Consider the following 142,438-nt stretch of genomic DNA (forward strand, 5'->3'; position numbering starts at 1 on the left):
TGGTCCCTTTAAGACTTGTGGACTTCAACTCCCAGAGTTCCTCAGCCAGCAGCCCCTCCCTCCTGGGAGTCTAGAACAGGGATCTCCAATCTTGGTCCCTTTAAGACTTATGGACTTCAACTCCCAGAGTTCCTCAGCCAGCAGCCCCTCCCTCCTCGGAGTCTAGAACAGGGGTCTCCAACCTCGTTCCCTTTTAAGACTTGTGGACTTCAACTCCCAGAGTTCTTCAGCCAGCAGCCCCTCCCTCCTCGGAGTCTAGAACAGGGGTCTCCAACCTTGGTCCCTTTAAGACTTGTGGACTTCAACTCCCAGAGTCCCTCAGCCAGCGGCCCCTCCCTCCTGGGAATCTAGAACAGGGGTCTCCAACCTCGGTCCCTTTAAGACTTGTGGACTTTCATCCAGGGGTGAAATTTAATATTTGTTACTACCCGTAACACATCGCTTGGTGGGGAGGGTAATGTGACTGGGAGGGCGTGGCCAACTTTTCTTTTTTCTTTTTTCACTTTTAAAAAGCATTTTTTCTACAACCTCTTGGGGCGAAGAGGTTGCAGAAAAAATGCTTTTAAAAGGCTCTGACGATCCCAGCTGAGTTGCCTGATTGTCAGAGGCTTTTAAAAGCATTTTTTTCTACAACCTCTTTGGCCAAAGAGGTTGTAGAAAAAAATGCTTTTAAAAATAAAAAAAGAACCTCTGATGATAGCGCGGCTCAGCTGGGCATGGGCAGGGGTGGGCAGGGATTTTTGCTACCGGTTCTCCGAACCGCCTGCTGCCATCGCTACCGGATCAGGCGATCCGGTCCGAACCGGGAGCATTTCACCCCTGCCTTCATCCCACAATATCTTGTTCATCATCTGATTGATCTTTGTGGTTTCTTTCCACCAGGGTGAACCTGGGCTACCAGGGCCTGCCGGAGCACAAGGCGTACAAGGAATTCGGGGTAATCCTGGTATACCAGGTTCCCAGGGAGAAAGGGGGTCTCCTGGCCCACCTGGAGTCCCTGGGCAAAAGGTAAGCAAGTCATGGTCCCATACTCAAATCTCACCATTCACCATGTCGGGAATGGCCACACATAGACAAGGACGTAAAATTCTCACAGCATCTCAATAATTAGATATATTTAAGGGTCTCCTCTGTTCACATGAGCTGTGGTGGCGCAGGGGGTGAGACTGCAGTATTGCAGGCTAATTCTGCCCACTGCCAGGAGTTCGATCCTGACCGGCTCATGGTTGACTCAGCCTTCCATCCTTCCGAGGTCGGTCAAATGAGGATCCAGTTTGTTGGAGGCAAGAGGTTGAGTCTGTAAGCCGCTTAGAGAGGGCTGTCAAGCACTGTAAAGCGGTATATAAGTCTAAGGGCTATTGCTAAGTGGGAAGGAAGGAAGGAAGGAAGGAAGGAAGGAGGAGGGAGGGAGGGGGGAGGAAGGGAGAGAAGAAAGGAAGGAAGGAAGGAAGGAGAGGGGAGGGAGGGAGGGAGGGAAGAAGGAGGGAGGGAAGGAAGGAAGGAAGGAAGGAGGAGGGAGGGAGGAAAGGGGGAGGGAGGGAGAGAGGGACAGAAGGAAGGAAGGAAGGAAGGAGGAGGGAGGGAGGAAAGGAGGAGGAAGGGAGGGAGAGAGGGAGAGAAGGAAGGAAGGAAGAAGGAGGGAGGGAAGGAAGGAGGAGGGAGGGAGGAAAGGAGGAGGGAGGGAGGGGGAAGGAAGGGAGGAGAGGGGAGGGAGGGACAGAGGGAAGAAGGAGGGAGGGAAAGAAGGAAGGAAGGAAGGAAGGAAGGAAGGAAGGAAGGACGTGGTGGCGCAGTGGTACAGTGGTGAGACTGCAGTATTGCAGGCTAACTCTGCCGACTGCCAGAGTTCGATCCTGACCAGCTCAAGGTTGACTTTGAATAGAATAGAATAGAATAGAATTTTTTATTGGCCAAGTGTGATTGGACACACAAGGAATTTGTCTTGGTGCATATGCTCTCAGTGTACATAAAAGAAAAGATACGTTCATCAAGGTACAACATTTACAACACAATTGATGATCAATATATCAATATAAATCATAAGGATTGCCAGCAACAAGTTATAGTCATACAGTCATAAGTGATGGGAAGTATGAAATGATTAATAGTAGTGCAGATTCAGTAAATAGTTTGACAGTGTTGATGGAATTATTTGTTTAGCAGAGTGATGGCCTTCGGGGAAAAACTGTTCTTGTGTCTAGTTGTTCTGGTGTACAGTGCTCTATAGCGTCGTTTTGAGGGTAGGAGTTGAAACAGTTTATGTCCAGGATGCGAGGGATCTGCAAATATTTTCACGGCCCTCTTCTTGATTCATGCAGTATACAGGTCCTCAATGGAAGGCAGGTTGGTAGCAATTATTTTTTCTGCAGTTCTAATTATCCTCTGAAGTCTGTGTTTTTCTTGTTGGGTTGCAGAACCGAACCAGACAGTTATAGAGGTGCAAATGACAGACTCAATAATTCCTCTGTAGAATTGGATCAGCAGCTCCTTGGGCAGTTTGAGCTTCCTGAGTTGGCGCAGAAAGAACATTCTTTGTTGTCCTTTTTAATGATGTTTTGATGTTAGCTGTCCATTTGAGATCTTGGGATATGATAGAAACCAGAAATTTGAAGATTTCTACTGTTGATACTGTGTTGTCAAGTATTGTGAGAGGTGGAAGTATGGAAGGGTTTTCCTAAAGTCTACCACCATTTCTACGGTTTTGAGTGTGTTCAGTTCCAGATTGTTTTGGTTGCACCACAAGGCTAGTCGTTCGACCTCTGTCTATATCTTGGATTCGTCATTGTCTCGAATGAGACCAATCACTGTTGTGTCATCTGCGAACTTCAGTAGCTTAATTGATGGATCATTGGAGATGCAGTCATTGGTATACAGAGAAGAGAAGTGGGAGAGCACACAGCCTTGGGGGCCCTGTGCTAATTGTACAGGTATTTGATGTGATCTTGCTTAGCTTCACCTGCTGCTTCCTGTTTGTTAGGAAGCTTGTGATCCACTTACAAGTCTGTTCCGGTACCTGTAGCTGGTTTAGCTTAGTTAGAAGAATGTCTGGAATGATGGTATTGAATGCTGAACTAAAGTCTACAAAAGGACCCTTGCATAGGTCTTTGGAGACTCAAGATGTTGTAGGATGTAGTGCAGAGCCATATTAACAGCATCATCTGTTGATCTATTTGCTCGGTATGCAAATTGCAAGGGGTCTAAGAGCGGATTCGTGATGGTTTTCAGGTAGGAAAGCACTAGCCTTTCAAAGGTTTTCATGACTACAGATGTTAAAGCAACTGGTCTGTAGTCATTCAGTTCCTTGATGGTGGGCTTCTTCGGCAGTGGGATGATGGTAGAGCGTTTGAAGCAAGAAGGAACATAACACATCTCTAGTGATTTATTGAAAATATGGGTGAAGATGGGGGCCAATTGGTCAGCACAGACTTTTAAGCAAGAAGGAGTTATCTTGTCTGGGCCTGGAGCTTTTCCTGGCTTTTGTCTGTGAAATAGGTCCTGCACTTCTTTTTCTGTGATCACTAGGGTTGTGAACCCAATGAAATGGGGTCAGTTGTAGGAGGCTTGGCTGTTGTTGGTGTGTCTGAGATGGGGGTTGTGGAGATAGGTGGCTGTAGTTTCCTTTCAAACCTGCAGTAAAACTCATTCAGGTCATCTGCCAGTTGTTGATTACCTTCAGCCTGGGAAGGAGGTTTGCCATAGCCAGTGATATTTTTAAGAGTTTTCCACATGTTTGCTGGTTCATTTGCTGAAAACTGATTCTTTAGCTTTTCAGAGTAGCTTCTTTTTGCTGCTCTTATCTCCCTTGTTAGTGCATTTCTGGCCTGATTGTACAGCATTTTATCACCTTTTCTGTAGGCTTCCTCTTTGGAATGTCGTAGCTGCTTAAGTTTAGGTGTAAACCAAGGTTTGTTGTTACTGTGTATTCGCAAGTTCCTTGTAGGTACACATAGGTCTTCACAGAAGCTGACATATGATGTTACAGTATCTGTGAGTTCATCCAGGTCTGCAGAGGTATCTTTAAAAATATTCCAATCAGTGCAGTCAAAACATTTATTTATTTATTTTATTTATTTATTTATTCGAATTTATATACCGCCCTATCTCCCGAAGGACTCAGGGCGGTTCACAGGCAGATAAAAAACATATATATACAGATTAAAAAACCATTAAGAAACTTATTCAAAAAGCCAGATTATTAAAATAGTATAAATATTAAGACCAATTAAAACCCCTATAAAATTTAAAAATTTAAAAAACTAGTCCAGTCCCGCGCAGATAAATAAGTATGTTTTAAGCTCGCGACGGAAGGTTCGGAGGTCTGGAAGTTGACGGAGTCCTGGGGGGAGTTCGTTCCAGAGGGTGGGAGCCCCCACAGAGAAGGCCCTTCCCCTGGGCGTCGCCAGACGACACTGCCTAGCTGACGGCACCCTGAGGAGTCCCTCTCTGTGAGAGCGCATGGGTCGGTGAGAGGTATTTGGTAGCAGTAGACGGTCCCGTAAGTAGCCCGGCCCTATGCCATGGAGCGCTTTAAAGATGGTTACCAAAACCTTGAAGCGCACCCGGAAGGCCACAGGTAGCCAGTGCAGTCTGCGCAGGATAGATGTCATACGGGAGCCACGAGGGGCTCCCTCTATAACCCGCGCAGCTGCATTCTGAACTAACTGCAGTCTCCGGATGCCCTTCAAGGGGAGCCCCATGTAGAGAGCATTGCAATAATCCAGGCGAGACGTCACGAGGGCGTGAGTGACCGTGCATGCCTGTAGCTTTAATTCTGATTCCTCTGTCCAGGTTTTCACTGATTTAATTATTGGTTTTATGGCTTTAAGTCTTTGCCTGTAAGCAGGTACAAGGTGAATCATGCAATGATCAGAGTGTCCTACAGCTGCACGTGGTAAAGACCGATAGGCATCTTTTAGTGTTGTGTAGCAGTGGTCTAGAGTATTCTTGCCTCTGGTGGGACAATTGACATGCTGAAAGTATTTTGGTAGTTCTTTCCTTAAGTTTGCCTTGTTTAGATCTCCCAAAACAATGGCCAGTGAGTCAGGGTGTTTGGCTTCAGCCTCCATGATTTGGTCAGCTAGAGTTCGTAATGCCTTGTTTACACAGGCTTGTGGTGGGACATAAACAGCAATTAGAAGAAATGAGGAAAATTCACGAGGCGAATAGTAAGGTTTGCAGTTGATAATTAGAGTCTCTAAATTGTTGTCACAGAATTTGTAAATTATGTTAAAATCTTGACACCAGGTTGAATTAATATATAGGCATAAGCCTCCTCCTTTCTTTTTACCAGATGTTTCTGGAATCCTGTCTGATCGTTCAATTTGAAATCCTGGAATGTTCAGGCTGCTATTTTCAATTGATTCATTTAACCAGGTTTCAGAGAAGCATAGGACTGCTGAATTGCGAAAATCAGAATAGTATTTGTTTAAGAGGAGTATTTCATCCATCTTATTTGCAAGTGAGCGTATATTTGTTAGGAAAATTGAAGGCAGAGGAGTTTTAATGCGACTTCTTAATCTGTTTAAGATCCCAGATCGTTTACCTCTTTTCCTTCGTTTCCGTCGTTTGGTTTTTTTAGTAATCCATGGCTCCGTGGGAATTGCCTCCTCCTGTGTTAGAATCTCCTCCGTGTTTGTAAAGACAGGCGGGGGTGAGATTAAAGAAAGCTGCTCCTTAAAGAAATGTTCCTTAATTTTTAGCAGATGGTCTCGTGAGTAGGAAATCCGTAGTGAGTCACAGAGAACAATTAGAAATAAAGAAACAATTAGACAGCATTTCACCGAGGCAGCCTTCTTCGGCGCCATCCTAAGTTTGTTTCTTTGCCTTCCAAGGTGGGTAAAATGAGGACCCAGATTGTCGGGGGCAAAAGGCTGACTTTGTAAACAGCTTAGAGTGGGCTGTAAAAGCACTGTGAAGCGGTATATAAGTCTAAGTGTTATTACTATTGCTATCCCCACCCCTGTCTCCCAAAGCAATCTCCCAACCCAAACTTATTACAATAAAACCATTAAGTCTGACTTGGCCCTATCCAATAACAGGTTGTCCTCAACTTACAACCATTATATTTAATAACTATTTGAAGTGACAAAGGCACTGGACAAAAAGTAATTTAGGACCGTTTTTCACCCTTAACGACCGTCGCAACATCCCTAAAGTCACGTGATCAAATTGGCAACTGACTCATATTTACGACGTTCGCAGTATCCTGGGGTCATGTGATCCCCCTTTCGCGACCTTCCGACCAGCAAAGTCAACGGGAAAAACTGGATTCACTTAACGACCGTGTGATTAACTTAATGACTGCTGCGATTCACTTAACAACCGTGGCAAGTAAGATCGTAAAACGGGGCACAAAACGCCCTTAACGGCTGTCTCGCTTAGTGACGGGACTGCCTTCGCTCCGTTGTGGTCGTAAGTCGAGGATTCCCGGTACGCTGCTGAGAAGCTCATCTTTGAAAAGGGGAATAAAGAAAACCGCCTACAGCTTGGAACATAAAATGTAGCTGAAATGTTTGAAAGAATTTGTATTTTCCGAGCCAAAAGCGCTTTTTCAGTGGCGGAAGCCCCTGAAAAACAAAACGAACAAAGTGACTCGGCGGGTAAAATTGGACAATGGACAGAGAAATTATCTTCCTCTATCATTTTGAGACGGGCTATTAGCGGGTCATTTAGGCAGGTTTGTGCATCTTCTAAGCCACCGGGATGTTTAATCCAGGTTAGAGTGACCCAAACCCCATAAAAAATAAGTCAGTTCGTTCCAAAACATTGCTCGTTTGAGGAAGAAGACTGGGGACTTCGGACAACCCAGCAATCGTGGCTAGTCTCACAAATATGGGTAGCATTCGGAAGACCGCCAAGGTGCGAAAATGAAGCTGGGAATTTGAAACAGCATCGCAGAAAGAAATCAGGTAGCCCTCGACTTACGCCACAATTTCTGTCGCTAAGCGAACTGGTTGTTAAGTGAGATTTTACCTCATCTTACGACCTTCCTTGCCACGGTTGTGAAGTGAATCCCTGCCATTGTTCAGTGTTGTGGCTGGCCCCTCCAGCAGCCAAGGGCCGCGGTGTGGCTCAGGCTGTAAGAAGCCTGTTATTAAAACACAGCTGCCTGCAATTACTGCAGGCTCGAGTCCCACCAGGCCCAAGGTTGACTCAGCCTTCCATCCTTTATAAGGTAGGTAAAATGAGGACCCAGATTGTTGGGGGGGCAATGAGTTGACTTTGTAAATATACAAATAGAATGAGACTATTGCCTTACACACTGTAAGCCGCCCTGAGTCTTCGGAGAAGGGCGGGATATAAATGTAAATAAAAAAAAAATCAGAGGAAGAGGAGGAGGCCTGGGAGTCGGGGTCAGCATCGAGGCAACCTGAGGGGTTAGAGGAAATGGAGCCGTCAAAGAGAGAGAGAGAGAGAGAGAGACAGAGGCGGAACCTGGGCTGTCCATCAACCCTCAGATGGAGAGTCAACAACTCCCAGGTGTGTCGAGGTAGCTGATGAGGAAGAGGAGGAACAGCTGGGGCCAGTGCCTGACGCGTGGATGAGCAGAAGGCAGAGGAGAGGAGAGCAGTGGAAATCTATGGGCCGGTCCTTGGGACAGAAAAGCCACCGCCGCTAGCGAAGCCCCACCCTAGCTCTGGGGATAAAAGGCAGGGGGCAGAGATGAATAAATGTGGCAGACAACTATTCATCTTTTAGCCACATGGACTTGTTAGCCTGCGGTGAGAGAGAAACTTTTTGCTGGGGCTGCCGGAAACTCCTAATTAAAGGAATCTTTGAGTTCACTTCAGAGGGTTTGTCGTGTTTGAGGAACTGGGTCAGGACATTCAGTTGTCACACAGTTGTTATACCATAGATCAGGGGTCTCCAACCTTGGCAACTTGGAAGCCTGGCGGACTTCAACTCCCAGAATTCCCCAGCCAGCAAAGCTAACTTTCTATAGTACCAAGGACTCCACAAGCATCTTCCTTCCCCCACTTTCCCCCACCCCAGTAATATTCCCTGAAAATATTCTCTTTTCGCAGGGGGAACAAGGGAAAAGAGGCCGTACAGGATCGATGGGACCGAGAGGACCTACTGGGTCTCCCGGAACAGAGGTGGGTTTGTCTTGGAAATGAGAGAGAGAGAGAAAGAGAGAGAGAGTGAGAGAGAGGGAGGGAAGGAGAGAGAATAGAAATATCAATTTTCAGAAGCTCAGTTTAGGTAAACTTCGACTTACAACCGTCCATTTAGTGACCATTCAAAGTTACTGAAAAGAAGGAGACTTATGACTGTCCCTCGCAGCATCCCAGGGTCACGTGATCAAAATTTGGGCTCTTGGAAACTGGCATGCATCTACAACTGCTGCGGCATCTTGGGGTCATGTGATCACATCTGCGGCTTTCCCAGCTGGCTTCTGACAGGCAGATCCGATGGGGGAAACTGGATCTGTTTAATAACCGTGTGATTCACTTAATAACTACAGTGATTCTCTCTGATGCTCTCTGACCTTGGTTGGGTTTTGGGCTTTTTTTTGCAGATGTTTCATGACCCAATTAGGTAACATCATCAGTGCTAGAAGGGAGTGGGGTTTATGGAGAGGAGGAGGGGGAGGAGGAAGAAGGAGGCTGTGGAGTGCTTGGTGCTCTCTGAGCTTGGTTGTTTTTTTGCAGATATTTCATGACCCAACTAGGTAACGTCATCAGTGCTAGAAGGGAGAAGGGTTTATAGAGAGCAGGACAAGAGGAGGAGGAGGAGGAGGAGGAGGAGGAGAAAGAGGGATGACTGTGGAGTCCTTGGTGCTCTCGAAGCTTGGTTGTTGTTTTTTGCAGACGTTTCATGACCCTGCTAGGTAACATCATCAGTGCTAGAAGGGAGTGGGGTTTATGGAGAGGAGGAGGGGGAGGAGGAAGAAGGAGGCTGTGGAGTGCTTGGTGCTCTCGAAGCTTGGTTGTTGTTTTTTGCAGACGTTTCATGACCCTGCTAGGTAACATTATCAGTGCTAGGAGGGAGTAGGGTTTATAGAGAGCAGGACGAGGGGGACGAGGAGGAGGAATGACTCTGGAGTCCTTGATGCTCTCTGAGCTTGGTGGGTTTTTCTGCAGACATTTCATGACCCAACTAAGGAACATCATCAATACTAGAGGGGGAATGTTCTATTATATTCAAGTGTCTCAATTGATAGCTCTTGGACATCAGCAGAAACATCCTTTTTTTCCATTTGTGTTTTTTTTTCTAATCCACTGTTTTTAGAACCTTATGGGGTGCAAAAGCTGGTATGGCTCTTTGGGGAAGTTATGCGCTGCTGCGTTAGGATTGAACCGACATGTATGTGTATGTGTGTGTGTGTGTGTGTGTGTGTGTGTGTGTGTAAGCGGGGACTGAAAAAACGGCTCCATGTTGTATCCTGGGTAACATTGCATTGATTCCTTCTTTCATCCAGTTCTGATCAAGGGCAGATCCGTGGGAATCTCTGACACAACGTTGTGTTGTCTTTGTCTTTTTCTCCTCCAGGGAAAGCCAGGTGCCCCAGGGATCAAAGGCAACAAGGTAAGTCCTAACCTGGTTAAGACAAACCCTGAAAGCCAGGGCTTCAACGCGCCAGGTAGACATGGCCACCAACCTTCAGGGTTATGTAAGAATGGGCCAGTTCTCTTTTTTTTAAAAAATAAAAATTTTATTGAAGTTTTTAAGAAGCTGTTGGATAACCATTTGTCTGGTGTAGGGTTTCCTACCTAAGCAGGGGGTTGGACTAGAAGACCTCCAAGGTCCCTTCCAACTCTGTTATTCTATTCTGTTCTGCTCTGTTCTATTCTATTCTATTCTATTCTATTCTATTCTATTCTATTCTATTGTATTCTATTCCATTCCATTCCATTCTATTCCATTCCTTATTCTATTCTATTCTATTCTATTCTATTCTATTCTATTCTATTCTATTCTATTCTATTCTATTCTATTCTATTCTATTCCATTCCATTCTATTCTATTCCATTCTATTCTATTCCATTCCTTATTCTATTCCATTCTATTCTATTCCATTCTATTCTATTCTATTCTATTCTATTCTATTCTAGTCTAGTCTAGTCTAGTCTATTCCATTCCATTCTATTCTATTCCATTCCTTATTCTATTCTATTCTATTCTATTCTATTCCATTCCTTATTCTATTCTATTCTATTCTATTCTATTCTATTCTATTCTATTCTATTCTATTCTATTCCATTCCTTATTCTATTCTATTCTATTCTATTCCATTCTATTCTATTCCATTCTATTCTATTCTATTCTATCCCATCCCATTCCATCCCTTATTTATTTATTTATTTATTTATTTATTTATTTATTTAATCGTATTTATATACCGCCCTATCTCCCGAAGGACTCAGGGCGGTTTACAGGCACTTAAAAAACACATAAACACATAAATACAATATAAAACAATTAAAAACTTATTCTAAAAGCCCCAAAATTAAAAATATAGAAATAAAACCCAATTTAAAACCCATAAATTTAAAATCTAGCTCAGTCCTATAATTAAATAAGTGTGTTTTAAGCCGCGGAAGGTCCAAGGTCCACAAGCTGACGAAGTCCGAGGGGTAGTTCGTTCCAGAGGGTGGGAGCCCCCACAGAGAAGGCCTTCCTGGGCGCCAGACGACATTGCCTCGCTGACGGCACCCTGAGGAGTCCCTCTCTATGAGAGCGCACAGGTCGGTGAGAGGTATTCGGTAGCAGTAGGCGGTCCCGTAAATAACCCGGCCCTATGCCATGGAGCGCTTTAAAGGTGGTCACCAAAACCTTGAAGCGCACCCGGAAGGCCACAGGTAGCCAGTGCAGTCTGCGCAGGATATCCCTTATTCTATTCTATTCTATTCTATTCTATTCTATTCTATTCTATTCTATTCTATTCTATTCTATTCTATTCTATTCTATTCCATTCCATTCCATTCCTTATTCTATTCTATTCCATTCCTTATTCTATTCTATTCTATTCTATTCTATTCTATTCTATTCTATTCTATTCTATTCTATTCTATTCTATTCTATCCCATCCCATTCCATCCCTTATTCTATTCTATTCTATTCTATTCTATTCTATTATATTCTATTCTATTCTATTCCATTCCATTCCATCCCTTATTCTATTCTATTCTATTCTATTCTATTCCATTCTATTCTATTCCATTCCTTATTCTATTCTATTCTATTCTATTCTATTCTATTCTATTCTATTCTATTCCATTCCATTCCATTCCATTCCTTATTCTATTCTATTCTATTCTATTCTATTCTATTCTATTCTATTCTATTCTATTCTATTCTATTCTATTCTATTCTATTCTATTCTATTCTATTCTATTCTATTCTATCTTCATTCCACCTATTCTATTCCATTCTATTCTATTCTATTCTATTCTTATTCTTATGCTTATTCTGGGTATTTCTCTACATAAATCCACATTTTCTGGTTGCTTTGCAGGGGGAGAGCGGTCTTGGCAAACTGGGTCCCAGAGGCTACCAAGGTGTTCCTGGCCCGCAGGTAGGATGAGCAGCTAACTGGGTTCTCTCCACCTTCTGTTCCTCCAAGTTCTGCTTTGAACTTCCCAAAAATTTAAATCAGGCACGGTTCTTCATCTTGGCTGCAGGCCGGAAAGGCTGTGGCCATACTTCCAGAGTGGGTGGGGTCAAGAAGCAAAGTGGGCAGGGCCAGGAACCAAAACAGGTGGGGTTGAGAATTAAAGTGGGTGGAGTCACCACCAAAGTGGGTGGCATCAAAAATAAGGTGGGTGGGACCAGAAAACAAAGGGTGGGATTAAAATTAGTGGGTGGGTCCGAGAACCACAGTGGGTGGTGCCCAGAACCAAAGAAGAACGGGGTCAAGAAAGTGGGTGGAGTCAAAACCAAAGTGGGTGGCAACAAAAATAAGGCAGGTGGGACCAGGAAATAGAGTGGGTGGGAATTAAGAAATAGTGGGTGGGGCCAAGAACCAAAGTGGGTGGGGCCAAGAACCCCAGGGAGCGAAGCCAAGAACCAAAGTAGGTGGGGTCAAGTAATAAAGTGGGCGGAATCACAACCAAAGTGGGTGGCATCAAAAACAAGGGTGGGTGGAGCCAAGAACCAAAGTGGGTGGGGTCAATAAATAAAATGGATGTGGCCAGGAGCCCAGGTGGTTGTGTGTGTGTGTGTCAAGAAATGAAATGGGTGGGGCCAAAAATCAAAGTGGGTGGGGCCAGGAACCACAGTGGGTGGGGAATTCTGGGAACCGAAGTCCACCCATCTTCAAGTTGCCGAGTTTGAGAAACATTGGACTAAATCAGGGGTCTGCAAACTTGGCTCTTTGAAGACTTGTGGACTTCAACTCCCAGAGTTCCTCAGCCAGCTTTGCTCTTTGAAGACTGGTGGACTTCAACTCCCAGAGTTCCTCAGCCAGCTTTGCTCTTTTAAGACTTGTGGACTTCAACTCCCAGAGTTCCTCAGCCAGTTTTGCTCTTTTAAGACTTGTGGACTTCAACTCTTCGTTGGTTCCAACTATTCAACTATTCGTTGGTTCCGTCCCAGGCGCCTGATGGACCCCGAGAGGTTCCTGACGGAGCTTGGGCCATTTCCTGAGGATCTGGCCCACGGCACGACTGAGGAACTAGTTGTGGCCTGGGAACAGGCCGCGGCTGGGGCCTTGGACCGTGTCGTGCCTTTGCGGCCTCTGACCCGGCGCAGATCTCGTCCGGCCCCTTGGTTCTCCGAGGGGCTGAGGGAGATGAAACGCCGGAGAAGACGCCTAGAGAGCACCTGGAGGTCCAGCTGCCCGGTTGATCGGACACTAGTTAGGACCTATTCTAGGACCTACCTAGTGGCAATGAGGGAGGCGAGGCGTTTACGCCCACCCTCATTGCGCCGGCAGATAACCGCCCGGCCGCCCTGTTTGGTGACCCGCCTCCTTCATCAGGAGGTGCGGGATGACCCTTTGCAGGGACGTGCCGAGGAGTTTAGTGGTTATCTATACGATAAAATCGCTCAGCTCCGGGATGGTCTGGACCGAAATTGGGATGATCCAAGCGAGGGAGAGGAGGCACGTCTTGTTGAGTCTGTCTGGGATGAGTTTGACCCTGTGGCTCCCGAGGACGTGGACAGGTTGTTGAGGAGGCTTCACGCCACTACATGTTTACTGGACCCGTGTCCTTCCTGGTACTGGTACTGGTACTGGTACTGGCCACTCAGGAGGTGACACGAGGCTGGCTCCAGAGGAGGATTATTAACGCTTCTTTGTTGGAAGAAGGGCCTCCTCAAGAAGCCCTTTTTGGATCCAGCTATTTTGGGTAATTACCGTCCAGTCTCCAACCTTCGCTTTGTTGCGAAGGTTGTAGAGAGTGCTGTGGCGCGACAGCTACCCCAATACCTGGATGAAGCCGTCTATCTAGACCCGTTCCAGTCCGGCTTCCAACCCAGATACAGCACGGAGACAGCTTTGGTCGCATTGGTGGATGATCTCTGGAGGGCCAGGGACAGGGGTTATTCCTCTGCCCTGGTCCTATTAGACCTCTCAGCGGCTTTTGATACCATCGACCATGGTATCTTGCTGCGCCGGTTGGGGGATTGGGAGTGGAGGCACCGTATCGGTGGTTCTCCTCCTATCTCTCTGACCGGTCGCAGACGGTGTTGACAGGGGGCAGAGGTCGACCGCGAGGTGCCTCACTTGTGGGGTGCCGAGGGTCGATTCTCTCGCCTTCTGTTCAACATCTATATGAAGCCGCTGGGTGAGATCATCAGTGGCTTCGGGTGAGATACCAGCAGTACGCTGACGACACCCAGCTGTACTTTTCCACCCCGGCCACCCCAATGAAGTTGTTGAAGTGCTGTCCCGGTGTTTGAGGCCAGACGGGCCGGGAGGGGGAGAAACAGGCCCAAGCTTAACCCCCCCAAGAGGGAGTGGCTGTGGATGCCGGCATCCCGATTCAGTCAGCTGCAGCCGCAGCTGACTGTTGGCGGCGAGTTATTGGCCCCAAAGGATAGGGTGCGCAACTTAGGTGTCCTCCTGGATGAACGGCTGTCGTTTGAAGATCATTTGACGGCCGCTCCAGGAGGGCCTTCCACCAGGTTCGCCTGGTTCGCAGTTGCGCCTTCCTTGATCGGGATGCCTTGTGCACAGTCACTCACGCCGCTACCTCTCGCTGGATTATTGTAATGCTCTCACATGGGGCTCCTTGAGGTGCACTCGAGGCTTCAGTTAGTCCAGAATGCAGCTGCGCTGGTGATAGAGGGAGCTACTGAGCTCCCACGTAACACCGCCTCCTGCGCAGACTGCACTGGCTGCCTGTGGCCTTCGAGTGCACTTTAAGGTGTTGGTTACGACCTTTAAAGCGCCCATGGCTTAGGGCCTGGGTACTTACGGGACCGCCTGCTGTTACCTCATGCCTCCCACCGACCTGCACGCCTCACAGAGAGGGACTTCTCAGGGTGCCGTCCGCCAAGCAATGCCGGCTGGCGGCCCCAGGGAAGGTCCTTCTGTGGGGCTCCACACTCTGGAACGAGCTTCCCCGGTTTACGCCAAATACCTGACCTTCGACCTTCCGCGAACTGAAGACACATCTTTTCATTCGCTGCTGGCTTGAATTTTATTGAATTTTATTGGTTTTTAAATTTTAAAATTTTTAATATTAATCTTAAATGGGATTTTAGTTTTTTATATATTTTAAAGTTTCGGGCTAATTATAATAAGTTTTTTAATTCACATTTTAAATTGTACATTGTATTGTCTTTTTTACTTCTGCCTGTACACCGCCCTGAGTCCTTCGGGAGAAGGGCGGTATAAAAATCAAATAAAATAAATAAATAAATAAATAAACTCCCAGAGTTCCTCAGCCAGCTTTGCTCTTTGAAGACTTGTGGACTTCAACTCCCAGAGTTCCTCAGCCAGCTTTGCTCTTTGAAGACTTGTGGACTTCAACTCCCAGAGTTCCTCAGCCAGCTTTGCTCTTTGAAGACTTGTGGACTTCAACTCCCAGAGTTCCTCAGCCAGCTTTGCTCTTTGAAGACTTGTGGACTTCAACTCCCAGAGTTCCTCAGCCAGCTTTGCTCTTTTAAGACTTGTGGACTTCAACTCCCAGAGTCCTTCAGCCAGCTTTGCTCTTTGAAGACTTGTGGACTTCAACTCCCAGAGTTCCTCAGCCAGCAAACCAGTCTTAAAAGAGCCAAGTTTGCAGACCCCTGGACTAGATAGATCTTTCCAGACGCATCCTTTTCTCTCCATCCTACATCTTCCTCTCGGCCAATGTTTTGCAGAACGTTGCGTCGCTTTGCGCAACCCACAACTGCGTTCTTGTGACGGTTTTGTGTCCAGCGGTGCTCCCCCTATCCAGATCTCACGATGACTATTCAGATTAAAATTCTCCTCTTCTTCCTAACCATCCTCTTGCAACCTCTGTGGAAATGAATATTAAATAATGAATACCTCCGGATACGTGTCCAAAAATGGCTTTATTTTCGGGCACGGCTCCTCGGTAGTTCACACCCAGCGCCGAGCAAAGGCGTTTTAAAAAATTAGCAAGCCAAATATCCTTATTTCTCTCGACACTTTGAATACGGTGGCATATAAATAGGGCATTAAAGACTAATGGGCGAAAAGGCAGCCAGGGTAAGCAACTTCAGGCCGCCTGCAGAATTTAAATTCGACAGGACGGTATTAAAATATGAGATTAATTCATTAGAAGTTCAAACAGAGTGAGTCAAGGCGGCATGAGCGTGTCTGAAGGGAAATAAATTGCTGCGGCCTTTTGCCGAAGTGTTTTAATTCACAACTTGGAGCTCTGTTCATTTATTTATGCACTTAGTTCTGGGCTTTATTATTTTTATAAATAACTCAAGGCGACGAACACCCGCCGTATCCCCCTATTTCCCCACCACAACAACAACCCTGTGAGGTGGGTTGGGGGGGAGAGAGAGAGAGAGAGGCTCAAAGTCGCTCAGTTTGGTCTCGTGCCTAAAGCGGGACTCGAACTCGCCGCCCAAGGCGACGAACGCACACCATATCCTCCTATTTTCCTCACCACAACTACAAAAACCCTGTGAGGTGGGTTGGGCTGAGAGAGTCAGGGGACTGGCTCAAAGTCGCTCAGCTGGATCTCAGGCCTAAGGTGGGACTCGAACTCGTCCCCCAATTGTGGCCGTAAGTCGAGGATTACCTGTATTTGTGACGGTGGCAGTGTCCCGGGGTCACGGGATCCCCTTTTTCAACCTCCTGACAAGCAAAATCAGTGGGGAAGCCAGATTCACTTAACAACGGTGTGACTGACTTAACAACTGCCATGATTCACTTAACGACAGTGGCCAAAAAGGTCGTAAAGTGGAGCACTTAACAAATGTCTCACTTAGCAACATGTTGTGTCTGCGCCCCCCGAGCCGGGCCTCCTGCCAGAAAGTGACTTGGAAAGTGAGGGGGAAGGGCCGTCAGGACTTACCTCGGGAGCACCGGCTTCCCTGGCTCAGCTCCAGGAGCCAGAAACAGGCCAGGTGGAGGAGATAACGAGGCCTCTGTACCCTGACTCTTCCCCCCCCCCAGGCCACACCTCTAGACCCAGCTGATGGCAATCAGGCCTGGCTGGACCCTAGGTTTCATAGGCAGGAGAGGCGGGAACAACAGAAGCAGGGGTGGGGCAGGCCTAGGAAGTGCTGAGTCATGGAGCCACAGGCTATAAAAGGCAGCCAGAGCTGCTGTGTCTCTTCGTAACAGCCAAATCCATTGATTGACTAAGAGCTGAAGTTTGTTTCACCAGCGTTGTGAAAGATAACGGAGGCTCTTGGCAGACGCTGGCTATTCTGCTGCCAGAGCTGATAGTGCCGGCTAATTAAGCCATCACTCGGACGGAGGTGAGGGAGGACAGAACACAACATAAATTTGGGGTTCAGTTATCATAAGTCGAGGACTAAGTATATAACGTTTGGGGGGATGTCACAGATTTAGAACCACTGACTGAGGCCAGTCTGACCTCTCTTGAACAGGGGGAAGAAGGAACCGCCGGACTTCAGGGGCCTCTGGGCATGATGGTAAGTTTGCCCGGCGATTCTGGAGCCCATCGACCCGTTGAAGAGCAGAGCCAAAGCATGCAAGGCCCTACCTTCATTATTTTACATTATAAACATGGATTGTTTAATTCAGGGGTGAAATCTACTTACCTTCCTTACTGGCTCGAAAGTCCACGCACCGCGTCACATGTGCGTGCAGACCTTCTGCATATGCGGAAAACCTTCTGCACATGCGCAGAAGGTAAAAAACTCATTACTGCCTGGTTAAAAGCATTACTTAAATTTTTAATTTTTAATAATTTAAATTTAATAATTTGAATTGATTTAAATTTAATTAATTAATCAATTAATCAATAGTTAATTAATTAATTAATTTTTCAAATTTGTATACCGCCCTTCTCCAAAGACTCAGGGCGGTGTACAGCAAATAAAACGCCAATAATCCAAAAAATTTAAAATACAATATCCAGTTTAAAAATCTAATTCGAATTTAATAATTGATAATTTAATTAATTAAATCAATTAATTTAATTTAAAATAATTTAAATTTAATAATTTAATAATGTAATTTTTAATTACTGGTTAAAACCAGGAACTACCAGCCATGACGGCTACTGGATTGCGCAATTCGGTCCAATCTGGTAGCATTTCACCCCTGGTTTAATTGAATGATTTATTATTTTAATTTCTTAAAGCTTTGCGCTGTTGGCTTTTAGCGTGTTATAAGCTGCCCAGGTTTCATGTGATAGATAGCATGAGAGGCAGCGTAAAAATTAAAATAATTAAAATAATTAAATATAATATATAAAACAATAAAAAATAAAATAATAAATGAAATAAATAAAATGAAACAAAATAAAAGAAATAGAAGAAAATAATAAAAAATAAAATAAATAAAATAAAAAATAAAATAGAATAAAATAAAATAATAAAAAAGAAAAGAAAAGAATAGAAGAAAATAAATGAAATGAAACAAAATAAAAGACTAGAATAAATAATAAAAAATAAAATGAAAAAAATAAAATGAAACAAAATTAAAAATAATAGAATAAAATAAAATAAATAAAATAAAAAATAAAATTATTAAACTAAATTAAATACCAAGCTTTGTCCCTTTTTTTACCAGGGAGAGAAAGGCCCCGCTGGTTTAAAAGGAGAGAAGGTAAGAAGAACGAAATTCAAACGTGTGTTAAAGAGCAAATATTTCTTTTATTTTCTGATTGTTTTTGAGTGCACGTGATATTCCTAGAAACATATGTTTGATTGGATTTTGGCCCATCCCTCTAATTTTCACTGAGACAGGTGTCAGTCCTGGAAGTCGTCTTTTATATTTGGGCCTTCAGCCCTGCCCTGTTTTCTTCTGTGGGAAAATGGGAGGGGGATTGCATAGAGATCCAGGTTAATGTCAGGGTTCCAAGTAAGACCCCCCAACAAAAGAAGTTACTCGGAACCCTGACAACAGGTTTGTGCTGTTACTATCCCTGGCTGAAAGTAATCTGATAGAGGTAATCCTCAATTCATGAAAAATTGAAATATTTTTTAAAATACTAAGAATAAAACTATTAAGAATAATATCTTTGATGATATATTGATCATCAATTGTGTTGTAAATGTTGTACCTTGATGAAGGTATCTTTTCTTTTATGTACACTGAGAGCATATGCACCAAGACAAATTCCTTGTGTGTCCAATCACACTTGGCCAATAAAAATTCTATTCTATTCTATTCTATTCTAATTTCTTAACTTGGTAACCTCTGGAGGAATTGGACTGCAATGCCCATCATCCCCAGAAAACCAGGATGATGGAACGTTAAGTGAAACAGCTGTTCAGTGAGTTTTGCCCCATGTTAACCACCTTTCTTGCCACAGTTGCTAAGTGAATCACTCCAGCTGTTAAGTTAGCAACACGGTTGTTAAGTGAATCTGGTCTCCCCGTTGACTTTGCTTGTGAGAAGGTCGCCAAAAGGGATGACATAACCCTGGGACGTGGCAACGGTCATAAATGTGAACCGGTTGCCAAGCATCTGAATTTTGATCACATGGCCACGGGATTGTTCCGACGGTTGTAAGTGTGAAAAACAGTCCTAAGTCACTTTTTTTCAGTGCAGTTGTAACTTTGAACGGTCACTAAATGAACTGTTGCAGTAAGTCAAGGAGGGCTTGTAAATTCCTGTGTAACGAAAAACCCACATAAATCCATCTGCCATTCCTTCTTTTTCACTTTTAGGGTGACATTGGTGTTCCTGGTCTCAAAGGAGAGAAAGTAAGTGAGATCCAAGTTGGGGATGGGGCAGATCACACAGGTGGGCTGGGGTTTTTTAAGGAGGGGCTGGTGTTGGAATTCATTGGGGGGAGTGTGTTTTTATGCAACAACTACGGCCAGTAGATGGCAGCGTTTACACATTTGGATCTATGGTATATACTCTATGCTCTTTTGTTCTAAAGTAGACTTTGCTGTTTCCTGTTAGAGTTAAAATAGTTGAGCAGTAAAGCACATGGTGATTGTACTCTTTGCTCTCTCTGTGTGGTGCTTTATATAAACAGAATTTCTAACAACTGGACAGCCCCCCTGTCTGAAATGGTGTAGGCTTTCCTGCTTGAGCAGGGGGGTTGGACTAGACTTCCAAAATCCCTTTCCAACTCTACTCTGATTGATTGATTGATTGATTGATTGATTGATCTCACCAAGAGCTTGTGATGAAGGTGTACATGAATGGTGAAATCCAAACTGGTTCTATGGGCGTGTCTTTGTGGGTGTGGCTTGGTGGCCGTGGCAGGATACTGCAAATTCTCCATTCCCACCCCACTCCAGGGGAAGGATACTGCAAAATCCCCATTCCCTTCCCACTCCTGGGGCCATCCAGAGGTGACATTTGCTGGTTCTGTGAACTACTCAAAATTTCCGCTACCGGTTCTCCAGAACCGGTCAGAACCTGCTGGATTTCACCGCTGATGCACATGTACATATACATATACGTTCTGTGTTGTGTAAGATACTTTATATGGGCAGGAAACCTTTTTAACCTGACCAACAGGTTAACAGAAACTATTGGCCCTCCAATCTCAAAAAAAAAATAGTTTAGAAAGAGGGAGAAGAATAAGAAAAGAGTTAGCGATGGCTACTCAGGACAACCCGTCCATCCGTCCATGTAATGATCTCTCCCAGGCCGTTTAAAGCATCATTTTGTTCCTAATGTTTTATTCACCTCTCCTTGGGAGGCAGTCTTAGCCTTTCCTTGAAGACGGCGGGGGCGAGAAAAAGGGTTATTTCTCGAGGCACACAAATTTAAGCGTTGTTCTGACCCAACTCCCCAAACATGTCATAACCCTCTGAAGTTAAAGATTTCTTTATTAGGAGCGCCGGCAGCCCAGGCAAAAAAAGTTTCTCTTTTACCTCAGGCTAAGAAGTCTGTCCGGCAGGGAGATGAAGAGTTGTCTGCCACATCTATTCATCTCCGCCCCTTGCCTTTTATCCCCAGAGCTAGGGTGGGGCATCGCTAGCAGCGGTGGCTCTTCTGTCCCAAGGACCGGCCCATAGATTTCCACTGCTCTCCTCTCCTCTGCCTTCTGCACATCAGGAACTGGACCCAGCTGTTCCTCCTCCTCCTCATCAGCCACCTCCAGACCTGGGGGCTGTTGACGCTCCATCTGAGGGCTGATGGACGGCCCAGGCTCCGCCTCTGTCTCTTTCTTTCTGACAGCTCCATTCCCTCTTTCCCATCGGAGCTCCCAGGTTGCCTTGATGCAGACCCCGACTCCCGCGCCTCCTACTCCTCCTCTGAGTCGGTTGCTGGAGGGGCCGGCGGCCGACAGGCCACGACAAGCATTCATTCCTTGCCTGCTCAGCCTCTCCTTGGAAATCCCCCTCGCCTTCAGAGTGGCCACCCACTTTAAGGTGATTGAGGGAGCCACACGTTGCTCCCGGGTAACACCGCTCCTGCGCAGTCTGCACTGGCTACCTGTGGTCTTTCGGGTGCGCTTCAAGATATTGGTTACCACCTTTAAAGCGCTCCATGGCTTAGGGCCTGGGTACTTACGGGACTGCCTGCTGTTACCTTATGCCTCCCACCGACCCGTACGCTCACACAGAGAGGGTCTTCTCAGGGTGCCGTCCGCCAAGCAATGTCGGCTGGTGGCCCCCAGGGGAAGGGCCTTCTCTGTAGGAGCACCTACCCTCTGGAACGAACTTCCCCCTGGTCTGCGTCAACTACCTGACCTTCGGACCTTTCGCCCGTGAATTGAAAACGTACTTGTTTATTCAAGCAGGACTGGCTTAACTTTTTAAATTTTTTGAATTTTAATAATTTTAATTGGGATATTTTATTTTTGGGGTCAAATTTGACGGTTTTAGTTTTCGGCCAATTATATAATATGTTATTTTAACTGTTATTTTAATTTGCATATTGTACTGTTTTTTAATCTGGCTGTACACCCGCCCTGAGTCCTTTGGGAGAAGGGCGGTATAAAAATCTAAATAATAAATAAATAAATAAATAAATAAATAAATAAATAAATAAATAAATAAATAAATAAATAAATAAGCCATGATTCAACTAGCGCAGCTAGTTGATTCCATCAACTGATTTTGGGTGGGTGGCTCAGGCTGAGCTCTCTATATTGTTTGTTTGTTGGTTTGTTGGTTTCAAATAACTTTACAGATCGTCCTCAACTTAACGACCGTAATTGAGGCCCAACTTTTCTGTTGCTAAGCGAGACGTTCGTTAAGCCAATTTAGCGGGCCTCATGGCGCAACCTTTTCTTTGCCACAGCTGTTAAGTGAATCACTGCAGCTGTTAAAACTATTAACACGGTTGTTAAGCAAATCCGGCTTCCCCATTGACTTCGCTGGTTAAAAAGTTGCGCTAAAGGGGATCGCGTGACACACACACACCCCCCAGGGACATTGCAACGGTCGTAAGTATGAGTCGGTTTCCAAGCGTCTGAATTTTGATCAGGTGACAATGGGGATGCCTCAATGGCCGTAAGTGTGAAAAAGGGTCCTAAGTCATTTTTTTTTCCAGTGCCGTCGTATCTTTGAACAGTCAGTAAATGAAATGTTGTAAGTTGAGGACTACCCTTATTACATTGTACACATAAAACAGCCTAAACTATCACCAGTTTATCACCCATCACCCATCTCTTTCCATTTATGACTGTATGACTATAACTTGTTGCTGGCAATCCTTATGATTTATATTGATATATTGACCATCAATTGTGTTGTAAATGTTGTACCTTGATGAAGGTATCTTTTCTTTTATGTACACTGAGAGCATATGCACCAAGACAAATTCCTTGGGTGTCCAATCACACTTGGCCAATAAAAATTCTATTCTATTCTATTCTAACAATCACAAGGGATAATAAAGAGTGAAAGAGTGAAAGGATAGAAATGTGAAACATTATAAAGGAGGGATCTCCAACCTTGGCAGCTTTAAGAGTCGTCAACTTCAACTCCCAGAATTCCTTTGCTGGCTGAGGAACTCTGGGAGTTGAAGTCCACAAGCAACAGAAAAGTTGGGCCCCAATTACAGTCGTTAAGTTGAGGACGACCTGTAAAGTTATTTGAAAGAAACAAACGAACAAACAATATAGAGAGCTCAGCCTGACCCACCCACCCAAAATCAGTTGATGGAATCAACTAGCTGCGCTAGTTGAATCATGGCTTAAAGTGGGTGGCCATTCTGCCTTTGAAGGCGAGGGGGATTTCCAAGGAGAGGCTGAGCAGGCAAGGAAGGAATGCTTGTCGTGGCCTGTCGGCCGCCGGCCTCTCCAGCAACCGACTCAGAGGAGGAGGAGGAGGACCATCAGCCCTCAGATGGAGCGTCAACAGCCCCCAGGTCTGGAGGTCACTGAGGAGGAGGAGGAGGAACAGCTGGGTCCAGTTGCCAAGGTTGGAGAACCTGGTATAAAGGAAAAAATAAAATAAAAGAGGTGATGCGATGGAGGTTCGGAAAGAGTGCAAGGGCGAGCATGCCCAAAAATGCAAGAGAGGTGTGGGATGCATTAACAAGGGCATCTGAAGGTGCAAGGAAGACCACAAGTGGCTGGCACAACAAAAGTGCAGAAGCCCTATCTAATAAAATGAAATTCAGTGTAGAGAAAAGTAAAGTCCTACATTTAGGTAAGAAAAACCGAAAGCAGACATATAGACCGGATGAAACCAGGTTTAATAGCAGTGACTGTGAGAGGGATCTTGGAGTCTCAGTGGACAATCAGCTAAATATGAGCCAGCAGTGTGCAGCAGCAGCTAAAAAAGCCAATGCGATCCTAAATTGCATTAACAGAGGGATCCAATCAAGATCAAGTGAGATACTAATACCACTCTATAAAGCCTTACTAAGACCACACCTAGAATCCTGCATCCAGTTTTGGTCACCACATTATAAAAAGGATGTTGAGACTCTAGAAAGAGTGCAGAGAAGAACAACCAGGATGATGAAGGGACTGGAGGCTAAAACCTACGATGAACAGTTGCAGGAACTTGGCATGGCTGGTCTAGTGAAGAGAAGGACCGGGGGAGACAGGATGGCATCTTCCAATATTTGAGGGGCTGCCACAGAGAGGAGGATGGGGGTCAATCTATTTTGCAAAGCACCTGAAGGCCAGACAAGGAATAATGGATGGAACTGACCAAGGAGAGATTCAACCTGGAAATAAGGAGAAATTTTCTGACAGGGAGAACAATCAACCAATGGAACAGAAGTTGCCTTCGGAAGTTGTGGGAGCTTCATCATTGTCTGACATGGTGTCTGACATGGTGTAGGGTCTGTCTGACATGGTGTAGGGTCTCCTGCTTGGGCAGGAGTTGGACTAGATGACTTACAAGGTCCCTTTCAACTCTGTTAATCTGTTAATCCTCGGTTAAGCACTAGGGAAAGCTGCACAGGTGTGGGAGATTTACCCCCAACAACGTATGACTTCCTGCTGTCTTCCCCAATGACTTTCTGGGAAACCGGCAGGGGAAAAAAAATTGCAAATGGCGATCGTGGGACTGCAGGGGCGCTGCAACTGGTTGCAAATGCCAGTCAGTTGCTAAGTGCCCAGATTCCAACCACACGGATGGGATAGGATGGGATGGCCTGAACTCCAAGGGCCGTCCACAACCATCATTTTGTTCAGCGCATGACTGGCTGGGGAATTCTGGGAGTTGAGGTCCACGGAGTTTAAAGTTGCTAAGGTGGAGAAGGAACACCCAGTACAAACTACGTTTCTCTTGTATATTGGAACCACAGGGAGATTCGATCACAAGGTTCGGACCTCAAGGCTACAAAGGCAACAAAGGAGATCCGGTAAGTTGTGTTGACTCGATTGTTGTTGGGAAGGAAACTTTTGCTTCCTTCGAAGCTCGTTAAAATGGGGAGGGGGCTATTATTCTCTTCCTTTCCCGATTAGGAACATCTTATACGGACATCCGGCATACCTGGAAGGCGCCAGAGCACGTAGCCAGAACATAACCGGTCCATGTTAGAAGAAGCAAGATCTTTACAGATAGAAGAGACTGTTTGTAGCTCAGGGTTGAACTGTTGGGGGTCCTTCTTGGTGCTCTCTGAGCTTGGGGGTGGGGTTTCCTTGCAGATGTTTCGTGACCCAACCAGGGAACATTATCAGTGATGGGAGGGTGTGGGAAATGCTCTCTGTTCGTATGCAAGCAGCTTGTCCTGCCATGTTGGTGGGAGAGTTCTTGGTGGTTCCTTGATTAGGCTGTTGCTTACAGCAGGGGTCTCCAACCTTGGCAACTTTAAGCCTGGAGGACTTCAACTCCCAGAATCCCCCAGCCAGCAAAGCTGGCTGGGGGAATTCTGGGAGTTGAAGTCCTCCAGGCTTAAAGTTGCCAAGGTTGGAGACCCCTGGCTTACAGGACCATTTGATTGTTTTCCTATGTTGGTAGGTCCTTGATTGGGGTAAAATCAGAGAGCAAACCGCTTTCCCGGTTACCAAGTTGCGTCATGAAACGTCTTCAAGAAAACCACCAAGCTCAGAGAGCACCAAGGAAGCCAGGCTGTCCGTCCCCTCCCTCCTCCTCCTCTGCAAACCCCCACTCCCTTCTAGCCCTGATGATATTACCTAGTTGGGTCATGAAACGTCTGCAAGAAAACAACCAAGCTCAGAGAGCACCAAGGACCTCACGGTCGTCCTCTTCCTTCCTCTTCCTCCCTTTCGTTTCTTCTTACCCTTATCCTCCCCTTCCTCCTCCTCCTCTCCACAAACTTCCCCTCCCTTCCAGCAAAGATGATGTTACCTAGTTGGGTCATGAAACGTCTGCAAGGAAACCACCCAGCTCAGAGAGCACCAAGAACCCCACAGTCCTTCTTCTTCTACTTCTACTTCTCCTTCTCCTCCTCCTTCCCCTTCCCCTTCTCCTTCTCCTTCTTCTCCTCTTCTTTCTTCTCCTTCTCCTTCTCCTTCTTCTCCTCTTCCTTCTTCTCCTTCTCCTTCTCCTTCTCCTTCTCCTTCTTCTCCTCTTCCTTCTTCTCCTTCTCCTTCTCCTTCTCCTTCTCCTTCCTCCTCCTTCCCCTTCTCCTTCTCCTTCTCCTTCTTCTCCTCTTCTTCTTCTCCTTCTCCTTCTCCTTCTTCTCCTCTTCCTTCTTCTCCTCCTCCTTCCCTTCCCCTTCCTTCTCCTTCTTCTCCTCTTCTTCTTCTCCTTCTCCTTCTCCTTCTTCTCCTCTTCCTTCTTCTCCTTCTCCTTCTCCTTCTCCTTCTTCTCCTCTTCCTTCTTCTCCTTCTCCTTCTCCTTCTCCTTCTCCTTCTCCTCCTCCTTCCCCTTCTCCTTCTCCTTCTTCTCCTCTTCCTTCTTCTTCTTCTCCTTCTCCTTCTCCCTCTCCTCCTCCTTACCCTTCTCTTCTCCTTCTCCTTCTCCTCCTCCTCCTAATCCTCTCACAAACCCCACTCCCTTGTAGCACTGATGATGTTACCTAGTTGGGTCATGATGAGCCGTCTGCAAGAAAACCACCAAGCTCAGAGAGCACCAGCAAACTCCTATGATGTTTATTCTGTCGAGCCTGTCGGGTGGAAATCAAATCCATTCTTCTTCTCCCAGAAAAGTTTCTTTGTCAAAATAACACTGTCTTGTTTGAAAGCCCAAGATACGGAGAAGTGGGCCTTTAGCTCATCCAGGAGATGCTTCCAACAACCAGCAGGACAGAAGACTTCAAAGACGTTCTCTCTTTGTCTTTCTCTCTCTCTCCATCTCTCGCTTTCACTTTTAATTGTGGTTAATCCAAACCAAGAGAAGCACAGCTTACATTATTATTATTATTACTACTATTATTTTCCATCTTAAAGCAAACAAATTTGTATTTTTTTTTTTATTCAGGGGGAACGGGGTCTTCCTGGTTTTGATGGAGACAAGGGCGAGAAAGGGGAGGATGGGCCTTTTGGAGAAAAGGTATTTTTTAAAGATTTCTGTATATTTAATTATTATTTTTTTGCGGGCGGGGGTGAGGGGTGGGGATTATGTCTCTGTCCAAAAGACATAAAAGCTGCAGTAGTGGGATTTAATTTTTTTTTACTACCGATTCTGTGGGCGTGGTGTGGCTTGGTGGGTGTGGCAGGGGAAGGATACTGCAAAATCTCCATTTCCACCCCACCCCAGGGGGAAGATACTGCAAAATCCCCATTCCCTCCTCACACCAGGGGAAGGATACTGCAAAATCCTCATTCCCTCCCAACTCCAAGGGAAAGATACTGCAAAATCTCCATTTCTACCCCACTCCAGGGGAAGAATACTGCAAAATCCCCATTTCCTCCCCAGTCCAGGGGAAGGATACTACAAAATCCTCATTCCCTCCCCACTCCAAGGGAAAGATACTGCAACATCTCCATTTCTACCCCACTCCAGGGGAAAGATACTGCAAAATCCCCATTCCCTCCCCACTTCAGGGGAAAGATACTGCAAAATCTCCATTTCTACCCCACTCCAGGGGAAGAATACTGCAAAATCCCCATTCCCTCCCTACTCCAGGGGAAGGATACTGCAAAATCTCCATTCCCTCCCCACCCCTTGCGAAGGATACTGCAAAATCCCCATTCCCTCCCCACTCCAGGGGAAGGATACTGCAAAATCCCCATTCCCTCCCCACTCCAGGGGAAGGATGCTGCAAAATCCCCATTCCCTCCCCACTCCAGGAGAAGGATACTGCAAAATCCCCATTCCCTCCCCACTCCAGGGGAAGGATACTACAAAATTCTCATTCCCTCCCCACTCCAGGGGAAGGATACTGCAAAATCCCCATTCCCTCCCCACTCCAGGGGAAGGATGCTGCAAAATCCCCATTCCCTCCCCACTCCAGGAGAAGGATACTGCAAAATCCCCATTCCCTCCCCACTCCAGGGGAAGGATACTACAAAATCCCCATTCCCTCCCCACTTCAAGGGAAGGATACTGCAAAATCCCCATTCCCTCCCCATTCCTGGGGAAGGATACTGTAAAATCTCCATTCCCACCCTACTCCAGGGGAAGGATACTGCAAAATCCCCATTCCCTCCCCACTCCAGGGGAAGGATACTGCAAAATCCCCATTCCCTCCCCATTCCTAGGGAAGGATACTGTAAAATCTCCATTCCCTCCTCACCTGAACTAACCTGCTTTCCAGCTCAGTGTGCAGGGCAACAAAAGAAGACCCAGCCAATCAGCTGGGAGTTGATCAGCTGGGACTCCGGAGGCAGAGAATAGATGGGGGTGGGGCCAGTCAGAGGTTGTGTTTGCCAGCTCTCCGAACTGTTCAAAAATTCCGCTACCAGTTCACCAAAACCTGCTGAATACCACCTCTGAAAAGCTGTGATCAAAATTTATTAAGTGCTGCAGTAGTAGCATATAGAATAGAATAGAATAGAATAGAATAGAATAGAATAGAATAGAATAGAATAGAATAGAATAGAATAGAATAGAATTTTTTATTGGCCAAGTGTGATTGGACACACAAGGAATTTGTCTTGGTGCGTATGCTCTCAGTGTACATAAAAGAAAAGATACCTTCATCAAGGTACAACATTTACAACACAATTGATGGTCAATATATCAATATAAATCATAAGGATTGCCAGCAACAAAGTTACAGTCATACAGTCATAAGTGGGAGGAGATTGGTGATGGGAACAATGAGAAGATTAATGGTAGTGCAGATTCAGTAAATAGTTTGACAGTGTTGAGAGAATTATTTGTTTAGCAGAGTGATGGCCTTCGGGAAAAAACTGTCCTTGTGTCTAGTTGTTCTGGTGTGCAGTGCTCTAAAGCGTCGTTTCGAGGGTAGGAGTTGAAACAGGTTATATCCTGGATGTGAGGGATCTGTAAATATTTTCACGGCCCTCTTCTTGATTCGTGCAGTATACAGGTATTGTCGTGTCCCCCTCCCCCTCCGACGACCGGGTCTGGGAAGTCTGTATCGAGCATGGCCACGAAGGCTCTGCAGCTTTGCCAAATTCCTTTCAGATTTCTCAAGGCAGGCAGGAATCCAAGGTGTGACTTCAGCAAACCAGATGAGACTTTGCTTGACTCATGGAATGCCAAAAAGCAGATCCTTTATATAGGCCATGGGGTGTGGCTCCATGACTCAGCACTTATCCAGGCCTGCCCCTCCCTTCCTTCTGCTCTCTCAGATCTCCGGAAGCGGAGATCTGTCCACTGTGAATTCCCTTCCTCCGGATCTGCTGCCGGCAATTCTAGCACGTGGCTGGCTTCGTGCTCACACGCTGTAGGAGTGAGGTTTGTTTGTTCATTCCTGACATTCTGTCCGGGCATGGTGCCAGGGCTGGGGGATGGAGGCATGCCAGGCCGTTCCTCTTCATTATCAGACTCTGAATCTGATAGCAGGCCCAGCAGGAGGAGGGAGGGGCCCGGCTGAGGAGAGGAGGGAGGACAAGGCACAACAGGTATACTGTATACAGGTATGTATATGTATATGTATATACAGGTATACATATTTTCCTCTCCTAATCACAAATCACAAAAATACGTACGTGGTTGGAGAAGATGATACAACAACATATTGATCCGAAACCCGAAATATTTCTGTCGGGGATTTTACCAGAAATTTATAGTAAAGAGAATGTATATTTGATTAATCATGTAATAACTGCAGCTAGGATTCTATTTGCACAAAACTGGAGAAAGCGAAGCGATTCCTACAGATAAGAATGTGATTAGGAAAATACTAGAATGTGCAGAAATGAATAGGTCAACACTTGCAATTAAAGAGAAGGAACAAACTGAATATTATAATGTATGGGAACGATTTTACCGATGGCTATAGAAATAAAAATAAAAGTAGATTAGTGAAATATAGAAATAAGAACAGGATTGTTACAGTATTAGACATGCAATGTATATCGGTATTAAGTTAAGAATAGATAAATAATGAATATGGCTGTAAATTTTAATTGTTATTGTACAAGACATTTGTACCCAGACGACACACTGTTGAAGGGAAGATGGATCGTTTGTATTAAAATGAAATAAAATAAATAAATAAATAACAATATAGGCAGACCTTGATGTATGACCATGACTGGGAACAGAATGTGCATTGCTTGAGCAAGGCGGTTGTTAAGTTAAAAAAAAAAAAGGGAGATAAATTATCTTTATTTTTTTTCTTTTTCTACTAGGGGATGAAGGGAGATCCGGGGGCCAAAGGAATCATGGGTTTATTTGGCAGGAGAGGAGCGGTGGGGCAGAAGGTTAGTGAAACAACTCGGAGATTTCGATGAAATACAAACCGACTATGGTCCATTTAGAATGGCGAGTTCAGGATGCACTCGTGGGCATTTAAAATTGTCCCTGTAATTTTGTTTTCCTGGACAGGGTGAAATTGGAGAACCAGGTCTGATTGGATTTGCTGTAAGTTGGAAGTCATCTTATTCCTTCCTTCCTTCCTTCCTCCCTTCTGTTAATTTTGCTGTAAATTGGGTGTCATCTTATTTATTTATTCATTCATTCAATATTTTGGATTTAAGTTGGAAGTCATCTTATTCCTTCCTTCCCTTCCCTTCCTCCTCCCTCTCTCCCTCCCTCCCTCCTTCCTTTTCCTTCCTGCCTTCCTTCTTTCCTTCCTTCCTTCCTTCCCTCCCTCCTTCCTTTTCCTTCCTTCCTTCCTTCCCTCCCTCCCTCCTTCCTTTTCCTTCCTTCCTTCCTTCCTTCCTTCCTTCCTTACTTACTTACTTACTTACTTACTTACTTACTTTTCCTTTCTTTTCCTTCCTCCCTTCCTTCTGTTGATTTTGCTGTAATTTGGATGTCATCTTATTTATTCATTCATTCAATATTTTGGATTTAAGTTGGAAATCATCTTATTCCTTCCTTCCCTTCCCTTCCCTTCCTCCCTCCCTCTCTCCCTCCCTCCTTCCTTTTCTTTCCTGCCTTCCTTCCTGCCTGCCTGCCTTCCTTCCTGCCTTCCTTTTCCTTCCTTCCTTCCTTTCTTCCTTCCCTCCCTCCTTCCTTTTCCTTCCTCTCTCCCTTCCTTCTGTTGATTTTGCTGTAAGTTGGGTGTCATCTTATTTATTTATTCATTCATTCAATATTTTGGATTTAAGTGGGAAGTCATCTTATTCCTTCCTTCCCTTCCCTTCCTCCCTCTTTCCTCCCTTCCTTTTCCTTCCTTCCTTTCTTCCTTCCTTCCTTTTCCTTCCTCCCTTCCTTTTGTTGATTTTGCTGTAATTTGGATGTCATCTTATTTATTCATTCATTCAATATTTTAGATTTATTGTAATTTGGAAGTAATCTCCTTCCTTCCTTTTCTTGCAATCACAGCTGCAGTTATTCACTTAACCGCTGTGGCAAGCAAAATTCATTTAACAACTCTCTCGAATAACCACAGAAACGTTAGGCCCCATTGTGGTCGTAAGTCGAGGACTACCTGCATTTCCCCGTCCATAGTCCGCCAGGTCTTCTGCTTCATTTATGATGTCCTATTTGCTCTTTCCAGCATTTGATCAATAATTCCCTTTTTTTTCTAAATGGCCTTTATTGAGGCTTTCTGTATCGTGATTTTATTTATTTTGGGTGCACTTAAAAGGCCAATACCAGAGGATAAATATTACCAGCTGTTTGCCTGACCCAGGCCTGGGCCTTGTTTGTTAAGGGAGAGGCAGGCTGCAGATTTTCTCCCTGTGACGTATATCCTCTTTCCCGCCTTCATTTTTATCCCTTCGGTCAGCCTTGGAGGTCATGAAAAAGCCGCTTGGTACTTTTTTTTTCTGGGGTGTTCCCAATTCTGAATCTAGATGATCACCTGGTGGCCTCCCATCCAAGAATAGCTGAATGACAGAATGGGAAGGGACCTCGGAGGTCTTACTAGTCCAAAACCCTCTGCTCAAGCAGGAAGCCCTATACCGTCATAAATATGAGTCAGTTGCCAAATGTGACCATGAGGATTCTGCAACGGTCGTAAGTGTGAAACTCAGTCATAAATCATTGCTTTCAATGCCATTCTACCTTCGAAGGACACTAAACGAACGGTCGCAAGTCCTGTACAGGTAGTCCTCGACTTACAGCCATCATTGAGCCCAAATTTCTGTTGTTTAAGCGAGCTTTGCCCCATTTCGGACCTTCCGCCGGGAACTGAAAACTTATTTATTTATACAAGCGGGACTGGCCTGATTTTTAAATTTTAAATTTAAATTTTAAACTTTTAATGGTAATTTTATTGGGTATTTTTATGGTCAATCGACGGTTTTAATTTGGCCTTTTATTGAATAAGTTTTTTAATTGTTATTTTAATATGTATATTAATTGTTTTAAATGAAGGCTGTACACCGCCCTGAGTCCTTCGGGAGAAGGGCGGTATAGAAGTTTGATAAATAAATAAAAAAAATAAAAAAAATTCACAACCTTTCTTGGCACGGTCGTTAAGTGAATCACTGCCACCATCCATAGAAACAGGGTTGTTAAATTAATCTGGCTTCCCCCTTGACTTTGCCCGTCAAAAAGTTGCAAAAGCGGGGATCATGTGACCCCGGGACAGTGAGACCGTCATAAATACGAGTCAGTTGCCAAGCCTCTGAATTTTTTGATCACGTGACCATGGGGATGCTGCAACGGTCGTAAGTGTGAAAAACGGCCGTAAGTCACTTTTTTCAGTGCTGTTGTAACTTTGAACAGTCACTTAACGACTGCAGTGATTCCCTTAACAACGGTAGCAGGAAAGGTCTTAAGATGGGGGCAAAACTCACTTAATGAACGTCTCACTTAATAACATAAATCTCGGGGCCAATTGTGGTCCTAAGTCGAGGACTACCTGTACAGGACTTATGACCGTTCGTTTTGTGTCCTTCGTAGGTAGAATGGCATTGAAAGCAATGATTTATGACTGAATTTCACACTTACGACCGACTCATATTTATGACGGTTGCAGTGTCCCCTTTTGCGACCGCCCCAGCCAGCCTCCGACAAGCAAAGTCAATGGGCAAGGCTAAATTCACTTCATGACTATGTGATTCATTTAATGACTGTTCTATTTTGGTTAACATCCTTGGGGGGGGAAAAAAAAGAGTCGCAAAATGGGACAAAACTCACTTAACGACTCCGTTGCTTAGCAACGGACATGGTTGAGCTCAGTTGCGGTTGTCAGTCAACCACCATCTCATCAGAACACCGCCGCAATACAGGTGAAAAGGGCGGAGCCTGGGTCGCGCGGCTGCCATTTTGACTTTTTTGACCCCCTTCCTGTGGAGAATTACCAGACCTTGCAAATCTGCCCGTCTTTTACTGTTAGGACACGTCCCTGTTGTTTTTTTAACGTCTCCCTGCAATGCAAGCACCACTTAAGATAATAAAAAAGAGAACTTGCTACTTATCTTGTGCAAAAGAGAGAGAGAGAGAGAGTGTAAAATAGAAGGCAATAAATATATCTTTCTCGCCCAACAAATCGCTGAAAATGGATGTGCTATTAGAGGCTGTTGATTCACCCGCGTAATCGGCCTCAGCGAACATCCACGCCTGCCCTTCCCTTGCAGGCAGCAAAATCCTTTCCACTCAGTACCTTGCAAAGAGATGGCGGGTTGGGGGGGGGTCACTGAATTTTTAATTCCAAAGGAAAGGAATTAAGTGGGTGAAAGACCCTGGGTCTCTCTCACACGCTTATCTTTGATCAGTTATCAGGTTTATTCTGTCTCTCTTTTTCGCTCTTTTTTGCCTCTCTTCTTCCAAACAGCTCTCTCCCTCCCTCTCTCTCTATCCATCCATCCAACCAACCATCAATCATATCTCTCTATCCATCTATATCTCTCTATTTCTATCTATCTATCTATCTATCTATCTATCTATCTATCTATCTATCTATCTATCTATCTATCATCTATCTCTATCCATCCATCAATCTATCTCTATCTCTATCTATCCATCCATCCATCCATCATCTCTCTCTCTCCATCTCTCTCTCTCCATTCATCTCTATCTATCTCTCTGTCTATCTATCTATCTATCTATCTATCTATCTATCTATCTGGTGAGCTGCATTGCTGTTTTTTGGCTTCGTGTTTGTGGTCGTGCTACATCTTCATAGTGGGTGTCTGTCTGCTGTATGTATGGATTGGAGGGGTTTGATGTAGCACGACCACAAACACGAAGCCAAACAACAGCAATGCAGCTCACCAGCTCAAATCCCCCTGCAACTCAGACTAATCTGAGCACAACCAAGCCCCCACCAACACAGGACACACCCCCAGCCAATCAGAGCACACAAAAAACACCCATCCAATCAGAGCACAGCCAAGCTCCCACCCAATCAGTTCAAACCCCCACTAGCAGTTAAAAAGGAAGAAACAGCTGCAATCACACATTGCTCCCAGAAGCACGAAGCTGAAGCCTGAAGATGCCGAATGAGACTTCGTCGAAACGTCGCCAAGACACTTCCAATTTTACGCGGGAGAAAACCCGAATAACCGAAGACCTACATACAAACACCCGCGAAAACCTCAGAAAACAAACAAATATATATATATATATATATATATATATATATATATATATATATATATATATATATATATATATATATATATATATCCATCATCTCTGTCTCTCTATGTATCTATCTATCCATCCATCCAACCAACTAACCAACCAACCATCTATCATATCTCTCTATCCATCTATCTTTATCTTTTTATATCTATCTATCTGTCTGTCTGTCTAACTATCTATCTATCCATCATCTCTCTCTCTCTCTCTATATATATATATATATATATATATATATATATATATATATATATATATATATATATATATATATATATATATATATATCTCCTTCATCTCTCTCTCTCTATCCATCAATCTATCTATCTCTATATCTATCTATCCATCCATCCATCCATCTATCATCTCGCTCTGTCCATCTCTATCTCTCTATCCATCATCTATCTATCTACCTACCTACCTATCTTTATTGGGTTGTATTTATAGCCATTTATGCCACCCCACAGTTCTGTGATAGCATTTCACCAGAGTTTTGACAAAACCAGCCCATAGCAAACTATTGGTTTACCTAACGATCACAGTGTTCACTTAATGCCCGTTGCAAAAAAAAAAAAAAAAGTAAAATCAGATGTAGTCACCTGATGAGTTGCTTAATGACCGCAACACATTACAGCCATAATTTTGGGCTCATTTATGGTCTATTATAGATAAATTTATACTTTATCTATAGGCCCTATGAATGCTTCTTATTCATATTTTAGTTTCTCTACCCAGCTTTCAAAGCCCTTCACAGTTTCCCAGACCTGGACTGTGAATAAATCAAATTGACTCCTTACAGGGAACCGCGGGTCTGAATGGGAGGAATGGAGCGAAAGGGGAAAAAGGAGATCGAGGCATGCAGGGGCAAAAAGGAGAGCCGGTAAGGATTTTTAGAACTGTGGGGGTCCTTGGTGCTCTCTGAGCTTGGTGGTTTTCTTGCAGACATTTCATGACCCAACTAGGGAACACCATCAGTGCTTTTTAAGGACAGTTTTCTCCTCGCTTGTAATTGACCCCTGAATGTTTTTCGCTCATTCATCTTTAGCTAATGAATCTCAGGCAAATGACAATATCTCATTTACCTTCCCACGGGGGAAAGACAGCTTCTTGCAATCTGTAAGGCTTGATGTAAGGGGTCGACGATGCTAAATGGGAGCCCAGCTCCCACCCACCCACTCACCTGGTTTTGCAGGTGGATCCTAGCAAAACCAGAAGTGAAAAATCACGATTCTTCCGCTGAAAATTCACAGAAGTTTAAAATGTACCCAAACCAGACATTGGCCAGTTTTAGCAACTGAGCAAACTTTATTATGCACCTCAAAATTTTATTCAGAGGGTGGTGGCTCAGGGAGGGGAGTTCGTATGTGAGTTTTGCTTTTTTTTGCTTCCTCCCAAGTGATTTGCGTTGATTCCGTCTTTTTTAGGGTGAAAAAGGACTTCCTGGAATGGCTGGAGACACTGGAAAGGTTCAAAGGTAATGTATATTTTAAACCACTGGTAGTCAACCTGGTCCCTACTGCCCACTAGTGGTTTTCCAGCTTTCATGGTGGGCGGTAGAGGTTGGCAATGACAGGTGAGAGGGTGATCCCATGGGTGCGCCTTCTATTTGTTTGTATTTTTGTCCGTTATAGATGAAGTATGTGTTGGATAGGCAGTGGTTGGTCAGATCTAGTATGTGCTTGGGGGTTATATTTGTTTTGGATAGCTGTCAAGGCTTCTTTGATTGGCACTTGGGTGAAGAGGATATGACATCAAAGCTCACGAGTAGGTCGCTGGGCTGTAAGTTTTGTTTCTTTATGATCTCTATGAACTGGAATGAGTTTTTACATGTGAGGCGATGGATTCTGCATAGGGCTGTAGTTGTTTGGCGAGAAATTTGGCTAGGTTTTGTAGAGGTGAGCCTATGGAGCTGACTATGGGTCTGAGTGGGGTTCCTTCTTTGTGTATCTTGGGAGGCCGTAGAGCTTAGGGCATCTGGATGATTTCTCTCTGGGAATGATTCTTTGTTGGATTTCTTCGCTGATGGGGAGGCTTTTATTTTGGATCTAGTGGTTTTTCTAGGTAGGTGGTGGGGTCTGTTTTAGGGGCTTGTATGCAGGGTCTTGGAGTAGGTTGGTTAATTTGGTTTGGTAGTCAGATGTGTTCATAACCACCGTGCGTTGCCCTTGTCTGCTGGTAGGATTATTATGCTGGTATCTTTTTCAGGTTAAGTAGTGCTGTCTGTTCCTCTTGGGTAAGTTGCTTTTGGGTGGCTTGCTGCTGCAGAGGATGTTGGTGATTTCAGTCTGATTTTGTTAGCGTCATCGGGGTTGATTTTGGTCAGGCTGGTTTCAACTCCGCATATAATGGTCTCAGTGGGGATGTATTTGGGAGTGACTGCAAAGTTGAACTTTGGAAAGGACATCGGTTTCAGCTTTGGTGAGGATCCTATCTGAGATGTTATGCACTGTTTGTTTCATGTGTTGCTGTGAGGGTGGAGGGTTTGTTTCTGGCGTTCTTGTAGTCTTCGGAGTTTGTTGGTGTGCGTGTCTGTCTTGAGGGTGGTCTGTGTTTCGCCTCCAGACGGCAAGTTGTTTGATTTGTCCCAAAGTGCCGGGTGCATCTTGTTGCTGAGTTTGAGGTGAAGTGTGAGGAGATCTTTGTTGATTTGATCTAGGAGGAATCTTTTGTGTGAAGTTCATTTCTGATTAAGGCCAATTCTGTTCTTTTAGGATGCGTTTGGTGGCTGCAGAGTTGGAGTGGAATTTCAATTGGAAGCATTTGGGGATTAAATTTTGATCATCGGCAGTTTCAGAGGAATGCGAGGTCACATAAAATGGAAGCTCTTTGGACTTCTAGTTTTCATAGGTCCTGGTCAGATGGTGGATTTCCTCCCGTAGAGGTGCAATATTTGTTTTCTGAGGTTTTCACGGTGTTTGTATATAGGTCTTTGGTTGTTCGGGTTTTCTCCCGTGTAAAATTGGAAGTGTCTTGGCGACGCTTCGAAGTCTCATTCGTCATCTTCAGGCTTCAGCTTCAGTGCTTCTGGGAGCAATGTGTGATCGCAGCTGTTTCTTCCTTTTAACTGCTAGTGGGGTTTGAACTGATTGGGTGGGAGCTTGGCTGTGCTCTGATTGGATGGGGTTTTTCTGTGCTCTGATTGGCTGGGGGTGTGTCCTGTGTTGGTGGGGGCTTGGTTGTGCTCAGTCTAATCTGTGCTGCAGGGGGATTTGAGCTGGTGAGCTGCACTGCTGCTGTTTGGCTTCGTGTTCGTGGTCGTGCTACATCTTCGTAGTGGGTGTCAGTCTGCTGCATGTATGGATTGGAGGGGTTTGAAGTGGCTAATGTTGCAGCTGCGGTCTGGCTTCTGGTCCTTGGTCGTGCTTCCTGATCAGTGTGGGTTTGGGTGTGCTTTCTGGGTGGATGTGTGGTGGTGACATCCTGTGTGGACCTCGTGAGTGTGGGTCTGGTGTCATTCCTCGTGTTAGGGACACGCTTGTCAATAAGGGCAGGTTTCAAATGGCTGGTAGGCGGAGGTATCATCTCGCTTGTTCATGCTGTGTGGGCGTTTATCTCGATGGCTTCTCTGATTATTCTGTTGTTAAAGTGTTCAGTTTTGGCGATAGTTCTGGTCTTTTAAAGTCAATATCGTGTCCTGTGACTTTAAAGTGTTGGACCAGGAAGAAGTTGGTTCCTCTTTTGAATGAGTTCTTGTGTTCTTCAATGCGTGCACTTATTCTTCTGTTGGTTTGTCCAATGTATGTGGTGGGGCAGGCGGTGCATGGGATTTCATATACTCCTTGATTTTCTAACTCAATTTTGTCTTTGGGGTTTCTTAGGATGGTGGATATTTTTTGGTTTGTGCAGAATGCTGTCTTGATGTTATGTTTGTGGAGGATCTTGCTGATTCTGTCTGTGGTGCCTTTTATATATGGGAGGAGGGCTGTGCCATTTTCTTGCTCTCTGTCTTGGGTTTTAGTGGGGGGTTCTTTTTGGATTAGTTTGGTAATCTTATTTCTCTGGAATCCATTGGATGTTAGTACGTTTGTGAGAGTGTGTAGTTCGGTTTTTAGGTGTTGTTCGTCAGCTAAGCATTTTGTTCTAGAGATGAGTGTCTTGGCTACGGAGTTGATCTGTGCTGGGTGGTGGTGTGAGAGTGCATGCAGATAGCGGTTTGTGTGTGTTTTCTTCTGGTAGATGGTGTGTCCTAGGGAGCCATTGGGTTTCTTGTAGACTAAGACATCTAGGAAGGGAAGTTGGTTGTTAACTTCTGTTTCCATGGTGAACTGTATTTTGGGGTGTAGGCTATTGAGGTGTGTGAGGAAGTTTTCAAGTTTTTCTTTCTCGTGTGGCCAGATTATGAAGGTGTCGTCTACGTATCTGAGCCAGAGTTTGGGTTTGTGATCAGATTTTTCTAGTGCTTGGGTTTCAAAGTGTTCCATGTAGAGGTTGGCAATGACAGGTGAGAGGGGTGATCCCATGGGTGCGCCTTCGTCGAAACGTCGCCAAGACACTTCCAATTTTACACGGGAGAAAACCCGAACAACCAAAGACCTATATACAAACACCCGTGAAAACCTCAGAAAACAAATATATATATATATATATATATATATATATATATATCTCCTTCATCTCTCTCTCTCTATCCATCAATCTATCTATCTCTATATCTATCTATCCATCCATCCATCCATCTATCATCTCGCTCTGTCCATCTCTATCTCTCTCCATCCATCATCTATCTATCTACCTACCTACCTACCTATCTTTATTGGGTTGTATTTATAGCCATTTATGCCACCCCACAGTTCTGTGATAGCATTTCACCAGAGTTTTGACAAAACCAGCCCATAGCAAACTATTGGTTTACCTAACGATCACAGTGTTCACTTAATGCCCGTTGCAAAAAAAAAAAAAAAAAAAAGTAAAATCAGATGTAGTCACCTGATGAGTTGCTTAATGACCGCAACACATTACAGCCATAATTTTGGGCTCATTTATGGTCTATTATAGATAAATTTATACTTTATCTATAGGCCCTATGAATGCTTCTTATTCATATTTTAGTTTCTCTACCCAGCTTTCAAAGCCCTTCACAGTTTCCCAGACCTGGACTGTGAATAAATCAAATTGACTCCTTACAGGGAACCGCGGGTCTGAATGGGAGGAATGGAGCGAAAGGGGAAAAAGGAGATCGAGGCATGCAGGGGCAAAAAGGAGAGCCGGTAAGGATTTTTAGAACTGTGGGGGTCCTTGGTGCTCTCTGAGCTTGGTGGTTTTCTTGCAGACATTTCATGACCCAACTAGGGAACACCATCAGTGCTTTTTAAGGACAGTTTTCTCCTCGCTTGTAATTGACCCCTGAATGTTTTTCGCTCATTCATCTTTAGCTAATGAATCTCAGGCAAATGACAATATCTCATTTACCTTCCCACGGGGGAAAGACAGCTTCTTGCAATCTGTAAGGCTTGATGTAAGGGGTCGACGATGCTAAATGGGAGCCCAGCTCCCACCCACCCACTCACCTGGTTTTGCAGGTGGATCCTAGCAAAACCAGAAGTGAAAAATCACGATTCTTCCGCTGAAAATTCACAGAAGTTTAAAATGTACCCAAACCAGACATTGGCCAGTTTTAGCAACTGAGCAAACTTTATTATGCACCTCAAAATTTTATTCAGAGGGTGGTGGCTCAGGGAGGGGAGTTCGTATGTGAGTTTTGCTTTTTTTTGCTTCCTCCCAAGTGATTTGCGTTGATTCCGTCTTTTTTAGGGTGAAAAAGGACTTCCTGGAATGGCTGGAGACACTGGGCGGAAAGGTTCAAAGGTAATGTATATTTTAAACCACTGGTAGTCAACCTGGTCCCTACTGCCCACTAGTGGGTTTTCCAGCTTTCATGGTGGGCGGTAGGGGTTTTGTCCGATACTGAAGCACAGGGATGCCAGATTCATTTAGCAACCGGCTTACTAACTCATCAAGTCCAGTGATTCGCTTAACAACGGAGGCAGGAAAGTTCGTAATACGGGGCAAAACTCACATAGCAAATGTCTCGTTAAGCCACAGAAGTTTTCTGGCTCAGTTGCGGTCGTAAATTGAGGATTACCCCGTAAGGTTTTTCATTCTGACCGTCTGTATCCTCAGGGTTTACGTGGTTTGCAAGGAAGGACGGGACTTCCTGGGTCAGACGGAGTGAAGGTAAGCACAACCTCTTGCTCTTCCAAGAAGAGGAAGTCCAGCTATTCTCCAAAGCACCTGAGGGCAGGACAAGAAGCAATAGGTGGAAACTAATCAAGGAGAGAAGCAACTCCTTAGTTCTAAGGAGAAATTTCCTTAACAGTTAGAACAATTAACCAGTGGAACAACTTGCCTCCAGAAGTTGTGGGTATTCCAACACTGGAAGTTTTTAAGAAGAGATTTGTCTGAAATGGTGTGTTCTGTCCCCCCTCGCCTCTGTCCGAGCGATGGTTTAATTAGCCGGCACTATCAACTCTGGCAGCAAACTAGCGAACGTCTGCCAAGTGTCTCTGTTATCTCCCTCAACGCTGATGAGTCACCCAGGAACAAACAGTACTTCAGCTCTTAGTTCAGCAGTTGATTTGCCTGCTACGAAGAGGCATAGCAGCTCTTGCTGCCTTTATATCCTGTGGGGTGTGACTCCATGACTCAGCACTTCCTAGGCCTGCCTCACCCCTGCTTCTGTTGTTCCCGCCTCCTGCCTATGAAACCTAGGGTCCAGCCAGGCCTGATTGCCATCAGCTGGGTCTGGAGGCATGGCCGGGGGGTGGGGGGAAAGAGTCAGGGGACGGAGGCCTTGTTATTTCCTCCACCTGGCCTGCCTCTGGCTCCTGGAGTTGAGCCAGGGAAGCCGGTGCTCCCGAGGTAAGTCCTGACGGCCCTTCCCCCTCACTTTCCAAGTCACTTTCTGGCAGGAGGCCCAGCTCAGGGGGGCGCAGACACAACATGGTGTAGGATTTCCTGCCTAAGCAGGGGGTTGAACTAGAAGACCTCCAAGGTCCCTCCCAACTCCGTTATTATATTATATAAATTACAAAAAATGATAGTAATAGGACAGTGACTCTTCAAACTGACGCCTCTCCGGATTCTTCTATCCTGTTCTGGCTTCAAAACCAGGGAGCAAAATATTATCAGCAACCGTACACATCTGGAACATCTCAGTCCACTGTAGCTGAATTTATTAGGGCTTGTGTAATAAACTATGGCTTAGACTAGAGTAGAATAGTAGAGTTGGAAGGATCCTTGGAGGTCTTCTAATCCAACCCCCTGCTTAGGCAGGAAACCCTACACCGCTTCAGACAAATGGTTATCCAGTATCTTCTTCTTTGTGGCAACCCCTGAGATATTGGAGCACTGCCATCATGTCTCCCCTGGTCCTTCTTTTCATTAAACTAGACATACCCAGTTCCTGCAACCGTTCTTCATATGTTTTAGGTTTGATGGATGGGGAAATGTTGAGAGGTTCAGGAATTAGTTGAAAAGGATAAGCTTTGGAAGCCATACCAGGCCGAAGGCTTCCACACGCTGCCATAAGCAGTCCTTGACATATAACCTGTTCTGTCCCCGTCCCCACTTCACAGAGCAAACGCAAAGACGCGTGTCTCCCAGTCTTTTTATTTGCTACAGACCTGATTTTCTTCAATTGAGGAAATACTTGGCAGTGACCGTGCAAAGGCCTGCCAAGTGCTGGGCCCGTTATCTCGTATCCAAGGTCCGTTGCCAAAACTCACTGACAAAATCTGTTAACCCTCCAACAACCGAGCTGCAGTGCACCGTTGGTAGCTTTTTTGTCCGTCACAAGGGCCACATGGCAGCTCCACCCACTTTTATACCCTGTGGGTTGTGGCTCAGTGACTCAGCAATCTCTGAGCCTGCCACACCTTTTCCTCTGTTGCGCACGCTTATCTTTACGTCGCTGCCTCGGGTCAATCCAGGATTGATCGTCAGCAGCTGGGACTTGAGGCGTTGCCAGGGAGGAGGAGGGTGCGGGAGAGGGAGGCCTTGTCAGCTCCTCCTCCTGGCCTGCAGCTGGAACTTGGGGCAGTGCCAGCGAGGAGGGTCCTGGCGAGAGAGGCCTTGCTGGCTCCTCTCCCTCACTTTCCGAGTCACTCTCCTCCATGAGAACAGGCTCGAGGGCCGAAGTCACAACATAACGGTTCGTTTAGTAACCAGTGGAAGTTGAAACAGTGGTGAAAAAAGTGACTTATGACAATTTTTCACACTTATGGCTGGGGAATTCTGGCAATTGAAGTCCGCCAGGCTTCAAGTTGCCAAGGTTGGAGACCCCTGACCTGGATGACTGAGAATCTCCATAGACATGTACGTAAGTGTGCGTCTGTGCCCACTTTGCTGCCTGGATGTCACAGCTCAGCCTCTCAGAAGCGGTGGGCACGAGTAGTTGCTTCCGAGGTGTGGGTGATGCATGATGCAACCAAGAAAGGCTGAGTCAAGACTGAGTGGGTGCCGAGAGAACGTGGCATGAATGCCGAAGGAAGGAAGGAAGGAACGGGCTGGATTTAGGAGCACCTGGATGCAGGTGGGGCAGCCAGAGGATGGATACGGGACAGGCGCTCCTTGGGAGGAAGAGAGGATGGGTCGAGAAGATGATGGAGAAGGTTGGGGCTGGAGGCGTTGGGGAGATCTGCAGGAGGAAAGAGAGATGGGGGGGGTTTAGAGGTACAAGGCCACGGATCGGTGTGGCGGAAGGATTCACAAAGATGGAGAGAGATGGAGAGATAAAGTGAATGGTGCTAGATTTAAAGATAGTTCCCTTCATTTCGTAACTCCTACTTCTAGGATCCTTCCCTTCTCCCTCCTTTCTTCTTTTCTCGATCCTCCTCCTTCATCCCTCCTTCCTTCCCCTCTCTCTTTCCTCCCTCCCTTCCCACCTTTCTCCTCCCTCCTTCTTCCCTTCCTTCATTCCTACCTTCCTTTCTTCCTCCTTTTCTCCTTCTCTTCCTTCCCACCTTACTTTCTCCTTCCTCCTCCTCTCTCTTTCCCCTCTCCCTTCCTTTCTCCCTCCCTCCCTCCCTTCCTTTTCCTTTTCCCATTCCCTCCTTCCTTTCTCCTTTCCCCCTCCTTCTTTCCTCTCTCTTTCCTCCCTCTCTTCCTTCATCCCTTTCTCCTTCCCTCCTTCTGCTTTCCCTCTCTGGCTACTTTATCTTCTTTTTCTATGCTTCGCATAATGTGGCCTATATCCCCAAAGGAGAATAGGATTATGGGTATTTATGCAGCTCACCTGGGTGTAGTCATAGCCCCTGGCCCCTTCAAGCATGGCAATTTTCAGCTTGTCCCAACAGTTGCAGGGGGGCAGCTGTATAATCCCAGGAAAAAAATATATGGGTATATGGCCCATGTTTTCATGGACATTAGGCTTAATTAATTTCTCTGTATCCCCTTTGGTGTACGTTGTTTCCTGATTGCTTATTTGTACCCTATGACTATCATTAAGTGTGGTACCTTATGATTCTTCACGAACGTATCTTTTATGTACACTGAGAGCCTATGCACCAAGACAAATTCCTTGTTTGTTCAATCACAGTTGGCCAATAAAAAAATTCTATTCTATTCTATTCTATTCTATTCTATTCTATTCTATTCTATTCTATTCTATATGTATGATTGCTTATTTGTACCCTATGACTATCATTAAGTGTTGTACCTTAGAATTCTTGACGAACATATCTTTTCTTTTACGTACACTGAGAGCGTATGCCCCAAGGCCAATTCCTTGTGTCTCCAATCACACATGGCCAATAAAAAATTCTATTCTATTCTATTCTATTCTATTCTATTCTATTCTATTCTATTCTATTCTATTCTATTCTATTCTATTCCTGCTTATTTGTACCCTATGACTATCAATAAATGTTGTACCTTAGAATTCTTGATGAAGGTATCTTTTCTTTTATGTACACTGAGAGCATCTGCACCAAGACAATTTCCTTGTGTGTCCAATCACACTTGGCCAATAAATATTCTATTCTATTCTATTCTATTCTATTTTATTCTATTCTATTCTATTCTATTCTATTCTATTCTACTCTATTCTATTCTATTCTATTCTATATTCATATATATGATTGCTTATTTGTACCCTATGACTATCATTAAGTGTTGTACCTTAGAATTCTTGACGAACGTATCTTTTCTTTTATGTACACTGAGAGCATATGCACCAAGACAATTTCCTTGTGTGTCCAATCACACTTGGCCAATAAATATTCTATTCTATTCTACTCTATTCTATTCTATTCTATTCTACTCTATTCTATTCTATTCTATATTCTATATATATGATTGCTTATTTGTACCCTATGACTATCATTAAGTGTTGTACCTTAGAATTCTTGACGAACGTATCTTGTCTTTTATGTACACTGAGAGCATATGCACCGAAGACAAATTCCTTCTGTGTCCAACCACACTTGGCCAATAAAAAATTCTATTCAATTCTATTCTACAGGGGGAAGGTGGCATCACTGGCAAACCAGGAATCCCAGGTGCAGAAGGAAACCAGGGATCGAAGGTAAAGTGCAGATCCTTTTTAAGGTTCTTTAAGATGCAATCAGATACAGGGAACATACTATCACATGTGGTGGACCTATCCAAAAATATTGGATAAGGATAAAAAAAACAGAGAAAAAAAATCAATTCTTTTTCCATATATTGTTAAAAATCCTTTTCATTTAGTAGTTTTGATTTAGTGTCCATCTCATTTTTTTCCCTCTGCCCCTTCCATGTCATTGTCATTGGGTTGTGATCTGCCCATGTACTTGTTTCTATATCAATCTTTTGTATTTTAGCTATTAATTTTGTTGACGTCCACATCATATCTATTCTTGACCACAATAAATATCTATTCCGGGGTAGTCAACCTTTTTATACCTACTGCCCACTTTTGTATCTCTGTTAGTAGTAAAATTTTCTAACCACCCACCGGTTTCCACAGTAATGCGCCGTGTATCATCATCTGCGCATGCCTCTCGCGCATCGTGGATTGGGTTTGTGGGGGGACGCCGGCTACCAGCTCTGCTTGTCTGTTACAGTTGGGTGCTGTGGGGGGAGATGCGCGAGCTATTCTGGGACGAGGCTCTTTTGTTTGCAGTCGCACTATAGCGCCATTTAGTTTCACTTACCTAACGTGAACTAAAATTATGCGCGGGCGATATAAATAGTATATTTTCAGAAATTTAAATTGTCACAGGGAATTTTATGAAAACTTAATGAAAATGTTTTTAATTAATGCTATGATTTTTTTTAAAAAAGTCAATTAAATTAAAAAAAAGGAAAGTGCTTCAGTATCGAACAAAACCCCTACCACCCACCATGAAAGCTGGAACACCCACTAGTGAGCGGTAGGGACCAGGTTGACTACCACTGGTCTATTTGAATAAAATGTATATTGCTTTTCTTTTGGGTATCTTCATCTCCAAGCATCTTGCAAACTTAATTCATCTATCATTGTAAAAAATGTTTTTGGGAGACTCTTTCTTAGTTAGAATAGAATAGAATAGAATAGAATAGAATAGAATAGAATAGAATAGAATAGAATAGAATAGAATAGAATAGAATAGAATAGAATATGGAATGGAATGGAATGGAAGAGAAGAGGAATGGAATGGAATGGAATGGAATGGAATAGAATAGAATAGAATAGAATAGAATAGAATAGAATAGAATAGAATAGAATAGAAGGATAGGATAGGATAGGATAGGATAGGATAGGATAGGATAGGATAGGATAGGATAGGATAGGATAGGATAGGATAGGATAGGATATGGAATGGAATGGAATGGAAGAGAAGAGGAATGGAATGGAATGGAATGGAATGGAAGAGAAGAGGAATGGAATGGAATGGAATAGAATAGAATAGAATAGAATAGAATAGAATAGAATAGAATAGAATAGAAGGATAGGATAGGATAGGATAGGATAGGATAGGATAGGATAGGATAGGATAGGATAGGATAGGATATGGAATGGAATGGAATGGAAGAGAAGAGGAATGGAATGGAATGGAATAGAATAGAATAGAATAGAATAGAATAGAATAGAATAGAATAGGATAGGATAGGATAGGATAGGATAGGATAGGATAGGATAGGATAGGATAGGATATGGAACGGAACAGAACAGAACAGAACAGAACAATAATTTTATTGTCACTTTAAATGTACATCAATCGGCACACATTAAAATGAAATTTCGTTGCATGCAGCTCTTAAAAGTGTCACCACCTCCAATATACACTACATAAACAAGACAGAATAAATAAATAAATACAAAATTATGTATATACCCACATCTATTATATGACACAGAAAAACAACACAGTCTAGTTCGGATGTATACATGCACATGGCGAGAAAAATTAACCTTGCGATGTTCCGTCTCGTGCACAGATTTTAGTCCTCGACGTACGACCACAGTGGAGCACAAAATTCCCCTTCCGAAGCGAGTCCGTTGTGAAGTGAATTTTGCCTCGTTTGCAAAATGAATCACTGAAGTTGTTAGCGACACGGTTGTTAAGTGAATCCGGCTTTCCCATGGTCGGAGGGTCGCAAAAGGGCATCACGTGACACACACACACACACCCCCGGGACACTGCGACTGTCATAAATACGAGCCACTTGCTAAGCGTCCGAATTTTGACCACATGACCACATAAGTGTGAAAAACGGTCGTAAGTCACTCTTCTCAGTGTTGCTGTAAGTTTGGAAGTCTAGCCCTTTAAATCCAGTTTCGGGACTTGCTTTCAGGAGTTTTATTTTTATTTTATTCGATGGAGCTGACCTTGACTTTTGCCCTCTCCTTAGGGCGAACGTGGCTTGTCCGGTACCGACGGTCCCAAAGGAATTTTGGGCCAGAAAGGAGAAAAGGTGAGCTCTGCAGACGCCGTCTTAACGAAGGTCAGTCCGTGCTAGGACATCCATCAACCCTGGCAAACAAGGTTATGCGGGATCCATGCGTGCTCTGCGGATGTCACATTTCTCCGATAATGGTTTGTTCGTGGTTTGATCCTCTCTGGCCCTGGACGGCACCTTTAACCCTAAGTTGCTCCAGATGTCTGGTTATTATGACATTATCTTGGCGGAGGCTGCTTTGTAGCATTATCTTTGATTTATTTCCGCCGTCCAGAGGCTGCTCTTTGCTGTCTCTAGATCAGGGGTGTACAAATGTGGCAACTTTAAGACTTGTGGACTTCAACTCCCAGAATTCCTCAGCCAGCAAAGGAATTCTGGGAGTTGAAGTCCTCAAGTCTTAAAGTTGCCATGTTTGGACACACACACACACCCCCGGGGTCTAGATGCTGAATGGTCTATTTTAAATAATAAAATCCTTCTTCTTCTCTTTTCCCTCCCTTTCCTTTCCTACCTTCTTCCTCCTCCTCTCCTTCCTCATACCTATTTCCCTTTCCTCTCCCCCACTCCTCTTCTCTTTCCCTCCTTTCTCACCTTCTCTCCTATTCTTATCCCCTAACTTATCTTCCTCTCCTTCTCCTTCCTTCCATCCCTCTCTCTCCTTCACCTCCTCTATCTTACCTTCTATTCCTCTCTTCTTCTTTGCAACCTATAACCATCATTTGTGTTGTAAATGTTGTACCTTTGATGAAGGTATTTTTTTTTCTTTTTCTTTTATGTACAGTGAGAGCATATGCACCAAAACAAATTCCTTGTGTGTCCAATCACACTTGGCCAATAAATTCTATTCTATTCTATTCTATTCTATTCTATTCTATTCTATTCTATTCTATTCTATTCTATTCTATTCTATTCCCATTCCATTATTCTATTCTATTCTATTCTATTCTATTCTATTCTATTCTATTCTATTCTATTCTATTCTTTCTTCTTTGTTGTATATATTATTTCCCTTGTTTGGTATCCGAGCAACTCCAATCTTCTGATAATATATACTTTCTTTTCGATTTCTTTTCTGTTTTACCCAATCCACCATTTCATGCTTGTACATTTTTATATCTAATAAAATGAGGCTGGGACGGTTCTGAAATAATCCAGAATGTACCATCTAAAAGTACTAAAGGTGTCGGCAGATGGACAGGTAGCAAAACGGTATTGGGGCATGTGTAGTTTGGACTTTGATGGGTTCAGTAGGGGGAAGAATTGGTTTTAACGTATTTATAATGGTTTGATCGTTGCTGGAAGGGAGTGGCGTTTGCAGAGGGGAGGGGGAGGAGGAGGAGGAGGAGGAGGAGGAGGAGTACTGTGGGATCCTTGCTGGTCTCTGCATTTGTTTTCTTGGAGACGTTTCATTACCAAACTAGTTAACATCATCAGTGCTAGAAGGGAGTGGGGTTTGCAGGGAGGAGGAGGAGGAGGAGGAGGAAGAATTGGAGGAGGAAGAGGAGGAGGAGGAGTTAGAGGAGGAGGAGGAGAAGTATTGTGGGATCCTTGGTGGTCTCTGTGTTTGTTTTCTTGCCGACGTTTTATGACCCAACTAGGTAATACCATCAGTGCTAGAAGGGAGTGGGGTTTGCAGGGAGGAGGAGGAGTTGGAGGAGGAGGAAGAGGAGGAGGAGGAGGAGGAGGAGTACTGTGGGTTCTAGTTCGGTAATGAAATGTCTGCAAGGAAACAACCAAACTCGGAGGAAACAAGAGATCTTAATTTTCCCCAAACAGCCGTCCAGTTTTAGCACAAAAGAATCCTGATCGGCAAACCCTACTAATCTATGCAGAAATCGATGCGCTGACCGGCACCTCCTCCCATTCAGAAAAACATCGTAATGTCCCCCCGAAATCTGTAATTCTAGAATTTTGATTCAGTCTCATTCCCGGGAACAACGGAGGAAAAAAATCTTCGGCTTGATTAAAAAAAAAAAAAAATCTGATATTTTTAAAAATGTTCATTCTAAACACCATTGTTATCTCGTTGTGGGAATTTGCAGGGTGCTAAAGGTGTTCCTGGCTTGGCTGGCTTCAAAGGCCAAGGAGGCCTACCTGGCAAGGCCGGCGTTCCTGGGCCACTGGGGAACCCGGGACCACCAGGTGATCCAGGATTGCAGGTAAGAAGGAAGTTGGAAGTTGGAAGGTCCTGATTTTCTGCAATGCAATTCCTGATACCCTCCGTCAGTACAGATGTGCCTCAACGTACGACCATACCTGAGCCCCAAATTTCTGTTGCTAAGTGAGACATTGGTCAATGTCCCATTTGTGGATCCGGCTTCCCCATTGATTTGGCTTGTCAGAAGGTCGCAAAAGGGGATCGCGTGACCTTTGGCCACTGCGACCGTCATAAATGTGAGTCACTTGCCACGCTTCTCGAATCTGATCACGTGACCACGGGGAGGCTACCGCGGCCATAGGTCTGAAAAACGGTCGTAAGTCTAAGTCACTGTTTTTCAGCGCTGTTGTAATTTCGAATGGTCACTGAATGAATCGTCGTACGTCGAGGACTACCTGTAGAGGGGCAGACTCACTGCTCTCTGTATGCATTTGTCTTTTTATTCACACAACTCTGTGTCTGGGGCCTGTTGAATTTCTCAGCCAGGAGCACGAATTTAAAAAAAAAAATAACTTAACAAATAACTATTAAATGCAACCCTTTTAAACTGAATGAATCTAACGATAGGATCTCTAAACGTCCACCCCCAATAATACGATGTTCGTTCCATTTATTAAAGTGCGTTTACTCTTGGGATTTTTTTCCTTTTCTGACAGTTAACTGAAATGTAAATTTAGCCTTTCATTTCAATCCATTATTCATCTCCTGCACTTTAAAATGAGAAAGAGAGAGTGGCGGGGAAAAAAAGCAGGTTTTTTTCGGCTCAGGCTAAACTTTTACACTTCTTTCTGGGTAGGTTTGACCCCCCATTAAATCAGTGATTCCCAACCTCTGTAACTTTAAGAAGGGTGGACTTCAACTCCCAGAATTCCCCAGCCAGCCGTCATGAAAGCTAGCTGGGTGACACTGGGCCAATCACCAGGAGACGGTGAGTTCTAGTCCTGCCTTCGGCATGAAAGCCGGCCAGGTGAGTTTAGATCAATCACCAGGGGACAGTGAGTTCTAGTCTACCTAAGGCATGAAAGCTAGCTGAGTGACTTTGGGCCAATCACCAGGAGACGGTGAGTTCTAGTTCCACCTTAGGCATGAAAGCAGGCTGGGTGACTTTGGGTCAATCACCAGGAGACAGTGAATTCTAGTTTCACCTTAGTCATGAAAGCTAGCTGAGTGACTTTGGGCCAATCACCAGGAGACGGTGAATTCTAGTCCTGCCTTCGGCATGAAAACTGACTGGATGACTTTAGTCCAATCACCAGGAGACTGTAAGGTCTAGTCCCGCCTTAGCCATTTTTTATTTATTTATTTATTAATCACATTTATATACCGCCCTATCTCCCGAGGGACTCAGGGCGGTTCACAGGCAAGTAAAAGACATATAAATACAGACTAAAACCACATTTAAAAAACTTATTCTACAAAGCCGAATTAAAAAGCAATATAAATAATAAAAACCCATTTAAAACCAATATAAATTTAAAAACTAATCCAGTCCTGCGCAAATGAATAAGTGTGTTTTAAGCTCGCGACGGAAGGTTCGGAGGTCCGGAAGTTGACGGAGTCCTGGGGGAAGTTCGTTCCAGAGGGTGGGAGCCCCCACAGAGAAGGCCCTTCCCCTGGGTATCGCCAGATGACACTGCCTAGCTGACGGCACCCTGAGGAGTCCCTCTCTGTGAGAGCGCACGGGTCGGTGAGAGGTATTCGGTAGCAGTAGGCGGTCCCGTAAATAGCCCGGCCCTATGCCATGAAAATCACTGGGGGACTTTGGGCCAATCACCAGGAGAGGGTGAATTCTAGTTCCACCTTAGGCATGAAAGCTGGCTGGGTGACTTTGGGTCAATCACCAGGAGACAGTGAATTCTAGTTTCACCTTAGGCATGAAAGCTGGCTGGCTGACTTTAGTCCAATTACCGGGAGACGGTGAGTTCTAGTTCCACCTTAGGCATCAAAGCTGGCTGGGTGACTTTGGGCCAACCACCAGGAGACGGTGAGTTCTAGTTCCACCTTAGGCATGAAAGCTGGCTGGCTGACTTTAGTCCAATTACCGGGAGACGGTGAGTTCTAGTTCCACCTTAGGCATGAAAGCTGGCTAGGTGACTTTGGGCCAATCACCAGGAGACGGTGAGTTCTAGTTCCACCTTAGGCATGAAAGCTGGCTAGGTGACTTTGGGCCAATCACCAGGAGACGGTGAGTTCTAGTCCCGCCTTAGCCATGAACATCACTGGGTGACTTTGAGCCAATCACCAGGAGACGGTGAGTTCTAGTCCCGCCTCAGCCATGAAACTCACTGGGTGACTTTGGGCCAATCACCAGGAGACGGTGAGTTCTAGTTTCACCTTAGGCACAAAAGCCAGCCAGGTGACTTTGGCCCTGTCGCCCTTCTCTAAACCCAACCCACCTCGCAAGGTCGTTGTTGTTCTGGGGAAAATAAGAGGAGGAGAGTGTGTTGGAATCATTTGCAAAAGCAAAGACAGCATACAAAATAAATAAATAACAAGGAGATCACGAAGCAAGCGACATGTGGTCTTGCAACGAAGTCTTATTTTCTGCTTTCAGGGCAAAAGAGGAAGAAGAGGAAGACCCTCGCTCTGCCTCCAGGGACCCCCGGGGACCCCTGGCGAGAAAGGAGGAATGGTGAGGATTTGATCGTCAGAGAGTAGATCTGAAAATCTGAAATCCTGAAGCTTTTATTTCAGGGGAATGATGTTCCATGGAGAAGGGGCCACCACCGAGAAGGGCCTTTCCTGTGGTCCCACCAGTCATACATGTCCTACCTTCCCCTCCTGGTGGGTCAGGTGGATCTTCCTTCCAAGCTTCTCAAGAAAGGGCCTTCCAACTTGGCCCCTTGAAGACCAGTGGACTTCAACTCCCAGAATTCCCCAGCCAATTCTCCCAGAATTCCCCTAGCTGGAGTTGAAGTCCACCCATCTTCCGGTTCTTGAGATAGCTGAGGAATTCTGGGATGTGAAGTCCACCCATCTTCCGGTTCTTGAGATAGCTGAGGAATTCTGGGATGTGAAGTCCACCCATCTTCCGATTCTTGAGATAGCTGTGGAAATATGGGAGTTGAAGTCCATTCCTCTTCAAGTTCCCGAGACAACTGGGGAATTCTGGGATGTGAAGTCCACCCATCTTGAGGTTCTCGAAACAGCCGGGGAATTCTGGGAGTTGAAGTCCAGCTTTCTTCCAGTTCTTGAGATAACTGAGGAATTCTGGGACGTGAAGTCCACCTGTTTTCAAGTTTTTGAGACAGTTGGGGAATTCTGGGATATGAAGCCTACAAGTCTTCAAGTGGTCGAGTTTGGAGACACCCCCCCCTGCATTGAGTTTTATTATCCTATTAAGCACTGTGGCTTATCTAGATATCCAACTTTGGTAACTTTAAGACCTGTGGAGTTCAACTCCCAGAATTTCCCAGCCAGCGCAGCTGAAGTTGAAGTCCAGCTATCTTCCGTTCTTGAGATAGCTGAGGAATTCTGGGATGTGAAGTCCACCCATCTTCCGGTTCTTGAGATAGCTGAGGAATTCTGGGATGTGAAGTCCACCCATCTTCCAATTCTTGAGATAGCTGTGGAAATATGGGAATTGAAGTCCATTCCTCTTCAAGTTCTCGAGACAACTGGGGAATTCTGGGATGTGAAGTCCACCCATCTTGAGGTTCTCGAAACAGCCGGGGAATTCTGGGAGTTGAAGTCCACCCATCTTCCGGTTCTTGAGATAGCTGAGGAATTCTGGGATGTGAAGTCCACCCATCTTCCAATTCTTGAGATAGCTGTGGAAATATGGGAATTGAAGTCCATTCCTCTTCAAGTTCTCGAGACAACTGGGGAATTCTGGGATGTGAAGTCCACCCATCTTGAGGTTCTCGAAACAGCCGGGGAATTCTGGGAGTTGAAGTCCAGCTTTCTTCCAGTTCTTGAGATAACTGAGGAATTCTGGGACGTGAAGTCCACCTGTTTTCAACTTTTTGAGACAGTTGGGGAATTCTGGGATATGAAGCCTACAAGTCTTCAAGTGGTCGAGTTTGGAGACACCCCCCCTGCATTGAGTTTTATTATCCTATTAAGCACTGTGGCTTATCTAGATATCCAACTTTGGTAACTTTAAGACCTGTGGAGTTCAACTCCCAGAATTCCCCAGCCAGCGCAGCTGAAGTTGAAGTCCAGCTATCTTCCGGTTCTTGAGATAGCTGTGGAAATATGGGAGTTAAAGTCCATTCCTCTTCAAGTTCTCAAGACAGCTGGGGAATTCCGGGATATGAAGTCCATCCATCTTGAGGTTCTCAAGACAGCTGGGGAATTCTGGGAGTTGAAGTCCAGCTATCTTCCAGCCATCTTGAGATAGCTGAGGAATTCTGGGATGTGAAGTCCACCCATCTTGAGGTTCTCAAGACAGCTGGGGAATTCTGGGAGTTGAAGTCCAGCTATGTTCCAGTTCTTGAGATAGCTGAGGAATTCTGGGATGTGAAGTCCATCCATCTTGAGGTTCTCAAGACAGCTGGGGAATTCTGGGAGTTGAAGTCCACCTATCTTCCAGCCATCTTTAGATAGCTGAGGAATTCTGGGATGTGAAGTCCATCCATCTTGAGGTTCTCAAGACAGCTGGGGAATTCTGGGAGTTGAAGTCCACCTATCTTCCAGCCATCTTTAGATAGCTGAGGAATTCTGGGATGTGAAGTCCACCCATCTTGAGGTTCTCAAGACAGCTGGGGAATTCTGGGAGTTGAAGTCCAGCTATGTTCCAGTTCTGGAGATAGCTGAGGAATTCTGGGATGTGAAGTCCACCTGTTTTCAAGTTTTTGAGACAGCTGGGGAATTCTGGGAATTGTAGTCCACAGGTCTTAGTTGGACTCTTCGAGTAGTTCTTCAACTCCATGCAGGACCAGTTTGAATGATGGGACATCTTTGGCTACTACTGGCATCTTTTTAACAGGGAGAAGAAGGCCTCGCTGGCCAGAAAGGAGAAAAAGGAGAACCAGGAATTTCCGTAAGTGACGGTACACCCAAGTTGCCTTTTTTTGGGGGGGGATTACCGGTAGTCCTCGACTTACGACCTCAATTTGAACCAAAATTCCCACCGCTGAGCAAAGCGGTTGTTAAATGAGCCGCCCGCCAAACCTGTCAACTTTTCGGACCAGAGTTGTGCAGCCAATTCGCTGCGGTCGCGAAATGAACCCTGCGGTCGTTAAGTGAATCCGGCTGCCTCGGTTCGACGTTGGAAGGCCACAAAAGGTGGGATCACATGACCACCACCCCCCTCCCCTGGGATGCTGCAAATGTCATAAATACGAATCCGTTGAGTCTCAGTTTTGATGATGTGACCGTGAGGTCGTAAGTGTGAAAAAACGGTCGCAGGTGGGTTTTGGGCGATTTTACGTGGACGCTAAACAAACGATTGTTAAAGTCGAGGATTTACCTGCAGTGGCTCAGGGAGAAACTCAAGGATCTCAGCCCGGGAGGTTGAGAGGTTAATTCTGCAGAATGTTGTGTCTCGCCCAATCTCACCACAGCCGGGGCCTTCTTATCTGCTTCCGAACGCTGAAGAATGTCCTAGCATGCCTCCCGGCCCCAGCCCTGGCTCCATGCCCAAGCAGGCTGCAGAGGAGGGAGCACCCCCCCGGCCCCACTTCTGGCTCCATGCCCAGGCAAACGGAGCAGCTAGACCCCTCCCCCTCCTCCACAGCATGTGAGCCTGAGGAAAGTTTATTTCCAACAGCTGCTGATTGGAGTGACCCTCGCATCAGAAGACTGGATAGGCGGAGGCAACAGAAGGAAGGGAAGGGCAGGCCTTAATGAGTGCTGAGTCATGGAGCCACGCCCTATATAAAGGATCTGCTTTCTGGCAGTCTCTGAGTCAGGCAAAGTCTAAACATATCTTGCTGAAGTCACTTTCTGGTCTCCTGCCTGCCTTGAGGACTTTACTAGGACTTTGGCAGAGCTGCAGAGGCAAGCCTGATTCGGATTTCCCTGACCCGGCCGTCAGCGGAGGAGTGGGACACGACACAGAATTTGTCTGTCTGTCAGCGTTTAACTAGGGCAGGTGGACACCTGGATGGGAGCCACCACTCTGGAGAAATGTCAGGTTCCTTAAGGGAGCCGATGGGAAAAACCCTGGAAAATGGCGGACCTTAAGGCTGATCAAGGCTGCAGTGGAAAATGTCGTTTTATTGGGAAGGCTGGCAAAGGCAAAGCTGGGAGGCTGCAAAGCTCGCCTGGAATGCGAGAAGCTGAATTGGCAAATGAAGGGAAGAAATGGGGAGGGGACGAGGTGAGGATTTCGCCTTGATCTGGAAGGGTGGAGAATTCCTTCCTCCCTCCCTCCTTCCCTCCCTGCCATCCTCTCTCTCTTTCCCTCTTCCTTCTTTCCTTCCTGCCTGCCTGCCGTCCTCCTTTTTCCCTTTCCTTCCATTCTTTTCCTTCCTCTCTCTTTTCCCTTCCCTTCTTCTTCCTTCTTTCTCTTGTCAGTCTTTCCCCTCCCTCCTTTTCTTCCATCACTCTCTTTTTCCCTTTCTTTCCTTTTATCTGTCCTTCCTTTTTTTCTCATTACTCTCTTTTCCTTCCTTCCTTCCTTTCCTCTCACTTTCCCATTTCTTCTATTCTTCCTTCCTTCTTTCTCCCATAACCCACTTCCCCTTCTTCCCCTCCTTCTTTCATCTCTATTTCCCCATCCTTCTTTCTCTCATTCCTTATCCTTCCTCCCTCCCTCCCTCCCTGCCATCCTCTCTCTTGTTCTCCTTCTTTCCATCCTTCTTTCCTTGCTTCCTTCCTTCCTCCCTGCCATCCTCTCTCTCTTTCCCTCTCTTTTTCTTCCTTCCTTCCTTCCTTTCCTCTCACTTTCCACATTTCTTCTATTCTTCCTTCCTTCTTTCTCCCATAACCCACTTCCCCTTCTTCCCCTCCTTCTTTCATCTCTATTTCCCAGTCCTTCTTTCTCTCATTCTTTATCCTTCCTTCCTTCCTCCCTCCCTCCTTCTTTTTCTCCTCTTTTCTCCTCTTTTTGCCTCCTGCCTTCTTTTGCTCTTCACTCTCTTTCCCCTCATCTTCCCCCCCTCCCTCTCAGAATAAAAACTTCCTCCAAGCAAGATTTTCTTCCCAAAACATTGTAGAAACACGAGTTTGAATACTTGAAAGAGCGCATAAACGCAGCAGAAAGCGATTCAGTGGCTTTTGCTAGCGGCCCAAACCTGGTTCCAGTCGTTCCTTTCGGGGGGGTGGGGGAGGAATGAGGTGATCCCCATTTCCTGACCTGAGGGGCATGGTGGAATTCCCCTCTGCCTCCCCGAGTCCAGAACGGACCTCCCATTGGCTTTGCACACTTATGGGGCTAAAGAAACTGAAGAAGGGAGGGAAACTGACCGGAACATCCCTGTTGCGGAATCTTAAACTCAGCTTTTCTGCTTCTCTGCCCAGGCCGAAGACGTGAAGGTCATTATCAGGAGCGAGATGAGCAGGAAAGACGGTAAGGGCTCCAAATTGGATCAATTTGAATGGCAGCACATCCCTGACTGACAAAGGAAATTTCCTCCCGTTACAAATGAGTGTTTTTGTTACCCAGCCTGATCATAGATTATCGTAGCAGGGCGGCCAGCCCCTGACCTTAAGAGGTGGGTGGGGATGGTTTTCCTGCAGAATCTTAATTTAAAACAATCCTCTTGGCCCGGCAGAATGCAAAGTGACAAAGTCTGTGATTTATTTTCACATCACAGGTTCCCGGCTCTGGGTTTTTGATTCTTCAGTCTGGTACGCAAAGTTTCTCCACCTTGGCAGATTGAAGATGGCTTGGACTTCAGCTCCCAGAATTCCCCAGCCAGCTGTGAGAATTGAAGTCCACCTTTCTTCAGGTTCTTGAGGTAGCGGGGGAATTCTGAAATCCACCCGTTTTCAAGTGGAAATCCACCCGTTTTCAAGTTGCTGGGCTGGCTGGGGAATTCTGGAAGTTGAAGTCCAGCCATCTTGAGGTTCTTCAGACAGCTGGGGAATTCTGGGAGTTGAAATCCATTCCTCTTCAAGTTCTTGAGATAGCTGAGGAATTCTGGGATGTGAAGTCCACCTGTTTTCAAGTTCTTGAGACAACTGGGGAATTCTGGGAGTTGAAGACCGTTCCTCTTCAAGTTCTTGAGACAGCTGGGGAATTCTGGGAGTTGAAGTTCGTTCCTCTTCAAGTTCTTGAGACAGCTGGGGAATTCTGGGAGTTGAAGTTCGTTCCTCTTCAAGTTCTTGAGACAGCTGGGGAATTCTGGGGGTTGAAGTCCGTTCCTCTTCAAGTTCTTGAGACAACTGGGGAATTCTGGGGGTTGAAGTCCAGCTTTCTTCCAGTTCTTGAGATAGCTGAGGAATTCTGGGATGTGAAGTCCACCTGTTTTAAAGTTCTTGAGACAGCTGGAGAATTCTGGGAGTTGAAGTCCGTTCCTCTTCAAGTTCTTGAGACAGCTGGGGAATTCTGGGAGTTGAAGTTCGTTCCTCTTGAAGTTCTTGAGACAGCTGGGGAATTCTGGGGGTTGAAGTCCAGCTTTCTTCCAGTTCTTGAGATAACTGAGGAATTCTGGGATGTGAAGTCCACCTGTTTTCAAGTTCTTGAGACAGCTGGGGAATTCTGGGGTTGAAGTCTGTTCCTCTTCAAGTTCTTGAGACAGCTGGGGAATTCTGGGAGTTGAAGTTCGTTCCTCTTCAAGTTCTTGAGACAGCTGGGGAATTCTGGGGGTTGAAGTCCGTTCCTCTTCAAGTTCTTGAGACTGGGGAATTCTGGGAGTTAAAGTCTGTTCCTCTTCAAGTTCTTGAGACAACTGGGGAATTCTGGGGGTTGAAGTCCAGCTTTCTTCCAGTTCTTGAGATAGCTGAGGAATTCTGGGATGTGAAGTCCACCTGTTTTAAAGTTCTTGAGACAGCTGGAGAATTCTGGGAGTTGAAGTCCGTTCCTCTTCAAGTTCTTGAGACAGCTGGGGAATTCTGGGAGTTGAAGTTCGTTCCTCTTGAAGTTCTTGAGACAGCTGGGGAATTCTGGGGGTTGAAGTCCAGCTTTCTTCCAGTTCTTGAGATAACTGAGGAATTCTGGGATGTGAAGTCCACCTGTTTTCAAGTTCTTGAGACAGCTGGGGAATTCTGGGGGTTGAAGTCCGTTCCTCTTCAAGTTCTTGAGACAGCTGGGGAATTCTGGGGGTTGAAGTCTGTTCCTCTTCAAGTTCTTGAGACAGCTGGGGAATTCTGGGAGTTGAAGTCCGTTCCTCTTCAAGTTCTTGAGACAGCTGGGGAATTCTGGGAGTTGAAGTCCTCTCCTCTTCAAGTTGCCTAGCTCAAGAAACCCTGCTTTAGTACACATGGAGACAGAGATCACATCAAGATCTGCTTCGTTGGCACATTAATAAGATAATTGCATCAAAGTAATCACGTGTCCCAAAACTCAGTTCCCTTTTGCCATGGGATCTACTGTGCAAATCTAACTATGCCCAGATGTTAACTTGTGGTAAGTTGAGGGACTAAAATTTTTTACAAATAATAATGAAATAAAATAAAAAAAATTAAATAAAAATAAAATAAAAATAAAATAAAATAATAAAATAAAATAAAATAAAAAATAAAGTAAAATAATTAAATTAAATTAAATTAAATTAAATAATAAAATTAAATTAAATAAAAACAAATGCTTCCTTTGCCACCCAGCCTTTATAATTATGAACCCTTTAAAAGCTCCTGTGAACTGCAAACACATCTCAAACCACCACCCCCTTTTTTTTTGTCTGCTTTCACAGTTTGTGACGGTGAGTCGCAAAAGAGGAACCCTCCAACAAGAAAAGAGAAGTACCAATCCAAGCTGGCACACCAACAAGATGGCATTTGAGCTACCAAGCTTGGCCCAGATGGTTAAAGCAATACCCCGTTATCTTATCTACCAAGTTTTGATTGCAGGCAGATCAAAGTGTTTATGTTCTCTCCCGATTAAACCTGGTTTGTCGTTCAGTGATCCGGCATAGGTACAATATCAGAGCAGGTCTTGTCGGGGGTCCAGCTGCAGTGAAGGTTATGGGATTTGTCATCCGAGACTTTTGAGGGAGGCTATGCCGTACTGCATTCTGCCAACTCCATAGAATCATAGATTTCTTGGGCTGGAAGGGACCCCGGAGATCTTCTAGTCCAACCCTCTGTCTAAGACAGGAGACCTGATACATCCCAGCTTTTAGGAATCCATGCGAAGTGCATGGCTTACTAGCTAACTACTTTTTGGTCAACTGGTTAATATACGAGGAATGGTTGCAGCAACTGGGTATGTCTAGTTTAAGGAAAAGAAGGACTAGGGGAGACATGATAGCAGTCTTCCAATATCTCAGGGGCTGCCACAAAGAAGATTTGGGGGGTCCAGCTATTCTCCAAAGCACCTGAGGGCAGGACAAGAAGCAACGGGTGGAAACTGATCAAGGAGAGAAGCAACTTATAATGAGGGAGAAATTTCCTGACAGAACAATTGATCACTGGAACAACTTGTCTCCAGAATTTGTGAATGCTCCAACAATGGAGGTTTTTAAGAAGCAGGGGGTTGGACTAGGAGACCTCAAAGGTCCCTTCCAGCCCTAGGTCACTATGATTCAGTGAGACAGATAAGATACGTATGATACATTTATTTATTTATTTATTTATTATTTAAATTTTTATACCGCCCTTCTCCCGAAGGACTCAGGGCGGTTCACAGCCAGATAAAAAATGCACAATAATACAATATAAATACGATTAAAATACAATTAAAAAACTTATTAAATTGGCCGAGATTAAAAATTTAGAATAAAAACCCATTTAAAACCCATAAATTTAAAAACTAACCCAGTCCAGCGCAGATGAATAAGTGAGTTTTAAGCTCGCGACGAAAGGTTCGGAGGTCCGGAAGTTGACGAAGTCCTGGGGGGAGTTCGTTCCAGAGGGCGGGAGCCCCCACAGAGAAGGCCCTTCCCCTGGGCGTCGCCAGACGACACTGTCACACCGACGGCACCCTGAGGAGTCCCTCTCTGTGAGAGCGCACGGGTTGGTGAGAGGTATTCGGTAGCAGCAGGCGGTCCCGTAGATAGCCCGGCCCTATGCCATGGAGCGCTTTAAAGACGTTCACCAACACCTTGAAGCGTACCCGGAAGGCCACAGGTAGCCAGTGCAGCCTGCGCAGGATAGGTGTCACGCGGGAGCCACGAGGGGCTCCCTCTATCACCCGCGCAGCCGCATTCTGGACTAACTGAAGCCTCCGGATGCCCCTCAAGGGGAGCCCCATGTAGAGAGCATTGCAGTAATCCAGACGAGACGTCACAAGGGCGTGAGTGACTGTGCACAAGGCATCCCGGTCTAGAAAGGGGCGCAACTGGCGCACCAGGCGAACCTGGTGGAAAGCTCTCCTGGAGACGGCCGTCAGGTGGTCTTCAAAAGACAGCCGTTCATCCAGGAGAACGCCCAAGTTGCGCACCCTCTCCATCGGGGCCAATGACTCGCTCCCAACAGTCAGCCGTGGACTCAGCTGACTGTACCAGGATGCCGGCATCCACAGCCACGGATGATTGATAGAGAGATAGATAGATAGATAGATAGATAGATAGATAGATAGATAGATAGATAGATAGATAGATAGGAGAGAGATTTATTTATTTATTTATTATTTTAATTTATATACCAATGAGAGAAAGAGGGAGATAAGATACATTAGATAGATAGATAGATAGATAGATAGATAGATAGATAGATAGATAGATAGATAGATAGATAGATAGATAGACGGGAGAGAGATGAGAGAAAGAGGGAGATAAGATACATTAGATAGATAGATAGATAGATAGATAGATAGATAGATAGATAGATAGATAGATAGATAGATAGATAGATAGGAGAGAGATGAGAGAAAGAGATAAGATACATTAGATAGATAGATAGATAGATAGATAGATAGATAGATAGATAGATAGATAGGAGAGAGTGGCAGCGGTAGTGTCGGTGTCGGTGGCGGCGGTGGCGGCGGCCTGGCTGGACCGGCTTGGCCAGGGCCTAGCCTGTTGGTGGTTGACTGGGTCCGGTGAACTGTGGCATGACCCAGCAAACCCGGCGGGTGAGTGGCCTATTCCAGCTGGAGGCCTGGCTTAGCGGCCACGAAGAGGCCCGACGGTCGCCTTCTTTGTCATCTTGAAGGCTGTCCACGGGTCCAGGGGACGCCCTCGCTACCATCTAGAGGACGTCTATAGACCGTCTATGGGGCTTTGAGCCCTTTGCCCCCCCCGGACTTTTGGAGAGAGATGCCTCGTCGGTGGAGCAGCTTGGCCCATTAGGCGCGTGTTTCGTCCTCTTTGTCAACTTGAAGGACGATCACGGGCCATGTAGGCACCTTTTTTACCATCTCTGAGGATGCCCATGGGCTGGCTGCAAGGGGATCGTCTGAAGACCTTTGGTCCCCAGCTGGGGGGAATTGAGGATGGTCCTGGACAATCCTAGCTTGTCTACTGTAGGACTATATCCTCTCCCCCCCCCTCGTGCCCATAGACCACCCCTCGGGACTGGAGATGAGGGGTTGGAGCTCTGACTGAATCATGGCGGTCTGTTCATCTACCGCCCAAGACCTATATCCCGTCTGTCCTCTACTCGGAACCACTGGTGCGTCAATTTCCATCTTGACAGGTCCAGGATGGGTCCGTTTGCCGGACTTTTATCATGCGGACATTTACAGCGGCTGACCTTCTTGCCCTGCGAGATTCCCCTCTCTCGCGGGTCTGGCCCCCCACATTATCGAGGGCCCATCTTGAGGACGGGTTTTGGAACCCCGAGAGATGGCATGCCAAAAATAGGAGACTCAGGGGATTTTTAATTAATTATTTTAATAGGGTTTTTAAAGGGAATTTTAATGGGAATCTTAAGGGGAGGGTGGGAACTGACGGGTCTGGGTTGGAGGGGAGGTAGTGTCGGGTGGGGTGGAGGGTTAGGTGGGTGAGGGGTAGCCCGTCGGAGGGAAACCAGTTCCAGCGCATGCTCGTGGCGACTATCAAATGGGTTCGGAGGTTATGGGGGAGTGTGTTCCTTTGTGTGAGGGTGAGTCTATTTGCACGGTAAGTGGGAGGCAGATATGGCGGAAGGGGGATCGATCGACATAGGGGGTCACGCGTTCGATGTCTGCAGGCGATCGCGTGCCCGATCCCCTGACTTCTCCGTTCCCGGATGGTCAAGACCCTCAGAGCCTGGGCTCGCCTGATGTTATGCAACGCACGGTCCGTGGCCAATAAGGCCCCCTAATACATGATCTGATTCAGGGGTGCCGGATATTATAGGCGCACGGAGACCTGGTTGGGCACTGAAGGTGTGCCCTGGTCGAGATGTGCCCACCGGTTTCCGTGCATTCCATCAGCCGAGGCCCAGGGTAGGGGTGGAGGGTGGCGGTTGCTATTAAAGAGAGTCTAGAGCCGAGGAGACCACTGTACCTCAGATCGCCGGGTGAATCCTCTTGTGAGGTGGGGTCATAGATGTCAGATGGGCTTGCTGGTCGCGTACCTGGCTCCTTGCTGCGTGACAGCTGCCCTGCCCGAGCTCCTGGAGGTGCTTGCCGGGTGGCAGTGGAGACCCCAGACTGTTAGTCATGGGGACTTTAACTGCCATCTGCAGGCACTTCATCGTCGATAGCTCGGGAGTTGTGGGCATGCGTGACAGCCTTGGACCTGACTCAAGTAGTGGATGGCCCCCCTGACTTCGGGGGAGGCACACATGACCTGTTATTAGTCTCTGTTCAGTGGTTGAGAGATCTGGACTTAAAGGAAATAGTCATTGAACCTTTGTCATGGTCAGATCACTCTCCTTCGCCTGGACTTTCTGACCGCTACCCAACACCGCAGGGAGACGGAACCATTACGATGGTACCGTCCCAGGCGCCTGATGGACCCAGAGAGGTTTCGGACGGAGCTTGGGCCACTTCCTGAGGGTCTGGCTCACGGCACGGCAGAGGAACTAGCTGCAGCCTGGGAACGGGCTGCGGCTGGGGCTTTAGACCGTGTCGTGCCTTTGCGGCCTCTGACCCGGCGCAGATCCCAACCGGCTCCTTGGTTCTCCGAGGAGCTGAGGGGGATGAAACGCCGGAGAAGACGCCTAGAGAGTTCCTGGAGGTCCAGCCGTTCAGAGGCTGATCGGACACTAGTTAGATCCTATACTAGGACCTACCTAGTGGCACGGAGGGAAGCGGGGCGTTGCTCCGCCCCCCCCCTCATTGCGCCGGCAGATACCCGCCCAGCTGCCCTGTTTCGGGTGACCCGCTCCCTCCTTCACCAGGGGGAGCGGGATGACCCGTTGCAGGGACGTGCTGAGGAGTTTAACGGTTATCTATACGATAAAATCGTTCAGCTTAGGGACGGCCTGGACCAAAATTGTGGCGATCCAGACGGGGTATCTGAGGCGGTCTTGGTGATGTTGTTTGGGATGAGTTTGACCCTGTGACTCCGAGGACATGGACAGGTTGCTGGGTAGATTGAATGCCACCACGTGTTTACTGGACCCGTGCCCTCCTGGCTGGTGCTGGCCACTCAGGAGGTGACACGAGGCTGGCTCCAGGGATTACGAGTGCTTCCTTGTTGGAGGAGTCTTTCCGGCCGCCTTGAAAGAGGCGGTGGTGAGGCCCTCCTCAAGAAGCCTTCCTGGACCCGGCTGTTTTAGGTAATTATCGTCGTCTCCAACCCGCCGCGGCGAAGGTTGTAGAGAGTATGGTGGCATTTCAGTTTCCCCTGCACCTGGAGGAAACTGTCTATCTGGACCTGCTCCAGTCCGGCTTCCGACCGGTTACAGCACTGAGACGGCTTTGGTCGCGTTGGTGGATGATCTCTGGAGGGCCAGGATAGGGGTTATTCCTCTGCCCTGGTCCTATTAGACCTCTCAGCGGCTTTTGATACCATCGACCATGGTATCCTGCTGCGCCGTTGGAGGGATTGGGAGTGGAGGCACCGCTTATCGGTGGTTCTCCTCCTATCTCTCCGACCGTCGCAGACGGTGTTGACGGGCAGAGGTCACCCCGCGCGCCTCACTTGTGGGTGCCGCAGGGCCGATTCTCTCGCCTTCTGTTCAACATCTATATGAAGCCGCTGGGTGAGATCATCAGTGGCTTCGTGTGAGGTACCAGCTGTACGCTGATGACACCCAGCTGTACTTTTCCACACCGGCCACCCCAATGAAGCTATCAAGTGCTGTCCCGGTGTTTGGAAGCCGTACGGGTCTGGTTCGGGTGACCCGCCCTCCTTCACCAGGGGAGCGGATGACCCGCTGCAGGGACGTGCTGAGGAGTTTAACGGTTATCTATACGATAAAATCGCTCAGCTTAGGGACGGTCTGGACCAAAATTGTGGCGATTCAGACGGGGTATCTGAGGGCGGTCTTGGTGATGTTGTTTGGGATGAGTTTGACCCTGTGACTCCCGAGGACATGGACAGGTTGCTGGGTAGATTGAATGCCACCACGTGTTTAGTGGACCTGCCCCTCCTGGCTGGTGCTGGCCACTCAGGAGGTGACACGAGGCTGGCTCCAGGGATTACGAGTGCTTCCTTGTTGGAGGAGTCTTCCGCCGCCTTGAAAGAGGCGGTGGTGAGGCCCTCCTCAAGAAGCCTTCCTGACCCGCTGTAGGACGTGCTGAGGAGTTTAACGGTTATCTATACGATAAAATCGCTCAGCTTAGGGACGGTCTGGACCAAAATTGTGGCGATTCAGACGGGGTATCTGAGGGCGGTCTTGGTGATGTTGTTTGGGATGAGTTTGACCCTGTGACTCCCGAGGACATGGACAGGTTGCTGGGTAGATTGAATGCCACCACGTGTTTACTGGACCCGTGCCCTCCTGGCTGGTGCTGGCCACTCAGGAGGTGACACGAGGCTGGCTCCAGGGATTACGAGTGCTTCCTTGTTGGAGGAGTCTTCCGCCGCCTTGAAAGAGGCGGTGGTGAGGCCCTCCTCAAGAAGCCTTCCTGGACCCGCTGTTTTAGGTAATTATCGCCGGTCTCCAACCCGCGGCGAAGGTTGTAGAGAGTATGGTGGCATATCAGTTTCTGCACCTGGAGGAAACTGTCTATCTGGACCTGCTCCAGTCCGGCTTCCGACCCGTTACAGCACTGAGACGGCTTTGGTCGCGCAGGATGATCTCTGGAGGGCCAGGGATAGGGGTTATTCCTCTGCCCTGGTCCTATTAGACCTCTCAGCGGCTTTTGATACCATCGACCATGGTATCCTGCTGCGCCGTTGGAGGGATTGGGAGTGGAGGCACCGTTTATCGGTGGTTCTCCTCCCATCTCTCCGACCGTCGCAGACGGTGTTGACGGGGCAGAGGTCACCCCGCGCCTCACTTGTGGGTGCCGCAGGGCCGATTCTCTCGCCTTCTGTTCAACATCTATATGAAGCCGCTGGGTGAGATCATCAGTGGCTTCGGTGTGAGGGACCAGCTGTACGCTGCTGACACCCAGCTGTACTTTTCCACACCGGCCACCCCAATGAAGCTATCAAGTGCTGTCCCGTGTTTGGAAGCCGACGGGTCTGGATGGGGAGAAACAGGCTCAAGCTCAATCCTCCAAGACGGAGTGGCTGTGGATGCCGGCATCCCGGTACAGTCAGCTGAGTCCGCGGCTGACTGTCGGAGCGAGTCATTGGCCCCGGCGGAGAGGGTGCGCAATTTGGGTGTTCTCCTGGATGCACGGCTGTCTTTGAAGATCATTTGACGGCCGCCTCCAGGAGAGCTTTCCACCAGGTTCGCCTGGTGCGCCAGTTGCGCCTTTCTAGACCGGGATGCCTTGTGCACAGTCACCACGCCTTGTGACGCCTCGCCTGACTACTGCAATGCTCTCTACATGGGGCTCCCTTGAAGGGCATCCGGAGGCTGCAGTTGGTCCAGAATGCAGCTGCGCTGGTGATAGAGGGAGCCCTCGTGGCTCCCGAGTGACACCTATCCTGCGCAGGCTGCACTGGCTACCTGTGGCCTTCCGGTGCGCTTCAAGGTGTTGGTGAACGCCTTTAAAGCGCCCATGGCATAGGGCCGGGTTACTTACGGGACCGCCTGCTGCTACCGAATACCTCTCACCGACCGTGCGCTCTCACAGAGAGGGACTCCTCAGGGTGCCGCCGGCGCGACAGTGTCGCCTGGCGACACCCAGGGAAGGGCCTTCTGTGGGGCTCCCGCCTCTGGAACGAACTCCCCAGGACTTCGCCAACTTCCGGACCTCAACCTTTCGCCGCGAGCTCAAAACTTACTTATTTATCTGCGCTGGACTGGGTTAGTTTTCTTAAGTTATGGGTTTTTAATGGGTTTTATCTTTAAATTTTAATTGTGGCCAATTCAAATAAGTTTTTTATTAGTATTTTAATTGTATTTACAATGTATTCATTTTTTACTTGGCTGTGAACCGCCCTGAGTCCTTCGGGAGAAGGGCGGTATACAAATTTAAATAATAAATAAATAAATAAAATAAGATGAGAGAAAGATAAGATAGATTAGATAGATAGATTAGATAGATTAAATAGATAGATAGATAGATAGATAGATAGATAGATAGATAGATAGATAGATGGATGGATGGATGGATGGATGGATGGATGGATGGATGGATGGATGGATGGATGGATGGATGGATGGATGGATAGATAGATAGACGGGGGAGAGATGAGAGAAAGAGGGAGATAAGATACATTAGATAGATAGATAGATAGATAGATAGATAGATAGATAGATAGATAGATAGATAGATAGATAGGAGAGAGATGAGAGAAAGAGATAAGATAGATTAGATAGATTAGATAGATGGATGGATGGATGGATGGATAGATAGATAGATAGATAGATAGATAGATAGATAGATAGATAGATAGACAGACAGACAGACAGACAGACAGATAGATAGATGAGAGAAAGAGATAAGATACATTAGATAGATAGATAGATAGATAGATAGATAGATAGATAGATAGATAGATAGATAGGAGATGAGAGAAAGAGGGAGATAAGATACATTAGATGGATAGATAGATAGATAGATAGATGAATGGATGGATAGATAGATAGATAGATAGATAGATAGATAGATAGATAGATAGATGGATGAATGAGAGAAGATGAGATTAGGTCTATCTAATGTATCGATCTATTGATCTATCGATCTATGATCTATCTATCTCTGATAGATAGATAAATAAATAGAGAGATAGGAGAGAGATGAGAGAAAGAGATCAGATACATTAGATAGATAGAGAGATAGAGAGATAGAGAGATAGAGAGATAGAGAGATAGAGAGATGAGAGAAAGAGAGATGATACATTAGATGGATCGATTGATCGATCGATCAATAGATAGATGAGAGAGAGAGATGAGAGAGAGAGAGATAAGATACATTAGATAGACAGACAGACACACATGGATGGACGGATGGAGCAGATTGCCTTCAGAAGTTCTGGGTGGTTCATCAAAGCAAGTCTTTAAGAAGAGACCAGACAACCTTTTGTCTGAAATGGTATCGGGTCTCCTGCTGGAGCAGGGGGTTGGACTAGAAGACCTCCAAGGTCCCTTCCGGCCAGTGGTGGGATTCAAGTCATTTAACAACCAGTTCTCTGCCTTAATGATTTCTTCCAACAACCAGTTTGCCAAACTGCTCTGAAAATTAACAACCGGTTCTCCCGAAGTGGTGCGAACTGGCTGAATCCCACCACTGCTTCCGGCTCTGTTGTTCTACGTCTTGGATCTCGCCGCCCGTCACCCTCACGTGCCCAGAGGATCTCAAATTAAGGATGAGGAGGAGAAATCCCTGCAGCATTCAGGTTGGCAATGAAGAGCTTGGCTTCCTGATTCTTCCGCGTCTTCCTTTTCTGCAGACAAAAACATCTGTACAGCCAAACGTCCGGCAGAGTCCGGTGCCGGTTCCTTGGCAGATGCCCAGCAAATGGCGGAGGAGGCCCCGCTGGCCAAAGATCCGGCAGCAGAAGACCCACTGGGCAAAACCAAAGAAGAGAAGCAGAAAGGTACTGGATTGGCATTGGGGAGACTCCCCCCTCAGCCTTCAAAGTCCCCTGGCAGCCTTTGGGCCTGGTCTAACAAATGTATGTATGAACAGGTACCATGTTTCAGCGCTTGGCCTTATTGCCATGCGCTCAAAAGCCCGATTGGGCTTATTATCAGGAGGTGTCTTATTTTGGGGGGAAACAGGGTATCTTTCTAACATCTCTGTCTGTCTGTCTGTCTGTCTGTCTGTCTGTCTGTCTGTCTGTCTGTCTACATCTATCTATCTATCTATCTGTCTCTATCTATCTATCTATCTATCTATCTATCTATCTTTCTCTCTCTCTCTCTCTCTTATCTATATCTCTATCTATAATCTATCATCTCTTTCTATCTCTATCTATCTCTATCTATCTATCTATCTATCTGTGTCTGTCTACATCTATCTATCTCTGTCTGTCTATCTGTCTATCTATCTATCTATCTATCTATCTATCTATCTATCTATCTATCTATCTATCTATCTATCTATCTGTATCATCTATCTATCATCTTTCTCTCTCTCTCTCTTATCTATCTATCTATAATCTATCATTCTATCTCTCTCTCTCTCTCTCTATCTGTCTGTCTACATCTATCTATCTCTGTCTGTCTATCTAGCTATCTAGCTATCTATCTCTATCTATCTATCTATCTATCTATCTATCTATCATCTTTCTCTCTCTCTCTCTCTCATCTCTTTCTATCTATAATCTATCATCTCTATCTATCTATCTATCTCTATCTATCTATCTGTCTGTCTACATCTATCTATCTATCTCTGCCTGTCTGTCTGTCTATATCTATCTATCTATCTCTGTCTGTCTGTCTATATCTATCTATCTATCTATCTATCTATCTATCTATCTATCTCAATCATCTATCAATCATCTTTCTCTCTCTCTCTCTTATCTATCTATCTCTATCTATAATCTATCATCTCTCTAGCTATCTCTCTATCTCTATCTATCTATCTATCTATCTGTCTGTCTGTATCTGTCTATATCTACCTATCTATCTCTATCTATCTATCATCTATCTATCATCTTTCTCTCTCTCTCTCTCTATCTTATCTATCTCTATCTATCTATCTATCTCTATCTATCTGTCTGTCTGTCTACATCTATCTATCTATCTATCTATCTATCTATCTGTCTGTCTATATCTATCTATCTATCTCTATCATCTATCTATCATCTTTCTCTCTCTCTCTATCTTATCTATCTATCTATCTATCTATCTATCTATCTATCTATCTATCTATCTCTCTATCTATCTATCTATAATCTATCATCTCTCTCTATCTATCTATCTCTATCTATCTATCTATCTATCTATCTATCTATCTATCTATCTATCTATCTATCTATCTCTATCTATCTAAGACCTTATCTCTTATATTTTTTTGAACCCTGGAATAAGCGCTTGGCCTTATTGCCATGCACTCAAAAGCCCGATTGGGCTTATTATCAGGGGGTGTCTTATGTTGGGGAGAAACAGGGTAGTCCTCGCTTAATGACCGCAATTGGGATCGGCAACTCTGTCACTAAGGGGCCAGTCACTAAGCGAGAAATCACATGACTGCAGTGGAGTTACAACAACGCAATTCCGTTTGGTTCTTAAGGGAATCACCACGGTCATCGTGCGAGACAACACGTAACCCCGGCTTGCAATTTTACTGCCCTGGCCTCTGCTTGTGAGAAGCTGGCTGGGAAGTGTGCAAGTGGGATTGTGTCATTATGAGATGCAGCAGCAGTTGTAATGCAAGGACTGGTTGTAAAGTTACTCTTTGAAGGCCATCATAATGGTTGCTTAACACTGGGAAGCGAAGGGAGGGAGGGAGGGAGGGAGGGAGGACGGGGAAAGAGTTGAAACAGAAGGGAAGAGAAGGAAGAAAGGGAGGCAGGAAGGGAGAAATAAAAGGAAAGAAAGAGAAAGAAAGAAAGAAAGAAAGAAAGAAAGAAAGAAGAAAGAAAGAAAGAAAGAAAGGAAAGAAAAAAGAAAGAAGGAAGGAAGGAAAGAAAAAGTAAGGGAAAGAAAGAAAGGAAAGAAAGAAAAAGAGAAAGAAAGAAAAAGGGAAAGAAAGAAAAGAAGGAAAGAAATAAAAAGAAAGAAAGAGAAACAAAGAAACAAAAAAGAAACAAATAATGAAAGGCAAACAAACAATATTGAAGGAAGAAGTGGAGAGCGAGTGAGAGAAAAAAGGAAGGAAGGAAGGAAGGAAGGAAAGAAAGAAAGAAAGAAAGAAAGAAAGAAAGAAAGAAAGAAAGAAAGAAAGAAAGAAAAAGAGACTCAATATTGCTGTATATTCCAACTTGGCAACTTGAATATGCATGGTCTTCAAACCCCAGAATTCCCTAGGTGGCATGCCGGCTGGGGAATTCTGGGAGTTGAAGTCCACCCATTTCAAAGTGGTTCAGGTTGAGAATGCCAGCTCTCAAAGATCCAAGCGCCCTTCCCTTCCCTTCCCACCCTCTCTCCCCTCCCTCCAACAGCCTTGTTGGTGCTTCAGTGGCCTTCATACAAACACACAAACACACACTCTTTGCCCAAGTTGTAAAAAAAAACACCATCTTGACATTCAAGCTGTCCTTCCGCCTCCCCCTCCCCGTCGATCCATCTCCGTGACATGTTCCTCCTGAGGTCTTGTAAAGGCAGGAGGGGAACGTGGTCGGTGGGCCTTGCGGCAGCCCATAATGATCCGTGTTTGAATTGCGGCTAATTTATTTGCACACATACACACACACACACATTAGCTGTAAGTTTCTCCTGGCCTTGAGGGCAGCTGCAGGGAGGATCACGCAGGTAATGGGTGGGCTTCCTGGGAGGAGGTGAATGAATTACTGGCAATCTTTTCTTTCTTTCTTTCTTTCTTTCTTTCTTTCTTTCTTTCTTTCTTTCTTTCTTTCTTTCTTTCTTTCTTTCCTTCCTTCCTTCCTTCCTTCCTTTTCTTTTTCTTTCCTTTCCTTTCTTTTCTTTTCTTTTCTTTCGCCACTTTTTCTGCTCCTTTGGGAGAAAAAATGAGGGGGAATGTTGCAAATGATCAAGGAATTTAATGTGGCAGCATCTCTGGGTCTCCTTTTTACCGACTTTCGGGAAATCTCTCCTGGATCTGTCTATCCTTCCTTTCCCTCCCTTCCTTTCTCCCTCCCTCCTTCTCTCCCTTCCTCCCCTTCGTTTGTTCGTTCGTTTGTACCTTCCTTCCTTTCCTCCTTCCTTAATGTTCCCTTCCTTTCTTCCTTACCCTTCTCCCTTCCTCTCTCCCTTCTTCCATCCCTTTCCTTCCTTCCTTAATTTTCCGTTCCCTTCTTTTCTTCCCTTCCCTTTTTCCTTTCCCCTTCCTTCCATCTCTTCCTTCCTCCATCCCCTCCTTCCTTCTTTCCCCCTTCCTTCCCTCCTTCCTTAGTTTTCCCTTCCCTTCTCTTCTTCCCTTCCCTTTTTCCTTTCCCTTCTCCTTCCTATCTCTTCCTTTTTCCATCCCCCCTCCCTCTGCTTCCTCCTCCTCCTTCCCTCCTTCCTTCCCTCCTTCCTTAATTTTCCTTCCTTTCCTTCCTTCTCTTTCCTCTCTCTTCTTCCTCCCTCCCTCCTTCCTTCCTTCCTCCCTTCCTTCTCCTTCCTTAATTTTCCTTCCTCTCTTTTCCCTTCCTTTCCTTTCCTTTCTCCTTCCCTCTATCTCTTCCTTTTTCCATCCCCCCTCCTCCTTCCTCTCCTTCCTTCTTCTTCCTCCTCCTCCTTCCTTCCTTCCTCCTTCCTTAATTTTCCTTCCTTTTCCTTTCCTCTCCTTCCTCTTCCTTCCTCCTTCCTCCTCCTTCCTTCCTTCCCTCCTTCCTTAATTTTCCTTCCTCTCTCTCTTCCTTCCTCCTTCCTTCCTCCTTCCTTCCTTCCTTCCCTCCTTCCTTAATTTTCCCTTCCCTTCTCTTCTTCCCTTCCCTTTTTCCTTTCCTTTCTTCTCTCTATCTCTTCCTTTTTCCATCCCCCCTCCTCCCTCCCTCTCTGCTTCCTCCCTCCCTCCATCCCTTCCTTCCTTCCCTCCTTCCTTAATTTTCCCTTCCCTTTTTCCTTTCCCTTCTCTTTCCCTTTCTCTCTTCCTTCCTCCATTCCCCCCACTCCCTTCTTTCCTTTTCGCCTCCCTTCCCTCCAGCTTTTAGTGGTGTGAATTCTCTGGAGTTTGTCCTGCCTTGCAGATCCCTGCGCCTTGCCAATGGACGAGGGCGCCTGCCTGCAGTATGTGGTGCTGTGGTATTTCCACCCGGAAACTGAGACCTGCCGTCCCTTCATCTATGGAGGCTGCGCGGGAAACGCAAATCAGTTTCCCTCCAAGGAGAGCTGTGAGCGGAAGTGCAAGAGAGGAAAAGGTGAGTTGGAGCCCAAGAGGGGGCAGCAGAGCCATTTTTCACAAACTTCTCAAATGCCCGAGGAATATCGAGGAATAAATAATGATAATATCAAGGAACAGGTCAGCTTGGTCTAGAGGTAAAGCCGTCAGACTAGAAACCAGGAGACGGTGAATTCTAGTGCCGTTTTAGGCACCAAAGCCAGCTGGCCGATTTTGAACCAATCACCAGGAGAATGTGAGTTCTAGTCCCGCCTTAGGCATGAAAGCCCATTGGGTGACTTTGGGCCAATCACCAGGAGACTGTGAATTCTAGTCCCGCCTTAGGTATAAAAGCCCGTTGGCTGACTTTAGGCCAAACTGTGAGTTCTAGTCCCGCCTTAGGTACGTATAAAAGCCTGTTGGGTGACTTTAGATCAATCACCAGGAAGTTGTGAGTTCTAGTCCCGCCTTAGGTATAAAAGCCCATTGGGTGACTTTGGGCCAATCACCAGGAGACTGTGAATTCTAGTCCCGCCTTAGGTATAAAAGCCCGTTGGCTGACTTTAGGCCAATCACCAGGAGACGGTGAGTTCTAGTCCCGCCTTAGGTACGTATAAAAGCCCGTCGGGTGACTTTAGGCCAATCACCAGGAGGTTGTGAATTCTAGTCCCGCCGTAGGTATAAAAGCCCATTGGATGCCTTTGGGCCAATCACCAGGAGACTGTGAATTCTAGTCCCGCCTTAGGTATAAAAGTCCATTGGGTGACTTTGGGCCAATCACCAGGAGACTGTGAATTCTAGTCCCGACTTAGGTATAAAAGTCCATTGGGTGACTTTGGGCCAATCACCAGGAGACGGTGAATTCTAGTCCCGCCGTAGGTATAAAAGCCCCTTGGGTGCCTTTGGGCCAATCACCAGGAGACGGTGAATTCTAGTCCCGCCTTAAGTATAAAAGCCCGTTGGGTGCCTTTGGGCCAATCACCAGGAGACGGTGAGTTCTAGTCCCGCCTTAGGTATAAAAGCCCGTTGGGTGCCTTTGGGCCAATCACCAGGAGACGGTGAGTTCTAGTCCCGCCTTAGGTATAAAAGCCCATTGGGTGACTTTGGGCCAATCACCAGGAGACATTGACATCGTAATTTTAAATAGTCACTAAGCAAACAGTTGTATGTTGAAGACTACCAATAGTTTTATTTTATTTCTTTCTAAGATTTTTATTATTTTTATAAATAACTCAAGGAGGTTAACACATCTAATAATTCTTTCTCCTCCTGTTTTCCCACTAAGCAACATGGGAATGGGTTGGTGGGTTGGCCTGAGAGAAATAGAGAGACTAGGATGGATTCATGAAAAATCTGGATATATCAAACATAGCACCTGTCTCCTGGGGCCTGGATCAAAGCCACCCAGTCAGCTTTCATGGTAACGCAGGACTAGAATTCCCATCTTCTGGTGATCGGCTCAAAGACACCCATCCAGCTTTGTGCCTAAGGCAGGACTAGAACTCACCGTCTCCTGGTTTCTAGCCTACTGCTTTATTCGCTAGACTCATAACATTTTCGCCTTAAACCTGAATTTTGATCCAGGCTTCCTAAGGATGGAGGCTTGAACAGTTGGTCAATCCCCGTATATTTATTGCTCGCTCTTCCAGATCACTTAAAATATTGTTCATTTCTTGGGGGTTTTTTTTCCGTTCTCTCCCAGGAAGGTGACCATCTGCAGAGCAAACAGGTGACATCCAGACACGCAAAGACAACCCTCTCCAAATTGTACAGATGGCAAAGAGCTGGGTCTGCAATAGTCTGTAAACAACATTTGTGTTAATAAATCCATTTGGAAAAAGGATGTGGGGTTCTTGACGGAGGGCAGGACTCTTGTCGTATCCTCTCCTGGTTCTTATTTTTTATTTATTTATTTATTTTGTCAAACACAACAGTATATATAAGTATAAGCATGAAATAACCATACGAATTGGATACAGCCAAAGGGAACATTAGGACAGGAACGGTAGGCACGCTGGTGCTCTTATGCACGTCCCTTACAGACCTCTTAGGAATGGGGTGAGGTCAACAGTAGATAGTCTTTGGTTAAAACTTTGGGGATTTGGGGAAGAGACCACAGAGTCAGGTAGTGCATTCCAGGCATTAACTCTGTTACTGAAGTCATATTTTCTGCAATCAAGATTGGAGCGGTTCACATTAAGCTTAAATCTATTGTGTGCTCGTGTATTGTTGCGATTGAAGCTGAAGTAGTCTTCGACAGGAAGGACATTGTAATAGATGATTCTATGAGTTATACTCAGGTCATGCCGAAGGCGGCGGAGTTCTAAGTTTTCTAAACCCAGGATTTCAAATCTGGTGGCATAAGGTATTTTGTTGTGATCAGAGGAGTGGAGAACTCTTCTTGTCAAATATTTCTGGACACGCTCAATTGTATTAATCTCCGAAATGAGGTGTGGGTTCCAGACAGGCGAGCTGTATTCGAGAATTGGTCTAGCAATTCTTAGGTTTGTCCCGAAGTCCAGGTGCCAAAAGCACACAGGTGGCAAGCCTTGACTTACAACCCGTTCGTTTAGCGACCATTCAAAGTTACAACAGCACTGAAAAATGGGACTTTTTCAGGGTTATGACCTTCGCAGCAGCCTCTCGATCATAGGATCAAAACTGAGGTGCTTGACAACCGGTTCGTATTTATGATGGTCGCAGTGGCCCTGGGGTTACGTGACCCCCTTTCTGACGAGCAAAGTCAAGGGCGAAGCCGGATTCACTAAACGACCGTGCGACTAACTGAACAACCGCTGCAATTCAGGTCAAAAATTCACTTAATGCACGTTTCACTTAGTAAACAGAAATGGGGGTCTGGGTTGTGGTCGTACGTCGGGGACTTTTGAAATTCTGAAAAGTGAAATTATAAAAGCCCAGGCTAGCCCTATACCAATGAAGAAGAAGAAGAAAAAAATTACAGCTCAAAAGAAACCAGCATGGTGCATAAAGAATTGTCTGATAAATTGAAAGACAAAAAGGACAAGTAGAAAAAGTGGAAAGAGGGGCACACTCCTAGGGCAGAATATCAGCAAAGAATCTTAACAGAGTTAGAAAGGATCTTGGAGGCCATCTACTCCAACCCCCCCACTGCCCAAGCAGGAGACCCTGCACCATTTCTGACTGATGGCAGTCCAGTCTCTTCTTGAAAGCCTCCAGCGATGAAGCTCCCACAACTTCTGAAGGCAACTTCTGTTCCATCGGTTGATTGTTCTCACTGTCAGAAAATTCCTCCTTATTTCCAGGTTGAATCTCTCCTTGTTCAGTTTCCATCCATTATTCCTTCTCCGGCCTTTAGGTGCCTTGGAAAACACCTCCAAACCACTTGAGGGCTGATCAGAAACTTATTAAGAAGAGATCCATTTCAATCAGAATAGAGCTGGAAGGGACCTTGGAGGTCTTCTAGTCCAACCCCCTGCTCAAGCAGGAGACCCTATCCCATTCCTGACTAGTGGCTGTCCAGTCTCTTCTTAAAAACCTCCAGTGATGAAGCAGCCACAATTTCTGGTGGCAAGCTGTTCCACTGGTTAAATTGTCCTCACTGTTAGGAAGTTTCTCCTCAATTCCAGGTTGCTTCTCTCCTTGGTCAGTTTCCATCCATTATTCCTTCTCTGGCCTTTGGGTGTCTTGGAAAACAGCTTGACCCCCATTCTCCTCTCTGTGGCAGCCCCTCAAATATTGGAAGATGCTATCATGTCTCCCCTGGTCCTTCTCTTCACTAGACTAGACACGCCCAGTTCCTGCAACCATTCATCGTATGTTTTAGTCTCCAGGCCCCTCATCATCCTGGTTGCTCTTCTCTGCACTTTTTCTAGAATCTCAACATCTTTTTTATAGTGTGGTGACCAAAACTGGATGCAGGACTCTAGGTGTGGTCTTACTAAGGCTTTATAGAGTGGTATTAGTACCTTCCTTGATCTTGATTATATCCCTCTCACACCAGCATGCTGATCACGTCTTCGTAGCTCCGATTAATTTCAGTTTTGCACATCCCGCCCGCTCTGAAAAAGATAAAAAGGAGATTTCCTGACTCCTTGCTCATTAGTGTCCACTTAGCTGACCCTTCCAAATTCATTAGGAGCAGAAGAGGAGAGAATTAGCAAGCAATCTTAAGCAATTTGTTCCAGGGCGTTGGGTTTAATGAGGTCGAGAAAAATCCTCCATATTTGATGTGGAGGTCTTCTAGTCCAGCCCCCTACTCAGGCAGGAGACCCTATAGCACTGCAGACAAATGATTGTACAGTATCTTCTTTAAAAACCTGTCTCTGTCTGTCTGTCTGTCTGTCTGTCTGTCTGTCTGTCCGTCCGTCCATCCATCCATCCATCCATCCATCCATCCATCTATCTATATCCCCCTCTCTCTTTATCTATCTCTATATTTCTTTCCTTCCTTCCATTATCTATCTATCTATCTATCTATCTATCTATCTATCTATCTATCTATCTATCTATCTATCTATCTATCTCCCCCTCTCTATCTCTCTATATTTCTTTTCTTCCTCCTTCCATTATCTACCTACCTATCTATATATCTATCTATCTAATCTATCTATATCTAGCCCACTCTGTCTTTATCTTCTATATTTTTTCCTTCCTTCCTTCCTTCCTTCTATCGTATCCATCCATCCATCCTCCATCCATCCATCCATCAATCTATCCTATCCTATCCTATCCTATCCTATCCTATCCTATCCTATCCCTCCTATCTATCTATCTATCTATCTATCTATCTATCTATCTATCTATCTATCTATCTAATGCATCTTACCTGTCTAATTGAATAATAGAAACCTAGAGCTTGAAGGGACCTTTGAGGTCATCTAATCCAACCCCCTCCTATAGAATTTCCTATAGGAAATTCTATACCATTTCAGACAGATGATTGTCCAATCTCTTCTTGAAAGCCTCCAATGATGAAGCTCCCACAACATCTGGAGGCAAGTAGTTCCACTGGTTAATTGTCCTCATTGTCAGGAAATTTCTCCTTAATTTCAGGTTGCTTCTCTCCTTGATTAGTTTCCATCCATTGTTTCTTGTCCTGCCTGCTTTGGAGAATAGGTGGACCCCCCTCTTCTTTGTGGAACCTCTTCTTTGTGCAGCCCCTCAAATATTGGAAAATTGCTATCATGCCACCCCTAGTCCTTCTTTCCATTAAACTAGACGTACCCAATTCCTGCAACCGTTCTTTGTACGTTAATCGGTTAGACCAAAAAGTAATAATAATAATAATAATAATAATAATAATAATAATAATAATAATAATAATAATAATAATAATAATAATATCAGAGTTGGAAGGGACCTTGGAGGTCTTCTAGTCCAACCCCCTGCCCAGGTAGGAAATCCTACACCATGCAGGAAACCTTACACCATAGCTAGTAAGCCACGCACTTCTCATGGCTTGCTAAAAGCTGGGATGAATCAGGTCTCCTGCCTTAGACAGCGGGTTGGACTAGAAGACCTCAGAGGTCCCTTCCAGCGAGACATTGGTGGAGCGAATTTTGCCCCATTTTACGACTTCTCTTGGCACAGTCGTTAAAACAAATCGCGGCAGCTGTTAAGTGAATCACCCGGTCGTTCAGAGGATCCTGCTTCTCCCCCCTCGACGTTGCTTATCAGAAGGTCGCAAAAGGGGATCTTGCGTGACCCCAGGGGTCGGGGGAGGACCCTGCTACCATCGTAAATGTGAGTCAGTCGTAAGCATTAAAAAAAAAACGGTCCCAAGTCATTTTTGCCAGTGCTGTGGCGCTTCAAACAGTCACTAAGCGAATTGTTGTAAGTCCTAAGTTGTTGTAAGCCGTAAAGACCACCGGTATATTCTCCTGCTTAAAGAAAACCTCCCCCCCACAAAAAAAGTCTTATATCTTAGGACAACAACCTCTGATCTCTTGACCCTTTATTTATTTATTTTTAATTGATTTTTTTTTAATTAATTGCATTTCTTAGTGCTTAATAAACATCGCGTTGTCTGGGCGTTTAATTTGCTTAACAATGCTAATTATATTCTTAATCTCCACGCCTTTTTTTTCCCCCAACCACTGGTAGAATAAGTTCCACGTTTGATAGTGTTCTGTCTCTTCCCTCTGCTTAATTTTCAACGTCAGTCTATCCATTTCTGCCCAATCTAATATCTTCCTAATGATCTCTTCCTCTTCCTTTTTTCCAACGTTGTGCGAATCTATAATCCTCGCTGCGGTTAGGGCGTGTAATGTTAAAGACATACTTTTCTCATCTATTTTTTTCTGATATTATACCTAATAAAAACAGTTCAGGTTTTAAATCTACATGTTTTCCTATTGTCTTTTCTAACCATTTTTGCCCCTATTTTTTTTTTTTTTTTGGTTTCTTGACCCTGTCGGTTATACTTTACAAGATTCTTAAGCCAGCAGGGGGGAAAAAATAAATAGATAATTTGAGGGGTGCCGGCAAGAAATCCTGTAATAAAATTCCCTCCCCATTTTTTTTAAAAAAAAAAACAAACTCACACACATATTTCTGTGGCATCTCTGCCCGGTGACGTTACTAGCCAACATTATCTCATTCCAAAGAGAATCTGATCTTCATCCAAAGCTCCGTCTCTTTTCGGATTTACGTTATAAAGCCATTAACGTATCATTTCCTCCCTCTCGGTGTCTCTCTCTCTCTCCCCCTGTTCCCTCTTATATAAATAAATAAATATCTATATATATGTGTGTGTGTAAATATATATATATATATCTCCAAGGCTGGGCAGGAGAAAGGTATTTTTCTGTAGAGAAGACACAAGCCAGTTTTTTGGAAAAAAAAGAATCAGAGGGAAGACAAACCTGGATCACCTGGGGATGCCTTCAATCCTGACCTAAAAGACCGAGCGAGAACTTGCAAGCACACTTTGGCTGCCCCCCCACACACACAAAAAAACCACAACGGTTTCAGGTACGTGAATTTTGGCTCTTGCCTGCTTTTCTAAAGGGAGAGAGGAAACCCTGGGAACTTTGCAAACTAAAAAAATAAAAATAAGAGTGGAAGAGTTACCCGAACAGATCTCGCAGAGCGACGACGAGGCAGGTAAGGCAGGGATGGAAGTTAATTAGCCAGAAGTAAATTTTTAAACAGAGGAGGTGAATAATTCACATCCTTTTCGGGGGTTGGTTGGGGGGGGGAGGTTTGCGTTGCCAAAGGGATGGAGGGGGGTTTTGTTTGCCGTTCGCAGAATGGGCTTTTCGATTTGCGATATTTAATCGTCGCATTAACCTTTGGGAAGAGACATCGTGTAGGATGAGATGCTTTAAAAGGAGGCAGGAAGGAGAGGGGGTACCCCGGTTTTTTTGTTTGTTTGCTTGTTTGTTTTTTGCCAAAATAAGGAGGTGCAAAGGAATAGGGGGACTAATTGAATCGCTTCTGTTTTGATAATGGTTAATTTCCAAAGAGATTATTCAAAGCAGAGGGTCAAAAGGAGAGGTGACAAAACATTCGAAGTGGCATCCTTGAAACTGGCTTCAACAGGGAGATTTTCCTGTCCCAAACCAGTTTGAAACCAGTTTCAGAGCAGGACTTTGCTCCAGAGATACCTCGACATACGAAGATGTTTTGCAACAGCATGGAAAAGAATAGAATAGAACAGAACAGAACAGAACAGAACAGAACAGAACAGAATAGAATAGAATAGAATTTTTTATTGGCCAAGTGTGATTGGACACACAAGGAATTTGTCTTCGGTCCATCTGCTCTCAGTGTACATAATTTTGGGAAGCGCAGTATTTTCTCTCTCTTATTTTCCCCCTAAGATGTTTTTAGTCCTTTAAATTCATTCTAAGAATCTAGTAGTCCAAAGGGTGTGTTTTAAAGGGATTTCTCTAGGTTGATACATGTTATTATTTTGAAGCGTACATATGTTTAAGGTGTGTACATTTTTGTGGTGTGCACATGTTATTTGTTTATTTAAATTATATGCGTGTTTAAGGGGCGTATGTTTTAAGACATGCATATATCGTTTTTTTAAGTCTACCCGTGATTAAGATATGCACATTTTAAGGCAAGCAAATGATATTATTTTTTTTTACATATACATGTTTAAGGGATGCACATTTTTAAGGTGTGCGTAAGTTTTCTTTTTAAAATGTACACAGATTTAAAGATATATTGGGTTCTGATTCTAATAACTATTTGACTTTGACCTATTGAAAGAATGTACATTTTTAAGATACTCCTATGTTATTATTTTTATGTATGCACATGTTTAGAATAGAATAGAATAGAATTTTTTATTGGCCAACTGTGATTGGACACACAAGGAATTTGTCTTGGTGCATAGGCTCTCAGTGTACATAATTTTGGGAAGCGCAGTATTTTCTCTCTCTTATTTTCCCCCTAAGATGTTTTTAGTCCTTTAAATTCATTCTAAGAATCTAGTAGTCCATAGAGTGTGTTTTAAAGGGATTTCTCTAGTTTGATACACGTTATTATTTTGAAGCGCACATATGTTTAAGGTGTGTACATTTTTGTGGTGTGCACATGTTATTCGTTTATTTAAATTATATGCGTGTTTAAGGGGCGCATGTTTTAAGACATGCATATATCGTTTTTTTAAGTCTACCCGTGATTAAGATATGCACATTTTAAGGCAAGCAAATGATATTATTTTTTTTTACATATACATGTTTAAGGGATGCACATTTTTAAGGTGTGCGTAAGTTTTCTTTTTAAAATGTACACATATTTAAAGATATATTGGGTTCTGATTCTAATAACTATTTGACTTTGACCTATTGAAAGAATGTACATTTTTAAGATGCTCCTATGTTATTATTTTTATGTATGCACATGTTTAGAATAGAATAGAATAGAATTTCTATTGGCCAAGTGTGATTGGACACACAAGGAATTTGTCTTCGGTGCATATGCTCTCAGGAAGGAATAGAATAGAATAGAATAGAATAGAATAGAATAGAATAGAATAGAATAGAATAGAATAGAATAGAATAGAATAGAATAGAATAGAATAGAATAGAATTTATTGGCCAAGTGTGATTGGACACACAAGAAATTTGTCTTCGGTCCATCTGCTCTCAGTGTATATAATTTTGGGAAGCGCAGTATTTTCTCTCTCTTATTTTCCCCCTAAAATGTTTTTAGTCCTTTAAATTCATTCTAAGAATCTAGTAGTCCAAAGGGTGTGTTTTAAAGGGATTTCTCTAGGTTGATACATGTTATTATTTTGAAGCGTACATATGTTTAAGGTGTGTACATTTTTGTGGTGTGCACATGTTATTTGTTTATTTAAATTATATGCGTGTTTAAGGGGCGTATGTTTTAAGACATGCATATATCGTTTTTTTAAGTCTACCCGTGATTAAGATATGCACATTTTAAGGCAAGCAAATGATATTATTTTTTTTTACATATACATGTTTAAGGGATGCACATTTTTAAGGTGTGCGTAAGTTTTCTTTTTAAAATGTACACATATTTAAAGATATATTGGGTTCTGATTCTAATAACTATTTGACTTTGACCTATTGAAAGAAGTCTTGGTGCATAGGCTCTCAGTGTACATAAAAGAAAAGATAGATTTAAAGAACATAAAAGATTTAAAGAATATGCATGTATTATTTTTATGCCTATATTTAAGATCTGCACATTTTTAAGGCAATATACATGGTGGGGTTTTTTTTAAGTATCCACATGGTTCAGATATGGACATTTTTAAGGCATACATGTTTTTTTTAGGTAACACATTTAAGATATGAACATTTAAATATATGTACATGTTATTGGTTCTTTTTTAAAGAATCCACATACAGGTATGTAAGATATGCAAATTTCAAGGCATGTATGTTATTATTTTTAAATTATACACATGCTTAACATATGCACATTTTTAAGGCATGCATGTTATTTATTTTTTTAAGGACATGTTCTGAAAGGCTGGCATAAAATAGGATCTCTGTTGGAGGTCTGAATTCAGTAGGTTCATTATTATATGAGCTCCTGAGCTTCTACAGAGTGCCAAAAGAAGAAAGAGTGATGAAGTCAATGTTTCTCAACCTTAGCAACTAGAAGAGGTGTGGGCTTCAACTCCCAGAATTCCCCAGCCAGTTAAGGTTGAGAAAAAACAGAATTAATTAGTAGAAGGTTCATTAAAGATTCATTAAAGAGACAAAACGCTTCTAATACAGTTGGATGGGCATCTGTCAAAGAAAGCTAGCAACGTTTATTAGATGGGAAGGCACCAGCTAGGTTTATTAAGACATCCGTAAGATTCAAAAACCTTCTTTCTGGTTGAAATAGACCTGGAAGTGCAAAAAAAAAAAAAAAAGGAGAGAGAGAGAGAGAGAGAGGTGGTTAAAGCCAAAATCTCCATTGGCGACAATAAACCAGGAGAGACAAACTGAGATGGAAAGAGTTTAGCCTGAAGACTCTTCTCGTTTTTTTTCCTTTGTGATATTTGCCCAAATGTTCAAAGGGAAGGGGAGGGAAGGGAAAGGCAGGGAAGGAGGGAGGAAGAAAGGAAAGAAGGAGGGAGGGAGGGAGGGGGAGGGAGGGAGGCAGGAAGGAAGGAAGAGGAGGGAGGGAGGGAGGAAGAAGGAAGGAAGGAAAGGGAGGAAGGAAGAAGGAGGAGAAAGGGAAGGAGGAAGGAAGGAAAGAAGGAGGAGGAGGGATGGAGGAAGGAGGTGGGTGGTTGGGTGGAAGGAAAGGGAGGGGAGGGAGGGAGGGAAGAAGGAAGGAAGGAAAGAGGGAGGGGAGGCAAGGAGGGAAGGAGGAAGGAAAGAGGGAGGGAGGGAAGGAGGGAGAAAGGGAAGGAGAGAGGAAGGAAAGAAGGAGGGAGGGAGGAGGGTGGGTGGAAGGAAAGGGAGGGGGAGAAAGGGAGGAAGGAGGGAAGGAATCAGGAGGGAGGGAAGGGAGAAAGGAAAGGGAGGAAGGAAGAAAGGAAGGAATCAGGGAGAGAGGAAGGGTGGAAGGAAGGAGAAAGGAATTTCTGAGTATGCTTTTTTTATTAACAAACGCCTTCTGTTTTTCTCACAATAATTGATGCTGGAGTAAGGAGAGCAGAGCAAAGATGTAAAAAGCCTTAAAATTATATGTGGGTGGGAGTTTTTTTTTTGTTTTTTTAACAAAAGAAATGGTTCGATTCGTAAATCCATAAGGAAATCCTTAGGGAATTCAGGAAAAAGAACTCTAGATTGAGCAGAAGTCTTGAGATAATATTCAAAATCTTTCATGCAGAACTCTCCGTTACTCCATAGTGGGAGACGTTTAAATCATAAGATAAGTAAAAATCAGCCGGAGCAGAAATACGAAATCCGGTTGGCTTAAATGCTTCTATTTGCCCCTTTGATGAGTTTTGGCTATGCAGAGTCCTGATACGGGTAGTCCTCGACTTACGACCACAATGGACCCCAAAATTTCTGTTGTTAAGTGAGACATTTGTAATAAACCTTCCGTCGCGAGCTTAAAACACATCTATTCATCTGCGCAGGACTGGATTAGATTTTAAATTTTATATTGGTTTTAATGGGTTTTATTATTTATATTGTTTTTAAAAAATTGGGCCATGTAGAATAAGCTTTTTAACTGTTATTTTATTCTGTATTTATATGTACCTTTTTATTCGCCTGTGAACTGCCCTGAGTCCCTAGGGAGATAGGGCAGTATACAAATATGATAAATAAATAAAATAAATAAATTAAGTAACAAATCTTATATTTGACCAGTGATGGTTCAGTTATCGTTGAGTATATCCAGGAAAGAGGAGTTTCTCATCTCTCTAAGATGCTGGCTTTAATTTCAGACGAAAGACATAACAATTCATTTAACGACCGCTCAAAGTTACGACACTGAGAAAGTGACTGATGGCTGTTCTTCACGCTTACGACCGTTGCAACATCTCTAAAGTCACATGATCCAAATTCAAACTCTTAGCAACTGGCTCAGATTTATGACGGTCACAGTGTCCCGAGAGCACGCGATCCCCTTTTGCGACCTTCTGACATGCAAAGTCCACGGGGAAGCCGGATTCACTTAATGACTGCTGTGATTTATTGAACTAACCCTGGTGGCAAGAAAGGTTCTAAAATGGGACAAAACCCACATAACAAAGGGTCTCGCTTAGCAATTTTTTGGAATTTTGGGCTCCGTTGTGGTTGTAAGTCGAGGACTATCTGTGTTTCTCTATTTAATGTAAGATGTTCTGGACTTGAAAAATAAATAAATATAAATAGATTAGATAGATGATAGATAGTTTTAGATAATAGATAGATGACAGAGAGAGATGACTGATAGATGATAGATAATAGATAGATGATAGATAGATAGATAGATAGATAGATAGATAGATAGATAGATAGATAGATAGATAGATAGATAATAGATAGTTAGAAAGAGAGAGCGAGAGATGACATAGAAGATAGCTAGATAGCTAGATAGAAGATAGATACAGAGAGAGATGACAGATAGATAGTAGATAGAAAGAAAGCGATAGATAGATAGATAGATAGATAGATAGATAGATAGATAGATAGATAGATAGATAGATAGATAGGTAGGTAGATAGATAGATAGATAGAAAGAGATAGATGATAGAAGATAGTTAGACAGTCAAATAAGTAGGTAGGCAGAAACAGACAAATGATGGATAATTAGATGGATATATAGAGGATGGATGAATGAATGTATAGATAATGGATGTGTAGATGGATGATAGAAATGATGGATAATTAGATGGATATATAGAGGATGGATGACTGAATGTATAGATAATGGATGTGTAGATGGATGATAGATAAATGATTGATAGATAGATAGATAGATAGATAGATAGATAGATAGATAGATAGATAGATAGATAGTAGAAGATAGATAGATAGATAGATAGATAATAGATAGAAAGAGAGAGTGAGAGATGACAGAGATAGAAGATAGATAGATAGATAGATAGATAGATAGATAGATAGATAGATAGATAGATAGATAGATAGATAGATAGTAGAAGATAGATAGATAGATAGATAGATAGATAATAGATAGAAAGAGAGAGTGAGAGATGACAGAGATAGAAGATAGATAGATAGATAGATAGATAGATAGATAGTAGAAGATAGATAGATAGATAGATAATAGATAGAAAGAGAGAGTGAGAGATGACAGAGATAGAAGATAGATAGATAGATAGATAGATAGATAGATAGATAGATAGATAGATAGATAGTAGAAGATAGATGATAGGTAGGTAGGTTGATAGATGAGAGAGAGAGAGAGGACAGTAGAAAGAAAGAGAGAGAGAGAGAGATAGAAAGAGATAGATGATAGAAGATAGATAGACAGACAGTCAGATAAGTAGGTAGGCAGAGACAGACAGACAAATAATGGATAATTAGATGGATATATAGAGGATGTGTAGATGGATGATAGATAGATGATAGATAGCTAGTAGATAGATAGATAATAAAGTAGCCAGTTCACATTCAACTTGTGAACAATCAGCACATTCACAAATGTTACTAGAAATCTTACATCAACATTTGATTTCTTTTCAATTTCCTTCAATAGGCCGTTCCCGGCGTGTGAATTCTTTTTTCTGAATGAGTCAGAGGCCAACTTTTCCAACTCACAAAGTTTACTAAAAGCCGCGAAAGCCTCTGCCTTTTTCATACAATCTGCCAACAGGGAAACGTTGGGCGAGCAGACTCTTGAAAAGAATGCTGGCCAGAAACGAACCGTGTTTATTGAATGGCATGTTGAATGGACTTGCAGTGCTGGATGACAGCCACAAGATGGCGCCCCATAATTACAAAAGCTGTTGGAACGCTCCAAGGAGGAATTTATTTTATTTTATTTTGTCACAACAGTATATTCTTATTCTTATTCTTATTTTAGCCTGGAACGTTTGAGAATGTTATACTTCATGCCTCCTCCTCCTCCACCACTTTTTCCCTAACCCAAGGACCTATCAGCTTTCCACTTATGATAATGATACCATTAAAGGAGTGGGGGGGGGGAGTTTTGGGAAGGCCCTGCCGCTATGCTAAATTATTGTAATTTTTTTCTGTTAAAAAAATACTGCTTTTTAAAGACTTTATCCAAACGGCAGCAAGTATTTTCATTTCGTATGCCTAGGAAGGATGAACTTGCCTCCAGAAGTCGTGAATGCTCCAACACTGGAAGTTTTTAAGAAGAGATAACCATTTGTCTGAAGTGGTGTAGGGTTTTCCTGCCTAGGCAGGGGGTTGGACTAGAAGACCTCCAAGGTCCCTTCCAAGTCTGTTTATTCTATTCTATTCTATTCTATTCTATTCTATCCTATCCTATCTATGCATAATTAAAAAATAAAATAAATGAATAAATGAATGAACAAACAAATAAATAAATAAATGGCAATAGCTAAGTATCTGAATTTGGCTTTCGTGACCCTGGGGATGCTCCAACGGTCGTAAGTGTGAAACACGGTCATAAGTCCCAATTTTTCAGTGCCGTTGTAACTTTGAACGGTTACTAAACAAATGACTGCAAATTGAGGATTAACTGTAAATCATTGCACAGCTTAATAAGATGAATTGCTTCTTTTATGCTTCCCAAACTTGATTTAATTTAGTTTAGCTTACTATACAGAACCATACAGAGGCAGTCCTCGACTTACAACAGTTCATTTAGTGATCGTTCCAAGTTACGACGTTGCTGAGAAATGGGATTTATGACCATTTTTCACACTTAACGGCAGCATCCCTGCAGATCATGCGATCAAAATGTTTGGCAACCGGTTCCTACCTCAAGTGACGACCACAAGCGAGCCCAAAATGTACGTTGCTAAGCAGAACATTCATTAAGTGAGCTTTGTCCTATTTTACGACTTTTCTTGCCGCTTTCGTTAAGGGAATCACCGCAGCTGTTAAATGAGTAACACGGTCGTTAAGTGAATCAGGCTCCCCCCCACACACACACCAATTGACTTGGCTTGTCAGAAGGTCGCAAAAGGGGATCACGTGATCCCGGGGACGCTGCAACCGTCGTATCTGTGAATCAGTGGTCAAGCATCCGAATGCAAATCATGGCAAATCAAGTATGAAAAATGGTCGTAAGTCGCATTTTTCAGTGCCGTTGTAACTCCAGTCACCTAAGTGAACCGTTGTAAGTCGAGGACTGCCTGCCTTTGTGACCGTTGCTGTCTGTCCCAAGGTCATGTGATCCCCCTTTTTTGTGACAAGCAAAGTCCATGGGAGGAAGTTGGATTCACTTAACAACCCGTGACACACTTAACAAATGTGGCAAGAGAGGTCGTCAAACGGGGTTTAAAAGCTCAGTTAACAAATGTCTCGCTTAACAACCGAAAACGTGGGGTTCCACTGTGGCCGTAAGTCGAGGACTACCGGTACGGACTCAGCTCCTGTAGAAAGTTAGCCAAGATCCTCACCCAGGGCCCACGTTCATAAACTTTCTCTCCTTCTTTGGTGCCACAGGCTCCGTGGTGCCACGATGACCCCCTCACGACTTCTTCTCCTTCTCCTGGTTCTCTCCACCGTGAAGACGGGCTGGTCCTTCAACGCCGACTCCATCTTCAGCTGCCTCAGCTCTGCTCTCGCCCAAGCCAAGGAGGACCTCATGGCTGAGAACTCTGTCCTGGAGAAGAGGACCTTCGTGGTCCCTCTGGAGGGCGACGAAGACTCCAACTCCTGGGAGGACATGGGGACCGAGAAGGAGAAACGGACTTTCCCGGCCGTCACGCGCTACGTCTCCCTCGCCCAGTCCAAAGGGAAGATCTCCCACAACCAGGCCAAGAACGACCGGCGCGCTAAGTTTACTCTTTCCTTGGACGTCCCAACCAACCTCATGAACATCCTCTTCCACATTGCCAAGGCCAAGAACCTCAGGGCCAAGGCGGCCACCAACGCTCAGCTGATGGCCCAGATCGGCCGGAGGAAGTGATGGGAGAGTCAGGAAAAGGTGGCCAAGGGGTAGGCCTCAACCCCACCTCCAGATCTTCAGGGATGGGATTGTCCGCTGTCGTACGCCAGAGATGGTCTCTTTTCTCCGTCTCTTGAAGCTCCCCGACCTTCGTTCCTTCTTTCTCTCTCTCTCTCTCTCTCTCTCTCATCCTTCCTCTTCTCAAGTTTCGTCACCGAAGAACTTTGGCTAAGTGGAGCTTAGGAGGCTTACCAAAAATAAAATAAAATGTTACGGAGAAAATATGTTCCTTGCTTTACACACCATGCAGGTCCCAATTAAAGCAGATTCTCTTGAGTTTCTAATTATTATTATTTTTTTGTTGCTGATGACACCGAGTCACTAATATATTTCACCCACAGCATCGGCCAAAATCACAAGCAACCTATGGCTTCTGAATTGTAGGGTGGCCTTGGTGGTCTCGGAGCTGGGTGGTTTTCTTGCAGACGTTTCATGACCCTGCTAGGGAACATCATCAGTGCTAGAAGGCATTGGGGTTTGTGGAGAGAGGAGGAGGAGGAGGAGGAGGAGGAGGAGGAGGAGGAGGAGGAGGAGGAGGATGGCGACTGTGGGTTCTTCGGTGCTCTGAGCTTGGTGGTTTTCTTGCAGACGTTTCATGACCCAACTAGGGAACATCATCAGTGCTAGAAGGGAGTGGGGTTTGTAGAGGGAAGAGGAGGAGGAGGAGGAGGAGGAGGAGGTGGTGGTGGTAGTGGTAGTGGAAGAGGAGCAGGAGAAGGAGGTGGTTGTGGAGGAGGAGGAGGACTGCGTGGTCCTTGGTGCTCTCTGAGCTTGGTGGTCTTCTTGCAGACGTTTCATGACCCAACTAGGGAACATCATCGGTGCTAGAAGGGAGTGGAGTTTGTGGAGAGAGAAGAAGGAGGAGGAGGAGGAGGAGGAGGAGGAGGAGGAGGAGGAGGAGGAGGAGGAGGAGGAGGAGGAGGAGGAGGAGGAGGATGGCGACTGTGGGTCTTCGGTGCTCTGAGCTTGGTGGTTTTCTTACAGACGTTTCATGACCCAACTAGGGAACATCATCGGTGCTAGAAGGGAGTGGAGTTTATGAAGAGGAGGAGGAGGAGAACTGTGGGGTCCTTGATGCTTTCTGGGCTTGTGTGATGACCCAGGGGGTGGCACGAAGGCAAAACAGCCAGAGAACCAGTACGAGTCCCTTTATTGGCACCAACTTTGCCCCCAATGTCCCGTTTGGAAGACTTCATTCAAACAGTCGGAAGGAATGCCAGGCAGGCAGGCGTGAAGGTTGCATCTGTTCTTTTTAGTTTAATGAAAAGAAGGACTGGGGGGTAACACGATAGCAGTCTTCCAATAATTGAGGGGCTGCCCCCAAGAAGGGGGGTGAGGGTCAAGCTATTCTCAACAGCACCTGAATGCAGGACGAGAAACAACGGATGGAAATTAATAGAGAAGCAACCTAGAATTAAGGAGGAATTTCCTGACAGTGAGAACAACTGTGAAAAATGGCCATAGGTCACATTTTTCAGTTCCGTTGTAACCTCGGACGGTCGCTAAACGAACTCTTGTAAGTCGAGGATTACCTCAATTAGATCCAGGCTGCAAAAATTTCAGGCAGCCACTAGATGGCATCAGAGAGAGAGAGAGAGAGATGCAGAAATTGTGTTGCTGCCCTCTAGAGGACCCCTGGGTGTTTGCAGCTGAGTTTGGGGGTCACCTGAATTCAGGCAGTTCTCAACTTACCATCAGGGACCAGAATTTTCATTGCTCAGCAAGGCGGTTCTTAAGAGAGTCATGCCCGATTTTACGACCTTCCTTGCCACGGTTGTTAAGCAAATCAGGCAGTTATTTCCCAAGCTGGCTTATCCCACTAACTTGGCTTGTCGGAAGTCATCTGGGAAGGTTACAAATGACGATTACTCGTCCCCAGAATGCTACGACCGTTGTAAATAAAGTGACTGAATTTTGATTATGAGACCATGGAGATACTGCAACTGGTTGTCTGTGAATAAATCACTTTTTCCAGCGCCGTTGTAACCTCGATTGGTCGCTAAACGAACCGGTTATAAGTCCAGGACGACCTGCATGAACATCTACGGCTGCAGAGCTATCTGAGTAAGATGTTTTCCTAGCAGAGCTGAAGGCAGAAGAAGAAAACCAGTGAGATCCCCAAATCTGCTCTAAATTATTGTATTCTAGTTTCTGGTTTCAGATTCGCACATCAATTTCAGAGATAAGGAAATGACACTGCATTGCAGTTGTTATTAACCAGAAGAAGAAGAAAAAAACAGAGGTGGATCACACTACAAAGATCTAATCTTGTGCTCCAGAAATGGGGGGAAAAAATAAAACCAAGGGAAATAGGAGCATTCCAGTTTTCTCCTAATTTACACGCCCTGCTCAAAAAAAAAACCATTTCCCTGAATTTATGAGCAGAACTCCCATTTTCCGAAACCGTAAATTGTAATTTTGGGGTCCTGACCTTAAAATCCAGATTTCGACAGACAATTTTTGGCCGGCCTCGTGGGGAAGAGTCAAAAATCGCTTTAAATCATGGTTCGGTTTTCTTGAAGCTTAGCGCGTTACGCAACCTCAGGATAGTATTTTACTTCCATCTCTTACCGGAATGGAACAGGGTGGAACAGGGTGGAACGGGGTTGTGAGAATTCAACCTTGGGTCTCGGTGGTGTCTTGATTATGTGGAGAGCTTGATAACAGGAGTTGTCCGTAGGGAGGTTAAACCTGCAAGATCATGGGATCATAGATCACTGCTCAAGGCAGGAGACCTTACACCATCCGAGTGGGTTTTCTTGAAACCCTCCAGCGATGAAGCCCCCACAAAAGCTGTTTCACTGATAACTGTTCGGACTTAATTTCTCCTTATTTCCATCCATCCATCCCTATCTATCTATCTATCTATCTATCTATCTATCTATCTATCTATCTATCTATCTATCTATCTATCTATCTCTTTTGATCTATCTATCTATCTATCTATCTATCTATCTATCTATCTATCCATCCATCCATCTATCTATTTATCTGTCATCTATATCATCTATCCATCATTAATCTATCTATCTATCATCTATCTCTTTTGATCCATCTATCTCTTTTGATCTATCTATCTATCTATCCATCCATCCATCTATCTATCTATCTATCATCTATCATCTATCATCATCTATATCTATTTATCTATCTATCTATCTATCATCTATCTATCTATTTATCTATCTATCATCTATATCATCTATCCATCATTAATCTAGCTATCTATCATCTATCTATCTCTTTTGATCTATTTATCTCTTTCTATCTTTCTATCTATCTATCTATCTATCTATCCATCCATCCATCATGTCTGTTTATCATCCATCTATCTATCTATCTATCATCTATCTATCTCTTTTGATCTATTTATCTCTTTCTATCTTTCTATCTATCTATCTATCTATCTATCCATCCATCCATCATGTCTGTTTATCATCCATCTATCTATCTATCTATCTATCTATCTATCTATCTATCTATCTATCTATCTATCTATCTATCATCTATCTATCTATTTATCTATCTGTCATCTATATCATCTATCCATCATTAATCTAGCTATCTATCATCTATCTATCTCTTTTGATCTATTTATCTCTTTCTATCTTTCTATCTATCTATCTATCTATCTATCTATCTATCTATCTATCTATCTATCCATCCATCATGTCTGTTTATCATCTATCTATCTATCTATCTATCTATCTATCTATCTATCTATCTATCTATCCATCCATCCATCCATCCATCCATCCATCCATCCATCATGTCTGTTTATCATCCATCTGTCTATCATGTCTGTCTATCGTCCATTCATCCATCCATCCCTCAACTCTCTCACACACTGACGGGATGCTAGCCAGATGAATACCGATGGATGCTGTGGGCTGGGACATTCTGCTCTCCCCTCCGCTCTGTTCCAACTGCCAGTTGCATTATATTAATGGGCGTCCAGCTAGTGTTTAATAACAACATACTTAACCCAGTTACTAAATCATTTTCCAGCTTTGCACAATACATTAAATCCGGGTGTCCAACTTCGGCACTTTAAGTGGACTTCAACTCCCAGAATTCCCCAGCCCGCCAGCTGAGGAATTCTGGGAGTTGAAGTCTGCCAGTCTTAAAGTTGCCAAGATAGGACAACTTTGCATTAAGCCATAAAATACCCAAACAAGGCAGATTATCTCACAATCCACCTAGCCACAAACCCAAACCAAAGCTAAAACTAACCAGATTTAGCCAATTGTGGGAATGCTGATTCTGCTACTAACCTGGTTAAGCATGTTATGCAAACACGGTCACACAGAGGAACAATGCCACGTTCACATAAGATCATTCGTTATCTGGCATGAGCCTATTTATCCCATCTTCCTATGCCAGAGGCAGGCCTGGTTCACACTGTCCCATTAAACCTTAATCTAACCTGGTTGGCTTCACCTCAGGGGGCTGTGTGCATCAAGCAATGATAGTTCACAAACCATATTTACAACATGGCTTTTTGGCTCATTGAGAAAACTCAACTTAACTATTCTTCCTCCACAAAACTATGATGAACCAAACCATGGGTTACCCATCATGTGTGAAGCCAGCCACAGACAGGACTTCTAAGAAGTGAGGCCTACACTCAACCCTACAAGCCTTGATGGGTATTGTGGGTTTTTGCTTCCATCAACATGTTGTGCCCCAGCCAATCAACCAGAGGAAACGAAGTACAATATATCCTAGTTGACAACACTGTAAAATTTTATTTTGTGGAGTTTTGTTTTGTTTTTAAAATTCAATCGATTGAGATGACCACACACCTCACAAATGTGACTTGGGGCAGCTAACAATTTAGGGGGTTCCGAATGCTCTCGGGGCTTGGTAGTTTCCTTGCAGACGTCTCATTACCAAACTAGGGAACATCATCAATCCTAGCTAACAACATATTAAACAATTTTAAAAAACCAACATTAGCAAGATTTTTTTAAAAAAACAACAACACAATGACATTTAAAAAACCAACAAAAAACGATAGCTGGGTTTTCACATCCCAAAAATATTATATATATATAATTTTTCTTTTTATTAATATAAATAAAAAAAGAGAAGCATATTCAAAATCCATATAGACAATGTGTTGTCTGGTTACAGTCCTTTTGAGCAATAAGCATCACAGTAAGGATACTCTAACAGTAATCTCACACTAACATGAGTAATCCCCTTATAACCTCAATACCTATTAATTGTTCATTAATAGGTCCAAATTAAATTAATAGTCCAAATTAATCAAAGTTAAAGATCGTTTTCATATCAAATGATCTAAGTGCCAAAGCCCATGCAACTACATAGCAAAAGAGGCTCTAAGAGTTGTAAACCTAATCTTGCGTAGCTTCTTTTCCAAAAACTCTACACTACTAACCAGAGCATATAAAACATTAGCTAGACCAATTCTTGAATACAGCTCGCCTGTCTGGAACCCATACCACGTTTCTGACATCAATACAATTGAACATGTCCAGAAATATTTTACAAGAAGAGTTCTCCGCTCCTCTGAATACAACAAAATACCTTATGCCACCAGACTTGAAATCCTGGGATTAGAAAACTTAGAAATCCACCGACTCCAACAAGATCTGTGTTTAACACACAAAATCATCTATTGCAATGTCCTTCCTGTTAAAGACTCCTTCAGCTTCAATCACAATAATACAAGAGCAAACAACAGATTCAAAGTTAATGTTGAATTCAATCTTGATTGCAGAAAATGTGACTTCAGTAACAGAGTTTTTAATGCTTGGAACACACTGCCTGACTCTGTGGTCTCTTCCCAAAATCCCCAAAGCTTTAACCAAAAACTGTCTACTATTGACCTCACCCCATTCCTAAGAGGACTATAAGGGGCGTGCATAAGAGCACAAACATGCCTACCGTTCCTGTCCTATTATTCCCTTTCATTATATCTAATTAATATAGTTATTACATACTTATGCTCATATATATGCTTATTTATTATATAGTTGTTACATGTCAATGCTTATATATACTGTTGTGACAAAATAAATAAATAAAAAAAAAAATAGTTATGGTAAACAATCCTACTAAAAAGATTAACCTTTCTCTTATTGTTTTTGAAGTTCTAACTCCTGTTTCTCTTATTTAATTATTGATAGAACAGATCCCAGATCTCAAAATGATCAGTGTCTTCCTTCTCCTCCATTTCAAATGTTAGTTTATTCATTTCGGCACATTCAAACAATTTTTGCTATTATCTTTTCTTCCGCGGGGATCTCCTCACAGCCCTTCCAATGTTGTGCGAACGCAATCCTGGCTGCTGTTAACACGTATATTCTTAACCTTAATCCCAAACGCTCCTTTGCAAAGGAGGGCTGTGCTCTTAAATTGGGGCCTCTTTACAGCTGCATCCGTTTCCCTTATAAAAAGCCCTTGCAGAAAGCGGAGCATTGACGACGGGAGTTCTTACAGCCAGGAAAAGAAAGAAAGAAAGAAAGAAAGAAAGAAAGAAAGAAAGAAAGAAAGAAAGAAAGAAAGAAAGAAAGAAAGAAAGAAAGAAGAAAGCAGAAGGAAGTTTGGTTTTCTCACAATGGTATGTAATTTCAAAAGAAATTACCTGAGCGGTTTTTGAGTGAACTAAGCTATAACGTAAGTCGGGGAAAAGAGGTTTATGTTTTGGGGGATTGGCATAAAATTTGCTCGTGAATATAAGGAGGATGAAGGCAGGTCTGTTTAGTGCCTGGAATCCCTTATCTACATATATATAAAAGCAAAATCAAGTAACAGAGTTGGAAGGGACCTTGGAGGTCAACTAGTCCAACCCCCTGCTCACACAGGAGAGCTCCAGGATTCGAACCGCCAACCTTTCTGATCGACAAGCTCAGTGTCTTAGCCACTTGAGACACCTAGTCAAGCTAAGTAAATGAAGTAATAAAGGTAATAGAGGTGGGATAAAAATTTAATAAATAAGGACTTGTCGGGGGTGAGAGAACATTTTAATCTTAGCATTGCTGGCTGGGGGGGGGTGTCCCAACAGATCATAGATATTAGAATAGAATAGAACAACAGAGTCGGAAGGGACCTTGGAGGTCTTCTAGACCAACCCCCTGCTCAGGCAGGAAACCCTACCACACCATTCCAGACAAATGGTTGTCCAATCTCTTCTTAAAAACTTCCAGGGTTGGAGCAGCCACAATCTCTCTCTCTCTCTCTCTCTCTCTCTCTCGTTGTAGTAGTGCCCAAATTGGGGAAAGAGAAATGGAAAAACCTGGAAGTCTTAAACTGAAAGAAGATTGAACATTGAATAACAGGGTTGGAAGAGACCTTAATATAATATAATATAACAACAGAGTTGGAAGGGACCTTGGAGGCCTTCTAGTCCAACCCCCTGCCCAGGCAGGAAACCCTACACCATCTCAGTCAGATGGTTATCCAACATCTTCTTAAAAATTTCCAGTGTTAGAGCATTCACAACTTCTGCAGGCAAGTCGTTCCACTGATTAATTGTTTTAACTGTCAGGAAATTTCTCCTTAGTTCTAAGTTGCTTCTTTCCTTGATCAGTTTCCACTCGTTGCTTCTTGTTCTACCCTCAGGTGCTTTGGAGAACAGCCCGACTCCCTCTTCTTTGTGGCAACCCCTGAGATATTGGAACACTGCTATCATGTCTCCCCTAGTTCTTGTTTTCATCAAACTAGGCATACCCAGTTCCTGCAACCGTTCTTCATATGTTTTAGCCTCCAGTCCCCTAATCCTCTTTGTTGCTCTTCTCTGCACTCTTTCTAGACTTCTAGTCCAACCCCCTTGCTCAAGCACAAAAACCCTATAGCAATGATGGCTAACCTTTTTGCCATCGCGTGCCAGCAGCGCGGGGTGGAGGGGTGTGTTGCGCGCATGCATGTCCACACCCATAATTTTATTTGCCCCACCCCTGCGCATGCACGCGCTACCACCCTCCTCCCCCTGATACTCTCCCACTCCTGGCACGTGATGGCACGGGGTTTCTCTCTCCCCAACCTCCAGAGCCTTTCTAGGAGCTGGGGGAGGGCAAAAACAGCCTTCCCCCTCTCCTGGAGGTCCTCCGGAGGCAGGAAATGGCCCATTTGCCAATTTCCAGAAGTCAGCAAACGGGCCATTTCCTGCCTCTGGAGGGCCTCTGGGTGTGTGTGTGTGTTGTGGAAGGCCATTTTCGCCCTCCTCAAAGGCTCTGGAGGCTGGGGAGAGCAAAAAACGGGCCTTCCCCACCCCCACCCCCGAGGTCCGAAAATCAGCTGTGCACACCGGAGCTGAGCTCGCGTGCCCACCAATATGGCTAGGTGTGCCACCTGTAGCATGTGTGCTGTAGGTTCGCCATCATGGCCCTATATCCTTTCGGACAAATGGCTGTCCAGTCTCTTCTTGGAAACCTCCAGGGATTAAGTAAATCCTTATGGTTGTAGGATTTGTGTCCCTACAACAATTTTTCAAACTTGAAACTTTAAGATGGCTGGATTTCAACTCCCAGAATTCCCCAGGCAACTCGGCGATTTTTAAATTTGTGCGGTCATCACCAGCTAGTTTACTACTGGCTAGGAATTCTGGGAATTGAAGTCCACAGGTCTTAAAACATGCTGGCTGGGGAATTCTGGCATTTGAAATCCATATATCTTAAAGCACACTGGCTTGGGAATGCTGGAAGTCCTCCCATCTTAAAGCATGCTGGATGGAGGATTCTGGGAGTTGAAGTCCACTTATCTTAAAGCATGCTGGCTGGGGAATTCTGGGAGTTGAAGTCCTCCCATCTTAAAACATGCTGACTGAGGAATTCTGGGAGTTGAAGTCCTCCCATCTTAATGCATGCTGGATTTGGGGATTCTGGGAGTTGAAGTCCACTTATCTTAAAGCAGGCTGGCTGGGGAATGCTGGGAGTTGAAGTCCTCCCATTTTAAAGCATGCTGACTGAGGAATTCTGGGAGTTGAAGTCCTCCCATCTTAATGCATGCTGGATTTGGGGATTCTGGGAGTTGAAGTCCACCCATCTTAAAGCGGCCAAGTTTGAGAAAAACTTTCTTAGTTTGAAACATCAGAAGACAGAACAGAAAGAACTAGAAGAAAACAAGACGGAAGATTCTTAATTTTCCAGATTCTTTGAGTGTCTCCCGCATCTCTCTTGTGCCAGCTAATTATTATCAGCTATCCAGGTTCATTAAATGAAGGGAGGGGCAATTCATGTCGGTGCCTTATGGCCGAGGTCTCCAACCATGGCAACTTGAAAACGTGTGGGCTTCAACTCCCAGAATTCCCCAGCTAGCTCAAGAACTTCAGATGAGTGGATTTATTGATTTATTTATTTATTTATTTATTTATTTATTTATTTATTTATTTATTTATTTATTTATTTATTTATTTATTTATTTATTTTTCGCATTTTTATACTGCCCTATCTCCCTAGGGACTCAGGGCGGTTCACAGCCAGATAAAATATACATATAAATACAAAATAAAAAATCAATTAAAAAACTCATTACATAAGGCCGAATGATTAAAAATAGCAATACAAATAATAAAACCCCATTAAAACCAAATTCAAAATTTAAAATTTAAAATTCTAGTCCAGTCCTGCGCAAATAAATAGATGTGTCTTAAGCTCGCGGCGAAAGGTTCAAAGGTCAGGAAGTTGGCGGAGTCCTGGGGGAAGTTCGTTGGTGTCGCCAGTCGGCACTGCCTGGCTGACGGCATCTTGAGGAGTCCCTCTCTGTGAGAGCGCACGGGTCGGTGAGAGGCATTCGGTAGCAGCAGACGGTCCCGTAAGTAACCTGGCCCTATGCCATGGAGCGCTTTGAAGATAGTTACCAAAACCTTGAAGCGCACCCGGAAGACCACAGGTAGCCAGTGCAGTCTGCGCAGGAGTGGTGTCACATGGGAGCCACGAGGGGCTCCCTCTATCACCCGCGCAGCCGCATTCTGAACTAACTGAAGCCTCCGGGTGCTCCTCAAGGGGAGCCCCATGTAGAGAGCATTGCAGTAATCCAGACGAGACGTCACGAGAGCGTGAGTGACCGTGCATAGGGCATCCCGGACTAGAAAGGGGCGCAACTGGTGAACCAGGTGAACCTGGTGAAAGGCCCTCCTGGAGACGGCCGTCAAATGATCTTCAAAGGACAGCCGTCCATCCAGGAGAACGCCCAAGTTGCGCACCCTCTCCATTGGGGCCAATGACTCGCCCCCAACAGTCAGCCGCGGCTGCAGCTGACTATACCAGGATGCTGGCATCCACAGCCACTCTGTCTTGGAGGGATTTCAATTCCCAGAATTCCCCAACTGTCTTTGAGAACTTGAAGACTGGAGAATTCTGGGACTTGAAGTCCTCACGTCTTCAAGTTGCCAAGGTTGGGGAGCCCTGCCTGATGGGATCTGTAGTGTCACGCTGCCTGTATGTCTCTCTCTTCCAGAGGGAATGTATTTCCATCCACATCGGTCAGGCTGGGGTCCAAATGGGGAACGGATGCTGGGAGCTGTATTGCCTGGAACACGGAATTCAGCCGGATGGGACCATCCTGAAGACCGACGGGCTGAGCCAAGCCAATGATTCCTTTGAGACGTTTTTTTCCAAAACGGGGGCCGGGAAACATGTCCCCCGAGCTGTGTTTGTAGATCTGGAACCAACAGTCATAGGTACCAGCACTGGGTATTGTGCAGGAAGGGTGGGTGGAAGGAAGGAAGGAAGGAAGGAAGGAAGGAAGGAAGGAAGGAAGGAAGGAAGGAAGGAAGGAAGGGAAGGGAAGTTGGAAGCATTGATGGATGGAAGGATGGATGGAAAGGATGGACGGATTGAAGGATAGATGGATGGATGGAAGGTTGGAAGGAAGGAAGGAAGGAAGGAAGGGAAGGAAGGAAGGCAAGGAAGGGAAGTTGGAAGCATTGATGGCTGGAAGGATGGATGGATGGATGGATTGATTGAAAGGATGTGTGGATGAAGGTTGGAAGGATGGATGGATGGAAGGAAAGATGGATGGAAAGGATGGATGGAAGGAAGGAAGGAAGGCAAAGAAGGAAGGCAAGGAACGGAAGTTGGAAGCATTGATGGCTGGAAGGATGGAAGGATGGATAGATTGAAAGGATGGATAGAAGATTGGAAGGATGGATGGAAAGGAAGGAAGGGAAGTTGGAAGCATTGATGGATGGAAGGATGGATGGAAAGGATGGATGGATGAAAGGATAGATGGATGGATGGAAGCTTGGAAGGATGGAAGGAAGGGAAGGAAGGAAGGGAAGGAAGGAAAATTGGAAGCATTGATGGATGGAAGGATGGATAGATTGAAAGGATGGATAGATGGATGGATGGATGGAAGGATGGATGGAAAGGATGGATGGAAAGGATGGACGGATTGAAGGATAGATGGATGGATGGAAGGTTGGAAGGATGGAAGGAAGGAAGGGAAGGAAGAAAGGCAAGGAAGGAAAGTTGGAAGCATTGATAGCTGGAAGGAAGGATGGATGGATGGATTGAAAGGATGGATGGATGAAGGTTGGAAGGATGGATGGATGGATGGAAGGATGGATGGAAAGGATGGAAGGAAGGAAGGAAGGAAGGAAGGCAAAGAAGGAAGGCAAGGAACGGAAGTTGGAAGCATTGATGGCTGGAAGGATGGAAGGATGGATAGATTGAAAGGATGGATAGAAGATTGGAAGGATGGATGGAAAGGAAGGAAGGGAAGTTGGAAGCATTGATGGATGGAAGGATGGATGGAAAGGATGGATGGATGAAAGGATAGATGGATGGATGGAAGCTTGGAAGGATGGAAGGAAGGGAAGGAAGGAAGGGAAGGAAGGAAAATTGGAAGCATTGATGGATGGAAGGATGGATAGATTGAAAGGATGGATAGATGGATGGAAGGTTGGAAGGATGGATGGATGGTTGGAAGGATGGATGGAAGGAAGTATGTCAGAAGGTTGCAAAAGGGGATCACATGACCCCAGGACACTGTGACTCTCGTGAATATGAGTCAGTTGCCAAACGTTTGAATTTTGATCATGAAACCACAGGGATGCTGCAAAGGTCCTAACTGTGAAAAACGGTCATCAGTCACATTTTTCAATGCCGTTGTAACTTTGAACGGTCGCTAAATGAACTGTTGTAAGTCGAGGACTACCTGTACAGTAATGCAAAGCCAGAACGGACCCTTCAAGGGTGGGTTGGTATGGAGCTGCGTCCCGTTCCCAGCGGGAAGCAGCATCTCAGGCAGAGACAGTGAATTTTGCATTTCCCTCAAATCCTCTCCCCTCCCCTCCCCTCCAGTCCTCTTCCCCTCCCTCTCCCCTCCCCAATTCACGGCAGACTGGTACTGAGCAATAGCAGAGCCCAAGGGTGAGGTGGCAGCTGACAATTGGGGTGTGGCGTGGATGTATCTGGGTGGTTTGCTCTCGAGACTGGCTTGTGGTGGGTTACTCTCCTATAACCCTTTCTCTACAGACGAAATCCGCTGTGGGACCTTTCGCTCACTCTTTCACCCGGAACAGCTGATCAGCGGCAAAGAAGATGCCGCCAACAATTATGCCCGAGGCCACTACACGGTTGGAAAAGAAATCATCGACCAAGTACTGGATAGGATTCGCAAAATGGTAAGTTGCACGCCAGCTCCAGGTAGACAGCGCTGGGCCAAGGCTGTTCCGCAGTGCTCCTTTTTGACTTAGAAACGGGGAGGACTAAGGTAGCATCGTAGTTCAGATCTAAAACTTGGAAGATCCAGATGAAATGCCAGCTCGATCACAAATTTCATTAGCTATGAACTGGCCAGTCTACCTTACAGGGGTGTGGTTAGATTTCCTGCAGCTTTCATGGAAAAGACATGTGTCAAAACAATACAGCTGCATTCCTTCAGGATTTCTCCCGGTAGTGTATCCTGGGCTCTGCTCCCATCGTTCCTGTGTGATAGTTGAGAATTATGGATATTGTAGTCTTATTGAATTGGGGAAGACCGCTCTAAAGACACTAGTTGTGAATTCCCACCATCCTAGTCTCTTGATTATTAGGATTAGCACCCTGGGTGGACCATGGATGGAATGTGAACTTCTACATTTCTTTTCCCAGAATGACCTGGTTCATTGACCCTCAAAAATCCAATCCTGTATTAGCCTAGTCCAGAAGGTTGTGGGAACAGGCTAAAACCCCAGTTCCTAGCCCGGAGTGACATGACAGTTGAATAAAAAATATAGATGACGGTGTTGCCCTGGTTGACTTCTCAAAGTTGAGTAGATCGGGGCGAAATCCAGCAGGTTCTGACAGGTTCTGGAGAACCGGTAGCGGTAATTTTGAGCAGTTCGGAGAACCGGTAGTGGAAATTGTGAGTAGTTTGGAGAACCAGCAAATACCACCTCTGGCTGGCCCCAGAGTGGGGTGGGAAACAGAGTGGGGTGGTGCAGGGGCCAGGACGTTGAGCTTGTCGATCGAAAGGTCAGCAGTTCGGCGGTTCGAATCCCTAGTGCTGCCTGTGTAACAGGGTGAGCTCCTGTTACTTGTCCCAGCTTCTGCCAACCTAGCAGTTTCGAAAGCACGTAAAAAATTGCAAGTAGAAAAAAATAGGGACCACCTTTTGTGGGAAGGTAACAGCATTCCCTGCGCCTTTGGCGTTGAGTCATGGCGGCCACATGACCACATAGAACTTGCAGTATCCTTCCCCTGCTACGCCCACCAAACCACGCCCACAGAACTGGTAGTAGAGAAAAATCAGATTTCACCAGTGCTTCTAGATCAGTATTTTGTCAATTTTAAGATGGGTGGACTTCAACTCCCAGAATTTATCCAATCCATGCTGGCTGGAGAATTCTGGGAGTTGAAGTCCAACCCATCTTAAAATTCCCAAGTTTGACAAACACTGACCTAGATACAGGCCAGCTTTGATGATGACTTCAACATGGTGTCCTTCTTCCTGACCCAACAACTTTCCAATTCATTGTGGGGGGGTCTCCCCTTGTCAATGAAAAGCTGTAATTTAGCCACCTCTGGATAACCTCCATTCTCAACCCAACCACTGTTTTTGACCCCGGAAGGATAGGTAATAAAGGCTGGATCATCTTGCACTTCCTGGTCCAACGTAGTATTTAAGTAGGACCACGTACCACCATCCCAACCAGTTAAGGCTAAACTCCCTGGCCTACTGACCTCTGATCAGTAGTGGGATTCAAATCCCGTCGCTACTGGTTTGCTCATGTGTGCACGCATGCTCACGCGTGTGATGTTTCTGTGCATGCACAAAGACGTCCGGGCAGGTGGGCGGAGCCTCCCGCCGCGAGCTACCGGTTCGCCCGATCCGGGGCGAACTGGTAGCAACCCACCACTGACTCTGATGGACTACAAGCTTTCCTCAAATCAGTTCCAGCTGGTTTTGCATTCTTATCACAATGTCGGGTCCTGTCCTAGAGGACTTCTGTTGTGGAATGTTGGCCACCAGTCTCCTTTTTTTTTTTTTTTTGCATTTATATCCCGCCCTTCTCCGAAGACTCAGGGTGGCTTACACTGTGTCAAGCAATAGTCTTCATCCATTTGTATATTTATATACAAAGTCAACTTATTGCCCCCAACAATCTGGGTCCTCATTTTACCTACCTTATAAAGGATGGAAGGCTGAGTCAACCTTGGGCCTGGTGGGACTAGAACCTGCAGTAATTGCAGGCACCTGCTGTTAATAACAGACTGCATTAGGAGTCTGAGCCACAGAGGCCTCTTCAGCAGCCGAATCAGATGAGGAGGTGGCGTGGGGGTCGGGGTCAGCATCAAGGCAACCTGAGAGCTCCGAGGGGGAAGAGGGAATGGATCTGTCAGAGAGAGAGTGACAGACAGACAGAAGTGGAGCCTGGGCCGTCTGTCAGCACTCAGATGGAGAGTCAACAGCACCCAGGTCTGGAGGTGGCTGATGAGGTAGAGGAGGAACAGTTGGGTCCAGTGCCTGATGCGTGGATGCACAGAAGGCAGAGGAGAGGAGAGCAGTGGAAATCTATGGGCCAGTCCTTGGGACGGAAGAGCCATCACTGCTATCAAAGCCCCACCCTAGCTCTGGGGATAAAAGGCAGGGGGACGAGAAGAATAGGTGTGGCAGACAACTATTCATCTACCTGCCAGACAGACTTGTTAGCCTGCAGTGAGAGAGGAAGTCTTTGCCAGGGCTGCTGGCACTCCTAATAAAGGAATCTTTGAGTTAACTTCAGAGGGTTTGTCGTGTTTGGGAGATGCGTCAGAACAGCTTCTCCTACGGATGTCCCCCACATCACGTTGTTCTCCACAGCTTGTCTCAAATGCTTCATGCCCAAATCCTAGCGGTATAAGGAACTCAAACTAAGGTCTTCTCTTCCAGACCGAGCAATGCAACGGCCTCCAAGGTTTTCTGCTCTTCCATAGCTTCGGAGGAGGCACAGGTTCTGGATTTACGTCTCTCCTGATGGAACAACTTTCGGTAAACTTTGGAAAGAAAGCGAAGCTTGAGTTCTCCGTGTATCCTGCACCGCGGATTTCGACCGCGGTGGTGGAACCGTACAACTCCATCCTGACCACTCATACCACCTTGGAGCACTCAGACTGCTCTTTCATGGTGGACAACGAAGCCATCTACGACATTTGCAACCGAAACCTGGACATCGAATATCCAACCTACACAAACCTGAACCGGCTGATCGGACAGATAGTTTCCTCCATCACCGCTTCCTTGAGATTCGACGGGGCTCTGAATGTGGACCTCAACGAATTCCAGACCAACCTGGTGCCGTACCCCCGCATCCACTTCCCTTTGACCACGTACGCCCCCATCATTTCGGCCGAAAAAGCCTATCACGAGCAGCTCTCGGTGCCGGAGATCACCAATGCCTGCTTTGAATTTTCCAACCAGATGGTGAAGTGCGACCCGCGGCGGGGCAAATACATGGCGTGTTGCCTCTTGTACCGGGGGGACGTCGTGCCGAAGGACGTCAACGCGGCCATCGCGGCCATCAAAACCCGGCGGTCCATCCAGTTTGTCGACTGGTGCCCGACAGGCTTCAAAGTGGGCATCAACTACCAACCGCCCACTGTGGTTCCCGGAGGAGACTTGGCTAAAGTTCAGCGGGCCGTCTGCATGCTCAGCAACACCACGGCGATCGCCGAGCCCTGGGCCCGTCTGAACCACAAGTTTGACCTGATGTACGCCAAACGGGCTTTTGTCCACTGGTACGTGGGCGAGGGCATGGAGGAAGGAGAATTCGCGGAAGCTCGGGAAGACCTGGCGGCTCTGGAGAAGGATTACGAAGAAGTCGGAGAAGACACGGCCAGTTATGGATCCGACGCCGAAGATGACCAAGAATACTGACCCTCCAGAAGAAAACCACCTTTGTTTTTTATGACGGTTTGGCTTCTGCCCCAGACGATCCTGGCCTCTTCAGCCTAACCTGACAATGCAGGTGTAAACCAGTCAATGTTGTACATGCTGGCTTACTAGGAACATGGGTTTGTCCCTTCCTTTTTAACCACCTAATAAAGTCAATTTTGCAAAGTGTCTTAGGATGGTATGTCTTCCAGGGGATTGTTTGTCAGAGTGACCGTTGCAGCACTCCCATGTTTACATGATCAAAATTCAGACGTCACCCAGCCGGCCTTCAAGTCTAAGGCGGGACTAGAACTCACCGTCTCCCATTGATTTGCCGAAAGTCACCCACTCAGTGTTCTGCCTAAGGCAGGACTAGAACTCACCATCTCCTGGTGATTGGCCCAAAGGAACCCAGCCAGTTTTCATGCCTAAGGCTGTTTCATGTCTACTGTCTGATTCTTTTTTCTGAGTTGTGGTTCCTTGGTTCAGGTAATGTCTCCTGCTTGATTGTTGGTAAACAACAACCTAATCTAGGAACCACCAAGGCTACTCCAACCAACCCTAACAGGGCAACTCACTGATTGGAATATAAACTGAGAGCAAATGCCATTCCCTTCTAGCACTGATGATATTCCCTAGTTGGGTCATGAAATGTCTGCAAGAAAGTCACCAAGCTCAGAGACCACCAAAGACTCAGTCATCCGCCTCCTCCTCCTCTCCTTCTCCTTCTCCTCCCCACCACAAGCCCAATTCCCTAAACCCCACTCCCTTCAGCACTGATGATATTAACTAGTTGGGTCATGAAATGTCTGCAACAAAGCCACCAAATTCAGAGACCACCAAGGACTCCATAGTTCTCCTCCTCCTCCTCCTCCCTCCTCTCCTCTTTCCTCCTCCCCTCCACGAACCCCACCCCCTTCAGCACTGATGATATTACCTAGCTGGGTCATGAAATGTCTTCAACAAAGCCACCAAGCTCAGAGACCACTCTACAGTTCTCCTCCTCCTCCTCCCCTCCACAAACCCCACTCCCCTCAGCACTGATGATATTACCTAGTTGGGTCATGAAACACCTGCCCCCAAGCTCAGAGACCACCAAGGACCACACAGAAACAAAATTTCTCTCTGGTCGCAAATGCAGAACAATTTCTCTACTTGGCGGTTAAACTGCCGGCAAAGTTCAAGCAAACTCCACCAGAACAGAATCAAAATCTGGAGCATGAATAACTTTTTCCCAGAATCCCCCTTCCCTCATTGGTGGTGCTCATTGGTCAAGATCTTCTCCTACAAAAGTGGGGAACCCATGGCCCCTTTATGACTTGTGGACTTCAACTCCCAGAATTCCTGAGCCAGCATGGGCCCCTTTATAAGCTGTGGACTTCAATTCCCAGAATTCCTGAGCCAAAGAGGCTGGCTGAGGAATTCTGGGAGTTGAAGTCCACCGGTTGTAAAGGGGGCCATGCTGGCTTAGGAATTCTGGGAGTTGAAGTCCACCGGTTGTAAAGGGGGCCATGCTGGTTCAGGAATTCTGGGAGTTGAAGTCCACCGGTTGTAAAGGGGGCCATGCTGGCTCAGGAATTCTGGGAGTTGAAGTCCACCGGTTGTAAAGGGGGCCATGCTGGCTCAGGAATTCTGGGAGTTGAAGTCCACCGGTTGTAAAGGGGGCCGTGCTGGCTCAGGAATTCTGGGAGTTGAAGTCCACCGGTTGTAAAGGGGGCCGTGCTGGCTCAGGAATTCTGGGAGTTGAAGTCCACCGGTTGTTAAAGGGCCACTGTTCCCCACACCCCTGTCCTATGAGACCACCAACCCATCCATATCTTTAGTAGGAACCGAGGTCTCCACATCACAGAGAAACCCACCCTGCAGAATGCAGTGAGTCAGCTAAGTTTTTACTAGGGGGAATTTAATACCACTGAGTTATTTACAATCCAGAGAGGGGCTTTCCCGTGTCTAAACCCATCTTCTCCGGGGACAATAAAGGTGGGTTTAATTTCGGTCAGGCAGGAAAGGGTCAGGGGCTCCCACTGAATCTTCCCTGCGGACCACCCTTGAATCCTCGGCAGGGGCTGAGTTTTCAAGTCATCTGCAAAGAAAAAAACGGAAAAGTGACTATGCTAGCTCTGTTTGCAGATAGTCCTCGACTGATGACTTAAACCGGGGGAAACCAGGCTTAATAGCAGTAACTGTGAGAGGGATCTCGGAGTCTTAGTGGACAACCAGCTAAATATGAGCCAGCAGTGTGCAGCGGCAGCTAAAAAAGCCAATACAATCCTAAATTGCATTAACAGAGAGATACAATCAAGACCAAGTGAGGTACTAATACCACTCTATAAAGCCCTAGTAAGACCACACTTGGAGTCCTGCATCCAGTTTTGGTCACCGCACTATAAAAAAGATGTGGAGACTCTAGAAAAAGTGCAGAGAAGAGCAACCAGGATGATTAAGGGACAGGAGGCTAAAACATACAATGAACGGTTGCAGGAACTGGGCATGGCTAGTCTAGTGAAGAGAAGGACCAGGGGAGACAGGATAGCATTTTCCAATATTTGGGGGGCTGCCACAGAGAGGAGGAAGGGGGTCAAGCTATTTTCCAAGACCAGACAAGAAACAGTGGATGGAGAGATTCAACCTAGAAATAAGGAGAAATTTTCTGACAGTGAGAGGAATCAACCCATGGAACAGAAGTTGTGGGAGCTCCATCACTAGAGGCCGTCAAGAAGAGACTGGACTGCCATTGGTCAGAAATGGTGAAGGGTCTCCTGCTTGGGCGGGGGGGGGGTGGGTTGGACTAGATCAGGGGTCTCCAAGCTTGGTCCCTTTAAGACTTGTGGACTTCAACTCCCAGAGTCCCTCAGCCAGCAAAGCTGGCTGAGGAACTCTGGGAGTTGAAGTCCACAAGTCTTAAAGGGACCAAGCTTGGAGACCTCTGGATTAGATGACCTGCAAGGTCCCTTCCAACTCTTGTTAATCGGTTAATCTTACCTAGTCTGGAATGAAGGTGTAGCTGAGGGTACAACCTTTGTAAACGCCTCTCGGCGTAATTTTTGGAAAAACGGGCTTCGCCTTTGAAATCTTTCTTGTTGGTGAACCTGCTGGAAAGACAAGATACGTTTTGTTGAGAACGCGGCATTATCTCCTCTTGCGCATTCAGAAATCCCAATTTGGACCCCAGAATATTCAAGTGGCTAACGCAAGGTTTGCTAAAAAGGATTTAAAATAATAATAATAATAATAATAATAATAATAATAATAAGAAGAAGAAGAAGAAGAAGAAGAAGAAGAAGAAGAAGAAGAAGAAGAAGAAGAAGAAGAAGAAGAAGAAGAAGAAGAAGAAGAAGAAGAAGAAGAGGAGGAGGAAGAAGAGGAGGAAGAAGAAGAAGAAGAAGAAGAAGAAGAAGAAGAAGAAGAAGAAGAGGAGGAGGAGGAGGAGGAGGAGGAGGAGGAGGAGGAGGAGGAGGAGGAGGAGGAAGAAGAAGAAGAAGAAGAACCACCAGTCAATGCTATTTGTAATGTATTTTTGAATGTTCAGTTGACTGAGTTTCATTTCTAATGAATAAAGTTAATAATAATAATAATAATAATAATAATAATAATAATAATAATAATAATAATAATAATAATAATAATAATAATAATAATAATAGGTTGAAACCTTGGATGCTGGCAACAACCTGTATCAACTATTAGTACCAGTCAATCGTATTTGTGACACATTTTTAAATGTTCAGTTGTCTGAGTTTCATGTTTAATGAGTAAAAGGGATAATAATAACAACAACAACAACAACAATAAAATAATATCATCTCCATATCTAGGATTCCAGTCCAGAATTAAACGCATTTGTGGACATGAAGCGCTGACTTCTTATGAATAATGATGTGGCGATTGAAAAGAGGAAAGGAAAAATTAAGGTCACCAAAGGGGATCACATGACCCCCGGGACGCTACGACCGTCATAAATACGAGTCAGTTACCAAGCATCTGAATTTTGATCACGTGACCACGGGGGATGCTGCAACGGTGTGAAACAGGGTCATAAGTCACTTTTTTTCAGGGCTGTTGTAACTTCAAACCGTCACTCAATGAACCGTTGTAAGGCGAGGAATACCTATCAGGAGTCAGCTCGGAAGTATTACCACGTGTCAAGTCTTGATTTGGGGCCCGACATCCCTTAAGATGCTTTAATGAGCGGTACGTGGCCTAGAGGTGGAGCTCTCGCTTCACAATCAGGAGGCTGTGAGTTCGATCCTAAGTAGAGGCCGATATCTCTCTCTCCGGACACAATGAGATTATATCTGATGAATATAATGGACCGGGATTCCCTATGCACAGTCACTCACGCCCTCGTCACTTCCCGCCTGGATTACTGCAACGCTCTCTACATGGGGCTCCCCTTGAAGAGTACCCGGAGGCTCCAGCTGGTCCAGAATGCGGCCGCGCGGGTGATTGAGGGAGCGACTCGAAGCTCCTATATAACTCCAATCCTGCGCAGGCTGCACTGGCTTCCGGTTGCCTTCCAGGTGCAATTCAAGGTGTTGGTTCTCACCTTTAAAGCGCTCCATGGCTTAGGACCGGGTTACTTATAGGACCGTCTTCTGCTACCGGTGGCTTCCCATCAACCAGTGCGCTCCCATAAGGAGGGTCTCCTCAGGGTGCCGTCGGCCAGACAATGTCGACTGGCAACCCCCAGGGGGAGGGCCTTCTCTGCGGGGGCTCCAGCCCTCTGGAATGAGCTACCCCCAGGGATACGCCAACTCCCTGACGTCCGGGCCTTCCGGCGTGAATTGAAAACTCTTTTATTCCAACGTGCAGGACTGGCCTAATAGTTTTTTAATGGGGATTTTAATAGTTTTTATTATATTCAGCCCATTTAAATTTATTCTTTTAAATCTGTTTTAATTTTTGTATTTGCTATTCTTACCTGGCTGTAAACCGCCCTGAGTCCTTTGGGAGAAGGGCGGTATAGAAATTGAATAAACATAAACATAAACAATAAAACTCGGCATTGGCAACAGGAAGGGCATCCGGCCATTCAAACACTCTGCTAGCTCCATTCAGTTGCTCAGACCAGGGGTCTCCAACCTTGGCAACTTTAAGACTTGTGGACTTCAACTCCCAGAGTTCCTCAGCCAGCGGCCCCTCCCTCCTGGGAGTCCAGAGCAGGGGTCTCCAACCTTGGCAGCTTTAAGACTTGTGGACTTCAACTCCCAGAATTCCTCAGCCAGCGGCCCCTCCCTCCTGGGAGTCCAGAGCAGGGGTCTCCAACCTTGGCAACTTTAAGACTTGTGGACTTCAACTCCCAGAATTCCTCAGCCAGGCCCTCCCTCCTGGGAGTCAGGCAGGGGTCTCCAACCTGGCAACTTTAAGACTTGTGGACTTCAACTCCCAGAATTCCTCAGCCAGCTTTGCTGGCTGAGGGATTCTGGGAGTTTAAGTCCACAAGTCTTAAAGCTGCCAAGGTTGGAGACCCCTGGCCCAGCCTCTACCCTGCATGGGGTTGTTAAAAGAAGACGATGATCTCTTAAATTGCTTTAATAGAGAAGAAAAACCACAATTCCTGTCGGATTTGGTACCTTAATTGCGTGGGGATTTTCAGTTTTTTGGTTTCCATCCCGGGGGGTCCTTTGGATGAGACCCCCACTGGGGGCAAGCAGCGGGGGGTTTGATCCCGGAAGCTCTGCGGGAAAGGCTGGGTAGGAAAGGAAGAGAGTCAGTGCCCGCGCGAAGTGGGGGGGGGGCGGGAGGGGTTACGTTGGATACCGGCAGTCCTCTACTTACGACCATTACTGAGCCCGGAATTATGGGTCATAAGTTGTGGTTAGTTCTTAAGTGGGTCACCGTGTGGCGATGCCCAGTTTTACAACCTTTTCAGGGACGGTCGTTAAGTGAATCCAATGTCCACGACGGGCAATATTATTTGAGCAGAAACTGGGATTAAATGAGAGTTTCTGATAAAAAAAGATTAATAAATTGTGGTCACATGACCATAGGATAGCTATAAATATGGACCGGTGACCCAAAGGGTAGGTGTGAGAACTTCGAATGCGAGTCTTAAGTAGCTCTAGGAAGGTCTGTCATAACTTTGAATGGTCACTAAATGGCCAGTCGTAAGTGGAGGACTACCTGTATCTTTCCAAGCTGTGCGATATTCACCCACAGACGCACACAACCCTAATCATCGCTAGTCCTTCTCTATGTAAACCACCAAACTGGTTTTTGTTCATCCAAGTTTAGGATTAAAACAGGGGGTTGGACTAAATGACCTCTAAGGGCCCTTCCAGCTGTTATTTTGATTAAGTGTGTTGTTGAACCAATCCCCAAGGGATACAGACACTCTCTGGATTCCCTCCTGTTAAATGGAAGGGGACATCTCCCTTCCTTCCTTTTTTTTCCTTTCTTTCTTTCTCTCCCTCCCTTCCTTTCTTCCTTCTTTTCCTTTCTTCCTTCTTTCCTTCTTTCATCCTGTTCTTTATTTCTGTTCTTTTCCTTCCTTTCTTCCTCCCTCCCCTCCCTCCTTCCTTCCTTTCCTTCCTTTTCATTCTTTCCTTTGTACCTACCTACCTACTTCCACTTCCTTCCTTTCCATTCTTTTACTTCCTTCCTTCCTTCCTGCCTGCCTACCTAACTTCCCCTTCCTTCCTCTTTCTGTTTGTTTCCTTCCTTCCTTCCTACCTAACCTCCCCTTCCTTCCTTTCCATTCTTTTCCTTCCTTCCTTCCTTCCTGCCTGCCTACCTAACTTCCCCTTCCTTCCGCTTTCTGTTCGTTTCCTTCCTTCCTACCTAACTTCCCCTTTCTTCCTCCCTCCCTCCCTCCCTTCCTTCCTAACTTCCCCTAACTCACCGTACTTCCTGCCTGCCTACCTACCTAACTTCCCCTAACGTTCCCTTTCTGTTCTTTTCCTTCCTTCCATTCCTTCCTTCCTTCCTTCCTACCAACCTAACTTTCCCTTCATTCCTTTCCTTTCCCTCTCCCTCCCTTCCTTCCTTCCTTCCCTTCCCTTCCTTCCCCTTCCCTCCATCCTTCCGTCCATTTTTCTGTCGGGTGAAAGGGCAGAATCCGCTTACCCTCCTGGACAAATCCTTGGGGAAGTATTGGAAAGGGGTGGCCAGATGCTGGCCAGAAACGAGAAGAGGGAAGGGGTTGTTGGTGACGATCAGGGCCGTCTTGTCCTGGTTGAATTCCGAAGATCTCAACATGATGGAAATTTCTCTCCGGTGCTGCTCCAAGCGCTCTTGGAATTCCGCGTCGGTCGGAGGGATAAAATACTGGGTCTGCGAAGAGACGGGAAAAGCTGGTGAGAAGGATAGGCAGCTGATCGAGGGTCTCCAAAATTCGGGTTTGAGGTCGCTGGGAGGAAAGGAAGAGGCGTTCGAGGTCAAAAAAGTCAAAATGGCCTCTATGGCGGAAGGACTAAAGTCCGCCCCGTTAGGCCTGAAGGGGGCGGGGCTTAGATCCCCCATTCGCGGTGCCCGATTTGACTTTTTTGACTCTCCCGTGACAAACCCCCTACAGATAGTCCTTGGCTTACAACAAGTTCATTTAGTGACCATTCAAAGTTACACTGCAAAAACTGACTTATGACCGTTTCTCCCACACGACCGTTACCGCATCCCCGTGAGTCACGTAATCAAAATTCAAACTCTTATGACAGTCGCCGTGTCCGGGGGTGGGGGTGTCACACGATCCCCTTTTGCCAGCTTTTGACCAGCCAAGTCAACGGAGAAGCCCGTCGTAAGTGTGAAAAAACGGTCGTAAGTCTTTTTTTTTTCAGTGCCGCTGTAACTTTGAATGGTCACTAAAGGTGCCGCTGTAAGTCGAGGACTACGGGCAATCTTCCAAAATGGCCACTCGGTTTTGCGTCCGCAGAAGTCTCTGGGATGGAGAAGGCGGTTGCAAGCAAAGTGGGATGACGTGAAAAAGCTGGATCCTGAAATGTTGACGAAGGTGGTTATCAGAGGTGGCATTCAATTGGTTCAAGCCGGTTCACGCGAACCAGTAACGGAAATCGTGGGCGTGGCTTGGTGGGCGTGGCTTGGTGGGCGTGGCTTGGTGGGCGTGGCAGAGAAAGGATACTGCAAAATCTCCATTCCTTCCCCACTCCTGAAGAGTATTGCAAAATCTCCATTCCCAGCCCGGTCCATGGGAAGTATACTGCAAAATTCCCATTCCCACCCCACTCCAGGGGAAGTATACTACAAAATCCCCATTCCCTCCCCACTCCTGGAGGAAGGATATTGCAAAATCTCCATTCCCAGCCCACTCCATGGGAAGGATACTGCAAAATCCCCATTCCCTCCCCACTCCTGGAGGAAGGATACTGCAAAATCCCCATTCCCACCCCACTCCTGGAGGAAGGATATTGCAAAATCCCCATTCCCACCCCACTCTGCAGCCAGCCAGAGGTGGTATTTGCCGTTTCTCTTAAAATTTCCACTACCGGTTCTCCGAACTGATCAAAATTTCTGCTACTGGTTTTCCAGAACCTGTCAGAACCTGCTGGATTTCACCCCGGCACCCGCTCCAGCTCTATGCTATCCTACTTTTGAGGCCGGGCGCAAGCGTGGAACACACGTGTGGAAGGCCAGGCGCATGCACGGACAGGGTGCGTGTGACCGAAGTGAGCAAGCAAGTGCGCATGCTCACATTTGCAAACCAGTAGGGAAAGTAAGCGAATACAACCCCTGGTGCTTATCCTATATTCTCCCAAGTTCCCATTTTAAACCTGCTCTGATTCTACCGCGTTCCTTAATCCTGTCCTTAAACCTTATTATCGCATTTCCTTGTCCCAAAAGAGCATTTTTCACGAGGCAACTGGACTTCCTTATTTTTCTTTGAAGAAGTTTGTTAAGCAGGAAACATTGTCTCTCTTCAGTCTACCACAAAGTCCTTACAACGGATTCAAGGGGCTCCCACACTGAAGGAACAAAAATCCAATCCGGTTCCAAACTGGGAGGAAAAAAAAAATACACTGGAAATAAACTGGAGGCCGGCTACGAGAAAAGGAGCCCTCTGTTTATTTGGTTCTCCAGAAACTTCAGTGATAGAAACATGTTTCTTGGGTGGCTGACAAAATAGTTGAGTGAGTGGGTGGATTTTTATCTGGGGTTTGGTGTTTGAGATGCTCCAGGGGGGTTGTGCAATGAGTAAACCTTGCGTCTTTTGCTATTCTAATGGTGGTGAATAAATCCTATTATGTCCTAAAGGTCATGTCCTGTCCTTGAAATTTGGGGAGGGGGGGGGTGTAAATTCTTAATCCCATCAGCTTCAACCTTCTGTGGGAGCTGTGGCTCAAGGTGTTTTATGGCTAGGATAGGCTGGCTTTTTTTATAGGTACAAAACATCCATGTCTAAAAACTTGAGGCTTCCTCTTGAGGCTATGGCAGGAAGACTGGGACTGCTTTCTACTTTTGTTAAAAAAATTCTCCTTTTGGGGAAATATAATATTCTGCCTCTTTTAATATCCCCCAAAATATTTCATACTCTGGGGGAGTGGGCTTCCCGCAGCATCCATTTTCATTACTCAGGTGTCTCTGAGGACTCAGATAAACCTCCAAGTGGCCTCAACGACCCTCTAAAAAGAGTGCAAACGACCAGCTGTCTTCAAGGAATATAAATCCTTCCATTCTCCACCATCCAGTCAGAACTGAGGAAGCTTCTCGGATGAGAAGTGAAACGCTCTCAAAGAAAAAACAAGGAAGTCCAGTTGACTTTGGGAAAAACCGCGACCTGGGCGACTGAGAATCTGCATAGATATCCCATTTCTGTGATTTGGAGAGAAACCTGGACATCTTCTTCCCTTGTGAGAGATCTCCAGTGACCCTCTCTTTTCTCTCTTTTCTGAAGACTGGGCTGGACTGCTTAACCAATCAGCTGCCTTGGCTTTGGCACAGGCATTGTGAGGTGCCACCCAGATAAAAAATAATTTTAACAACCGGTTCTCTGGCCTAATGACCGGAGGGTGGACGTGGCTATGGTGGGCGTGGCCAGGGGTATGTGACAGGCAGCACTCGGCCTTATGTGGGGCCATCGGGGGTGGGGGTACACTGCATCCCCCACGTCCAGTTTTGGGCCTAGTAGAGGGGTGAAATCCAGCAGGTTCTGACAGGTTCTGGAGAACCGGTAGCGGAAATTTTCAGTACTTCAGAGAACCAGCAAATGCCATCTCTGGCTGGCCCCAGAGTGGGGTGGGAATGGGGATTTTGCAGTATCTTTCCCCTGGAGTGAGGTGGGAATGGGGATTTTGCAGTATCCTTCCCCTGGATTGGGGTGGGAATGGGGATTTTGAAGTATCTTTCCCCTGGAGTGGGGTGGGAATGGGGATTTTGCAGTATCCTTCACCTGGAGCGGGGTGGGAATGGGGATTTTGCAGTATCCTTCCCCTGGAGTGGGGTGGGAATGGGGATTTTGCAGTATCCTTCCCCTGGAGTGGGGTGGGAATGGGGATTTTGCAGTATCCTTCCCCTGGAGTGGGGAGGGAATGGGGATTTTGCAGTATCCTTCCCCTGGAGTGGGATGGGAATGGGGATTTTGCAGTATCCTTCCCCTGGAGTGGGGTGGGAATGGGGATTTTGCAGTATCCTTCCCCTGGCGTGGGGAGGGAATGGAGATTTCGCAGTATCCTTCCCCTGGAGTGGGGAGGGAATGGGGATTTTGCAGTATCCTTCCCCTGGAGTGGGATGGGAATGGGGATTTCGCAGTATCCTTCCCCTGGAGTGGGGTGGGAATGGGGATTTTGCAGTATCCTTCCCCTGGCGTGGGGAGGGAATGGGGATTTTGCAGTATCCTTCTCCTGGATTGGGGTGGGAATAGGGATTTTGAAGTATCTTTCCCCTGGAGTGGGATGGGAATGGGGATTTTGCAGTATCCTTCCCCTGGAGTGGGGAGGGAATGGGGATTTTGCAGTATCCTTCCCCTGGAGTGGGGAGGGAATGGGGATTTTGCAGTATCCTTCCCCTGGAGTGGGGTGGGAATGGGGATTTCGCAGTATCCTTCCCCTCGAGTGGGGAAGGAATGGGGATTTCGCAGTATCCTTTCCCTGCCACGCCCAACAAGCCACGCCCACTAATCCACACCATGCCCACAGAACCTGTAGTAAAAAAAAAATTGGATTTCCCCACCGGCCTAGTAGGCCTCCCTGCATTTACCTGGGAGCCAAAACGAGGTACGTGGGGACTCCTGGAAGGGGTGGGGCAGGGGGGAGAGGGGAGGGGCCAGCCAGTAATTTAACAACTAGTTCGTCTGAACTGGTCCGAATCGGCTGAATCCCAACGCTGGTGCAACCTCCATTCACCTGACAGTTGCACCTCACAAGTGAAGAAGTTTCTCGAATGAGAAGCGAAATGTTTTCAAGGAAAAAAAAAAACCTCAGACAGTCCAGTTGGCTTTTAAAAAGCACTGTTGGGACTCCACCGTGCACTTAACTCTGTATAAGCACAGAAACTGAGGAGAAATTTGGAGGAACGTCAACCCTACGTGAAGGAGGGTCGAGTTGAGACAGACATTATCTAACCCAGTTTCTCGACCTTGGACACTTGAAGATGGATGAACTTCAACTCCCAGAATTCTCCAGCTGCCTCAACAATGTTAAGATGGGTTGACTTCAGCTCCCAGAATTCCCCGAGTATCTCAACAACTTGAAGATGGGGGGTGGACTTCAACTCCCAGAATTCTCCAGCTGCCTCAACAAGATGGATGGACTTCAACTCCCAGAATTCCCCACCTCTCTCAACAACTTGAAATAGTGTGGATTTCAACTCCAAGAATTCTTCAGCCATCGCAAGAACCCGAAGACGGGTGAATTTCCACTCCCAGAATTCCCTAGCAGCTGAACCAACAATTTGAAGATGGATGGACTACAACTCCCAGAATTCCCCAGCTGTTGCAACAATTTGAAGACCACGTGGGCCTCAACTCCCAGAATTCCACAGCTCTCTCAACAACTTGAAGAGAGGTGAACTCAAAACTCACTTTTTAAGACATATGGACTGCAACTCCCAAAATTCCCCAGCCAGCTGGGAGTTGAAGTCCTCACATCTTAAGGTTGCCAACTTTGGGAAAACTCTGATCGAACCAAAGTTAGATTTCGGAAAGAACATTTTCGGAGCAAGGTTGAACTTCACTCTTGTGAATGACCGATACTTTATGACAAAACTATTTGTTGGACATGTATTGTACAAATGAGACTGATAAACAAAATTTTCCTTCCTTCAATTTAAAAAAAAAAAGATTTTTATTTACCAGATTTGGATGGGGAGAGAAATGCACCTCGTGCGCTAAGTAGAAACTACTCATCGTGCACAGATTTCAACCTGTAAATAAAATAAAAGATTGTAAATATTTCCCCCCCCCGATTGGAATTAAAATCCATTAAAATCTTGCTACAAGTAAAATGCAGGATAACGAATTGGAGGCAGTTAGAAAGGAGGTCTCCATTTATTGAGGAACCAGAAGCAAAGTGACATAGCGATCGGTCTGACAAAACAGTCTGGTGAGTGAGTGGATGGGTTATGTGGTTCTAGGGCTTTGTGATTTAGATGCTCAGAGTCTTTCCAAAACGTACTTTAATCTGTGCTTGAGTGTGCCCTTTTGGTACAGGTAGTCCTCAACCTACGACCACAATTGACCCCAAAATTTCCATTGCTAAGCGAGACAGTTGTTAAGTGAGTTTTATCCCATTAAGTGAACCACTGCAGTTGTTCAGTTGGCCACATGGTTGTTAAGCTTGTCTGTTTGTCTGTCTATCTATCTATCTATCTATTTATCTATCTATCAATCTATCATTTAATCATCTCTCTATATCTATTCTTTCTCTATCTTTATCCTGTCTGTCTGTCTGTCTGTCTGTTTGTCTGTCTATTTATCTATCCATCCATCCATCCATCCATCCATCCATCCATCCATCTATCTATCTATCTATCTATCTATCTATCTATCTATCTATCTATCATCTATCTATCTATCTCTATCTAGCAATTTATCATTTAATCATCTCTCTATATCTATTCTTTCTCTATCTTTATCCTGTCTGTCTGTCTGTCTGTCTATCTATTTATCTATCTATTCATCCATCCATCTATCTATCTATCTATCTATCTATCTATCTATCTATCTATCTATCTATCTATCTATCTATCTATCTATCTATCTCTATCTAGCAATTTATCATTTAATCATCTCTCTATATCTATTCTTTCTCTATCTTTATCCTGTCTGTCTCTGTCCGTCTGTCTGTCTGTCTGTCTGTCTATCTGTCTGTCTGTCTATCTATCTATCTATCTATCTATCTATCTATCTATCTATCTATCTATCTATCTATCTATCTGCCATCTATCTACCCTGTTTCCTCAAAAATAAGCCATCACTCCCTGATAATAAGCCCAATCGGGCTTTTGAGTGCAAACATTAAAATAAAACTCCCCCCAAAAATATTTAAAAGCAGATCTGGAAATCAGGTAAGATGACAAGAGAAATCCCATCTTGCTCCATGCGCCCCAAAATAATAAGGCCAAGCACTTATTTCGGGGTTCAAAAAAATATAAGACAGGGTCTTATTTTCACAGAAACACGGTATCTATCTATCTAGCTATGTATCTTCTATCTTATCTAGCTAGCCAGCTAGCTATGTATCTGCTATCTTATCTATCTTATCTATCTATCTATCTATCTATCTATCTATCTATCTATCTATCTATCTATCTATCTATCTATCTATCTATCTATCTCTATCTATCTGCTATCCTTCTTCTATCTATCTATCTTCTATCTATCTATCTATCTATCTATCTATCTATCTATCTATCTATCTATCTATCTATCATCTAGTAATCTAGCTATCTAATCTAGAATTACTGTTTTCTGTTGTTTAATTCTCCCATCTCATGCATGCCTTTCATTGTTTGATCTCTTGCCTTCTGACATACCGCCTGTCCCGAATGTATGGATCAGTTTCTTATCAGTGGCATGTCAAACTCAGGATCCTGAACTTTAAAGGTAACAATTAAAGTCACTGGAAATCTAATGAACTAACTAACCGAACTTGGCAAGCTTTTGTGAACCTAAGCCAAAGTTGCAGATGAAACAGAAACACCCAAAACAGGAACAAACTTCACCTGGACAGGTAGAGAAAAGAATTTGGAACAATCTTAAACTGCCGGGGAGCAGAAGAACCTCAAGAGAACGTCCCTTAACAGAACGTCACAAGATTTGAGATGGTCTGGAGATCTGGGAGAATCCAGTGGCATCCTTAACAACAATCCAAGGTACTTAATTTGTAGACATGAGGTGTGTTCACCACACCTTCTGTCAATTTGGGGGAGGATTGTGAGTCAGCCATCTGAATTTAGTTTAGGAGCGACAGTTGGGACTGTTAGAGGAAGATTTGCAAGATTCCACTTATGGAACAGCGGACTTCTGCTCTGTGACACAGATTCATAGAACTGTGGAATCAGAAAGGACTACAGGGGACTACCCGACTCAACTTTTCCAAGTCCATTCAGGCATTCGTGAGAGGTGACTATTATTATTAACAGAAAAACAGAGTTGGAAGGGACCTTGGAGGTCTTCTAGTCCAACCCCCTACTCAAGCAGGAAACCCTATACCATTTCAAATGAATGGTTGTCCAATTTCTTCTTAAAAACCTCCAATGATGGAGCACCTACAACTTCTGGTGGCAAGTAGTTCCACTGGTTAATTTTTCTCACTGTCAGGAAATTTCTCCTTAGTTCTCGGTTGTGTCTCTCCTTCATTAGTTTCCATCCATTGCTTCTTCTCCTGCCTTCAGATACTTTGGGGAATAGAAGAGACATCCGAAAGGACTAGATGGGACTACCTTCCGCCGCGAGCTGAAGACGTTGTTGTTTCAACGTGCAGGACTAGCTTGAATATAGTTTTAAATCGGGGTTTTAAATTGGGGTTTTAAATGGAGTTTTTAATCGTATTTAAAAATTTTAGGCCATATATCGAATTAGTTTTTATACTGTTTTTTAATCTGTATTATATGTATTTTGGTTTTTATTGGCTGTGAACCGCCCTGAGTCCTTCGGGAGAAGGGCGGTATACAAATATAATAAATAAATAAATAAATTTATTTATTTATTATTTATTTATTTATTGCATTTGTATACCGCCCTTCTCCCGAAGGACTCAGGGCGGTTTACAGCCAATTTAAAAGATACAATAAATACACATTAAAAGCAAACTAAAATTTATATAAATAATGGCCAAAATATTTAAAAACTAACTAATACAAAAAACTAAAACCCCATTTAAAATTACTTAGTCAGGCTAGCCCAGCTAGATGGAATAAAAGAGTCTTCAACTCACGGCGGAAGGTCCGAAGGTCAGGGAGTTGGCGAAGCCCCGGAGGCAGCTCGTTCCAGAAATAAATAAATAAATGGGTCATCCAATTCAATTCAGTCCCATTCTAGAGGGGCTGCCACAGAGAGGAAGGGGTCAAGCTGTTTTCCAAAGCACCCCTGAAGCCCAGACAAGAAAGGATGGATGGAAACTGAACAAGGAGAGATTCAATCTGGACATAAGGATAAATTTTCTGACACTGAGAACAATCAACTGATGGAACAGAAGTTGCCTTCGGATGTTGTAGGAGCTTCATCACTGGAAGCTTTCAGGAAGAGACTGGGCTGCCCTCTGTCAGAAATGGTGGAGGGTCTCTTGCTTGGATGAGAGGGTTGGACTAGATGACCTTCAAGGTCCCTTCCAACACTGTTATCCCATATTCTCTATGGTATTCTAGTATTTTAGTAGATTTGTATGGCTAGTCTAGCGAAGAGAAGGACTGGGGGACATGATATAACGGTCTTCCAATATTTGAGGGGCTGCCACAGGGGTGGGGGGTCCACCTATTTCCCAAAACACCTGAAAGCCAGACAAGGAATAATGGATTTTTTTTTTAGAATTTTAGATTTTTTTTTTTATTGGCCAAGTGTGATTGGACACACAAGGAATTTGTCTTGGTGCATATGCTCTCAGTGTACATAAAAGAAAAGATACGTTCATCAAGGTACAACATTTACAACACAATTGATGGTCAATATATCAATATAAATCATAAGGATTGCCAGCAAAAAGTTATAGTCATACAGTCATAAATGGAAAGAGATTGGTGATGGGAACGATGAGAAGATTAATAGTAGTGCAGATTCAGTAAATAGTTTGACAGTGTTGATGGAATTATTTGTTTAGCAGAGTGATGGCCTTCGGGAAGAAACTGTTCTTGTGTCTAGTTGTTCTGGTGTGCAGTGCTCTATAGCGTCGTTTTGAGGGTAGGAGTTGAAACAGTTTATGTCCTGGATGCGAGGGGTCTGTAAATATTTTCACGGCCCTCTTCTTGATTCGTGCAGTATACAGGTCCTCAATGGAAGGCAGGTTGGTAGCAATTATTTTTTCTGCAGTTCTAATTATCCTCTGAAGTCTGTGTTTTTCTTGTTGGGTGGCAGAACCGAACCAGACAGTTATAGAGGTGCAAATGACAGACTCAATAATTCCTCTGTAGAACTGGATCAGCAGCTCCTTGGGCAGTTTGAGCTTCCTGAGTTGGCGCAGAAAGAACATTCTTTGTTGTCCTTTTTTAATGATGTTTTTGATGTTAGCTGTCCATTTTAGATGGAAACTGACCAAGGAGAGATTCAACCTGGAAATAAGGAGAAATTTTCTGACAGAGAGAACAATCAACCAATGGAACAGAAGTTGCCTTTGGAAGTTGTGGGAGCTTCATCCCTGGAGACTTTCAAGAGATTAGACTGCCCTCGGTCAGAAATGGTGCAGGGTCTCCTGCTTCAGCAGGGGGCTGGACTAGATGACCCACGAGGTCCCTTCCAAGTCTTGCTATTCTGTTAACCTTTGCAATGGGCAAGGGGACCAATTCAAGAATCTCTGAGAGATGGCTGACCATGATTACGCAAACCTTCCTAAATGTCAGTCAGTGGCCAAGCCTCTGAATTTTGATCACGTGACCAGGGGATGCTGGAATGGTCGTAAGGGTGAAAAACGGGTCATAAGTCGACCTGCCAAACAGTCAAAAAGTGGGCTGTGTAAATATTTGCAGATCCCTTGCATCCTGGACATAAACTGTTTCAACTCCTACCCTCAAAACGACGCTATAGAGCACTGCACACCAGAACAACTAGACACATGAACAGTTTTTTCCCGAAGGCCATCACTCTGCTAAACAAATAATTCCCTCAACACTGTCAGACTATTTACTGAATCTGCACTACTATTAATCGTTTCATAGTTCCCATCACCAATCTCTTTCCACTTATGACTGTATGACTGTAACTTGTTGCTGGCAATCCTTATGATTTATATTGATATATTGACCATCAATTGTGTTGTAAATGTTGTACCTTGATGAACGTATCTTTTCTTTTATGTACACTGAGAGCATATGCACCAAGACAAATTCCTCCCGTGTCCAATCATACTTGGCCAATAAAGAATTCTCTATTGTATTCTAAGTTGGGGACGACCTGCATAAAAAGATTTTCTGAATTGGATATTGAAAGTCATTAATTTGGCTAAAATCTCAGCTTTTTAAAAAGACAATACGCAGGAAAGATATTTAATTGAATGGAAAAAATGGATTGATTATCTACAAAACAGATATCAGATTAAGAAATATCAGATTGCCTTTGAATAATTAGGAAGTATTATTTTATGTAATGGGGATTTGGATGAGGTTAATTGGATTAGAAGGGAAAATTTTATTCTATGTTTGGTTTATGTATAACAATACCTTGTGATTGACCCGGGAAGCTGGGGGAAGGAGGGGGAAGGGGTTTTCTGGGAGGAGGGGGAAAAAGGGGGAAATGTTTTTGTTTTTTAAAACTTTTTCAATAAAAAAAAAGAAGATTTTCTGAATGAGCTTCTTCTTGGAGGAGAAGTGAAACGCCTACAAAGAAAAACAGAACAATCCAGCTGCTGCTTTGAAAAAAACAAACACCCATGGGAGAACCATGACTTGAATGATTTAGAAGACATCTGGTTGAGAAAGTCAAATCTGCTCGGTGTTTCTCTCCCCCCCACCTGAGGAAACCCTCGACCTGCAAATATTTGACCCAACAACATAAAACACACGGAGCTGTCAGATTTGGGGAAAAGGTGAGATTGATCTATTGAAGGGATAAAACCTGAACTCTTGAACTGCAGCTGCTAACTATTTATTTATTTATTTATTTATTTATTTATTTATTTATTTATTTATTTATTTAAATTTTTATACCGCCCTTCTCCCGAAGGACTCAGGGCGGTGTACAGCCAAGGTTAAAAACAATTAAATATACAAAATTAAAATATCAATTAAAATACATATTCAATAATGGCCAAATTAAAACCGTCAAATTGACCCAGACTAAAATACCCCATATAAAATTACAAAAAATTAAAAATTTGAAAATTTAAAAATCAAGCCAGTCCCACTTGGATAAATAAATAAGTTTTTAATTCACGGCGAAAGGTCCGAAGGTCAGATAGTTGGCGCAAACCGGGGGGGGGAAGTTCGTTCCAGAGGGTAGGTGCTCCAACAGAGAAGGCCCTTCCCTTGGGGGCCGCCAGCCAACATTGCTTGGCGGACGGCACCCTGAGAAGACCCTCTCTGTGTGAGCGTACGGGTCGGTGGGAGGCATAAGGTAACAGCAGGCGGTCCCGTAAGTACCCGGGCCCTAAGCCATGGAGCACTTTAAAGGTGGTAACCAGAACCTTGAAGCGCACCCGAAAGACCACAGGTAGCCAGTGCGGACTGCGCAGGAGCGATGTTACCCGGGAGCAACGTGGAGCTCCCTCAATCACCCGCGCAGCTGCATTCTGGACTAACTGGAGTCTCCAATTGCACTTCAGGCGTAGCCCCATGTAGAGAGCATTGCAATAATCCAGACGAGAAGTGACGAGAATATGGGTGACCGTGCATAAGGCATCCCGGTCCAGAAAGGGGCGCAACTGGCGAACCAGGCGAACCTGGTAAAAGGCTCTCCTGGAGACGGCCGCCAGGTGATCTTCAAACGACAGCCGTCCATCCAGGAGAACACCCAAGTTGTGTACCCTCTCTGTTGGGGCCAGTGACTCGCCCCCAACAGTCAGCCGCGGGATGTCACCAGGGATTTCAGGACGGAAGATCCAAGGGCTGCAGGAACTGGGTAGGTCTAGTCTAGTTTAATGAAAAGAAAGAGTAGGGGGTGACATGATAGCAGTGTTCCAGTATTTGAGGGGCTGCCCCAAAGAAGAGGGAGTCAAGCTATTCTCCAAAGCACCTGAAGGCAAGAAACAATGGATGAAAACTAGTCAAGGAGAGAAACAACCTGGAATTAAGAAGAAAATTCCTAACAGTGAGGACAGTTAACCAGTGGAACAGTCTGCCACCAGAAGTTGTAGGGGCTCCATCATTGGAGATTTTAAAGAAGAGACTGGAGAGTCATTTGTCTGAAATGGTATAGGGTCTCCTGCTTGAGCAGGGGGTTGGATTAGAAGACCTTCAAGGTCCCTTCCAACTCCTATTCTATTCTATTCTATTCTATTCTATTCTATTCTATTCTATTCTATTCTGCATTCTGTTCTATTCTATTCTGCATTCTATTCTATTCTGTATTCTATTCTATTCTATTCTATTCTGTATTCTGTATCCTAACAAACAGGAAGCAGCAGGTGAAGCTAAGCAAGATCACATCAAGTACCTGTACAATTAGCACAGGGGCCCCCCAAGGCTGTGTGCTCTCCCCACTTCTCTTCTCTCTGTATACCAATGACTGCATCTCCAATGATCCATCTGTTAAGCTACTGAAGTTCGCAGATGACACAACAGTGATTGGTCTCATTCGAGACAATGACGAATCCGCATATAGACAAGAGGTCGAACGACTAGCCTTGTGGTGCAACCAAAACAATCTGGAACTGAACACACTCAAAACCGTAGAAATGGTGGTAGACTTTAGGAGAAACCCTTCCATACTTCCACCTCTCACAATACTTGACAACACAGTATCAACAGTAGAAACCTTCAAATTTCTGGGTTCTATCATATCGCAAGATTTCAAATGGACAGCTAACATCAAAAACATCATTAAAAAAGGACAACAAAGAATGTTCTTTCTGCGCCAACTCAGTAAGCTCAAACTGCCCAAGGAGCTGCTGATCCAGTTCTACACAGGAATTATTGAGTCTGTCATTTGCACCTCTATAACTGTCTGGTTCGGTTCTGCAACCCAACAAGAAAAACACAGACTTCAGAGGATAATTAGAACTGCAGAAAAAACAATTGCTACCAACCTGCCTTCCATTGAGGACCTGTATACTGCATGAATCAAGAAGCGGGCCGTGAAAATATTTGCAGATCCCTCGCATCCTGGACATAAACTGTTTCAACTCCTACCCTCAAAACGACGCTATAGAGCACTGCACACCAGAACAACTAGACACAAGAACAGTTTTTTCCCGAAGGCCATCACTCTGCTAAACAAATAATTCCCTCAACACTGTCAGACTATTTACTGAATCTGCACTACTATTAATCGTTTCATCGTTCCCATCACCAATCTCTTTCCACTTATGACTGTATGACTATAACTTTTTGCTGGCAATCCTTATGATTTATATTGATATATTGACCATCAACTGTGTTGTAAATGTTGTACCTTGATGAACGTATCTTTTCTTTTATGTACTCCGAGAGCATATGCACCAAGACAAATTCCTTGTGTGTCCAATCACACTTGGCCAATAAAATTCTATTCTATTCTATTCTATTCTGCATTCTATTCTATTCTATTCTATTCTATTCTATTCTATTCTATTCTATTCTATTCTATTCTTTTATATTCTATTCTGCATTCTATTCTATTCTATGTTCTATTCTATTCTATTCTCTCTATTCTATTTCTATTCTAATATTCTTTCTCTACTATATATTGTGTTGTAGTGTATTGTATGTAGTATTGTGTTGCGTTGCGTTGCGTTGTGTTGCATTACATTACATTACATTATTATATTCTGAGAGACACAACCTGGAATTAAGGAGGAATTTCCTGACAGTGAGAACAATTAACCAATGGAACTACTTGCCTCTGCAGGTTGTGGGTGCTTCAACACTGGAAGTTTTTGAGAAGAGGTTGGACAACCATTTGTCTGAAATGGGAGAGTTTTCTGCTTGAGCAGAGGATTGGACTAGAAGACCATTGCAACCGTCATAAATATGAGTCAGTTGTCAAGCATCTGAATTTTGACCAGGTGACCAGGGGGACACTGAAACAGTCGTAAGTGTGAAAAACAGTCGTAAGTCCCTTTTTTTTCAGTGTCGTTGTCACAATGGTCACTAAATGAATTGTCGGAAGTCGAGGACTACTTTTAACTAGGACGAAAATTGCTCGCCCAAAATTCCCTGGGTTAGGGAGCAGAATGCAAAAGATTCAGACATGAAGACTTCCGATATGTTTCTTTTAAATTTACAACTTTTGACTCTGTCTGGAATAAAAATGGGGAAATCTCGAGTGAAACTCGAATTGACCAAACGCAGCTGCAAATCTGCTCCACTTTTCTTGTTCCCTTTGATGGGACTCGGAATGGCAATTGTCAAGGAAGTTGGCCTCTCTACAAAACTTCCGATCAGAATTCCCCGCTTGGCCTTGAATTACTTTTGAAAGGAATTTTGGAACTCTGCATTCTGACACCGTGTTTGTTATCCCAGAATAAACAGGGCAATATTTGTCCTAGCAACCATCTCAACATTGTTTATCATTCGCTGTTTGAAGAGGGGATTTTTGACATCTGCATTCAAGAGTTTGTATTGGGAAAGCACAGCTGCTCTCATCCAAGGAACTCATTTTCCTGAGAATTTCCTCTGAAATGTTTATGGGACATTTAGCAAATTATTCGCTGCTGTTCTTGTTTTATTCTCAGTCACCTTTTGGGTGTCTGCTTTTTTTCTTTTTTAACTAATGGAAGATGCTCTGGGTTAGGGCAGGTTTAATGAACAAAATCCTGGTAAGAGAATAAAAAAAAATATATATGAAGTTTTAGAAATGTGGACTTTTCGGAAATGTTGACATCATGAGCAAAAATGAAAATTTGGGAGAAAATATTCATTTGCCTACTATAACATAGGGACAGACGTTCCTGGAAAAGATATATTAATATGGTTAAGGTACAAGGTTAGATACCAAGAGGCAGTGAGTTCTAGTCCTGCCATAGGCATGAAAGCCAGCTGGGTGACTTTGGGCCAATCACCAGGAGACAGTGAGTTCTATTTTTTTTATTTTATTTTATTTTGTCACAACAGTATACGCAAACATTGACATAAAACAACAACACATCATATAAACATATATATAAGCAAAAGTATGCAACAACTATATTAATTTGATATAATGAAAGGAAACAATAGGACAGGAACGGTAGGCACTTTTGTGCTCTTATGCATGCCCCTTATAATCCTCTTAGGAATGGGGTGAGGTCAGTAGAAGACAGTTTTTGGTTAAAGCTTTTGGGGATTTTGAGAAGAGACCACAGAATCAGGTAGTGCATTCCAAGCGTTAACAACTCTGTTACAGAAGTCATATTTTCTGCAATCAAGATTGAAGCGGTTAACATTGAGTTTGAATCTATTGTTTGCTCTTGTATTATTGCGATTGAAGCTGAAGTAGTCTTTAACAGGAAGGACATTGCAATAGATGATTCTGTGTGTTAAACACAGGTCATGTCGGAGTCGGCGGAGTTCTAAGTTTTCTAAGCCCAGGATTTCAAGTCTGGTGGAATATGGTATTTTGTTGTTTTCAGAGGAGCGGAGAACTCTTCTTGTAAAATATTTCTGGACGCGTTCAATTGTCTTAATGTCAGAGATGTGGTGAGGGTTCCAAAGAGGCGAGCTGTATTCAAGAATAGGTCTAGCAAATGTTTTGTATGCTCTGGTTAGTAGTGTAGAGTTTTTGGAAAAGAAGCTGCGTAAAATTAGGTTTATAGCTCTTAGAGCCTTTTTTGCTATGTAGTTGCAGTGGGCTTTGGCATTTAGATCATTTGATATGAAAACTCCAAGATCTTTAACAGGGTGGGGGTCATCTGTAAGGTAATGTCCATCAAAGTTGTACTTAGTGTTTGGGTTCTTTTTCCCAATATGTAAGACTGAGCATTTGCTGGTTGCGATTTGGAGTTGCCAAGTTTTAGACCAATCGGATACAAAGTCAAGGTCTTTTTTTTTATTTGAAAAGTTTTACAAAAAGAAATAAGTTTCCCCCCCATCTCCCCTCCCTCCCCCCTCCCTCAAACCCCCCCTCCCCCCCAGACTTCCCGGAACAAACACAAGATATAGTTCAAAAAACTAACATTCATACATTAAATTTTTAAAGCCTAACACAATTATAATCCTTCTCTTTCACATATCCTGACTTGCTCCTTTAAAGTCAAAAATTAGGTCCTTCATTCAAAGGCAGTCCGATATCTCTTAGTCTGATATCTATTTTGAATATAGTCAATCCATTCTTCCATTCATTTAAATATTTTTCTTGAGTATTGTCTTTCAAAAGGCTGAGATTTTGGCCATCTCAGCCAAATTAGAAACTTTCAATATCCATTCTTCTATTGTGGGTAGTTCTTTTTCTTCCAGTACTGTCCAATCAGTAATCTTGCTGCTGTTATCAAGTTCAATATCAATTTAGTATCAGTTACTGTATAGTCCGTTGTTATTCCCAAAAGGAAAAATTGTGGTTGAAACTTAATCTTCTTCTTCAAAATATTCTGCATAATCCACCAAATTTTTATCCAGAAAGACTTAATTTTCTTACAAGTCCACCATACATGAAAATATGTAGCATCATCACAATTGCATCTCCAACATTTCGCTTGCATATCTGGATACATACATGATAGTTTCTTAGGATCTAAATGCCATCTATAAAACATCTTATAAAAGTTTTCCCTTAAATTCTGCGCTTGCGTAAATTTAACATTTCTAACCCAAATTCTCTCCCAAGTTTCCAACATTATTGGTTCCTGAATATTCTGCGCCCACTTTATCATACAATCCTTTATCAAGTCCCTTTCAAAATCTATTTCTACCAACACATTATACAATCTCTTTATATGCCCCTGGGTCTGATTTCTAATTTGTTTTACCAAATTTTCTTCATTTTGAATAATACCAATTTTCTGATCTTCTTTCCATCTAGCCTTTAACTGCCCATATTGAAACCACGTGTAATTCCTCCCTTCTTCTTTTAATGTATACAAAGATTTTAATTGTAAATTTCCCCTCTCATTATATAAAAGTTCTTTGTAAGTAATCATTTCTTGTTCCTGTTCTATACTAATATTCTCTACTGCGTGCCGGGGACTCGCCCATATAGGAATTTTATAATTTAACTTATAATAATACTTCTTCCAAACACGCAAAAGAGCAATTCTCAACACATGATTCTTAAAAGCTTTATCTACCTTCTTATCGTATAATAAATATGCATGCCAACCATATAATAAATCATAACCTTCTATATTCAAAATCCTTTCCTCCGTTAAGTTAAACCAATCACTTATTACAGAGAGAACAACTGCTTCATAATACAATTTTAAGTTAGGCATTTTTAATCCTCCTCTTTCCCGTGTATCTTGCATTATTTTCATTTTAACTCTTGCTTTTTTGCCTTCCCATATAAATTTATTAATTCCAATCTGCCATTCTTCCAAATTTTTATCTTTCTTAATTATCGGTATCATCTGAAACAAAAACAAGAATTTAGGCAAAACATTCATTTTTATAGCTGCTATTCTCCCCAACAAAGATAATTGTAGTTTTTTCCAAGTATTCATTTCTTTCTGAATTTTGTGCCATAACACTTCATAATTATTCTTATACAATTTCACATTTGATGAAGTAAGAAAAACTCCTAAATATTTAACCTTTTTTACAATTTCAAATCCTGTTATTTCCTCTAACTTTTCTTTCTGATTCTTAGTCATGTTTTTTATAATCATTTTTGTTTTATTTTGATTCACTTTAAACCCTGAGACCTTTCCATATTGATTAATTAATTCCAACAAATATACACTTGAATTTATAGGATGAGTCAACATGATCACCAAATCATCTGCAAATGCTCTCACTTTATATTCATGTCTTCTAATTCTAATACCCTCTATCTCCCTAAATTCTCTTATCTTATCCAATAAGGGCTCCAAGGACATAACAAACAATAAAGGTGATAAGGGATACCAGTGCCTCGTTCCTTTCGCAATTTTAAAACTATCTGTCAAACTATCATTAATTAACAGGGTGGGGGTTGTCAGTAAGATAATATCCATCAAGCTTGTACTTAGTGTTTGGGTTCTTTTTCCCAATATGTAAGACTGAGCATTTGCTGGTTGAGATTTGGAGTTGCCAAGTTTTAGACCAACCGGATACAAAATCAAGGTCTTTTTGAAGGGTAGAAGTATTGTTGGTGGTGTTAAAAGTTCTAGTCCTGCCTTAGGCATGAAAGGTGGCTGGATGGCTAAGGGCCAATCACCAGGAGCTGGTGAGTTCTATTCCTGCCTTAGGCATGAAAACCAGCTGGGAGACTTTAGGCTAATCACTAGGAGACACTGAGTTCTAGTCCTGCCTTAGATATAAAAGCCAGCGGGTTACTTTGGCCCAGATGTCCTTTCTCAGGCCAGCCTACCTCACAGGGTTGTTGTGGGAGGAAAGGAGGAGGAAGGGGAATTAAGATTTATTCGCTGCCTTGAATTATTTATAAAAATAATAAGAGTGGGATATAAATAAATAAATAAAAACAAAAAATAAAATATGAAAAATAAAATAAAAAATAAAACCTTTTATAGGTAGTATGCATGTATTTAGAAATAAATGCATATGTATCGTGTCCTGGCAGTCCTCGACTTATGACCGCCATTGGGTCCAGAATTTCCACTGCTCACCAAAGTGGTTGTTAAGGGAGCTGCGCCCAATCTTACGACTTATTCTGCCACGGTTGTAAAGCGAGTCACGTGGCCGTTAAGCAAATCCAACTTCCCTCCATTGATTTTGCTTGTCAGGAACTGTAAGAGTCGTAACTGCGAGGTTCAATTATGAGACCCTTTTTTTTTCAGGACCATTGTAACTTCGAACACTCGGTAAACAAATATATATAATATATATAACAACAGAGTTGGAAGGGACCTTGGAGGCCTTCTAGTCCAACCCCCTGCCCAGGCAGGAAACCCTACACCATCTCAGACAGATGGTTATCCAACATCTTCTTAAAAATTTCCAGTGTTGGAGCATTCACAACTTCTGCAGGCAAGTCGTTCCACTGATTAATTGTTCTAACTGTCAGGAAATTTCTCCTTAGTTCTAAGTTGCTTCTTTCCTTGACGAGTTTCCACCCATTGCTTCTTGTTCTACCCTCAGGTGCTTTGGAGAATAGTTTGACTCCCTCTTCTTTGTGGCAACCCCTGAGATATTGGAACACTGCTATCATGTCTCCCCTAGTCCTTCTTTTTATTAAACTAGACATACCCAGTTCCTGCAACTGTTCTTCATATGTTTTAGCCTCCAGTCCCCTAATCCTCTTGGTTGCTCTTCTCTGCACTCTTTCTAGAGTCTCAACATCTTTTTTACATCGTGGCAACCAAAACTGGATGCAATATTCCAAGTGTGGCCTTAGCAAGGCATTATAAAGTGGTATTAACACTTCAGGTGATCTTGATTCTATCCCTCTGTTTATGCAGCCCAGAACTGTGTTGGTTTTTTTAGCAGCAGCTGCACACGGCTGGCTCATATCTAAATGGTTATCCACTAGGACTCCAAGATCCCTCTCACAGGTACTACTATTGAGCAAGGTACCACATATACGGTACCCGTGCATTTTGGGTTTTTTTGCCTAAATGTAGACCCTTACTTTTTTCACTTCATGGTTGTAAGTGCAGGATTTACCTGAGTGTGTGTGGAGAGAGAGAAAAAAGAGAGAGAGGGACAATTGCACGATATATACAGTAGCAATGCAGATGAGTTCCAATAGAAGAGAATATTTATAGCTCAGGATTCAAGAATGGGAGGAAAAGGAGGAGGAGGAGGAGGAAGAGGAGGAGGAGGAGGAGGAGGAGGAGGAGGAGGAGGAGGAATATGCTCCCTGAATTTGGTGGTTTTTTGCAGATGTTTCATAACCCCACTAGGTAACCTCATCAGTGCTAGAAGGGAGAGGGATTTGCAGAGAGGAGGAGGAGGTGGGAGGAGGAGAAGATGGACTGTGGGGTCCTTGGTGTTTTTCTGAGCTTGGTGGTTTTCTTGCAGACGTTTCACGACCCAACTAGGTAACAGCATCAGTGCTACAAGTGAGAGGAAGTTTGCAGAGAGGAGGAGGAGGAAGAAGAGGAAGAGAAGGAGAGGGAGCGGAGGGAAAGGGAAAGAGGAGTAATATACTCTCTGAACTTGGTTATTTTCTTGCAGACATTTTCACCCAACTAGGTAACAGCATCAGTGGTGTAAGGAATGGGATTTTTCTACCTGTTTATATACAACCGTTTGCCCTCTGGTTGGTGGTGGTGGTTTGAGTAAGTTTTCCTCCTTGGCTAATTCCTTGATTAAAGCTATTGTTTCCTGCTTGATCCTTTTAGAAATAAAAAAAGCTAAAAAAAAAACCAACCCACCCAACGGGGGGGGGGAAAAACCCCCCACCAATGCATCCTTCCTCTTCCCAGCAGCCAATACCAAGATAACCCAGGATAACCTGGCTTACTGGCCTGAGAGCACCCCAGGTTCCCCTTCTGGTTCGCACAGGCTGGGGTGGCTCAGTGGCTAAGACGCTGAGCTTGCCGATCAGAAAGGCCAGTTCGACGGTTCGAATGCCAGGGGTGAAATCCAGCAGGTTCTGACAGGTTCTGGAGAACCGGTAGCGGAAATTTTGAGCAGTTCGGAGAACCGGTAGTGGAAATTGTGAGTAATTTCGGAGAACCGGCAAATACCACCTCTGGCTGGCTCCAGAGTGGGGTGGGAATGGAGATTTTGCAATATCCTTCCCCCAGGAGTGGGGTGGGAGTGGAGATTTTGCAGTATCCTTCCCCTGCCACGCCCACCAAGCCTCACCCACACAGAAGGTAGTAAAAAAAAAATTTGGATTTCACCACTGTTCGAATCCCTAGTACGGATCTGCTGCCTGAGCAGGGGGTTGGACTGGATGACCTCTAGGGACCTTCCAACTCTGTGACTGACTGCAGGGAAGCCCCAGCGCTCCGCTGACTGGCCAGGCAGGTCAACCCGGCTCCTGCCTAAGCCCGTGTCCAAAGGATGCGCCCACGCACTCACCCCCGCGTGAGCCACGAAGCGCAAAGCAGAAGCAGCCGCCGCTCCTTTGCACGCAATCAGCACGCATCCCGTGCCAAGGAGGGTCGTCAGAAACCCCGGGGGTCCAGCCGATCCTCCCCCCCACCCCGCCTTCTTCCTTGCAATCCCTCCCCTCCGCTGGGTCTCAGTCCCAGGGCGCAGCCTTCCCCAACCTGGCGCCCGCTGCAAAAAAGAGTGGAAGCGGAGCTGGGTGGGGGGAGCTTGGATTGGCTGTCCCCATCTCCCCACGCTTGGGAGACCCTCCGACCGGGACTCGGAGCCCTCTGCCCATGCTCAGAGGAAGAGACCTTCCCCCAAAGGGATTCCCCCGCGTCTCCTGCGCGCAATCCCCGCCCCGAGCGCAAAGCGAAAGAGAAAGAGAAAAAAGTTTTCAATGACGGACGGTGCCATGCTGCGGTGCGCTGCGCTCCTCCGAGGTCCCGCGATCCCCGGGTTGGAGAAGGGTCCGGGGTCCCCTTTGGGCGCAACCGGGTCTCCGCTGTCCGGATTGCGGCGGCTGCTGCTCCTCCTCCTCCTCCTGCTGGGATTGTCCTTGGATCGGGTTTCTGCTGCTGCTGCTGCTGCTTCTCCCGCTGCCGTCTTCCCGGATCTGGGTCCCGGTAAGTGGGGTTCCGGGGCGCGTGCAGAGTGCCGCGCTCCCTCGAACTCAGGGCTCCGGGGTTGGGGGGCGGGCGGTGTCTCAGCTTGGAGCCGCTTACCCAGCCAGCGGTTGGGCATCCGGAGCCGAGCCGAGCTGGAGGTTTGATTGCGCTTGGATTATGTTAATAATCCATAATAGGCTAATTTAAATAAGTTTTTTAAATTGCATTTTAAATTGTACTTTGTATTGTTTGTTTTATTTTGCCTGTACACCGCCCTGAGCCCTTCGGGAGAAGGGCGGTATATAAATCAAATAAATAAATAAATAAAATAAATAAATAAATAATAAATGTTGGAAGGGACCTTGGAGGTCATCTAGCCCAACCCCCTGCTCACGCAGGAGACCCGTCCCTAGGGATTCGAACAGCTGGAACTGCCGGCCTTTCTGATCGACGGGCTCTGGGTCGTAGCCACTGAGCCACCTAGTCAAGGTGTTGTTGGGAGGGTTGGTTTCGAACACCTGGCAAGGCCAGGCCAGGCGAAAGGAAGACAAGAAGTCCAATATAGGTAGTTTTGGACCTGGCGTTAAGTCAGGGTTGTTGTTTTTTTCCAGGGCCAGTACCTTTGGTCGCTAAATGAATGATTGTTTCATTTAGTGACCAAAGGTATGGGCCCTGGAAAAAAGGGACGTACGCCAGGTTCTCATTCTTACGACCGTCCCTACAGTCAGGGGATTAAAAATTCGATACTTCGCAACGGACAGATGGAGGTAGACCTCGAGTTACGACCACAGTGGAGCCCGACATTTCTGTTGTTGAGTGAGACGTTTGCTCCATTTCGCGACTTTTCTCGTCACCGTTGTTAAGTGAATCACTGCCGTTCTTCAGTTAGGAACACGGTTGTTATGTGAATCGTGCTTTTCCGCCGACTTGGCTTGTTGGGAGGTCGCAAAAGGGGATCAAGTGACCTTGGGACACTGCGACGGTCATAAGTGCAAGTCAGTTGCCAAGTGCCTCAATGTAAATCACATGACCATGGAGATGCTGCAGTGGTCATAAGTCTGGAAAATGGTCTTTGAACGGTCACTAAATGAACTGTTGTAAATCGAGGATTAACTGTATTTATGGGGATTGCGGTATTTTGGGTCATGTGACTATCCCAGCCGGCTTCCACAAGAAACTTAATTTTGGGAAGCCAGATTCGCTTAACGACCGTGTGATTCGCTTAACAGCTGCTGCGATCCGCTTAATAACCATGGCAAAAAAGCCGTGACTCACTTCCTTAGCAATGGAAATTCTGGCCCCGATTGCAGTCGTAAATTGAGGACTACCGGTCATCCAAGTGAGGCAAATCATTGTTATAAGGTAGTCCTCGACTTGCAACCATTCATTTAGTGACCATTCCAAGTCACAACGGCACGGAAAAAGGAGACTTAGGACCGTGTTTCACACTTAACGACCATTGCAGCATCCCTACGTGATTAAAAATCGGACGCTCGACAACTGACTCGTTTTTATGACGGTCGCAGTGTTCCGCCGTCATGTGATCCCCTTTTGCGACCTTCTGGCAAGCCAAGGGGGGGAAAGCCAGATTCACTTAACAACCGTGGCAAGAAAGGTTGTAAAGTTTGACAAAACTCACTTAACAAACAGGAATATGTGTGTGTGTGTGGGGGGGGTCCCTTTGTGGTCATAAGTCGAGGACTGCCTGTACTTCCTCGTGATCTCGATTCAAGCGTCTCTTGCGACCTTCGGACGTCGTGGGTGCTTCATTACTGGAAGTTTTCAAGAATAGAATAGAATAGAATATTATTGGCCAAGTGTGATTGGACTCACAAGGGATTTGTCTTGGTGCATATGCTCTCAGTGTACATAAAAGAAAAAGAAAAAAAATACCTTCATCAAAGGTACAACATTTAAAACACAAATGATGGTCAATATATCAATATAAATCATAAGGATTGCCAGCAACAAGTTATAGTCATACAGTCATAAGTGGAAAGAGATTGGTGATGGGAACGATGAGAAGATTAATAGTAGTGCAGATTCAGTCAATAGTCTGACAGTGTTGAGGGAATTATTTATTTAGCAGAGTGATGGCCTTCGGGAAAAAACTGTCCTTGTGTCTAGTTGTTCTGGTGTGCAGTGCTCTATAGCATCGTTTTGAGGGTGGGAGTTGAAACAGTTTATGTCCAGGATGCGAGGGATCTGCAAATATTACAAGGAATTTGTCTTGGCACATATGCTCTCAGTGTACATAAAAGAAAAGATACCTTCATCAAGGTACAACATTTACAACACAACTGATGGTCAATATATCAATATGAATCATAAGGATTGCCAGCAACAAAGTTACAGTCATACAGTCATAAGTGGAAAGAGATTGGTGATGGGAACTATGAGACGATTAATAGTAGTGCAGATTCAGTCAATAGTTTGACAGTGTTGAGGGAATTATTTGTTTAGCAGAGTGATGGCCTTCGGGAAAAAACTGTCCTTGTGTCTAGTTGTTCTGGGGTGCAGTGCTCTATAGCGTCGTTTTGAGGGTAGGAGTTGAAACAGTTTATGTCCAGGATGTGAGGGGTCTGTAAATATTTTCACGGCCCTCTTCTTGATTCGTGCAGTATACAGGTCCTCAGTGGAAGGCAGGTTGGTAGCCATTATTTTTTCTGCAGTTCTAATGATCCTCCGAAGTCTGTGTCTGTCTCGTTGGGTTGCAGAACCGAACCAGACAGTTATAGAGGTGCAAATGACAGACTCAATCATTCCTCTGTAGAAGAGATTGGATAACTACCTGTGTGAAATGGTATCTGGTCTCCCACTGCTTGAGCAGGGGGTTGGATTAGATGACCTCCAAAGGTCCCTTCCAGCTCCGTTATTCTTTAATCTCAGATCAATTAATCAGTGGAACAGATTGCCTCCAGAAGTTGTGGGCGCTCCATATCTGGAGGTTTTTAAGAAGAGACTGGACAGTCTCTTGTCGGAAATGGTATAGACCAGGGATCTCCAACCTTAGCAACTTTAAGACTTGTGGACTTCAACTCCCAGAATTCCTCAGCCAGTTTTGCTGGCTGAGGAACTCTGGGAGTTGAAGTCCACAAGTCTTAAAGTTGCCAAGGTTGGAGACCCCCTGGTATATACGCAACCCTTGTGTGTCCAATCACACTTGGCCAATTAAAAAAATTCTATTCTATCCTATACACTCCTGCTTGATCAAGGGGCTGGACTAGATGACCTCCAAGGTCCCTTTCCGGCTCTATTCTGATTTGAAGTTCCTCAGGAGGTTCTTGACCTGCTTGACAGCCCTCTGGGGTGATGTCAGGACACGCTGACTTGGTGATCCAATTTTTTAAATTTTTTTTAACCCTCCCAGGTCATTTCCAGCAATATGCGGCTCAAAGCCAAATTTCTTTTATCTTGTTTGTTCTTAAAACGCATGATTTACAGTTGCTCCCTCTTAAAATTCCCTTCCCCAGTTTCCTCCCTCCGTTCTGGCCTAAAACCCTGTTTGAATTTTTCCCCTTCTCTTCCCAAAGATTAATACGCTCCTCCTGAATTCCAATCCGTTTGTACGCTTGGCACCGTGTCATGTACAAATGTGAGAACGTTTATTGTGGTCTCTGGGTTTTCTTGGGACCGATTATGCTTTTTACACCTTTGCAGATCTTGGTTGCTCAGGAATAAGTATGTCTCCTTTTTCAGCGTTTTGTGATATGACTGGATGACTGTAACTTTTTGTTGCTGTCATTAAGGGTTAAATTGCAACCTAAGACCATCATTTGTGTTGTAGATGTTGTACTTTGATGAAGGTATTTTTTTTTCTTTTATGTAAACTGAGAGCATATGCACCAAAACAAATTCCTTGTGTGTCCAGTCATTTATTGGCCAATAAATTCTGTTCTATTCTATTCTATTTTATATGGATACATCCAGGAAAACCCATTCTAAATGAGGGGGCCTGGGTGCTCTCTGGGCTTGGTGGTTTTCTTGCAGACGTTTCATGACCCAAGGAGGGGACATCATCAGTGCTAGAGGGCAGTGGGGTTTGTGGAGAGGAGGAGGAGGAGAAGGAGGAGGTAGTGGTAGTGGAAGACGAGCAGGAAGAGCTGGAGGTGGTGGTGGTGGAGGAAGAGGAGGACTGTGGGGGTCCTTGGTGCTCTCTGAGCTTGGTGGTTTTCTTGCAGGCATTTCATGACCCAACTAGAGAACATCATCAGTGCTGAAAGGGAGGAGGATTTGGAAGGGAGGAGGAGGAGGGAAGGAAGGAAGGAAAGAAGGAAGGGTTTGTGAAATAGAGGAGGAGGAGGGAGAGGAGGAGGAGGAAATAGACTGTGGAGGGTCTTTGGGGCCCTCTGAGCTTGGTGGTTTTCTTACAGACGTTTCATGACCCAACTAGGTAACATCATCGGTGCTAGAAGAGAGGAGGATTTGGAAGGGAGGAGGAGGAGGAGGGAAGGAAGGAAGGAAGGAAGGAAGGAAGGAAGGAAGGAAGGAAGGAAGGAAGGAAGGAAGGGAGGAAGGGTTTGTGAAATAGAGGAGGAGGGAGAGGAGGAGGAGGAAGAGGAAATAGATTGTGGAGGGTCCTGGGTGCTCTCTGAGCTGGGTGGTTTCCTTGCAGATGTTTCATGACCCAACTAGGGAACATCATCAGTGTTAGAAGGGAGGAGGATTTGGAAGGGAGGAGGAGGAGGAGGGGAAGGAAGGAAGGAAGGAAGGGTTTGTGAAATAGAGGAGGAGGAGAGAGAGGAGGAGGAGGAAGAGGAAATAGATTGTGGAGGGTCCTGGGTGCTCTCTGAGCTGGGTGGTTTCCTTGCAGATGTTTCATGACCCAACTAGGGAACATCATCAAGGCAGTGGAGGTTTGTGGAGAGAGGGGGGACTGTGTGGTCCTTGGTGCTCTCTGAGCTTGGTAGTTTTCTGCTAGAAGGGAATGGAGGTTTGTGGAGAGGAGGAGGAGGAGGTAGTGGTAGTGGAAGAGAAGGAGTAGTCCATTTTTTCCTCCCAGCAGGCTTCCTCCTCTCTTCCTTGCAGGCTTCAAAAAACAGACTCCCCCTCCCATTTTTTGGTTTGGCTAGCAGGTTTCGGGTAGGCTAGAAGGGTGTGTATGGGGGGGTTGTTTTTGAGAGGGGGGGGAAGAAAGAAAGAAAGAAAGAAAGAAAGAAAGAAAGAAAGAAAGAAAGAAAGAGAAAGAAAGAAAGAAAGAAAGAAAGAAAGGAGGGAGGCAGGGAAGGAAGGAACAAAGGCAGGAGGAGAGGAAGGAAGGAGTACAAACCTGGCACTAGATGCAGCTTCAGAGGATAATCCAGGGCTGGAAGGGACCTGGAGGTCATCTAGCCCAACCCTGCTCCAGCAGGACATTGCTACTGAGTTTTTCTTTTGATCCCCCAGTCACATGGTTACATAGCCACGCCCACCCAGTCACATGACCCTACACACACACCAAGCCACGCCTGCCAAGCCACGCCCACAGAACCGGTAGCAAAAAAAATTAGATTTCACCCGTGAAGTCTACAGATTCCCTTTTGTGACCTTCTGAAGCCAGATTCACTTAACAACCACGTTACTAACTAAACCACTGCATTGATTCACTTAACAACGGTGGCCAGAAAGATCCTAAAACGGGGCAAAACTCATTGAACAACTGTCTTGCTTAAGCAAGGGAAATTTAGGGGCCAATTGTGGTCGTACGTCAAGGATTATCTGTACTAAACGCCTGGCCGATTTCGTTTTAAAACTAATCCAGAGTTGAAACTGTGTTTCTGTTTTTCGTAAAGTTTTTTTTTATTTTATAACATATAAAAAAATCCATTTTCAGTTCAATAGTGTGTTGTCTGGGTACACAATTTCTGTCTAAGAGACAGATTAAAAATAATATGAGAATGATTTTGAATACATGAAGCACATCCTGGGAAAAAAAATGGCGTTGATTTTCTTAGACGCACAGAAAGCAATTGATAACGTAAAATGGCAATTTATTTATTTATTTTATTTATTTATTTTGTCACAACATCATACAAAAAGATTATATAGTATATACACATATAAACATATATAGGAAGAAGAAAAGAAAAACAATAGGACAGGAACGGTAGGCACGTTTGTGCGCTTATGCACGCCCCTTATGGTCCTCTTAGGAATGGGGTGAGGTCAATAGTAGAAAGTTTTTGGTTAAAGCTTTTAGGATTATGGGAAGAGACCACAGAGTCAGGTAAAGTATTCCAAGCACTGATGATTCTGTTACAGAAGTCATATTTTCTGCAAATCTAGATTAAAGCGGTTGACATTAAGTTTAAATCTATTGGTTGCTCTTGTATTATTGCAATTAAAGCTGAAGTAGTCTTTGACAGGAAGGACATTGCAATAGATGATTCTGTGAGTTAAACTTAGGTCTTGTCGAAGGCGACGGAGTTCCAAGTTTTCTATTTATTTATTAATTTATTTATTAATTTATTTATTTATTTATTTATTTATTTATTTATTTATTACGACTCAAATCTATGGACTTTGGTGAGAGTTTTATTAACATGATGAAGGCATATATCACAAACAAACAGGCAAAGATTATGATAAATGGGGATATGACAGAGAACTTTAATATAAAAAAAAGGCACAGGACAAGGATATATATCCATTATTCCCTTTTACTATTTATATTGACATTGGAAGTGTTAAATAGAAATATTAGACAAGACATAGAAATAAAAGGTGTGGAAATTAAAAAAAAAAACCAGAGTTGAAACTGTGTTATGGGCTTGCTAAGTAGTGGCCTTTTATCCTGAAAACTCTGTCCATGCTCAAGACCCTGAGATTAGAGCGTGAATTAATATTCAAGTTGTTTATACATTCTTCCATGTTCTTGGCTGGGCAAGAGTTTGCAGGGTGCTTCCCTAATCGAGTCCTTCTTTTAATCTTTAATCTTTTTAATCTTTTTATCTCTTTTAATCTCTTTAATCTTTTTAATCTTTAATCTTTTTCGATTGAAAAAATAAGAAAGAAAGAAATCTTGCCAATATTTGAGGGGCTGCCCCAGAGAAGGCGAAACTCAATCTATTCTTCCAAAGCACCCGAGGGCAGGAGAAGAAACAATGGAAGGAAACTCATCAAGGAGAGAAGCAATCTGGAATATAAGGAGGAATTTTCTGACAGTGAGGACAATTAACCGGTGGAACTGCGTACCACCAGAAGTTTAATGGGCGCTCCATCGCTGGAGGTTTTAAAGAAGAGATAGGACAGCCATTTGTCTGGAATAGTATAGGCAAGGGTCTCCTGCTGGAACGGGGGGGGGTTGGACTAGAGGACCTCCAAGGTCCCTTCCAACTCTCTTATTCTGTTTATTTTGATTGCTATCCTGCCTTTGGTCCAATATCTCCCTCTGGTGTGGGGAAAAAAGACGCCCTTCCAATTTGGGGACGGAGGTGTGTGTGTGTGTTTGTGTGGTGGAGGAGTCCCTTCCCCATCTAATTTCCAAATTTGGGCTCCTATCTTAAGTCCTGACAGTTTTAACATAACATAACAACAGAGTTGGAAGGGACCTTGGAGGCCTTCTAGTCCAACCCCCTGCCCAGGCAGGAAACCCTACACCATCTCAGTCAGATGGTTATCTAACATTTTCTTAAAAATTTCCAGTGTTGGAGCATTCGCAACTTCTGAAGGCAAGTCGTTCCACTTATTAATTGTTCTAACTGTCAGGAAATTTCTCCTTAGTTCTAAAACTAAGTTTCTAAGGAAACTTCTTAGTTTTGATCGTCCTTAGCTTCCCTAACCCTCCCAGACCATCCAGGTGTCCAGCTGGGAATTACAGTGCAGGGTAATTCGCTCTCCGTTACAGTGTGGAAGTTCAAATGGAAGAATATTTTGGAATCAGATGCAATTGGGGATGTTCTGTATATTTCTTTAATTGAGCCTCTGCTGGTTGTTGTTGGGCCTGACAACATTGGTCCCTGCAGTTTTCTTAGCAAGGTATTTAATTTTTCCTTCCTTCCTTCCTTTCTCATCTCCTTCTCCTTCCTTCCTTCCTTCCCCTCTCAACTTTTTCCTTCCTTCTTCTTTCTTTCTCTCATTTCTTTTTCCTTCCTTCCTTCCTTCTCTCATTTTTCCTTCCTTTCTTCCTTTCTTCTCTCATTTCTTTCTCCTTCCTTCCTTCCCCTCTCAACTTTTTCCTTCCTTCTTCTTTCTTTCTCTCATTTCTTTTTCCTTCCTTCCTTCCTTCTCTCATTTTTCCTTCCTTTCTTCCTTTTTTCTCTCATTTCTTTCTCCTTCCTTCCTTCCTTCCATTCTCATCACTTTCTCCTTCCTTCCATCCATCCATCCATTTCTATTCTCATCTCTTTCTCCTTCCTTCCTTCCTTCCCCTCTCAACTTTTTCCTTCCTTCTTCTTTCTTTCTCTCATTTCTTTTTCCTTCCTTCCTTCCTTCTCTCATTTTTCCTTCCTTTCTTCCTTTCTTCTCTCATTTCTTTCTCCTTCCTTCTTTCCCCTCTCAACTTTTTCCTTCCGTCTTCTTTCTTTCTCTCATTTCTTTTTCCTTCCTTCCTTCCGTCCTTCCTTCTCCTCATTTTTCCTTCCTTTCTTCCTTTTTTCTCATTTCTTTCTCCTTCCTTCCTTCCTTCCATTCTCATCACTTTCTCCTTCCTTCCCTCCATCCATCCATTTCTCTATTCTCATCTCTTTCTCCTTCCTTCCTTCCTCTCTCAACTTTTTCCTTCCTTCCTTCTTTCTCTCATTTCTTTCTCCTTCATTCCTTCCTTTCTTCCATTCTCATCTTTCTCCTTCCTTCTTTCCTTCCTTCCTTCCTCTCTTGTTTTTTCTTCCTTTCTTCCTTTTTTTCTCTCATTTCTCTTTCTCCTTCCTTCCTTCTCTTATTTTTCTTCCTTTCTTCCTTTTTTCTCTCCTTCCTTCCTTTCTTCCTCCCCCCCCCCATTCTCTTCTTGTCTCTAACAATGAAAGAGAAAAATCATCCGAAAGTTGCCATCCAACTTTGTGCCCAGCAGGGCTAAAATTCATTTGC

The 142,438-nt window shown here is 44.6% G+C and overlaps 6 protein-coding genes across 7 annotated transcripts in view; 5 read left to right on the top strand and 1 right to left on the bottom strand.

Annotated features, from left to right (window-relative positions):
• The first annotated feature begins 805 nt into the window (after nt 1-805).
• Nucleotides 806-35,429, top strand: LOC131202600 (collagen alpha-1(VII) chain-like). The gene is made up of 13 exons (XM_058191703.1): nt 806-1,008; nt 8,025-8,096; nt 9,493-9,528; nt 11,459-11,518; nt 16,972-17,016; nt 18,122-18,157; nt 19,225-19,260; nt 24,233-24,289; nt 26,314-26,385; nt 29,601-29,672; nt 29,797-29,832; nt 34,751-34,831; nt 35,376-35,429. Exons 2-13 carry the CDS (start codon nt 8,058-8,060, stop codon nt 35,427-35,429), a joined length of 624 nt encoding a protein of 207 aa, XP_058047686.1. The 5' UTR covers nt 806-1,008; nt 8,025-8,057.
• A 3,654-nt stretch (nt 35,430-39,083) lies between these two features.
• Nucleotides 39,084-74,069, top strand: LOC131202492 (collagen alpha-1(VII) chain-like). The gene is made up of 12 exons (XM_058191536.1): nt 39,084-39,158; nt 39,703-39,756; nt 40,072-40,125; nt 44,411-44,473; nt 46,765-46,827; nt 48,855-48,971; nt 51,525-51,602; nt 53,901-53,954; nt 56,378-56,426; nt 67,789-67,935; nt 72,136-72,306; nt 73,969-74,069. Exons 1-12 carry the CDS (start codon nt 39,135-39,137, stop codon nt 73,974-73,976), a joined length of 882 nt encoding a protein of 293 aa, XP_058047519.1. The 5' UTR covers nt 39,084-39,134; the 3' UTR covers nt 73,977-74,069.
• Nucleotides 74,070-87,752: 13,683 nt separating this feature from the next.
• Nucleotides 87,753-88,328, top strand: UCN3 (urocortin 3). Its single transcript, XM_058191363.1, has one exon. The coding sequence runs from the start codon at nt 87,753-87,755 to the stop codon at nt 88,200-88,202; it is 450 nt and encodes a 149-aa protein (XP_058047346.1). The 3' UTR covers nt 88,203-88,328.
• Nucleotides 88,329-98,693: 10,365 nt separating this feature from the next.
• On the top strand, nt 98,694-104,549 carry LOC131202413 (tubulin alpha-3 chain-like). The gene is made up of 3 exons (XM_058191362.1): nt 98,694-98,889; nt 100,688-100,836; nt 103,566-104,549. The coding sequence occupies exons 1-3, from the start codon at nt 98,709-98,711 to the stop codon at nt 104,547-104,549; spliced, it is 1,314 nt and encodes a 437-aa protein (XP_058047345.1). The 5' UTR covers nt 98,694-98,708.
• A 1,248-nt stretch (nt 104,550-105,797) lies between these two features.
• TSGA13 (testis specific 13) lies at nt 105,798-113,138 on the bottom strand. Its single transcript, XM_058191704.1, has 6 exons — nt 113,088-113,138; nt 111,612-111,818; nt 110,120-110,235; nt 107,529-107,638; nt 106,472-106,629; nt 105,798-105,830 (listed from the first exon to the last, which is right to left on the bottom strand). Exons 1-6 carry the CDS (start codon nt 113,136-113,138, stop codon nt 105,798-105,800), a joined length of 675 nt encoding a protein of 224 aa, XP_058047687.1.
• Nucleotides 113,139-133,000: 19,862 nt separating this feature from the next.
• IL15RA (interleukin 15 receptor subunit alpha) overlaps nt 133,001-142,438 on the top strand; it is a 47,671-nt gene continuing 38,233 nt past the window's right edge. For both annotated transcript variants that reach the window (XM_058191470.1, XM_058191471.1), the window contains exon 1: nt 133,001-133,453. In XM_058191470.1, the coding sequence (XP_058047453.1) occupies nt 133,228-133,453 (226 nt within the window). In that variant the 5' untranslated portion in view covers nt 133,001-133,227. The remainder of the gene's footprint in view (nt 133,454-142,438) is intronic.

The sequence above is a fragment of the Ahaetulla prasina genome, chromosome 7, assembly GCF_028640845.1.
Source record: "Ahaetulla prasina isolate Xishuangbanna chromosome 7, ASM2864084v1, whole genome shotgun sequence".
NCBI lineage: Eukaryota > Metazoa > Chordata > Lepidosauria > Squamata > Colubridae > Ahaetulla > Ahaetulla prasina.

Excerpts from the sequence above, each read along its gene's own strand:
- TSGA13 (XM_058191704.1), bottom strand. The coding sequence starts at position 113,138 with ATGCGCCTGGCCTTCCACACGTGTGTTCCACGCTTGCGCCCGGCCTCA. Across the intron at positions 111,819-113,087 it reads GCTTGCGCCCGGCCTCAAAA|ACCCAGTATTTTATCCCTCC; the intron begins GTAGGATAGCAT and ends GTCTCTTCGCAG. Across the intron at positions 110,236-111,611 it reads CCAAGGATTTGTCCAGGAGG|CCTTTCCCGCAGAGCTTCCG; the intron begins GTAAGCGGATTC and ends TTTCCTACCCAG.
- LOC131202492 (XM_058191536.1), top strand. The coding sequence starts at position 39,135 with ATGCAGGGGCAAAAAGGAGAGCCG. Across the intron at positions 39,757-40,071 it reads CTGGGCGGAAAGGTTCAAAG|GGTTTACGTGGTTTGCAAGG; the intron begins GTAATGTATATT and ends CTGTATCCTCAG. Across the intron at positions 48,972-51,524 it reads CAGGTGATCCAGGATTGCAG|GGCAAAAGAGGAAGAAGAGG; the intron begins GTAAGAAGGAAG and ends TTCTGCTTTCAG.
- UCN3 (XM_058191363.1), top strand. The coding sequence starts at position 87,753 with ATGACCCCCTCACGACTTCTTCTCCTTCTCCTGGTTCTCTCCACCGTG.
- LOC131202600 (XM_058191703.1), top strand. The coding sequence starts at position 8,058 with ATGGGACCGAGAGGACCTACTGGGTCTCCCGGAACAGAG. Across the intron at positions 8,097-9,492 it reads CTGGGTCTCCCGGAACAGAG|GGAAAGCCAGGTGCCCCAGG; the intron begins GTGGGTTTGTCT and ends TTTCTCCTCCAG. Across the intron at positions 29,833-34,750 it reads CAGGTCTGATTGGATTTGCT|GGAACCGCGGGTCTGAATGG; the intron begins GTAAGTTGGAAG and ends GACTCCTTACAG.
- LOC131202413 (XM_058191362.1), top strand. The coding sequence starts at position 98,709 with ATGGGGAACGGATGCTGGGAGCTGTATTGCCTGGAACACGGAATTCAG. Across the intron at positions 98,890-100,687 it reads TCTGGAACCAACAGTCATAG|ACGAAATCCGCTGTGGGACC; the intron begins GTACCAGCACTG and ends CTTTCTCTACAG. Across the intron at positions 100,837-103,565 it reads TGGATAGGATTCGCAAAATG|ACCGAGCAATGCAACGGCCT; the intron begins GTAAGTTGCACG and ends CTTCTCTTCCAG.